This window comes from Halichoeres trimaculatus, unplaced genomic scaffold (genome assembly GCF_033239565.1).
Source record: "Halichoeres trimaculatus isolate MK-OKI-2021-1 unplaced genomic scaffold, fHalTri1.1 fHalTri1_scaffold_10, whole genome shotgun sequence".
Classification (NCBI taxonomy): Eukaryota; Metazoa; Chordata; class Actinopteri; order Labriformes; family Labridae; genus Halichoeres; species Halichoeres trimaculatus.
Genome location: NW_027437187.1, coordinates 32,766,511 through 32,910,689, shown reverse-complemented (window position 1 = coordinate 32,910,689; position 144,179 = coordinate 32,766,511). Strand labels below are relative to the sequence as shown.

General features: G+C 40.0%; 5 protein-coding genes across 5 annotated transcripts in view; 3 read left to right on the top strand and 2 right to left on the bottom strand.

The window, feature by feature from the left end:
- The window catches only part of hyal4 (hyaluronidase 4), a 22,628-nt gene extending 5,304 nt beyond the window's left edge, over positions 1–17,324 (top strand). The window contains exons 2-4 of the mRNA XM_074677984.1: positions 12,909–13,898; positions 16,093–16,182; positions 16,517–17,324. Of these exons, the coding sequence (XP_074534085.1) occupies positions 12,942–13,898; positions 16,093–16,182; positions 16,517–17,017 (1,548 nt within the window). The 5' untranslated portion in view covers positions 12,909–12,941 and the 3' untranslated portion in view covers positions 17,018–17,324. The remainder of the gene's footprint in view (positions 1–12,908; positions 13,899–16,092; positions 16,183–16,516) is intronic.
- An 11,228-nt stretch (positions 17,325–28,552) lies between these two features.
- On the top strand, positions 28,553–33,506 carry LOC141796640 (hyaluronidase-1-like). The gene is made up of 3 exons (XM_074677867.1): positions 28,553–29,467; positions 30,558–30,647; positions 33,177–33,506. Exons 1-3 carry the CDS (start codon positions 28,553–28,555, stop codon positions 33,504–33,506), a joined length of 1,335 nt encoding a protein of 444 aa, XP_074533968.1.
- Positions 33,507–43,832: 10,326 nt separating this feature from the next.
- LOC141796639 (hyaluronidase PH-20-like) lies at positions 43,833–45,532 on the top strand. The gene is made up of 3 exons (XM_074677866.1): positions 43,833–44,777; positions 44,889–44,978; positions 45,110–45,532. Exons 1-3 carry the CDS (start codon positions 43,833–43,835, stop codon positions 45,530–45,532), a joined length of 1,458 nt encoding a protein of 485 aa, XP_074533967.1.
- Positions 45,533–60,100: 14,568 nt separating this feature from the next.
- Positions 60,101–68,606, bottom strand: gpr37a (G protein-coupled receptor 37a). The gene is made up of 2 exons (XM_074678126.1): positions 66,978–68,606; positions 60,101–61,571 (listed from the first exon to the last, which is right to left on the bottom strand). Exons 1-2 carry the CDS (start codon positions 67,875–67,877, stop codon positions 60,735–60,737), a joined length of 1,737 nt encoding a protein of 578 aa, XP_074534227.1. The 5' UTR covers positions 67,878–68,606; the 3' UTR covers positions 60,101–60,734.
- Positions 68,607–68,766: 160 nt separating this feature from the next.
- Positions 68,767–143,850, bottom strand: pot1 (protection of telomeres 1 homolog). The gene is made up of 20 exons (XM_074678125.1): positions 143,789–143,850; positions 129,800–129,932; positions 127,377–127,449; positions 123,780–123,880; positions 117,797–117,904; positions 114,924–114,998; positions 111,371–111,497; positions 108,967–109,097; positions 108,596–108,889; positions 103,571–103,726; positions 75,084–75,268; positions 73,254–73,336; positions 72,579–72,611; positions 72,303–72,471; positions 71,980–72,179; positions 71,734–71,869; positions 70,345–70,427; positions 69,818–69,912; positions 69,636–69,741; positions 68,767–69,552 (listed from the first exon to the last, which is right to left on the bottom strand). The coding sequence occupies exons 1-20, from the start codon at positions 143,845–143,847 to the stop codon at positions 69,428–69,430; spliced, it is 2,472 nt and encodes an 823-aa protein (XP_074534226.1). The 5' UTR covers positions 143,848–143,850; the 3' UTR covers positions 68,767–69,427.
- Positions 143,851–144,179: the final 329 nt, after the last annotated feature.

Genomic DNA, 144,179 nt, shown 5'->3' with positions numbered 1-144,179 from the left:
AGTATATTATCTGAGTATATTAATCCAACCCTGAGAAATCTGACTTAAACTCCTGGATCAAGTCTAAGATGTGTGTTTACATATCCACTTTTAGTCAGACTAATGTAATAAATTTATTGTTTTTAACAAAATGTGAAAACACTGATTGCACAAATGAAATGCAACAACGTCGTCATTACATTTCAGACACTTGGATGCAAATAAAAAAAAACGGAGCTAAAGATTTTTGTCGGCAAAAACAAAGAATTTTTGGCACTAATTCCATGATGTAAAAACAATGTTTCACAGCCTGTTTGAGGTCAGTTGTCTTGAAAAACATGCCTGAAAGTTTTACTAAACGTGAATATTTTGGAAACTAAAATCATAAAATTTGCTCAACGTTTCCTGTCTCCAGTTTGCTCCCTGACAGACAGTTTGCAGAGACGTCACTTTGGCCCAGAACTCCATCAGGAAGAGGCTGAAAACAAAGGGATATTTTGGAAAAGTAAACAGCATCAGGATAAACAAAGACTCTCAGGAAAGCTCAGAGTGAAAAATATCCCATGGTCCCTTTCATTATTTTCACCTCCGTTTAGTTTTGTCGTCTCTCTTCCTCTGAGGTCATCCGTCTGTTTTCTCCATCTGACAAATCCACCTCAAACCAGAACTCACCAATCATGTTCGTCCTGGCACGCGGATCGCAGCGTTGTGATTAAATCTGGCTCCGCTGGTGGAAAGATTTCAGACTCTTTGCTTCCTGTCCTCGAACTTTCTGCTGCTTTGTTTGTTGCTTTTTGTTTTCAGGATCTCGTGTGACAAACATGAATCACAACCACATTCACTCACCAGGATTATTTGTTAAAGATGGCTCTCTCTGCTCTGGTTAACTCTGCTAACCAGCTTTGTGGTGATTCATGGAAAGTCCTGCTGCAGAGTCATGTTACTGGGTGTTTGAAGTGATGATGGAGGAGGAAAGATGGTCCAGTTTGGGGGATTTTGGTGGTTCAGGAAAGCTCCTTGTTTGAATAAATCAGTCTTAATACACGGCTAAAGATGTGGTGTTGTAAAACTCTATTGTTGAATGAAAATGCAAAGCTGCTGTTCATCGCTACAACTGCCAAGAGTTACATGACTCAGCTTTCAAATGAAGCCACATTTCCATTCAAAATCACATTTTTGCATATACATTTTTATCACTCTGATGATGTTAATCCATGAAAGTTGATCCATCAAATCTCCTGGCTCAAAAAGCCTGAAATCTGATCTGAATATTCGTGATACAGAGAGGATTAAACCTTCTCTTTGTCACGGAAACACGTCTGCATCAGGCAGCCTGACTACAGATTGTTACAGCTGATTAACAGAACAGACTGTCAACAAGTTGTTGAACATTTGTTCGTTTTGAGATACAGTCAGAGTTGTGAGATGTTGGAAATAGTTTGTTCTAATCTGAGGCCTGACAGCTCTTTGGTCAGTCGGTCAGAGGAAAGTTTTCTACGTCCACCTGTAGAAGCAGGATGTAGAGGGTTTGTAGCATCATCAACTTCCTCTTTATTTGGGGAATTTGGAGGAGAGAAATGCAGTTAGGATGTGTCTGTAGATCTGGATGATGAGAATAATAAAAGTTGGGGGACAAAACAACAGAAAACATCTTTCTTCATACTGATTTCTTCTCTTCTCTTCCTCCTCTCATCTAAGGACGCAGAATGCGAAGCAGTTCTTCTTTACCTTACTACCCCTCACGCTGCCCTTCCTGTCTTCTTTCTAACCTCTTACTACAGACCTTAGTATGTCCCAAAGTCACATACACACCAAGCCAAAAAACGCTGTTTTCACAGGAAAAAATGGTCAGCCTGGTTCAAAAACTTTATGTATTGTTTTTCTCAAGTTGTGCACAATTCTAGTCATAGAATAGAATAGAATAGAAAATACTTTATTTATCCCCGAGGGGAAATTCAGGAGTCACCGCAGCATTTAAGAAAACAAAAGTAAGAAAGAATATAGAAAGTGCAAAAATGTCCATAAGAAATTAGATGACGACATCCCATCCACCACTCGTCCACCACTCTCCAGCCCAGCCAGTCTCCACCTCCACAGGGTCCAGGACTGAGCCTCCCCAGCAGTCTGTTCAGTCTCTGTCTCCTGGATCCTGTCTGCCCATAGCAGGCGAAGCTCCTCCGATGTGTCGCGGCGTCTGATGTCTGCTCCGTCAGCCACGTCCGTGAACAGCATGATGCCGCTGGGTTAGCACAGCTAGCTCATCCATCCCCCGGGGCTAGATCCCACGTTCCCAACAACGATGGATGGAAGGACAGGTCCACGTCGTCACCTCCCAGCTCACATCCGAGAACCAGCACGTCGTCCTCACCTCCTCCTCCTCAGCTCAAGGGAAATCATCAAGCCCTACACTAGTTAGCATTGACATGCTACAGGCTGCTAACAGCTAATTTCGCATGTAAACAATGCAGCCATGGTTACATGTAGGATCTCCAGACAAACACAGGAGAAAAGTAGTAAAAAATACCGCCGAAGCCACAAAAAGTTTGGTGTCCGTGACCGACAATGAACCATACAAAGTGATGATCAACTCCAAATACAAAGATGACGAAAAAGAGACGAAAAAATTACAAGAAACGGACAAAGATGAGAGAGCTGCTGAAACAAGCAGCTACTTGGGCAGCGCCTAGCATAGCAGTCATAATAGAAACACCAGCAAGGTGCAATTGTACTTTAATAACACTTCAGAAATATGACTTTTATTTTGTGAAAAGGTGCAATAGAAATGCAGCTACGACACAGTTTACCCCTTTAATTAATCCAACAAAGAAGAAAAACGCGACACAGTAAACAAAGAGCATAGATGGAAGACATGCAGCATTTCGTCCTCTCTGTGATTGACATGTAGCTCTTTGATATAAATTGCAATCAAGCTTTGTTTCAGAGAACAGGGTTCCCACAGATCCTTGAAAAGTCTTAAAAGGCATTGAATTCATAATTCTAAGAATAAGGCTTTAATTGGCATTAAAAAGTCTTAAATCCAAATTTCAAAAGTCTTAAATTTTTTAATTTGAACACATTGATAAGATTTATGTTAGTTTGAAGTAAAAAAAAATATTAAGTAACATTTATCTATTTTTCTAAATAATTTCCTGATTCACTCTCGTGGCAACATCGCGTATTCACAATAGCCGAACTAACAAAACGGTGATCTGGTTGCACCAGAAGCTTTTAAAACAGACGCATGACTTGGTTCTACTTAGGGTGCCTGGAGAGAGAAAAAAATGAGGAAAAATTGGCAAAAAAATCCAAAAGTGGCTTAGGAAAATTGATTATGGCAGCAAAATTGAGAATTAAATTTGACAGTAAAATTCAAAAACAATGTAAAAATTCCAAAAATGGTTGTGACAGTGGCCAAAAAAGATGAATGGGGCAAAATAGGCATAAAGTTGTAAAAATTGGGTTAAAAAAAGGTAAAAAGTGATGTTTTATGTAAAATTAACAGTGGGTTAAAATTGCCTCCAACCCAGGTAATTCATGTGGTGTTTTTGTTTGTTATTTTTGTTTGTTTCAATTGTGGTTCGTTGTCAACTTGTTTTTAAATTTGATTTCCAACGTCATTAAAAAAGTCTTAAATTTAACTTGCCTTGAGCTGTAGGAACCCTGGAGAAGTCTGTGTGCCGCCAGGAGAAATACAGCCGCTGTCGGGGTGAAAGGGTCCCAAAAAGTGGAACAGCTCACTTTGGTGATTTGGAGATCTGTCCCGGGAGAAGTCAGTGGCAGCGGCATAAAATGCGCGCTGAAAAAATTGTCTACTAAACCATTTACACCATGAAAGTGAGGCAGGTGCATAACAAACAGTGCTAAAAATGAAAAAAAAAAAGTTGTGGATAGAATAGAATAGAATAAAAAATACTTTATTTGTCCCCAAGGGGAAATTCAGGAGAAGTCACAGCAGCAATCAAGAAAACAAAAGTAAGAAAGTGTATAGAAAGAGCAAAAAGTTCCATAAGAAAATAGATGCTGACAGCGTGTCCATCATTGTCTAGTCAGCCAGCCCCCACCTCCGCAGCAGGTGAAGCTCTTCCAATGTGGCGTTGGTGTCTGGTGTTAGCTCTGTTAGCCATGCCTGTGAATAGCATGATGCTACTCTGCCTTCTGGTATTCTCTCTGTTGCTGGGTTAGCACGGCTAGCTCGTCCATCTTATTGGAGATAGATCTTACATTCCCAATAACGATGGATGGCAGGACAAGTTGAACACGCCGTCCTCACCTCCTTTTCCTCACCTTGTGGGGAAACATCTGGCCTTGCACCAGTTAGCATTAGTATGCTGCAGGCTGGATCAGGTTTAGGAAAGCTACTGTGGTTTTAGCGTGAAAAACTACTTTATATCTGTATTAAGTTGGCTCCTGAATGAAATCTGGTGTCTATTTGACACATCCATCCTCTCTAACTACCAACCAATGCTGACTGTTTTCCTTTCACTATATCGACCATTTAAGCCCCATTAAGATAAAAAACAAAGCAACATGGGAGTAACAATGTCTTCATCTGGAACACCCAGACAAACCTGGTTGTTTGATCTACATTAAACTTGATTTTTCCTTTTTTTGAGCAACTTTGAAGGGAGTGTGTGTAATTTTTATGCATCTAGATTCAGGTCGACAGTCCGGTTGAATTTCTGGTCAGTGGAAGCAGAAACGCTCGGTGCTCTCTTGGCTCGGAGGCTTTCATGCAGTGGTAACATGACTTGCTGACGTCCGGTCGGTGTTGGAACATATTTTCCTGCCAGATGGCGAATGTGAGGGAATCTGTTATCCTGGCTCTTGCCCCTCGGCCTCCATCGGGGGTTTTCGGCTCGATTCCCAAACATCAAGCCGACAGGCTTCTCCCTCTGCTGGCATCCCTCAGGGCACTCTCCTCTTTTTCCTCCCTCCATCAAACTGTCGGCTTCACTCACTCCCCGACTTAAAATATGTTTTCTTAGGGTGTGAACTCGCTAATTTTCCAGGAGGAGAGGTCGAACAGCAGCAGGCCGTCCTCAAAGATAAACGCTGGTGTTCCTTCACTTCAGATAAGAGCTGATCTGATAGCAGCTGTTCAGAGGGATGTTGTACAAACTCTCCTCCTGTGTTTCCTCTGTCAGATCTTTAACCTTCATCAATCTGCTACGGTGGCGTCGCTGTGAAGCCAGAAATCTGTTGAAATTCCAATCCTTGGCAGCCCCGGCTCCAGACTCACCCAGATTTTCCACCAGAGAGTTCAAAAATCAGACGCTCCCTCCTTTCCCTTGTTTCTCTTGAATGAATGGAGCTGCTCCACAAGAACCACAGACATCAACAAAGCCTTATCTTAATCGATGCCAGACCGGCCCTGGGCTCCCAGCTCCTCTGGATAAATAATTCACTTTGACACAAAGCCAAACGTGAACTAAATGTGAACTCCACACGTTTCATCTGAGAGCGCTCCCACCGGTCTTTATAACAACCTCCGACTTCAGCAAATAAAGGCTGGGTCCGGATCTGACTCCCACCTCCCTCCCACTTATCTCAACAGGGAGTTACTTATCAGAGCACTTAGAGAGCACTTATCAGGGGACAGTCCTGACATGAAATACAGCAGAGATACATGTTTATCTAACTGATCACGAGACGAGTAGATGAAAGACGTCTGCAAGTATCTGACTCTCCATTTATTTTGCATGTGATGAAGCTCTGCTCTTTAATATTTCACCACAGCTCCAAACTCTGTGAGTTATTGACTGAAGTTCACCTGCTGAGTGTGAAAAGACTCTTTGATCTTACATCGAGCTCTGTTACAACCAAGTATTGGGCTCAAACTTTCAGCAAACCTGACTGTGAGAGGTCTCACTATGTGAACATCCCATTAAAATATCTACAGGAGGTTTTAACAACACAAACCAAAAGAAAAAGCAAAGTGAAATCCAGAAACTCAGACGGCTGTAAGCGCAAAAACATCGCCTCCTGGAGCCGTCACCAACCAAACACAAACAGTAGACAAGGTAAACCAAAGCTTTTGTCATAATTTTTGACGTATAAAGACGAAATTTCCTTAATTTCAGAGCTGACAGCTTCTTTCACTGAATCTCTGAGACAGCGCTAAATTTCCTCCTGAACTAAACTTTGAGATCCTTTCACAGTTTTTGTCCATTCAGACTTTTCTCTCAGAAACATCCTGTAACTCTACTTTTGCTTCAGAAACTAAAAACTGCTCCATCCTAGCCTTAGCTGTTAGACTTTCAGGGCACCATTGGTCTGGCACTTTGGGTGTGTGCCTAAGGATGGGTACCGAATCAGGTACTTTAAAAGGTACCAAACAAATTCCGTCAAAAGTATCGGGTACCGATTCACCTAAAATCAAAAGGTACCATGTTTAGGTACCTAAATGCATCCTTGTGACTGTGAGGGAGTGGAAGAATAGTCAATTTTCCATGCTGACCATGAACACAGCACTGCAAGGTTATACACTGAAGAATAATTATGTGAAATTAAAAAACATTCATATTTCATTATTAGACAAATTTATATTTTTTACCACATAAACACAAAAAAGTACAGAAAATTGGTACCACTGAGTACCAGTACCGATTGCCAGTTACCGGGCATCGGTACCGTATTGTTTTAAATGTGAAAGGTACCCATCCCTATGTGTGCCCCACACATTGGTTTCCCTCCTGACTGCGACAAATTTCATTTCTATGCTGATGACACCCGACTTTATCAGAGCTGGTGACTAGACAAACTTTAAAACCTTACACAAGTTTCTTACAAAAATCAAATCATGAATAGCAGCCAACTGTTATACTAGAAATTCCTCGGTTGGACCTTGCCCAAGTGAAACAGTAGAGATCTCGATGTTGGGCCTAGTCCAAATAAAAACAGGAGCTTCTCAGTTGGGCCAAGCCCAAATCTTTAATCAAAGGGAGAAAGAAAGGAGATAGCAAACAAGTGCTTTGTCAGTCCACCAACTCTCTCAACTTTATTCATGTTAACAGAGTATATTTACAATGTGGCAAACAAGATTGCATAAGTGTAACCCTAAAGGTAGCCTCTAAGACCATCAGCTGTAAGCAGTGCAGAGCATATGGTGAAGAAGAATTACATATTGATAAGTCATGTAGAAGGTGAACCTTGAGACTTCAAATCCCCTCCTCACATTGGGTCAATTTTAAGCACAAAGCATACTCCATTAAGAGTACCATTATATCAATTTCATTATACCACCAACTAGCTGCATCTCCACAATACTAAATCTGAAATGGTACCAAATGGACCTTGAGCCAAAGGAACCCTGATCATGAAAAATCTCAAGGACTTATCTAACTGTGTGAAACCCTCGGCCTGAAATCTTGGAGTTAGTTTCGATCAGGATTTGTGCTTTGAGCAGCAAGTGAAAAAAGTTGTCCGGTCTTTTATTAACTCAGAAATATGGTGAAAGTCAAGTCGATAATATAAACTGAGGATTTAGAGAATTTCTTCATGTTTTTATTTCCTCTCACCTTGATTACTGAAATCCATCCACCGCCTTCAGACGGCTCAAAATGCAACAGCTCAACTTCTAACAAGAATCAAAAACTGTGCCCACATTTTGGCTACTCTGAACATCGGTTACCTGTTGTTTTCAGAATAGATTATAAGATCATTTTAGTCATTTTTTTTATCCACTACTGTAATAATAATCAATAGATAATAACACATTCAATTTATAAAGCTCTTCTCATCTGGAGATCTCAAAATGCTACAGCTTCATAAAAGCTTTTCGAGCAGCTTGACTCTGGAACAGGGGGCTCAGACTTTTATCCAACAGTTCGTGAAGTTAGCATCCCATGCTAACTTTAGCAGCAGAAATGTCTATGATATCAATATCTGCAGCAAGTGGCTTTTTAATTCCCTCTGTTGTGGTTTCTGACTATTGGTCAGTTAAATAACAAAATCTGGAGTGTCCACCTTAAACAGATTGAAGTTATGGGCATTTTCACATGGTTCACATGGTTAGAACGAAGAAGTTGTGGTGAAAACGCAGCTCAGTCTGTGGTTATGAAAGCTTTAGATTGACAGGTAAATAAATGAAAGCAGCTTATTTGTTTATGTGATCAATTTTGAGTATTTGGACACATTTTAACTGTGTTTTGCATCAACTTTGCTCAACAAAAAGAGGGGAAACTCTTCTACATGTACTATGTTTTGGGGACCAGAAGCAGCACATCTGACATTTCCAGGTTGCAATCAACACAACTGATAAGATTATTGTCGTATGACTTATCAGCCCTAAGTTTTCTTTTTATGAAACTTTTAATGAAAACCAGTGGATATTTGGTACTTCTGAAAGGCTGTCTGTTGGGAAACATTTTCATAGAGGATTAAAAGAGAAAGCAGCTGTAAAAAAAAGTCTGTTTCACAGTTTGAAGCACATGGATTAAAAAGCTGTGCGTTATGAGCTGATTGATTTTAATTACTTTGAATTAACTTTGAAATGCTTCATGCAGAAGTTTGCAGTGATTTAACTTTCTGCTCAAACCTCAGTGTGATACCTGATAAAAAGTGGCCAATCTGTCACACCTTCATGTTCCCTCATCAGGATCAGCAGAAAGTTGTTTTCTCTGTTTCCTCTGAAACCTCGAGAGAGGATAATCAGAAACATTCCCGCCATCAACTCAAGCATTCTCCTCCGCTCTCTGCCAGGCCTCTGATGGAAGCGGTTTGAGCCCCATTAAGCAGCCGTACATCCTTACATTCGCTGTTAGCGCTGGCTTTGAAAAACGATCTGTTTTCACTGAGTGAAATTATTCCCAAACGTGGAGAGGGAAAACTGGCAGAGATTTAAAGAAAGGGGGGAGACTTTGATTCCAAACCGACATAACTCAGATAGGAAAGAAAACGAGGAAAACCGAAATGAAAGTGCTTCAGGGTGGTACTAAAGAGCACTGACACGAGAGACGGAGAGAAAATGAACCGAAAACTACAACATACTGAAAAAAAACACATATGTTTGGCTCAGTTTTAAAAAAACTTGTGCAAAATCACAACAGACCTCCACCAAGCATACTGTGATTGTCACCAACACTTGGGCCGACTTTAATGTTGTACCTCCTTTCAGCAGACTATTTGCTACAATTTGGTGTTAGCTGCAGGTTTGTACGATAATTTGTTTCCTGACAGTGTTGAAAACTATGATGACCCAGTACATATTTCATATTCCAGATCTTAGTATCCAGAATATTGCCAGGATCTGGATCGTACTTATACATTTGTCAGAAATTATGGTGACCTTGTCTTGTATTGTTTTGCAAAGCAATCTGATCATTAATCGTGGAGTTATATACACATATGGTGAAAACAGCCCTATCTCACAATGATAAAGAATCCTTAAAAAAAGTCCTAGATCCAGACGGTGATCCAGATCACCTCCAAAATGTAATCACTTCTTCCTTATCCCATTTTGAACATTTCCTGAATATTTCATCGAGATCTGTTTGTTAGTTTTTGAGTAAAGACAGACAAACTCTCTCAAAAACATAACCTCCTTGGCGGAGGTAATCATCGAAATGTTGATGAGTTGGAGTGAAAATCTAATTCTCACCAAAAAACTGTTTCTAGACTGTGATGACCTTCATCCAGGCTTATTCATCTGTGAGAGAAAACCTCACACTTCCCTTCTTTCTCGAGAGCAACTGTTTGGTTTCTCTTTTCAGGGATGCTGTAGAAACACGGCGCTAGTTTGGCTCACTTCATTTGTAAACACAAAGAGCTCATGCTGAGGTAGCAAAAACAAACTTCTGGGTATGTTTCCTCCTCTGCCTGTTGATCTGTGTTCACGATCTGGTCCAGAGAGAAACTAGGCCAGAATGATTTCAGACGTCTTTCTGCTCCGTCTGTCTGATCTCTGGTTGGATGTTTGGTAAATGGGACACAGAGATGCAGCGAGCTCTAAACCTCACTGAGACATTTGGCAGCGAGGTCTGTCATTGTGGCCTGAGGCTTCAGCTCTGGTCAGAGGAAGACTACATGTGGACGGGGAAAAAGCAGCTGTCTGAGCAGCTGAAGCCCTGCTTCTAACCTCTGGGTGTCAACTGGCTTCCTCTCTGTGACCTCTGACCTTTAGCTGCCGTGGAGGGAAGCCAGGAACTATTTGGGTCTCTGAAGTGGTCTGGAGGGCAAGATATAAAAGTTTAGGATTCCTGGAGACACCATCAACCAACAGCTACTTCTTTTTCCAAGAGCTTAGCATAATAACAAAAGACTCAAAACTGAGTTTTAAGTTATTAAAAAACAAAAATAAGGTCTGACTTGCTTTTAACAAGTAAAAAATCTACCAATGGAAAAAAAAAAATTAGCTTGAAACTAGAATAAAAGTAAGTTTTCTCTTGTTCTATTGGCAGATTTTTTCGGTTCGTCAGGTGAATGTGGCTCATATTAGGTCTAAAAAGACATTTTCTACTAAAAAAAAGACAAAAACACTTGACAAGATTTCAGTTTTTTGCAGTGCTGATAAGTTAAATGTTTCATAGTGTTTGGATCTCAATTTTTTTTGTCAATAAGCTGTTTAATTGGTATTAATTGGTCTTTTTGAGGCTTATCAATTAAAAAAATACTTGGTGAATAATTTCTGTCCAAGACACATATTCATTTCCTCCTAACAGGCCTCCATGCGTGTCCATTAGAACCTCTGCAGATTACCCAGAATTCAGCAGCACATCTGGTCTTTAACCAGCCCAAAAAAGCGACAACAGTATTTCTCGGTACAGCGCGCATTTTGTGGCGTTTCCACTGACTTATCCCGGGACAGATCCCCAAATAATCGAGACAAGCCGTCCCACTTTTTGGGACCCTTTTGTATGGGTGCCAGACTAGACCGATCCGCTCTCGGAAGGTGGAGCTACAACACTGCAGACCGTTGATTGGTCGAAAGAATCGTCACTTACCCCGACAGCGGCTGTATTTCTCCTGGTGGCACACAGACTTCTCTGAAACAAAGCTTGATTGTTCTTTGTATCAAAGAGCTACATGACAATCACAGAGAGGACGAAATGCTGGATGTTTTCCATCTATGCTCTTTGTTTACTGTGTCGCGTTTTTCTTCTTCGTTGGATTTATTAGCAACTGTGTCGTGCTGCTACGGCCTCACACTATTGTTTAACAGATGCAGCTTTCGGCATCCAGCTTACACGCTGCCTACCATGAGAGGGCACAGTTTGCTGTGGAAACACAAACAAATCACGCTTAACTGTACCAAACCGTGCCAAACCGAACCGGACCAGCTTTTTTTCTGGCTTACTAAACATTCTCAAGAAGGGCTCCTGCCTACCTTGGGTCCCGCTTGTGAAAGACGCCTGGTGCTCCCAGCCCAGTGCGGCTCCAAATCTCTAGCCAGACTCTTCTCCTCTGTTGTTCCCAAATGGTGGAATGAATAACCTAACTCTAAATGATCCACAGGGTCCCTTTCTACTTTAAGAGATGTCTGAAGACTCATCTGTTCAGGGAACACTTAGGCCCTTAATCTGAGCCTTCTCCTCGTTTTCCTCAGGGGTAGAATGAGTCAGAAGGTCTCAGACTCAGCTCTTAGAGAAATTTCAGCACCAATTACTGAATGTTGTTGAAGGTTGAAGTATATTGTTGCAGCAATTAATTGTAGTTAGTTAATTTGTAGTACTGCTTTCTAAATAATTGCCAATGCCAGCTTGTGTTGTACGTCGCTTTGGACAACAGTGTCTGCTAAATGAAACTGTAGAACTGTAGAAAAAGATGTCCAAGCAGAATAGCTGCTGTTTTCGTAAGTCAACCTAGAAGTCTGTCCAACTCTGGGGGTCTGAAAAACTGTTGAAACATTCAATAAGTTTCAAACTAAACTTGAACATGTGTTTCATAAATAAGAGTTTGGTTTTATCCTGAATATTCCAGATGTTTTCTCAGACTTCAAGGAAAATCTATCGGCTCATAAAATCACATGTGAAAGCAAATGTGAAGCTTTTTACAATCCTCTATTGTCCTGTTAGTGAAACCCTCCAACACTCACAGACAGACAGATCTGTTAAACAGACATTTATTCATACGACAGAAGAATCAAGGACACTTGATGTTGAGCTCATGCAGCTGCAATATTCATAAATTCATCCAATTAAAACAATGTAATCCAGACAGACGGGCTGAGAACGTCACTCTGTCATTACAGGATCAGATTTTAGAGTCTCCGCAGCGTGTGCTGTCAGCATTGTGTAACTCTGCAGGAGACATGATGCCATAGTTTCTTAACCCCGAGTCAGGAAACAACCGCTGGGGTGTTTGGAAAGGACAGCATCTCTGGAGGTTTCTCTGTAAACATTTCAACAACGCAACAATTACAGCGGCGGAGATGGTGAGCCAATATCTCGCCCACTCGCCTCTCAGGGCGTGCATGGAAATCTAAGGTTTGGGATTATGCTTTTTAAAACAAAAGGTGGCGCCAGAGGAGGGGTCTAATATTTCCTAATGATGCTTATTTTTCTCCCCCTCCTTTCATTCGACAAAAAAGACAGAAAGTAACCTCAAAAACAGGCCTTGGCACACTTAACAGGTGACACAATTTTGGAGCCAGAGTCTGGATTGAAAGCCTGACAATCCTGGTAACCCTTTAACACAATAACCTCAGATTAAAGATTCAGGTTTCATACCATTTAATCCCAGGAGTATTGTCATTTTGTGGCAGCTGGAAGACACCACATTGGTTGAGCAATGGTGTTCAAAAAGTACAGCATTTGAAGAAATGACACTTAAATATCAGGCCTTAATCTGATTGAGATTGACTTGTACGCTGACGACTCCACTCTTAATATGAAACCCCCTCTAAAGATAAATTGATCTGGTCTTCTTACATAAAAATTCACACACAGGAAGTTGTCACAGACTCATTTCCAATTGTGTCTTTCTCTCTGTAGGATGATTGACAGCTGCTCCTCCTGATCCCCAGAATGCCTGTGGTGCCAGTGGGCGGGACATCCTCCTCCCAGCATGTGGTACCTGTCGCCCTCACCTGCTCCTGGCTGGTTTTGCTCTTCCACGCCGCTTTCGGTCAAAAACCCGCCAAGCTTCCTCTGATTGGTCGAAAGCCGTTCATCGCCGCCTGGAATGCGCCTCTGGACATGTGCACCATCAAGTACAACGTCACCACCAACCTCGACCGTCTCTTCCACATCCGTGGGAGCCCTCGAGCTGATTGGACGGGACAGAATGTCACCATCTTCTATGCTAACAGGTTGGGTTACTATCCTTACTACACGCCAGAGGGCGTGGCCGTGCATGGCGGTCTGCCTCAGAACAGCAGCCTGGACCTGCACCTGTTCAAGGCCTACCAGGACATCAACCACTTCATCCCTGCAGAGGACTTCAGAGGTCTTGCTGTCATCGACTGGGAGTTCTGGCGGCCTCAGTGGAACCGTAACTGGCACAAGAAGGACATCTACCGCCGTAAGTCAAAGGAGCTAACCGCTAAGGCGTACATCAATGTGACGGACGCTCAGGTGGAGGAGCTCTCACGGCGGCGCTTTGAGAAAAGCGCCAAGGCGTTCATGCAGAGGACTATCCAGCTGGGGACACGCCTCCGCCCCAACGGCCACTGGGGTTACTACCTCTACCCTGACTGCCACAACTACAACCTGCACGAGCAGAACTACACGGGCCTCTGCCCCCTGCTGGAGAGGCTGAGGAACGACGAGCTGCTGTGGCTGTGGAATAGCAGCACGGCGCTCTTCCCCTCCGTGGCCATCAGGAAAAGTCACACCAACAGCATCAGCAACCTGCACTTCACCCAGCACAGGATCCGAGAGTCGCTCCGCATCGCCTCGCTGACCTCCAAGGAGTACGACCTTCCCACCTACGTGTACCTGAGGCTGGGCTACAGGGACGAGGCGCTGACTTTCCTCACTGCAGTAAGAAAGAGTTTAACTCCCTGTGTTTTTGCTGTCATTGCACTGATGCACAACAAAAGAGTTGATATCTTAAGGAAGATTTACTGAAAATCCTGACCAGTGTTGGGTGAGTTACTGAAAGTCATTATGGCATCAAAAAGTTTCTGAATTACTGAGTTAAGGCAAGGCAATCTTCTAATTTATGTCTCTAATTCTCTGAAGGGGGCAGACTCAGCTGATTTGGGAAGCATGTCTACAACAACATTTCCGACAATCAGGCAATTTACAATTTACGGTTTCACATAGCAGTTTGGGGGCATAACGCCTCACTCAAGGGCACCTCGACACCTCAAATTATGCTAACACCTCACCAGTTATTAGCAACCAATCTTGATCCATGCCGGGAATTAAACTAGCTACTCTCTGGTTACAAAGCCAAGTCCCTATGGACTCAGCTGCTGCTGCCCCCTCATGGTTTCCCCTCCTGGTGCACAGATTGTTGAGCTGGTCGTGATTTCAAACCAAAAAAGATAACTTGTCGTGGCAAATTTTGATACAATTCACATCTATGTTTCTGTCCACTTCCAGGAGAGACAGAAATTGCTGATATTTAACAAACAAGGAGCTCAGGCCTGAATAATCATAAGCTACTCTACTGTACAAGTCCTTTTTTTCCCAGGATGCTGCTGTGTAGATTTAGGTTAACCTGCCTTTGCCAAGGTAGGGGATTATCTTTTATAGGTGATGGCTATTATTAATATCGGACATTAAGTGATAATCACTTTTTATTTGTTCAACTGTCGTGGAACTGCAAACATAACTAAAGACACACCACTGGATAACAGAAATAGTGCTGATGTTGAGACTGAGTGACACAAATTCAAGTCACTCTTTTAGCACCATGAAAACACTCTAAATTAAAATGTGCTAATTATGTGTCCTTGCTCACTTGAAAGGTGTTAAAAAACAATTACATCCAAGTAAAAATCATCAACACTGTCCTGAAAAACAGGTCAGGAGTATTTTAAGAAGCTGCATTAAAGTGATCCAGCTTTTCAAAGTTTATTTCAGGTCTCTGATAAATAGAAGTATTTTCCTTCCAAGCTCTGTTTCCTTGCCTCTGATGGTCACAGGTTGTTGTATAAATGAGCTGAATACTGACATCTAGTGGTGGAGGGCTGAAGTGCAGCTCGGTCACGATCAAAAGGCCTGATGTGCTGAAGTTTCTTTACCATCAGGTCTACAGATTCAGAATTTATAACTAACCTTAGAAACATGTTGGTAAACTAGGTTAGAATTAATGTTTTTTTTTTTTTGAGTTTTTTTGAGTTTTTTTGAGTTTTTCAACAGTTTTTTTTAAATAATTTTATTTATGTGAAAAAGAAGACAAGACAAGGCAAGTTTATCTAAATAGCACATTTCAGCAAGGCAATTCAAAGAGCCTTCCAGAGAAAACATATTCAAAGAATACAATTAAAATTCAATTAAAAAACAGAATGAAAATAATAAGATATAACATAATTCAAATTGATTAAAATAAAAATTAGTTTAATTTAAAATTAATTATAATAAAAATTAATTTAAATAAAAAATAAAAATTAATTTAAAAAAAATAATTAAATTTAATAATAAAAATTGAAAAAAGTTGAAACAGATTTTAAGATTAAAGTTGCAATGCAGAGTTGCAAAATTGTGCGATTCAAAAGTTATAAAAAGTTAAAATGCTCTAATAAAAGGTTGCTGAAATGTGACTTCAGTGACTCTTCACTGATCTTTGATGTTGACAGTAATTGTCCAGTATAGATTATCAACATTATTTTTTGAACAGCTGGTATTTGTTCTACACTTTATTGAAAACATCTGTGTATAATGAGAAGATCTGTTGTCAAATACTGATCTTGTATTTGTCCTGTTTGATGACTGTGTTTCATGAAATTGTGGAAGTCCTGTTCTCGTCTTTGCTTAAGACAGAAATAATAACTGTTTATTCACTTTTGTTTGTAAAACACCTTTAAAAATAAGGTTTTACAATGTGATTTTGTGCAAAACACAAGTAGGACACAAAACAAAACAACAAGAATACCAATCAACGCAGAAACCCAACCAGCGGTCAGAAAAAATAACCAGCGGTTTTTCTCAAAGCTTTGGAGTTTCTGTGAGTGGTGGTGAGTGTTTTAAAAATATGTGTGTGTGACAGTTTGTGTGTTTCCTGCAGAAAGACTTGATTCACACCATCGGGGAGAGTGCTGCGCTCGGAGCTGCAGGATTCGTCATCTGGGGAGACCTGAACCTGACCTCATCCAGGGTGAGAGTCCCCCCAAATCCATCCATCCTTTAACTCCAAAAAACTGACCCCAGCTCAGAGATTCAGCTCCAAACCTCTCTGTTTGATGTCAAGTTGTGAACTTTACTGTGAAAACATTCTTTCCTGAGCTTCTTGATTATTTTGGACCCAAACAAACCACAGCAGGAAACGCAGACAGACAATCAGAGAGTGGAGTATGTGAGAGTGGTTTCCAAACAACAAACACACATTTTAAAAGCTATCATGCATTCTTTCTGAAAGCCTGACAAGTCCATCAGTCTGCATAGAGAAGAAGAAGTAACATTCACATGTCCTTGTTTCCTTGTTTCCTCAGCACAACTGCTCCAAAGTCAAAGCCTTCCTCAACCACCGCCTGGGTCAGTACATCACCAACGTGACCCGAGCCGCCGAAGTCTGCAGCGACTTCCTCTGCCAAGGGAACGGCCGCTGCGTCCGCAGGGACCCCCTCGCCCACCACTACCTCCACCTGACCACCAGGAGCTACCGCATCCGGCGCTCCGGGGACGGGGACTTCACCGTCACCGGGTGGCACTCGCAGCACGAGCTGCAGCTGCTGACAGAGAGGTTCAGGTGCCACTGCTACGAAGGCCACGAGGGCGAGCGCTGCGACAGCATCAACATCGTGAAGGAGGACGACGGGCCTTGGGGGGAGGACGAGGAAGACGAGAAGGAGAGGAAGAGGACAGAGTGGGAGGATGAGCAGGGGGAGCGGTGGGAAGGAAGGGAGAGTGAAGCAGCACGGACAGGATACAGCCTCCAGCTGCTGCTGCTGCTGCTCCTCCTGAATTTATCGTTTATAAAAACCGTCGTATGATGACAGGAAGGAGTCGACAGCGTGAACGGAGGCTACTTTTCAGCACAGACTCTGAAACATCTTCAGTTAAAGTAAAGACAGACTGAAGCATCATGTTGTTGGAGTGTCTCATGATGTGGTTTCAGATCACTGATGGTGAATACATGTACGACTCTGGTTGTTATTTGAAGTACAGATATAACGACTTAAAGGGGAATACTTGACAAAAGTTGACAAACAATCTATTTTAATCCACTGATCTTAGATCAGTTCATGGCGGCTAAAGTGGACCCATCTTCTTTCTGCCCTGCAACATTTTCGAAAGGCTGGACGGGATTGTACACTGCAAAAACGGAAATCTTATCAAGTATTTTTTGTCTTATTTTCAGTAAAAAAAATGTCTTTTTACACCTGATAGTACATTCATCTTATCAGTCCAGAAAAATGTCTCATTTCAACTTGTTCAAAGACAAAAATTAGGTCTGAATTGCTTGAAACAAGTAAAACAATCTGCCAATGACACAAGATTTTAATTTTGTCTTTAAACAACTTAAAACAAGATATTTTTCTGGACTGGTTAGGTGAATGTGGCTCATATTACGTCAAAAAAAAAGTTTTCTACTGAAAATAAGACAAAGACACTTCAAAAGATATCAGATATTTGCTGTGTACAATCCCTTCAGCAAGTTCTAGGTTAACTCACATTGAAAAAAAAACAGAAATCTTATCAGTTGTTTTTGTCTTATTTTCAGTAGAAAATGTCTTTTTAGACTCAAGATGAGCCAGATTCACCTGAGCAGTCCAGAAAAATGTCTTTTTTCAGGCGTGTAAAGACAAAAATAAGGTCTGAATTGCTTAAAACAAGTAAAGAAAAAAAAAAATCAACCAATGGACCATGAGAAATTTCCTCGAAAATTTGCTCAAAACTAGAAAAAAGTCTTTAATACAAGTAACTTTTTCTCTTGTTCCATTGGCAGATTATTTTTACTTATTACAAGCAACTCAGACTTCATTTTTGACTTTGAACAACTTGAATCAAGCAATTTTTTCTGGACCTGTCAGGTGAAAGTGACTCATGTCAAAAAAGACGTTTTCTACTGAAAGTAAGACAAAACACTAGATTTCAGTTTTTTTACAGTGAACAATCCCTCTGCCAAGTTCTGGGTTAACCAATGCTGGAAAAACCTAAAAACTTATCAAGTGTTTTTTTCTGTTTTTCAGTAGAAAATTTCCTTTAAGACTTATCATGAGCCACATTCAACTGGTTAGTCCAGAAAAATGTCTTGTTTCAAGTTATTTAAAGACCAAATTAGGTCTGAATTGCTTGAAACAAGTTTAAAAAGAAATCTGCCAATGGAACAAGAGACATTTGCTCAAGTTTGCTTTGGACTAACTGGACTAATGTCTTAATACAAATAACTTTTCTCTTGTTCCCTTGGCAGTTTTCTTTTCTTTTTTTTTTTTTTTTTTTTTACTTATTACAAGCAATTCAGACCTCATTTTTGTCTTTTAATAACCTGAATTATAATATTTTTCTGGAAGGGTCAGGTGAATGTGGGTCATATTAAGTCTAAAAAGACATTTTCTACTGATAATGAGACAAAAACACTTCATTAGATTTCAGTTTGTTTTTTTTTTGTGCAGTGAACAATCCTTCCAGCAACTTCTGGGTTAACCCACGCTGGAAAAAAACTAAAATCTTATCAAGTGTTTTTGTCTGATTTGTAGTAAAAAATGTCCTTTTAGACTTATCATGAGCACATTCATCTTGTTTCAAGTTTTTTTTTTTTTTTTTTTTAACTAAAATGAGTTCTGAATTGCTTGTAACAACTAGAAAAAAACAGTCAATGAAACAAAAGAAAAGTTGCCAAAAATTTGCTGAAAACTAGAATAATGTGTTAATATGAGAAAATTTTCTTTTGTTCCATTGGCAGAGATTTTTTTCACTTGTTGCAAGTGGTTTAGACCCCATTTTTGTCTTTAAATAACTTGAAATATGACATTTTTCTGGAAGAGTCAGGCGAATGTGGCTCATATGAAGTCTAAGAACGCATTTTCCACTGAAAATAAAACAAAAACACTTGATAAGATTTCAGTTTTTTTTTATTACAGAGTACAATCCTTTCAGTAAGTTCTCTGTTAAAGCCAAGGTGGAAAAAACTAAAATCTTCTCATATGTTTTTTTCTGATTTATAGTAGAAAATGTCTTTTTAGACTTATCATGGGCCACATTCACCTGACTGGTCCAAAAAAAATGTCTTATTTCAAGTTGTTCAAAGGAAAAATGAGGTCTTAATTGCTGAAACAAGTAAAAAAATAAAATAAAATAAAATAATATAAAATAAAATAAAATAAAATAAAATAAAATAAAATAAAATAAAATAAAATAATAATTATATAAAAAAGGTAATGGAAAAACAAAAAATTTGCTTGAAAACGCTTAAAACTATAATGGCTTAATACAAGTAAATTTTCTCTTGTTCCATTTGTAGATTTTTTCTACTTATTATAAGCAATTCAGACCTCATTTTTGTCTTAAAACTACTTGAAACAAGACATTTTTTGGACCAGTCAGGTGAATGTGGCTCATGAGTACAACTAGACAATTTTACTTAAGATAAGACAAAAAACACTTGAAAAGATGTCTTTTTTTTTTTTTTTGCGGTGCAGAGGTGTCTGCTCAGGTGGTAGCACCCTATCAAGGAGGCGTCTTGGAGGAACTATCAGTATCAAACACTTAAACCACCTCAGCTGACTCCTTCTGATTTCTTGAAGCAAAGTTTCTTAAGTCTTGATCCTAAGTGAGGGTCAGCTTGGTTTGTTTCAAAGATCTTCATCATACTTTTCACCAATCTTCTTTTGAAATGATCCAAATCAGATGGTTTGAGGCCTGTTCAGTGATATAAAAACAGAGCAGAGTGAAGTAAAACATCCCCTGACTCTGATACCGCCCTGAATGTGTCCGTGTTTAAAAGTAGGACCTGTAAACTCTTCACACTCTGTCTCTGAGGAGGGTAAAGGCACTTTACATGAAGCCGAGTTTGACATGTTGACTTGAAACATGAAGATCCAGATGATTGTAAAACATAGTTGAACAATCTGTGCTTCCTTTTCTGGCCGACAACTGCATTTGTTCCTTTTTTATCTAATGTTGATTTTATTTCTAAACTGTGGACTGCTTGATGTCCAGTGAGGAGACATGTTAGACTGAATCATCATTTTTGTCTCTGATTAACCTTTTTTTTTCTTTAACCTACTTGTGAAATCTTTGGATTTATTTTAATCCTTGTTCATTTTTCTTGCTGGAGGATAATCCACAACTGCCAAGACTTGGAAGAAAAAAACCAAAGGGTGTGAAAACGAACCACTCGGCATAGGGAGGAAAACAATCACTATCATTTATTACTTCTTCTTTCTGATATTTTTTAAAACCCAGACAGACTTTTTACGCGTTTCATCAAATGAGCAAGAAAACGGTGTTAAGCTATGAGAGCAGGTGTAACAGCTCGATGCATGACCACCAGCCAACTCTAAGTTATCCCTCTCATTATCATTAAATCTAGAAATGAGCCAACGAGCTTTGGCCAGATAATCCTGGGTATGTCTCTGCTCTGTCACATTAATGTGTTTGTTTTGATATGTTATGGCTTCTGTAAGAAAACTTCTCAGTCACGCCGTCAAAACCAAGCGGCAAACTCCGGGCTAAGAATATGAGACAACGCTGAAATGCTGAAATCTGCTGTTTCTCAAGTGTCTGCTTGAAGCTGGCTTCAGAAGTACCAGAAGTCACAAACACACCAAGACAAAAAAGCAGTTTTCAAAGCAGAAATTAACCTATTTACAGCCTGGTTCAAAAAACGTCTCCTGTCTGAGTCGGTAATTTTACTTTCGGCACACACTCTACGGGGGGCAATTTGTTTCTAACCTCAAAGTAGGGCTGAACAATTTATCGTTTTCAGATCGAAATCGCAATTTTAGACAATGCAATTTTGAGATCGCCAAAGCAGCAATTTTTTGCAGCGCTCCTGACTGACTCAGGATCCGTTGTGTCAAGTATTATACACATTCTGTTTTACAAATTTGTAGACAATCTATATGTTAAAAGTGCTGGTAAGCAGGTCAACAACACAAAGCCTCTGTTTAGGAGTAGAAGTTGATGAAAACAGATTATTTATCATCACTATTGATGATTAAAAAATCGTGAATTGCAATATCTGCCAGAAAAATTAGATCTTTTCCTAAAATCGTTCAGCCCTACATGTGAATATCCCAAAGCTTGATTTGAAGGAAATTGTGAATCGAATTGAAATCACAATATCTGCCAGAAAAATCGCAATTCAATCTTTTCTTAAAATCGTTCAGCCCTACTTCAAAGGATATTAAGATTGCAAGCTCGCCCAATCAGAGGTACAGCTCAGGGTCACGTGACTGACAGGCTTTACCATGGACTGTATAAAACATGGTCATAGTCTCGCCGACGTCACCCGTCTGTTTCCAAAACGGAAAATGAAGCACATCGGCTATAGCGGCCATATTGGTAGAGGCAAGGGCTTCGCCTACAGCCATAGGGCGCCTGAAGGTCACGTGACCCTGAGCTGTGCCTCTGATTGGGCGGGCTTGCGATCTTAATATCCTCTGAACGGCTGCCTTTAAAAAAAAATTCACTCCCTGTACAGTGCATGCTGATTGTAAAATTAGCGACTCAGACAAGAGACGTTTTTTGAACCAGGCTGTAAATAGGTTAATTTCTGCTTTGAAAACAGCTTTTTTTGGCTTGGTGTGTATGTGTCTTCCAGGACTTCTGGAGCCAGCCTCAAGCTGACACTCAAGAAACAGCAGATTTTAGCACTTCAGCATTGTCTCATATTCTTAGACTGGAGGTTGCCGCTTGTATTTTACGCGAAGCCCTTACCACTACCAATATGGCTGCGATGGCCAATCTGCTTCATTTTCTGTTTTAAAAACACATCGGGGAGACGACGTCCTTGTTTTATACAGTCTATGGTCAAAACACAGCAAAAAAAGAGACATTATGAACAAGGATGTGGTCTGTGTTTGGCGTTACATACTCAAAACGACATCACACAGAGTGCACAGTTTGCACAGAGCAGATTGAGAGGGACAGGAAGTCAGGCACTGGAACAACAACAAAACGTCAGGTTTACTTTCAAAATAAAATAAAACGGTTCAACACCAGATGGATTAGAAAGTGGGCGTCCAGAATGCAACAATCTGGTGTGAATCCAGCCTATAAAGTTAGTTTAAAAACAAATTACACAACTCAAAAAAAAAAAAAAAAAGCTCCTCAGGTCGGGAGTATTTCTACGGTAATCCTCTTATCCAGTTTGACTATCAAATTTTCATTTAACAGAACATTTTCAGTCAAATTAAAGTTGAAATATGAGCTGGATTATTAAATATAACTCTATGATTCTTCCTGTTTCCTGATGATGATTGTTTATGAAATCAGCATTTAAAACATTATCAAAAAAAAAATCACTATTTTATTGACTAACCACTCTCAAATCTTTTTTAAGTTCTTATTCAAAGACTTTTGAATTCTTTAAAAATCCCTAATCCCACTTTTCTGATCACCTGGTTCACAGAAGTTGATTTTACTCATAAACTAAAAATTCTCGCTGGAGTTTTTCCATTATCTTGTTTTTGGTGTAAAATAATAAAACCTGAGCCGGTCAGAGTCCCAGGCCCAGTTTCAGAATATCAGAGACCCTAAACAAGACTTGATCTGTTCCTTCACTTGACATTTTAAATCAAATGTGTGTTTTTTGATTGTACAGCTCATATATGAGCCTGGACGTGGTGCACACTCCTTAAAGGTGCTTTAACTTCATTTATCTGTATCCTATCTTTTTGTCTTTGTTTGCTTTATTAACCACCCCAGGTGCTGGGAGTTTGTTTGTTTTGTTTGTTTGTTTGTTTGTGTGGTTATGTAGAGAACGATGTTGCTTTATCTCAGCTCACACTGGGCAGGATGTCGCAGACGGCACATACGGTCAGTATAAACGTTACTCACAGCTCTCTGAGGCCGTGAAGGTCTTTAAAGCCGACTTCTTGCCAAAGCTGTTGGTTTCAGTTCAAACCAAAGATGAAACAAAGATGAAGCATCAAGTGCTTCAGTATTTTCTGGATCAAAGAAGAAGCAGCTGGCTCAGAGATGAACGCAGGTTGGAGCTCGTAGAAGGTTCAGATTAAACGCGAAGGCAACGTTTGATGGTGACAAAGTAAATGGACGCACAAATTGATGTTTGCCCAAGAAGTGTAAAGACCATGTGCTCAAACTGCAGAGGAGTTTTTCCTCTTGAATTTTCACTGCAACTGGCTACAACTAAGAAACCTGCACATTCAGGTTTTTAATCTTGAGCCCGTTTCAGTTTGTTGCCATCCCGCAGACGTCCCCTGTGACTTTGATTTCTGCTCTGAAACACTGATCCTGGTCCAAACTGAATCAGTACTCTCATCTCAAACAAACCTCCAGGTTTGGTTCCATCTCAAGTTTGACTTCACTCATCTGTTCCTGCACTTAATCTGTGGTTCTGTTCACAAGATTGTAAACTTATTATGCAACAAGGACTATGCAACACGTGAGAAATGTTACCTGAATGTAAATGCACTGCAAATAAATACTTTCTTCAATTAACACGAGCATTTGTTTCTTTTATTCCTTGCACACAGTCTGTGGCAGCTCCTGGTATCAAATCATGCAAGAGGTGCAAGTCTTTATAATTTCATGTGGCAGCATGAAACGAGTTAACACATCTGATGAATACTTATAACGATTTTTAACAATCCAAAACTTTTCATGGATATTAAACACACTTGAAAAAAAGGCACACAAGTCCTGACCCAATAAACTCAGTCAATATTTACAAACATTAATATTGCAGCATCCCTTCACCTGAGTGCATTTAAACTAGGGCTGTCACTCTAACGTGTTAATTCGATTAATGAATTACACCACAAATTAATGCGTTGTAAAAATTAACACAATTAACTCATTAGCTGCCAGCCATTGTCAGCCCATCTAAAACAATCTTTCAGGACTCAAATCATATTGTTTACTATTACTATGTAAACACCAAAACTGCCTAAGAAGAGTGGACTCTCTTCCTGTTTTTGATCCAAAAAACAGACAAAATAAACTGTCTTTGATCACCTTCATCTCGGGCGCTCCATCCTGGATCCTCTCCATGATCTCCTTCGTCTTTTTTCATGATCATGCCGCTCTTTCTCTCTGAACTACTGCAACCATAGACTGTTAAAAAATTGGACGTCCGCTTGCTCAGCTCGAAAGTGACGTCTCCACAAAAACTGCTCCCCCTGGTGATTGGCTGCAGTATAGGTTAAAAAATCCGGCTTTCCAGCCATTCCAGATGGGCTGTGGTCAAACTTTAAAAAATTAATACACCTCGTAGAAATTTTTCTCACGTCCGATTGTTGTGGTGATTTCAAGATATCATTTGGCTGCCTTGTATTCAAGTCCTCTTTTTTTTAAGTTTTGTTTTCATTAGTTATAAGAGGTTAAAAACAAGGCTTTATGTAACAATTACCGATGATTGACTGCTGCCATTTTCGTTTATTTTTTGGGGGGATTATATAGTATGTCAGGAGGTAGAGTCAGGAAGTGATTAGACTCTCAAAAGAAAATAACAATTATTATTTTTGTCACCCAGCTCCACTCAGATTCTCCCAGAATCCCTCACTCTCTCTACTGCGCAGACCACTCTGTCCACTCGATATGCAGTCTATGACTGCGACACATCCTCAGTTGGAGCATGAGCTGCCTGAACTTTTCTGACTTGCAGCATCTCGCTATGTCTCTGTCATCTCACATCTTCTCCTCATATCCATGCTGAGCTCTCATCCAAAGAGCACACCGCTCTCACCCACAGTAGTTTACAAGCATGATTTTGATTGACAAGCTCCTCCAGACCCCGCCTCCCCCTGCTGAAAAACATAATTTACTTCCATGGACACAGGAAACAGTTGCAGTTGAATTGAAAAAAAAAAAAAGTGTATTTACAAATCTTCTCTTCTACATCTATTCATTTGATTAGTCATGCACTACAATTTTGTAATGTCCTAGAATTCAAATTCTTAATTTGGGGGCCTTAAGCAGATATGAAATTAGAATGTGATTAATTCGATTAATTAATTACAAATCTTGTAATTAATTGGATTCTTTTTAGTCACCTGACAACACTAATTTAAAAAAACAGAGTCGTGACCAACCTCACTGTGCCTACCTAGGGTGCATCTTTGACCTGCAACCAGCATCTAACAAACCTGGAACCATCATTTTTCCCCTTAAGTCTTTCAATGACAGATAAGTATATTTTAGGGAGGGATAACATTTTAAAACAATAACAAGTTTATTTCTAATAGAGATGATTCAACATTATGTTGCTGCTCTCCTCTCACACACAAGGCAAGCCTGATTACACAGAGGCAAACCTGGTGTGTGAGACACACTCCTCCTAACTTTATGCCAATTGAGGGGCACACAAGCAACCTGACCTGGACCTGAACAATTGCGGCGCAATCGCCCTTTGGCCACTTACACAAACAAAAGAACTCAAATTACACCTTGGAGTTACTTTTCATAAAGAATATGGTAAGAAGTCAGAAAAGTCTGGACAGGTCTGAGTTCTCAGCTAACGAAAGAGGAAGAGGTGTTCACACAAAGATTACAATCTCTGTCGTCTCATCAACAATGACAGATACAAAAATACCACATAAAGCAACTTCACAGTGTTATATCTCAGAGATACAAGTCTGATAAAGCCATTTAAAGTGTTTTCAAACTGTTTAACACCAGAGTATCTGTTCAGTCCAATTTAGGAGATGATTACTCACTGAGGAGTCACCGACCTTGACAAAGGCCTTGTGGAAAGACGTGTCCACACCTTTTCTGTTACCTGCCAAACACTAAGAAGACTTTTATCCCCAGTATCAACCAGTCAGACTTTATAAGTTCAGCAAATTTCACACAAAAATTGATCATAGTGCTTAAAATCAACAAAAATCAAAACAGAAGTGACTAAAAAAATGTCAAACACAAAAATTTAGATGATAATGGGCTCTAAAACACACTCCACTGAGAAAAAACTCAAACACCCTTACTTTAACTTATTATCTTGCCGTCCTAAGCTGACATATCTTTGCTTATTCGTCAGACATTTTTATAATTTTGCACACATCTGAATTAGTTTCTTTGATGCAGTTTGTGATGAAATGCAGATTTTCAGACCTGATAAGAACCATCTCCGTCTGCACTTCTTGATTTCATGAGAAGCAGAAGAAGTTTAATGTAATAGTAATAAAAATAATAATGTTGTGTTTCATCATTTTGTTCATTCTTTGTTCATGAAGCTAACTCACTCTGTTGTCCTGTCATCCTCAGAGATCTTAAAACATCCTCTCTGACTTCACACTAAAAATCTGGTATCAAACCAGCATGGATTGAACCAGTGATTTATAATTTAACATGTTAAATAATGCAGATGTGATGGGGTTTGTCTAGACTTTGTAAAGTAATCAAAATAAGACCAAAGAAACAAAATCATGTGAACATATTGCAGTACTGTCTGTGTGCCTCTGAGCAAAGCTGCAGTGAGAAAAGAAGACTGAGTTTGAAGTCTGAGCTGACGTCAGATAAAGATCGATCAGAGTGTAGACACGGCTTCTTTAATCTCATCTCAAGCAGAAGAAAACAAAGACGAGAAGAAGCTCAGAAACAGCAAAGTGTCACTGAGGAGAGCAGCAGGTAAGACACAAAGACACAGTGAAAACTTTTACTCAGATTTCTCAAACACTCACTGTCTGATGTGATAAAGGAGGTTATTATAGAGATGGTAATAATGGAATATTTAACACTTTGTATTTATTTAGTTTCTGGGTAAAAGAAAGACATTCTGTGGCTGTATTTGAGAAATGTTGTTCAGCTTAAATAGAGTTCAAAGGTTTTAAAACAAGAGCCTGAAACTTTCTTCATAAGTCAGTTTTATTTATCTATTTATTTATTTATTTATTTATTTCGTGAGATTTTCAAGCCTCCACAGAATCCTAAACTACAAACTTTATAGAGTTAAAATAAAATAAAACAAAAAATAATACCAATGAAGCACAGAACCTGTATTTTAGCCTTAAAGTGACTGCCTTACTTTAAAAGTTTGAAGAAACTTGTGCTTAATCGCAAAAGCCCGAATAACAGTCAAAATAAAAAGATAAAAAATGAAGACAACAAAAAATTGCACGAACTTTTTATCATCCCACCTACTTAATGTTTTAAGCTTTGACATAAAATCCAGTTTCTTAGTCTGTTACAAAACTAACAACAACAACAACAACAATAATAATAATAGTTTTAATTGTATAGCACTTTTGAAAACAGAATTTTACAAAGTGCTTTGGCAACAATTAGGACATAAAAACAAAGCTTAGTTCAGACGAGACAGTCATAGAAATACTGTAATTGCATGTGATATATGAACCCAGACAATACAGGAACCATGCCATATAAAATGAGATCATGAGTAACAAAATAAAAGCTAAAAAATCAATTAGCAAGAAAAAAGAAAAGGCAAGAAAGAGGGATTGAGAGCAGAAAATGGGACAGCAAGTATAAAAAGACAATATTAAGACTGTTAGTAGAATAATGAAATAATAGTAGTAGAAGTACAAGTGATGATAAAGTAATAAGCAAGAGATAAAACAATAAAAAGCTAACAAGACAGTTAAACCAAAGTAAGAGAAATAAAAGAGATAACAGATAAGATAAAGGAAAAAGGACAAAAAGGCGGTATCACATAAAAGCAAGTCTGTAAAAGTAAGTTTGTAAAAGTGACTTAAAGGAGGTGACTGACTCTGTAAAGTGGAACATTTTAGATTGTAAGCTTCACATCGTGGGAGTGTTGAAAGAAATGCTACTTTGAAATTTCTAATGAGTAGTCTTCTAACGTCTGTGTACTTTAAGTGACCTTAAAAGCCTGAATCAAGGTGTCCAAATTTTTTCCAAGCAGGTCCAAACAAATTAATTAAACTAGAAAGTAAAAAGTTTCTTTAAGTGACTCCTTGTCACCAAGTAATGATGATATTCCATCATCACAGACTGATGCAATCAAAGCTCACCTGTCCCTCAGGTGTCTCTTGATACCAGATGATCAGTGGTTAGTTTACTGCCATGTTACTTTCTGCGTAAACATCAGCTGCCTCTGTTCTCCATTAGGGAGCATATGGGAACAATATGTCAGAATGTTTTTGTGGCAAGATCAGGATCTGGATTTTATCTGGATTGTTTTTCAAATTCTGAATAGTTTGACCTTTAACAAATATTTTCAGACCAAGGTATTTCTTATCCTGTGTTCTGAACAATGAACCACTTTAGGCTTTTCTGCACAATGTCATCTCTTTAATCTTCGTCTAGTGTCCTCTAATGTGTTTTTTGAACTCTCACATTTTCAATGGACCTGGACCTGACTGTGGACATGCTGGTCTTAAAGTGTACACCTGATCTCTCCTTCTTTATCCAGAGCCACCATGAGAGTCCTGCTCTTTCTCTCCTCCATCCTCTGTATCTTTGGATCCATCACCTCAGGCTCCACGCTGCCCCCTACAGATCCCCCTCTGATCCCCGGTCACCCGTTTGTGGCCATCTGGAACGCTCCCACTGAGAGATGTCAACAGTTTCACATCCCTCTGGACACTGCAGCCTTCCAGGCGGTGACCACGCCAAACTTAGTCCCGGGTCAGTTCCTCACCATCTTCTATGAGAAACACCTCGGCCTCTACCCTCGAGTGGACACCATCAGAAACAAGGCCGACAACGGAGGAGTCCCTCAGAAAGGTAACCTGACAGAACACCTGGCTAGAGCCAAGAGTCAGATAAGCAAGTATGTTTCCCATGATTCCTCTCCTGGGCTGGCTGTCATAGACTGGGAATCCTGGCGTCCACTTTGGGACCAGAACAGGGCATCCAAGCACATTTATCAAAGGTTATCCGTAGCTCAAGCCAAGAAGATGACTCCATTTTTATCAAGGAAGAAGCTCCTGAAATTTGCAGAGAGGCTCTTCCAGAGCGCCGGGCGAAGCTTCATGGAGAGCACTCTGAGACTTGGTTTAAGAGAGTTCCCAAGTCGCCGCTGGGGCTTCTACCTGTTCCCCGACTGCTACAACTACAACTGGAGGAGGGACGGCTACACGGGGAAGTGCTCTGTGAAAGCCCAGGAGCAGAACAACCAGCTGCTGTGGCTGTGGGAGGGAAGCACCGCCCTGTTCCCCTCCGTGTACCTCCACCTGGGCCTGAGGAACTCCCACAAGGCCACGATGTTTGTCAGCAACAGAGTCCAGGAGGCGGTGAGGGTATCAGAGCTGCCAAAACGTCCGTACACAGTGTCCATCTATATCTACTTCAGACCGATGTACCGAGACCAGACCCTGGAGTTCCTTACGAAGGTAAGCTGGGATGCTAAGTTCAGATCAGTCAGTGGACTTCATATTCCCTGGTTCAGAAAGATTTCTGTTGGTATCTTAGGGCTGACATAGAATAGAAAATACTTTATTTATCCCAAAGGGGAAATCAGGAGGAGTCCCAGCAGCAATCAAGAAAACAAACGTAAGAAAGTGTAAAGAAAGTGCTAAATGGACAATAAGAAAATAGATGCTGACAGTTTGTCCATCATTGTCCAACATTGTCCATCATTATCCAGTCAGCCAGCCTCCACCTCCACAGGGTCCAGGACTGAGCTTCTTCAGCAGTCTGTTCAGTCTCTGTCTCCTTGATCCTGTCTGCTCACAGCAGGTGAAGCTCTTCCAATGTGGTGTTAGTGTCTGGTGTTAGCTCCGTTAGCCATGTCTGTGAATAGCATGATACTACTCTGCCTTCTGGTATTCCCTCTGTTGCTGGGTTAGCACAGCTAGCTCATCCATCTTATTGGAGATAGATCTTACGTTCCCAATAATGATGGATGGAAGGACAGGTCCATGTCATCACTTCTTAGCTCACACCCGAAAACCAGCATGTCTTGTGGGAAAACATCCGGCCTTGCACCAGTTAGCATTGACATGCTACAGGCTTCTAACAGCTGATTTCAGGTGTAAACAATGCAGCCATTGTTACATGTAGGATCTCCAGACAAACACAGGAGCAAAACCAGTAAAAATATCACTGAAGGCAAAACTAGTTTGTTGTCCATGACCAACAAAACAAAAACCATACAAAGTAATGATCAACTCCAAATACAAAGATTAGGATAAAAGAGACTAAAAAGTGACAAGAAGCGGACATTTGAATGTGTCTCTGAGCATCAGCGATGAGCATCTACAGCAAACCTCTGCATGCTTTTTTAAATCTGTAAACATCTTCAAACCTAAAGCAGTAGAGCTCTTCAAAAACAGCCCTTTCCAGGTGACCTTTTTCCCAATGAGACCAGTGATCTCTTCATCTCGAGAGACCTGACCTCTTCAGCCAATGATCACCTTAAATACACAGGTATTGGAGATTATTCAAACACTTCATTTTAAGGTTAATTTCGTCTGATTTCAGAAAGATCTGGTGAGTACGATAGGAGAGTCTGCAGCTCTGGGAGCCGCTGGGGTCATCATGTGGGGAGCAAGCAAAGACTACATCAGCAAGGTGAGCACACCTTCCAGAAGAATCCTCACTGTTTGACTCATTAAACACACGTGCTCTTAATCATTCACACTCTCCCCAGTTACTCTCACTGTGAAATAAATTTTATTTTTCTAAGTGGCTTTACTGGAACTCTTATTTTGGAGCACAGTTCCAGTTATGGTCAGACTTAATGTTTCCCTGCAAAGCCTCGAGGATAGAAATAAAAATTCAAAGTATGAGCAGCTCAGAGGGAGCGTGAAGAAAGCACATAACTTATCATTTCTCTGGCCAGTTTCTTTTGAGCCTGCAGTCATGGCACTATGTATGTGTGTGTGTGTGTGTGTGTGTGTGTGTGTGTGTGTGTGTGTGTGTGTGTGTGTGTGTGTGTGTGTGAGATTCTCTACACAGGTTTTAAAAGGGGGAACACAGATGACGAGGCTTTAGTCAGCAAATAATTCATCAGTGTGTGTTTCCTCTTTAAGGTGGAACTCACGGCAGCCACACGGCACTTTCTGCTTTCCTAACTGTCAAATAATGAAGAACTATGAGGCCTGATCAGCTCATTCTGTGTGAATTTAAGCTTGATAAGTTATGGTTTTTTATTTTTACTAATCCTTTAGTTGAGACTCAAAGTTCTGGGCACTTAACACAGAGGAGTTAAATGTGACTCATGCACAAATAGCCACAAAAAATCTTTTTAGGTGGTTTCAAAATCATTTAAAGCCTGGAAACATGATTTAGGTAACAGTTGGTTTGACTGATTGACTGTTTTTAGCCTTTGGCTGGTGTTTTAGCCTTTTTTTCTGTGTTTTAGCCTTTTTTTCTGTGTTTTGGTCTTTAGCTGGTGTATTAGCCTCTAGCTGGTGTTTTGAACTTTAGCTTATATTTTAACCTTTAGCTAGTATTTTAGTCTTTAGCATGTGTTTTAGCCTCCAGTTTGTGTTTTGGCCAAGGAGCAACATCCGATATAGAAAAATGAAGCCTTTGCAGAAGAAGGATCCACGTGAGGCTGGCTGCAAGAAAAACAGAAGTCAGGTATACACACCCAGCCAAAAAAAAGGCCTTTATAGCATTAAAAAGCATTTTTACAGCCCGGTTCAAAAACAACTTGGGTCTGCAATGCTGATTATATTATCATCACACAGTGGGCCTTTTTTTTATTTTGACTCGGCAGTTTAGAAGTTGTGAGGATCGTTTGATTATCCAGTCATAGGCACAGCTCAGCTTCATTTCATTGTATCAGGAACAGACGGGTGATGTTGCAGAGACTATCTCTATGTTTTATACAGTCAGTGGTTTTAGCCTGTTTCTGGTGTTTTAGCCTTTAGCCTGTATGTTAGCCATTAGCCCGTGTTTTAGCCTTTATCTTGTGCTATGGCCTTCAGCTCATGTTTTAGTCTTTATTCCTTGTTTTAGCCTTTAGCTCATGTTTTAGCCTTAAGACCTTGTTTTAGCCTTCAGCCTTTATTTTAGCTGTTAGACCATGTTTTAGCATTTAGTTTGTGTTTTAGCCTTCAGCTCATGTTTTAGCCTTGAGCCTGTGTTTAGCCTTTTATCAGTTTTAAATCTCTTAGCTCAGCCTTTAGTTTGTGCACTATCTCTGTCCTGTTTAGCTTATTCTTTTTCGTGTGTCCTTTTTCTTTTTGACAGTTCAGCTTCAGTATACAACATTACTACAAAATTACTCCAATACATTGTTTTCCACAGAGAAAAACACAAATTTGACTTCAAAGTAAACTTCTCAGCCAGTGTGGTGTTGCTATACAGACTTTGACGTGCTGTAAATCAATCTGGTCTATCCAGCATGAAAGAGAAGCTGGGAAATAGCATCTAGGATTAACCTAACTTGACGCTGATAATCTCATTTGAAGTTGTGGATTATGATCAGGCATCTTGAAGTGAGACTTTTTCAAGATCACCTTAAAACTTCTTACGGTTCCTTTAACAAAACATTAAACATATCAAAGTTTCTGAATTTGGTTGAGTCTTCAAACTTTAGTTTTTTGTTCTCAGTGAGGCAAAAACTTCTTTTCTACAGCTACCAGCAGGGTGACATTTCAGGCCCAAGATTTAGGTTTTATACATTTTGCAAACGTTGCAGAAAATCTCTACCAAGAGAAGTCGGCCTTTACTTTATCTGACTGGTTTTCTTTCAGGACAGTTTCATATAAATCTTTTTGACCATAGCTCATCTCGAAGGCGTCTCGGTGTCTAACAGTTGTCATTTTAGCTGATGCTAAACATTTGAAGGATACTGGATCCCCTGGTCGGCGCCTCTTCTTGTTTGCATGCGTGCAGCTAAGGGTGTGAAATGTGAAATGTTAGAAAGCTATTTTGAAGCAGGCCGCAGACACCTGTGGCCTCTGTTTCTTATTAGACCTGTGTTGCCTCCGCTCTCATGTAAGAAAAGGATTCAGTTTCCAGCTCTCAAACAAGAAAACCATTATTAACCCTGATTATTCCAGTATTTCATTTCTTTTTCACACTGTTGTTGGCATTTAAAAATGTTTAAGTACATGGTGTTTACTGAACCTCACCTCCTCTCCTCAGGCTACCTGTCAGTCTCTCTCCAAGTACCTGGAGTCCACCCTGAACCCTTACATCGCTAACGTGACGGCAGCCGCCATCCTCTGCAGCGACGTCTTGTGTCAGGGGAAAGGTCGCTGTGTCAGGAAGAAGTACGACTCTGCTCACTACCTGCACCTGAACCCTGCCCACTTCTTTGTCACCAAGGCTAACAGGAAGTACGTAGCCACTGGTCTTCCATCTGCTGCGGATCTGAAGACGTGGGCTGAAAACTTCTCCTGTCAGTGCTACGAGGGATCGAGATGTTCAGGGAAGTTACTGCATCCAACCAAAGTCAGAGAAATCTGGGTTTGATCTGTGTCCTCAGAGGGCCTTGCTGTGTTTATGAAAGTGTTGAATAATGATGCTTTAATGTGACAGACTTAAATAAATTAGAAATAAATTCTTGATTTAAACCTGTTTTTGTTTTATTTGGGGTGTCATTCATTGTACGCTTCCAGAGCTGAAATGGCCTCGAGACAAGACAAAACCACCACGTAAGGACACCAGCAAGTCCAAACCAGGGCAGATCTAAGTTGACAAAGAGTCCGAGAACAGTCTGTACCAAGGAGGATTATTAAACCCAAAGAGATTGATGACTGGCGAGTACACTTTTCTGGCTGGATGTAGCTGATTTGTACTTTTAATCATCTCAGATGTTTTGACTTGTTATAGCGAGACAAAAGCTCAGGTAATGTTTGTAACATCTTTGACAGATCATCTCTGATTTAGGTGTGTCAGTTAAACAGCAACTAAAACACCAAGGACCTGGCAAACATAAATTAATCACAGTCAGAAAGTTTCTCCAAGTCTCCACCGTCTGTGAGCAGGAATTTAGAGCTTTAGGGCAAAACGTGAAACAAGAGAAGTCAAAAAAGAGCAGAAGTGAATAAGCCCATAAACCAGCTCATTCAGACACCGCCCTGGCAGAAAGACATGCTTTTAAAAACATCTGGCTTACATCACTAAATTCATGTTTAACCATTGCTGACAGCCTGAAGTGGAGACAAATAATGCTGTCAAATCCTAATTTATTTTTCAAGTTTAAAAAAAAAGAGAAAGGATTTGAATCACCTGGTTAAAGTGAAAACTTCCAAAATTAACCAAATCTGATAAATCACATGCTGTTTTGTCCATAGTTAAACTGCCACGGTGTCTTCCTGCTTCATGCTCTAATGGAAAATAACAACACTTTCTGAATTTCTGGTTGACTCAGCTGAAAAGTCAAAGGTAAAATGTGTTCTGTGTCAAAAAGAATTAAAGGTCCCATATCCTGCTCCTTTTCTGCAGTTTAATATGGATCATTTATGTTTTCATTAACTGGTAGTAACATGTTTTGGTCCAAAAAGCCAATAAATCAAGCACAGCAGCATTGTTTCCAGGCTCTCATAGCCCCTCTGTTCAGAACGCTCTGATTTAGTGGGCGTGGCCTTCATATGTAAATGAGCCACCGCTGATACCGCCCGCTCTTCAGCGTCACTGAGAGCGGCGCCATGAGCTCCGAGTGCACAATGTTTAGAAAACAGCGAAGCTCGTTTACCGTAACATTAAAGGCTGAAACAACAGGCTAACTGCAGCTAAAGTTAGCATCCTGAAGCTAACACAGAGACAGGGGGGACACTGACGAAAAGCTCTTCCATCTGCTCCACAGCACACAGCATTTAAAATACTCACATTTCTAGGGTCCCAGGTTTGTTGGTGGATGGTTGGTAACGCGCCTGGATTCAGGGCGGGGAGGGGGTTCGGGGGTATCTGCTCCGGTGGACCAATCAAGTCAGACTTGTTCCTGATTGGTCAAAAAAGGGAATCGCTGACGTCGACAAATCCCCAAAATCCAAACAGCTCATTTTAGGTCAGGGTTTTACATTCACAAGCTCTACTAAGTTAAGGTTTTGTCATTAAATATCACATTTTGTGGGCTGGGAGAAAAGCCAAAGACACACAAATTTCACTAAAAGTGATTTTTGCATAATATGAGACTTTTTACCGTCAACAAAGGTCAACAGTTTTCTGTGTTGACATTTCGATGCACCCTTGTGTTACTCAGTGCATCTGCACATGCACGAGACTAAAAACCACAGAAAACCACATCAGATACAACAAGATAATGATCTCAGCCTGATGAAGGATACGAGCCTAAACATGCTAGACTGAAAATAAAAGCTGTTATTTGCAGAGCAGGTTGAGTTTGGACTTTCTTAATGCTGAATAAACATAAGCAGAAACTTCATCATGTGGCTTTATTTACGTCTACCATCTGCTAGTCTGTTTTTGGATCCAGCTGTTTTGGGTAAACTGATTGGATTAAAGCCATTGAATGAGGTCAAACTTTAAAATCAGGGAGTTCAACAGAAACCATCAGTTTGTGCCCTGATTCCAGACTGGATTTCAGGGACTGAGTGCAAAAAACATTTTAACTGATCAAACAAAACAACATTTTTACAATGATGCAGACTGTTGTAGACTCTTAAATATCTTACACTTGGATGCTGTATTTTTGTGACATATAATATGTCATTGAAACTCTAGACTGGATAGATCCATAGATTGATAGACATTGATTATCACTGCAATGAGTTTAACAAAAGTGGATGGCAGTCTGTCAGAGCAAAAAGCTGTTTAATACTTAAAACTTAAAAACTACAGATGCACTAAACTGATCCTGGTATTGGGTATTGGTTTTATGCAGAATCAACAAGTTAGATCAGAAATCAGTGAGTAGAAGCCTTTGCACACCAAAGGCAACGCAAATACACGGCATGAAATTGCAAAAAATTTTGGAGGCATCATATTCAATCGCCACAGCCAGTCTTCTCCGAACTATGTCTTTGTAATCATTGTCCTTTGTCATAAAGACCTGGGTGCTGGGACACAAACACGATCACTGTTGAATGTTAGTAAAACTTTGGAAAAGTCGACCTTGCTCCGAAAAAAAGCAGCAATTTTGCTCAGCAGAAGAACATTGCTGGTGTGAAAGCTTGCATTGAAGAACAGTATTTTCGAAAAAAAAAAAAAAAAAAGTGCAAAATATTGGCGCGAAAAATTTGCGTCTGGTGTGCAAAGAGGTTTAGGGTTATATATCTGTGGGAAAGCTCTATTCAGTTCAGTTCTATTCTCTTCTGTGTTTACAGATCTGTGCATTTTTGCTTGAAAGAGACAAAATCTATTACAGGAAGAACAGCTGCTCAGGAGTTTGGAGGTATTTCACGTTTGTTTCTACGGTGGCTGGTAGGTGTCAGTCAATTTGCAAAAGCAAAAACACAAATGCAAGCGCAAAAACCGAATGCAAACGCCACAACGGAAGTGCAGCCTCAATGGAAGATAAGACAACAGTTTTCCTAATGGACACAGAAAAGTTGTGAAAGTAAGTAGATGATTGTTTTCTTTTTTTATCTTCAGCTATGACAAGTATAGCGTTAATGCTAACATTATTGATTCATAAAGCCAAATATACTAAGTTAAAAAAAGAATACTCATTTACTTACTCATTACTTCTGCAACTTTTCTGTGTCCTTTGGGATGACTAACCTTTTAACTCCCGTTGTGGCCGTACTTCCATTGTGTTGTTGCTTTTTGCATAAGTGTTTTTGCCCCTGCCCTCTAACCCTAACCTTGCAAATCATCTGATACCCACTGGCCACCGTATATTTCACCAACAACTCTGACAATAACTTGTAAAATGAGTAAGTTTATTCAATTGTTGAAATAAAAAATGTTGGACTAAAGTTGCCAAAACAAGTTTCTCTGCATCATTATCACTTTAAGGAACAGAGAATGTTAAATTAGTATTGGTGTCAGATTAGATCAGTATCGAAATTGGCCAGTCGACTTTGAAAGTTAGATCAATGCATCCCTTACTAAAACAATGTTTGAACTAGTGTTGTCAGGGGATTAAAAATTAATCTAATTAATTACAGGATTTAGAATTAATTGATCGAATTAATTGTATTTTAATCTCATATCTGCTTAAGGTCCCCAAATAAAGAATTTGAATTCTAGGACATTACAAAATTGTAGAGCAAGACTAAACAAATAAATACATGAAGAAGTGAAGATTTGTAAATCCACATGTTCGATTCGATTGCAACCATTTACTGCGTCTACAGGAATAAATTATGTTCATGCTCGTTAACTACTGTGGGTGAGAAGGGTGCGCTCTTCCAACGAGAGCTCAGCATGGATATGAGGAGAAGATGTGAGATGACAGAGACATAGCGAGACACTACAAGTCAGAAAAGTTCAGGCAGCTCATGCTCCAACTGAGGATGTGTCGCGGTAGTTCAGAGAGAAAGAGCGGTGCGATTGTGAAAAAAGACGACAGAGATCATGGAGAGGATCAAAGGATTGAGTGTTTTTTTTTTTTTTTGGATCAAAAACAGGAAAAGAGACATAAAAGAAGAGAGTCTACTCTTCTTAGGTAGTTTTGGTGTTTACATCGGCATAGAAAACAATTTTATTTGGGTCTCTAAAGATCGTTTGATGAGTTTATTGTGTTAATTTTTGTGTGTGATTAATTAATCTACAAGACTACGACAAGACTACGACAATGTGTAAGCCCTAGTTTGAACATAAAAAAAGTTGAAAACAAGCAGGCACACACTCATACACACAAAATAGGAAGATATGTGGCACATGAGAAATACTGTACAGTAGGTTTTAAGTCTGTATGGTTGTGATTTAAAGCGCCTGCGTGCAAATGTTTAAGCATTTTGTGGCTGGGGTGCTATGTGCCTCTGAGGATGCTGTGAGCTCTCCTGAGGCTGCAGGCTGTATGGTTTCAAAATATTTCCCAATCTAGGATCTGATGCAAGAGAATAGTTGTGGTGAAGTACAGCTCATATGAGGAAAACCTGTCTTACTCGTTCTGCAGCAAATATTCATGATAAGTGACACGTTTGACTCCCATAGAAGAGAAAAATGGCTACTGGAGAGTCAGGATCAGGTGGATTGCAAGACCAAGGAAAGCTGGATTACTCAATCCTTGATGGCAAAACTGGGGAGATTCCCAACTTGGGTTAATTTCATTCTGATTATGTAAAGGTAAACCTCCCCCTGTCACCCTGTGTTGACATTAAACTGTTTTCTGACAGAAAGCAGAAGTTGGTGATGATTTGTGATGGGTCAAACCAGTGACTCACCTCACGGTAAACTTCCTTCAACTCCGCACACCTCCATCCATCCACAGCTGACCAAGTTCAAACTCTCACTGCATTCTTTGCGTGTCTGGACAGAGCAGAAGGATATGAGCCACACTCGTGTCCACACATTGTCCTCATCCCGGAGCTTCCTCAGATATCTTCCTCCAGGCGAGGAGGAGGAGAAGGAGGAGGGGAGCTCATCCTCGGCCTGGAACACATCAGGGCGTCCCGATAAATAACACAACACCTCGGGCCTGCAAATCATTCTGCTCTGACATGTTTCCACACGTGTGCTGTGCCTCATGTCATCCAAGCTCCTGCAACAGCGTATTTAAAGAGGAGCTATCTTGACTCTCAGAGGAGAGAGGGTTGGCGTTTATGACGGACAGGTAGTAATTTCACGACCCCGGCGAGGAAGCAGATTGGACGGGAAGGAAGTTGGACCACAACAGCAGGTTGGTGCTGAGTTTATACAGTCGGTTCAAAGGTTTATTGTTGTTTTAACGCTGAACATTACGAGGCTCACCCTAACACCTGGACGAGAGTGTGGTTTCTTTCTTAAAGTGACAGAAATCATAAAGCTGTCAGGCTGTAACCTGCCCAGAGACAAAGACACTGCCATGAGATCCAGTGACCTCACTAAACGCTGTGTTAGTGTGTAAAACTATCACTCATTACTTTAACAGCGAGGCCTGCTTTTATTGGGTTAAAGCTTCTCAGGCAGCACAACAGGTGAATGAAAATGTAATCACTTGGATCGACAGGTGCATGGATATGGTTGTAAAAAGAGAAGCAGCAGGAAGCTGAAGTCTATAAAGAAGAGATATGACTATAGGAGACGTGCTGAAATCTCACTATAAATAGATGTAAATGTGTCTGTAGCATCTTCAGTGTGTCTGGTTTCTGTTGCTCCAGCTGCTCTTTGATGCCCCGCTCTGAGTGTAGATTTCATCAGATTAATGACAAAACAAACATCCAAACATCAAATGAAGCATTGGTGTTTACCATTTCTGCCATTAAAGTGAGTTAAACCATTTGTCTAAGTTAAAATCTACATCCCTGGTGAGCTGGGTGATAGCTCTTACATGGTTCTTACAGCTCAAGCCAAGTTAAATTTAAGACTATTAAAGACTTTTTTGAGGCCGTTTGAAATCAAATTTAAGACCAAGTTGACAACGAACCACAATTGAAACAAACAAAAAAAAACAAATAAAAACACCACATGATTTACCTGCGTGAGAGGCCATTTTACCCCAATGTCTATTTTAAATAAAACATCACTTTTTGTCTTCTTTTTAACCCCATTTTTACAGCTTTATGCCTATTTTGGCCCCCATTCATCATTTTTTAGCCACTGTCAGAAACATTTTTGTAATTTTTACATGTTTTTTGAAAATTAATACCAAATTTAAATCCCAATTTTGCCGCCAAAAACAATTTCCTAAGCTACTTTTGGATTTTTTTGCAAATTTTTCCCTTTTTTTTTTTTTTTTTTTTTCAATTTCATACCTACTTTGCACCTATTTATTATCCTTTTTCCACTTTCATAACATTTTTTGCCCAGTTTTTGCAATTCTTATCCCCATTTTGACCTTTATTCATACACTTTGTCCCACTTTTGGACCATTTTTTATCTTTTTAAGCCTGTTTTTATACCTTTATTCCTATTTTGCCCCCATTATTTTTTTTTTTTTGACCACTGTCAGAAACATTTTTGGAATTTTTACATGTTTTCTGTCATTTAATTTCAAATTTAATTTCCAAGTTTGCTGCCATAATCAATTTTCCTAAGCCACTTTTGGTATTAATTTTTTTTCCTAATTTTTTCACCTTTTTTTCCCTCTCCAGGCACTGTAGTTAAAACCGAGGCATGCGTCTGCTCTGAAAGATCCTGGTGCAGCCACACCACTGCTTTGTTAGTTCTGCTTTTGTGATTGCACGATGTTGCCATGACAATAAACCAGTGAATTCTTTTTGAAAAATAGATACATTTTGCTGAATATTTTTTTAATTCAATCCAACATAAATCTTATTAATGTGGTTAAATTTTTAAGACTTTTGAAAATTGGATTTAAGACATTTTAATGCCAATTAAGGCCTTATTTTTAGAATTATGAATTCAATGCCTTTTAAGACTTTTCAAGGATCCGCGGGGACCCTGTCTTATGATAGGCACACCTTCAATCTGAAGAGCCTGCTATTTTCTGGCTTTTTTAGGCATTTATTGGTCAGAACAGGGCAGGAAACTTGGGGAAAGAGCCACGTCAGGTTCGAACCAGGTCGCCTGCTCCAGAGGTTGGCCTCACAGGACATGCAACCTCAAAAACCAGGTCATACTGCTCTTCTAGTCCTGGCTTTTCAAGCATGCACATAACAGAAGAGGCTGTGGCATTCCACTTGTGCATGTGGAAGAGCAGGGACTACTAACTACCATCTCACTGCATGTAAATAGTTAATTATTCTGGTGAAATCATTTGTACAAATGAGTCCTGGTGGAATGAGAGAAAGACAGTGAAATGCTCAGGTTGGGCTTTTATCCCCCCAAAAAGCCAAGCACAGGTGATTCAGGTCAGCATCTTTGATCAAAAACAAGATAAAGAGGAGTTAAACAACAATACTCAAGAGAATTGAAAAAGAAAGTGTTTCTTTTCATTCTGTTTTCCTTTGTTGATGTAAATTTGGACTTAAGGGTTGCTTTGCCTATCGTCTTTCTGTAAAAGAATTTCCTTATTTTTGCAAAGCTAAAGGCATGCTAGCCTTATTTTTAGTTATCTGATCAGGTGTTTATTTAATCATTGTGTGAGTGAAGGGGCAGATACCATAAGATTTTTTCTTCTCTCTGCTCCTTTTCATTCATTTTGAGACTTATTTTGTTTTTGTTTGGTTTTTTTTGTATTGTTTCTGTAGAAGTAAACAGGGAGGTTGACCCTCAAACGGCGGTGTTAGAGACCGCCAACCCTTTGCCTGAGGGATACCACCAACAGGCCAACTCCAAAACAGACAAAAATGAGCAAAAAAGCGTCATAAGATACTTTGCTGATGTGGAGAAATCCTATGCTTTTGTTTTACTATCCTTTCTAAATGAATCTGCCAATCCTGGTTTAGTTGATATCCTTGTTACGTTATTTCGGGTCTTGGCAAAAAAAAAACGGCAAAAAACACATTTTGAAAACAGATCCCACATTTTCTTTTCACAAAGTTTTATATGAACCCAAACCTCTATTTTTGTTTCTTTTTATACAAGGATGAATGAAGTATACAGTTTTTGAATTTGTAAGGCATTTTGCAACCCAACAATCAGTGTTTCCCAGCCTTAGAGGAGGTTTAACCCGCACTTTGAGAACCACTGAGCTAAAGAGGCCAAAACACTTTTTTGAGCCAGATTTCAACATATTTTGCTAAAAAGGGCATTTAAACACTGAATCCAATGGAGGATTCTTTGCTTTTGGGGGGTCCCTCAAGTGGACACTCAAGGAACTGCAGCTTTGTGCAGTTCTGCTTTGACTTCCTTTGACCATAGGCTCAGTTTAAACCCCAAAAATATGCTTTTTTTTCTCCCTGTCTAGCTTAAAAATTGAGATAATCTATCCAATTTGTTATATGTGTAAATACTTATAAAAGTGGAACAAATATTTTTAATATAAACTCTAGAGTTAAAAAAATGCAGCCAATGTAAAACAAACAAATAGCAAAATACAAACACAAATACATACAGGTTTAAGAAAGCTGTCAAAGACAATTATTCCAACACGGTGAGCTCCATCTTCAGGCTTTATAATGCCTCTTGAGCAACCAGTGCTGAAAACTTGAGTAACTTTAATCAGACATGAGCATTAGCTAACTGACATTAGCACAGCATGCTACTCTGTCTTTGTTTTCTTCCTGAAGCTGCAGAGGATTTTCTAAAAGAACACACTTGTTGTGGTTTTGTCTCCTGAACAGTTCCAGTTTCAGTCAGTTAAGGCAGAAAAACAGTTTCTTCAGAATCCTAACAGCTACGTTTATTGCAGCGAACGGGAAGTGAGGCTGCTGATGCCTCATACCTCGACAATTATAGAGTCAGCTTCTCTCCGTCAGGATATGAAAAACACATAAATCTCTTTTAAGTGAAGACATGTGGTGTTAAATCACTGCTGAAGAAGTTTCTCTTTGTTTTAACTTGATCTGAAGGTTCCTCTGAACTCTTCAGCAGGAAGAGAGGGATATGTAGAGGTGAATTCTCAAAACACACACACACACAAAACCAAACAGTAAGAAAGAAACAAAAAAGCTGAATGCATGACTTTGAGTGTTCAATTTATTTGTGGAATGGAGTGGACACAGGCCCTTAAACTTTAAAACGAATTACAGCTTTATAAAGGTTAACATAGGATATTTAAGGTTATCATGAACCCTAAAGGTTTAAATGCACCATTTAATTTTTTTTAAAGTACCCTCATGCTAACTTTAGCACTTCCTACCTAAAGATTACCTACAGATCATTTAAGTGAATAAATAGAAAATAATTGACCTCATAATATTAAAATAAATACATAGATAAACAATAAATAGAATAACATATAAAAAGAAATACAGGGAAAATATTTCTTCACAAAAGGGGGGGGGGGGGGGGGGGTGACCTAATACCAATAAATGAATAATCTAAATAATTAAGAAAAAAAAGAAACACAAATAACCCCCCAAAAAACAAACAAAAAAAAGGAAAAAAAAAGAAGAAAAAAAGCACGATTTAAAAATAATAAAATAAGTTAATAAATAAATAGATAATTCAAAGAAATATAAAAAATTCTAAAAAGTAAATGGGAGATCTCATTAAATATCAAATAAAAAAATAAAAAAATAGATCAGTAAAATAAACATATTTCATGATAACTGAAAATGGATTAAAGAAAAAATCAGCAGGAATCACGAAATTACTTGAAAAATCACAATAAATATCAAATAGAAATGTTTTTCTTTATTTTAAAAATATTACTTTACTATCTTTTTACTTATGTATTTATTTTTTTAGGTCAAGTCTCCTAATTTTTTTTTTTTCCTGGCATAAACAAGTTTCCATACCAAACTAATTGAACTGTCAAAAAATGAAGCCAAGCTTTAAATGCAAAAAAACTGCAGTTCATTAAGTGGCCACTTGAGGCTGTATTCAAAAACAGCTCAAAGTTTATGGACTGCAGGGGGAAAGGATTATTTCTATTGGTCTGTTTTGATCATTATATGAAGTGAAGATGTGGTTTGAGGAGCAACTGATTTGACTGACAGATGGAGGAGGTGTAGCTGTTTGTCAAATATTTATCATCGTTTTCAGGTCTCTCCAGAAACCAATGGGTTTCATTAAGACTGTTTTTATATGATTGTCTCAGTGGAAGATAATTGACTGAAATTAGTGTGACAAACATTTGAACTGAGTCGCCATTTCTTCATTAGTAAGAGCAGCAGAGTACCAGCCTGAATCTTCTGACCGTGCTTGTTTCCTTCCTCAGATCAGTAAACTGTTTCAGAAATGGGCCCAGTCAAACTGCTCCATGACACACAGAGAATCTTCATCATCCTCATCATCATGTTGGCCCTGCTGGGCTCCAGCCGGGCCTTACCGTGGACAGATCCTCCTATAAGCCCTGAACAGCCCTTCCTCTTCATGTGGAACGCACCGACCGAGCTGTGCGAAACCCGCTTCGGTATGCCCCTCGACCTTTCCTACTTTGACTACGTCAGCAGCACCCTGAAGACGGCGACAGACCAGAGCATCTCCATATTCTACACCGACCGCTTTGGCACGTTCCCCTATGTCAACGAAGACACCGGGGATGTTTACGAGGAAGGCCTGCCGCACCTGGTGGACATGGAGGAGCACCACGAACAGGCTGAGGAGGACATCGAGTTCTACATCCCTCGAGACGGGCCGGGCCTGGCTGTGCTGGACTTTGAGGAGTGGAGGCCACAGTGGGCGAGGAACTGGGGCAGCAAAGACATCTACCGACAGATTTCCATCGAAACAGTCCAGGAAAAGAACCCGAACATGTCCCTGGACAGGGTCGAAACACGTGCCAAGAATCTGTTTGAGCGAGGAGCTAAGAAGTATTTCCTCAAATCCATCAGGATTGGGAAGAGGATGAGGCCCAACAGACTCTGGGGTTACTACCTCTACCCCGACTGCTACAACTACGACTACAACCAGGACATGTTGGGATTCACCGGAGAGTGTCCCCCCATCGAGCTGGACAGAAACGACGAGCTGACGTGGCTCTGGGAGGAGTCCACAGCTCTGTTTCCATCCATTTACCTGGAGCTGGTGCTCAGAGACTCCCAGCAGGCTCGGCTGTTCGTACGCCACCGGATGCAGGAAGCCATGAGGGTGTCCACGCTGCCAGACGGCCACCACTCCACGCCTGTGTACGCCTACATCCGCCCTGTGTACAAAGACAGCGTTGATGACTACATGTCAGAGGTCAGAGCTTTTGTTTCCACCCAGTGATGAATTTTTAAGTTTTATCAACGAACCACCTGTAACAGACAACTTTTTCCCGCTCTGACTGTCTAACGTCTTAAATCTTTGTAGTTTGATCTGGTGAACACCATCGGAGAAGCTGCAGCTCTCGGTGCTGCTGGAGTTGTTTCCTGGGGGGACATGGACCTCACGGACACAGAGGTAAAATCAGACGACCATAACGCAGCAAACACTTGAATCTGATGATGCATTTGTCTCCTTTTTGACAAAAATATTTCATTTACTTGAAAGTTGACTTAAATTGATAACCCCCTTTTCTTAACACCCTGCAGGACTCCTGCTACGACGCTCGGCGCCACCTGGAACAGGTCATGAACCCGTACATCCTGAACGTCACCACGGCCTCGCGGCTCTGCAGCAGAGCGCTGTGTCAAAGCCAAGGTCGCTGCATAAGGAAGAACTGGAACGAGGACGTCTACCTCCATCTTGATCCTCGCCGTTACACGATCCAGCAGCAGCGTCGCGGCGGCCCGCTGACCGTGAGAGGTGAACTCTCACAGGATGACATCAACTCGTTCGACCGGAGCTTTGACTGCATGTGTTACAGTAAGACGCCGTGCAGGTCGGTGCTGCAGATCAACTTCCTCCCAGACGCCGTGGCAACCACGAGGAATCAAGGTGCTGAGAGGCCACGCCCCTTTCTGTTGACTGTTTTACTGCTCTGTGTGACATTTGTCATCATGGGAAGGAGTTAGGGGAGTTCCTGACTGTGAAAAAGTTTTCATTTTAGGATGTTATTTTGATCATAGCTGTCTTATTCTGAAGACGGTTCATTTTCCTACCAGCGTGACCGGCGTCATGTTGTTACTGAAGCACAAACTGATCTTTAACTTCACCCTTTTTACTGTTCTTTCTGTGCCTGTGCTTTAACAGGAAGTTTTTTTATAAAAAGAATCAGATCCTGCTGTCTTACAGTCCTCACATTTACATTTTCTGCTGTTAAAACTGTCTTCCTGCTGAGAAGCTTTCCAGCCCATTGACGTATTTTCTTTTTTCACATTATCTTATTTCATAGCTATAATTTTATTGTAAAATTGTTGTAAAAAGTCCGTGCATTTCATGTGTCTATTTATCTCTTTTATGTACAACTTGTTACAAAAAGAAGTCTCAAAAAGAGTTTAATAAAATGGTTTGAATTAAACTTACTTGAGCAGAGCTTTTTATTCAAGAGCAGTTTTACGATCAGACTTTTAGTTGTGCCCACACCTTAGAGATTTTAATATGACCAATCATTTATCATTAATTCAACAACATTTATTTTCCTACACATCTTATTTCACATCCACAAATATCATTAAAAAACAAACTTGATTTTTACAAAATATCCAGAAAATAAAAACTGAACCGTGCTGTATTTTCAAGGTTATCTAATTTATCAGAGAAATTTTATTACACTGCAAAAAATAAATCCAAGCAGTGTTTTTTTTAAATATATTTCTTGATAAATTGTCTTATTATACTTGATATGAGCCACATCAGACCGACCAGTCCAGACATATATTTCAAGTAATCAAAAGACAAAAATGAGGTCTGAATTGATGTTACGAGTACAAAATAATCAAAGCAATTCAGATCTCGTTTTTGTCTTTTAATATCTTGAATTAAGAAGTTTTTCTAGACTGGTCAGGTGGATGTGGCTCAAATTAAGTCTGAAGACAAGTTTTTACTGAAATACTACACTTACACTTGATAAGATTTCAGTTTTTGTAGTGCATCATGGGCAATATTTTTCTTTTACACCAACAAATTTGTAGTCTGGTGAATTTTGTGGATCAAATTAAATGTAGTAATTACAACAACAATCAATATGACGTCTTTTTATTTTGTTTAAATTCTTGTTTTTATTATTTATGTATTTGTGTTTAATTTGTTCCAATCTTTTTTTTAAGGAATCTTTTTTTTTCCTTTTTCTATTTTTTTTAATTTATCTCTAAAAGTTTTTATTACTTCTCTTGGTTAGTAACTGAGTTTTTTTTAACCCCTTTATTTTTTCTTTCACAAGAGTTTTTTTTTTTTTTTTTAAATATTTGATTTTGGTCAGAAAGTTACTGGCATGTTCACTCCAGTGGACTACATGTGCCTAAGCATTCAACACAAAACAATAAAAACTTCATAAAAAAAAGATTTCAACTGTATTTTTTTTTTGTGTAATTCATGAAAAATTATTTCTTTTAATGCCTCACAAAACATTTAAACAAAACAAAAAGATAAAATAAAAGTGAATAAAAATTTGTGTTGGACAGTTACTTGATATTGCATGACGTCCTTTTCACATTTTTAATTTTCTGCTAATTTAAAACAAAATGTTCCAGATTAAAAGAAAAATACATCATTTTGTTTTACCTCTTTTGGAATAGACAAACTGACAGGACATGCCAGCAGGGGTCCACAAGTGTCACACTTTGATAACATTTGCTTCCTCTCGTGTTCACTGTAAAGCTGTGATGCTGTTTTCTTGCACAAAACGAGTAGTTGGTTCATTTTTTGGTCAGTATAAACGACACAATCCTCGGGTGAGCGCAAAGTTTTCTACCTGTTAAAGCTTGTAGATGTGTTCATTTTGTCTCGCATATCAGCTCCAGCTGCACTGCAGGTTGTTGTCCTGCAGAGGGAGGTAGAGCTCCATCTGTCCTCACTGAGACTGAAAGGCCCAAATTTTACTGTAAAGAGAATGAGACAAATAAACAAATTCACTCGTCTTTTTTACATGAATCACTGAGTCACTAAAGTACAGTGAAAACTTGGAGGCTGTGGAAACAAAATCTGGAGCTGATGGAAGGATAAACAAATATTTTTTTGCCCTGAGCTTTGTTTTAAAGGCTTCACATCCTCACAACTCATAAAAATGTCTCCTCTGTTTTTAATTTGCACAAACTGACTCCATGTGTGCGTGTGTCTTCATATGCTGTGCAAAGTAAACCATGGTTTCCCTGCAGGTTAAAAAAAACCCTGATAATATTTAGAGTCTTATATTTTAAAATGTGTAACTTGGATTTTGAAAGTGCTCCAGAAACACAGGTTATTTCAAGCTGTAATCATAATCTGTGAAACTCTTTTTAAAGGTGCGTGTGTCGTTGAAGTTAATCCATCCAAACCTGAAGACATCCCTCTGTAGAGCAGCCAGTGACTGATGCAACACTGAGGAGACTCAGAACAACACACACACACACTTCACACATGAACCTACAGTATGTGGAGCGGGACACGATGTGGGCTGTACACTCTCAGTGTGTCGCAGACTGTGTCCTGAGGCGGAGGGATTTTCTTCTTCTGTTTTCGGTTCTGCTGTCAGGAACATTTTCCTCCTCCAGCGGCAGGCTGTGATCGTCCTGCTGCGTCTGATTTCACACACAAGATCTGAGAGACACACACACACACACGTCCTGTGCAGAGCGCTCTGCAGCAGCACGGCCAGAGGAGGAGATTATTCTAATTTCAGAAGCACAGTTTTCAGTTTTCTGCAAAACAGGGAGGGCGGAAGTGTTTGGAGTCAACGTCAACGACAACAGAGACTCTGAGGCTCATAAATCACCTGAAAACTAATCTAATTAAGCAGTGGATCTGCTTATTTTTAGTTTTTCTCTGGTTATTAACTGACAGAAAGATGCTCCCTCTGGCTCCAGAGTTAAAAGTGTTTTGATCGTGAACTCATTCTGCAGTCTGGAATGTGCCGAGCTCAAACCTGAAACACACAATCGTTGTTAAGTCATCTGAGTGACTTAACAATGAGTTTCACAGCACAGTGAGATTTTATGACACAACACATCATTTCACGTCCTCTCATCCATATTCAGGACTCGTCAGCATCAGCTGCTCTTTCAGAAGGATCCAGTGTGTGAGTGACGGAGCGGCTCAGAGGAACAGCCGCTCTGTTGTGTGCCCGATGAATATTTCATGTCTGAGTTCTCTTCCTGCTTCTTTACTCTGTCTCCAAGCGGGAAAGTTTGACAGAAAGAGTCACAGCTGAGAGGAAAGAGTACAGCACCTAACCTTTATGGTGTGGCCTCCTTCCTGGCAGTCGTATCAGTTTTTGAAAATTGTCTTTTCCATCAGATGTTTAAGCAACCAATTTACTGTTTGTCTTTAGCTGGCGCTCAAGTTGCTCTTAGGTTTTTGGCTGAAAATTAGTGTTTCATGAAGAATTTGCTGACAATTTGACAGCAATTTGCTAAAAGAGATGTAAGAAAGACAAAGTGTGCAGAGCGAGCAGCAGAAACTGAACAGTTCCAAAGATGGAAAGTCAGGTTTTGGAGAGTCTCAGTTCTGAGTGTGTTACGTCTATGACGTTGAAGTGGTGTCTGTTTGCTCCCATCCTGAAAACACCAGTTTCAACCCCACAGACCGCTTGGCACTCACATATTAAATTTGTAGCTCCTGGCTGAGGAAGCCAACTGTCCTGACTTAGGAGGGGTTCCCCCACTTTTTAACCTTGTCTCTCACTCCACTACTGACTTCTGATTTCCCCCTATTACCCTCTCATTTCTATTTTTTCTCCTGTGTTTGTCTGGAGATCCTACATGTAAGCATGGTTGCATTGTTTACATGTGAAATCAGCTGTTAGCATCCTGTAGCATGTCAATGCTAACTGGTGCAAGGCCGGATGTTTCCCACAAGGTGAGGAGAAGAAGGTGAGGACTATGTGCTAATACCATAGACTGTATAAAACATGGAGGTAGTCTCGCCGACATCACCCATCTGTTTCTGAAACGGAAAATGAAGCACATTGGCTATAGAGGCCATATTGGAAGTGGCAAGGGCTTCACCTACTGCCATAGGGCGCCGGCCGTCACATGAACCTCAGCTGTGCCTCTTATTGGGGGAGCTCACGATCTTAATATCCTCTGAACGGCCGAGTTAGAAAAAATTCACCCCTGAACAGTGGGAGCCGGTAGTAACATTAGCAACTCAGACAGGAGATGTTTTTTGAACCAGGCTGTAAATAGGTTAATTTCTGCTTTGAAAATGGCTTTTTTTTGGCTTGGTGTGTATGTGACTTCCGCTACTTCTGGAGCCAGCCTCAAGCAAACACTTGAGAAACAGCAGATTTTAGCACTTCAGCATTGTCTCATATTCTCAGACCGGAGGTTGCCGCTTGGCTAATACTCAGGTGAGAGCTAAGAAGTGACGACATGGACCTGTCCTTCCATCCATCGTTATTAGGAACGTAAGATCTATCTCTAATAGGATGGACAAGCTAGCTGTGCTAATCCAGCAACAGAGGGAATACCAAATGGCAGAGTAGCATCATGGTATTCACAGACATGGCTAACAGAGCTAACACCAGACACCAACGCCACATTGGAAGAGCTTCACCTGCTGTGAGCAGACAGGATCCAGGAGACAGAGACTGAACAGACTGCTGAAGAAGCTCAGTCCTGGACCCTGTGGAGGTGGAGGCTGGCTGAACTGGACAATGATGGACAAGCTGTCAGCATCTATTTTCTTATGGAGCTTTTTTGCACTTTCTATACACTTCCTTACTTTTGTTTTCTTGTTTCTGTGACTCCTCCTGAATTTCCCCTCTGGAATAAATCAAGTATATTCTATTCTATTCTGTTCTATTTTTTTTAGTTTGGTCCTTTCATCTCTAATAGTTTTTCAAGTCCTTTACTTGTGCCTTACATTCAAACCTCAAAAAGCATCCACCCCTCTCCCTGGAGTTGGTTTGATCCAAAGACGCTACAGGAGATCCTCTCTGACTGCAGGTTACACAGACGCACACTAGTAGCTGTGTGATATTTGTGAATGAAAAGTTTACTTTAACATCAGCTCTCTGTTAAAAACATGTCAACATAATTGTAGTCATTATTACTCTGCTGCTTTTCCCCACATTTTATTTGCAGCTTCTCTCTTGTGTCTGGCTGAGCGAACCAGGTCAGATATAGAGGAATGCACCTCATTTTACTTTTACTGTCGGTAACAGTAACAACGTTATAGCCTTTTAAATAGTAGTTAATTAGATGACCCATCACTGGAAAAAGTAACAGCGTGAGTTTTAATGTGCAAATGGGGCAACAGGGGGAGATAGAGCGTACATCTTCACCCTGCAGGGATCAGGTCTACCCGAATGACCTTCTCACCCTGACTCTACCTTCCCTGTCCTCTTTTCATCTTCCTTCAACCTGCTCATCTTTTTTTTCCTCACATCCTTCTGCATTTCCACCTCCAGGCCTCAGTAAGATATAAACCGCTGAACTTTCCCCTGCAGCTGATTTCCCTCAGGGCTCAGCCTCTTCCTGGTGGAGCTGTCACCCTGCGTGCTCTTGGTTCAGTCCGGCCCGGCTCGGCCCGGTCCTCCTCCTGCTGTATATATAATCTGCTGGGAATAAGAGCCGTATTGTCCCGGTTCTCCTCTTTTGTTGGGGATTGCAGCAGCAACATTTCTAGGTCACCGGCTGTGACTGAACGCCCCGCTGCCCAAACTGATTCTGCACTGAGGGAATTCACCCCCACACCTCCCCTTCCTCCCCTCCTCTCCTCATACTCCTCCTGGTGCTGTGTGGGGAGCACAATTAGAAATACGCTCCCAGCAACAACAGCCGGGCTGCGATCTGTCAAACGATTCCAGCCTCTGTTTTCTGTCAGAGCAGATCCATTATGGACGCTGACTCAAACTCTTCGTCAAAGCCTCTTTCATGGTGATAATTGGTCGGGCGGGCTCTCAGATCCTTCGCCTATTCTCTTCTCTCATCATAATTATCTGAAACCTTTCCCCATGATCTCTCTCAGAGGGGTTAAGCATACATTAACGTTCTCGCCTGAGGGCCGGATGCTGCTGTCAGGAGCTGTTTTATCATAGAGGCTGACGTTTCATCAGCTGGATGTAGCGACTGTAAAACCTCTGTGTTTTCAACTCTAAAGTTTTCAGGTCAACTCATCATAAAACCTTTGAGCAGGTCTCTGCAGAAATGAGCCTCTGACATCAAGTTCAGGCCTGAAAAGGAACCTGTGAGTGACCCAGCAGCAGACTGTGACGCTTCACTCTGCACAGTTCCAGCTCGGTGCGTGAAGAAGCAGATTGGATGTGAGGAGTTTGAGGACAGAGCAGCAGCAGCAGCAGCAGCAGCAGCAGCAGGCGCCTGAGGGGAATCAGATCATTGCAGCTCTGTGACAGCAGCCACAGTCCGCCTCTTTTAAGACTCACCACCTGCGGGCTCAAGAGGCTGCTGCAGAGTCAGAGCCTGTTAGACGCAGGGACAGTCACACTGCAGGGAGGAGAGACAGAGTCTGCAGTCAAGGATTTTCAGCTCTTCTCTGAATAAAACAGAAAAAGACAGCTGTGTCAGTCTGTCTATCACCTGCTGCAATCATTTCTTCATTTGATGAATGCAGCAGCAAGAGAAAAGGTTGTAAGAAATGTTGGACGACATAACTGCTCTTCAAAGTGAAGCCAAACACCTTGATTGCACCTATGTGAACAGATGTAAAACTATTCCACTGTTAGCATCAAAATATGCAACAAATACATTTTAACACATTTTATTTTATTTTATCATCAGTAGCTCATATCATGCTTAGTTATCTATAGGTGTTAAATTTTCTCCGTTTTTATTGCCACGTGGAATTGTTCAGCTGTGGAACGTAACCACTTGAGTGATCTTTGACTTTTCATTGGTTAAATTTAAAGTGGCTCATCAAGCTTTATTGAATGATATAATGAAGCACTTGCAGCTGGAAAAAATTAAATTCACCCTGAGAGGAAAACTCGGTAAGTTGCACTCAATTTGGCCGCCATTTATAGAATATTAAAAAAAAAAAATCCAATGCAAAAAGAATAATAATAGTAATAATATAATGATAATTATAACATTAATTAAAAAAAAATAAAACATTTAAAGCACTTAGAATCCTCCAAGTCGAACCATTACTATCCAAATCTTAATTTTTCTTAATCTTGTAACTTTTTTTTTTTTTTTTTTTTTTCAGTTAATAAGGTAATGTGTATGTTTGTTTATGTGTTTATGTAGTTGGTTGTAAAATGCTATTTATTTAGTCTTGGTATCAAAACAGACACCTCCTATTTTTGTTAAATATATGAACAGATTGATCACATTTCAAACTGTTTAGTATGACATCTACCTAAAAGTGTCAGTAGAAAGCGCGGTTGTGGCTGCAGGGGACACTATGTAGCTTGTTCTGCTCATGCTCAGCTCAGCTTAATTGAGCTACGGCAGAGCAAGACGCTAACCGTGTCCTCATCTTTTCTTAATCCACAGGTACGTTTAAAACTGGGTTTTCCGATACAAAATGTGTTTGATAACTATTGTTAAGTTGTAACATGAGGTTTTGTGACATTTTGGCATGTGTAGTGATAAGTAGAGTGTTGTTGTATTAGCTTTGTGAGTGAGTAGACAGCACAGAGACAAGCTAGCTCTTTGTCAGTAACTTTCGCCAGGAGCGTGTTTGTGCCAAGATGCCACACTGTATTGTATGTGTATGTGTGTGCACGCATGTGTGTGATCTAAAAAGTGTGATTTTGGAAAAGGTAGCATTTCGGTTCAGCTTTTGAGTTGTATGTAAGATTTATTTGCACTATTGTACCTTTGGTTGTATTTATTTTTGTATAAAGCAAGTTTTATAATGTTGAGTGTCTATTTTGTTTTGTATATGTATTTATTTATGTTTTTTATGTTTTATTTAGATGCTTTTGAGTCTTTTATCATTAACATGGAATATGAGAAAGTTCTATGAAGTTATTCAGATTAAATGAGCTACGGCAGAGCAAGAAGCTAACTATGTCCTCGTCTCTCCTTAATCCACAGTGTTTTAAAACATTACTTTGGGTTACACAGTGCACCCTTGCCTGTGCTAACCCTTTGCTGTCGGCCCAGATTCCCCTAGACCTGGTGCCGGTGACATATACATATGTGTGCATGTATTGTCATGTGTATAAGTGTATGCAAATTTGAAGTATGGATAAAATTGCCTTGGATTTTTATTTTATTTTATTTTGTTGCATTTTATTATTATTTTTGTATCTTTCTCTGGAAAAAAAGGAAAAATTCACTTGTAGTTTAGGAGTTTTCAGACCCTGGCAACAAGTGAGGTCACCAGAGCAGGATGGTATTTTGGCTTCACTTTTGCACCACAAGAAAAGGTGTAGACAAGTCTTCACTGGGAGGGTTCACATGACCACAATGGCTTATATAAATATTTTAATCAGAAAGAAAATATCGATATGTTCAGCAATTAAAAGATGGTTTATTCGTTTGGTTTTGTTTTGAAGATTTTGATTCTTATTGACTCCAAGAGCCCAGAAAAGGCAGCACCAATTCTTTATGTTTTTACAGGTTGGGCTTTTGTATAAAAAAAAAAAAAAAGATGGGAAAAAATATGAATGCTTTCAACAGCAATTAAAGGAGAAGTCTGGCTTTGAAGACGTGCAAATATAACAGTTTTTAACCAGACGACTGGGTCTGTGAGGCCAGAACCCGACACAAACATGACAAGTTTTGGGTTTATTTATTGCTGAATGGTTGTATAACACTGGATTAACGCTAGCTGTGCCCAAAGTTGTTTCAATAAACTGGCAGCAGATGTAAGATAGAAAAAGCATCTCTAGTTGACTAAAACTGTCCCAGACAAGCAGCTGTTGCTCATCAACTCATGTGTTGTCCATCCAGACTGTCTCTTTATGTGAGAAATAACAAAAACACTCACATGTGTAGACTGATGCTGTTAACTTTTGATTTTATGATTCATTCTGAGATTGATTCATGTCTGTTTTGATCCAGAAAGAGGATAAAAAAAAAAGTTTCAGTACCCTCCAGGATGATGTTTTGTTTCTGTGGCAGCCTGGCTCCCAGCCACCAATCCAAGGGCAGAGATCCCAGCCCTCCCAGGACGTCCGTCTCATCCCCGAAAACAGTCCTGAGACCGTTTTGGAGAAGGTCAGTGAGCAGCGTGTTGGGCAGCGGAGCTTCAGTGTACCCGTCGCCCCCTTTGTTTGGGAATGAATGGGGATGTCTAATTACTGGAGCAGCGACTGGGGCCGCCAGCCTCATTTACAAAAGGCTTCAACATGCAAGTTTGGTGCCAGAGCACAAATCAAAGCCAAACGGGTGATTAGAGAAGAATGTGGATGATGCACAAAGGGTCCACTCTTGGTTCTGTGATGAAGACAATTAGACAAGAATGTTATACAATTATCAAAAAGAACGAGATCTAAAAATCACACTTTAGTAAAACGTCAGCAGGACTGTGAGGAACAAAACTGTTTCTGAACTAAAAGTCTTCATTTGCAGATGCATTTGAAAACAGCCATCCACCAGTTACACTTTAGAGTTTATGATACAGCATGAGACGTTATAATTCACATTTCTGAATCCAGTAAAGAAAGATAGCTGCCGGATGAATCACTTTTTGTCTTCATCACATTTCTGCAGACTGTGTTGGGAGAAGTTCTGGAGCAACTTGCAAACACAAATTAATGCATGCTAAAAAAAAAAAGTGCTCATTTTAACCTGTTTATCAAATATGAAAAAACATACCCAACACCTTTTTTCCACCTAGAAAATAGACTATTCACCATAAATTGAACAAATATATCATCTTGCTTGTGTTGCAACTGCTGGTACCCACAGCAAACAACCTGACATGACTGAAAACTTGAGCACACAGCACCAGAGCAGCAACCTGTGATGTTAACAACATGAAGGGGGTGCACTGGGTCTAGTTAAGTCATGGGTTCATTTAACAGCGTTTCCTCCAAGCAGACCGGTTCTGTTCGTCTTGGTATGGCGCACATTTTGTGGAGTTTCCACTGACTTATCCCGTGACAGATCCCCAAATAACCGAGACGAGCCGTCCTACTTTTTGGGACCCTTTCGTATGGGTGCCAGACTGAACCGATCCGCTCTTGGAAGGTGGAGCAACAACACTGCAAACCGTTGATTGGTCTAAAGAATCGTCACTTACCCCGACAGAAGCTGCATTTCTCCTGGCGGCACACAGCCTTCTCTGAAACAAAGCTTGATTGCACTTTGTATCAAAGAGCTACATGCCAATCACAGAGAGGACGAAATGCTGCATGTCTTTCATCTATGCTCTTCGTTTATTGTGTTACGTTTTTCTTCTTCATTGGATTTATTAGCGCAGTAAACTGCTGTGGCGTCATGACACTGTTGAACAGCTGCTGTTTTTGGCATCTGGCTTACACGCCGCCTACCACGAGAGGGCACAGTTTGGTGTGGAAACACAAACGGGATCAGGCTTAACTGTACCAAACCGTGCCAAACTGAACTGAACCGAACTGCTTGGTGGAAACGCGGCAATAATGTGCCATTCCCCCTACTCTCTCCCGGTTTTCTGCTCTATTCACAATCCTATCTTAACCTTACCTAACCTAACCTAACCTATCCTGTCCTACAAGTAAAAGTGTAAAACCCCAAAAATATACATTACAAACAAATATGAAGCCAATATATAAGTGCTAAGAACTGCAGTTCCTTGAGTGTCCACTGGGTGGACTCCAAAAGCTCAGGGATCTCCATTAATGCCTATGTTAAATACAGCTTTTGTACAGGAGAAATAATAATGTTTACAGCCAGGGACAAAAACAGTTTTGGTGTCTGTCGATAGGTTTGTTATTCCAACACATGGCATGAGATGTGAAATCATTCAAAATTCCTTTATGTCGAGTGATATTGGGATGACAAATTTGGTATTGTTTGGCAAATTCAAGGGCCATGGCTAACTTAACTGACAGGTGGGTATTCTTAAGATGTTAGCAAAACAGACTAAAAGTCATAAACTAATTTTAACAGCTGCCATTGTTTGGCAGCCATAATCTCCACAACAATGTGACAGGATGATGTCAATAATCTAATTTCACTTTTGTCACTGCAGTTTTCACTTTATATTATGTTTATTTCAACTTTATGGTTGGTGATAAAAATAATCTAGATTATACTGAAACCCCTGAATTAATGTTTGATTGCTCTGTGATCTGCTAGTAATGCCTTCAGGATCTCGTCAAAGGAGTGCACTCTGTTTCTACACTCAAGACAGAAGTGCAGGCAAGAGCAAGACTTTAAATGTGTGTTGTTTCATTCTTGTATCAGCACTAATTCTCCTTTAAAGGTACAACAGCAGCATTGCAAAGACATCCATGTTTTTTTTTTACACTCTATTGTGGTGTATTTTTGGGTTGCTTTTTCCATTATTGAAAAGGAAAACTCAAGAGAGATAGGAAAGATTGATAGAAAGTGGAGAGAAGGCTGGGCGTGGTAGGTTGGGAGAGCTGCTTGATTGAAAAGACTCCTCTGTTTAAGAAAACTTGTGACTTTAAATGAATTGATTGAAAACAATTAGTCTCAGTGAGTCTGTTGCTCTCATCCATCTCCATAACCGTTGATAAAGCTCAGGTATCATGGCATTAGCCAGCAGAATTGGCATAAAGAGGTATTAAAAAGAGCTTCACATCTGCACAGAAACTGCACATTGTAGAGTTGACTGAATGCACAACACATGTAAAAGTAATATTATAAAGGGAAAGAGGGAAGTAGCATTAGCTCAAGTGTCCATCATGACCCAGCAGTCGTTAATGGACCCATGAGTAACACCTGTCTGATCTGCCAGCTGTTCATTAAACCAGCTGTGAACAGGAAGTGTCCTGTCGAGGTCAGACTGTGCTGGATCAGACCAGAAACCTTCAGTTAACTGCTGCTTTCACAATAACAGCCTCAGCGCCTCAGAGCGTGGTCTGTCCGCCTGTACTGTAGCACTGTTCACTGCAGCAGCCAGCTGAGAGGAAGACTCCCTGCGTGGTCATGACAACCAGGGGCGAGGACAATGGCCTGCTGTGTCCTCGCCGGCTGGGCGGCTACGGCGATGACGAAACGATGGCTGGAGAAAAAGCAGCTGAGGTTTGTTCTCAGAGTGACACAGCAAATAAACTGTGATGGGATGAGCGGCAGCCTGTTGGTCCAAGTACAAATATTCTGATAAATGCATGATGAATACTGATCCTGCATTGCCTCGTTTGATACCTGCACGCTCTCTGTTCAAGTTGGAGGAAGATTTAGCCGTTTATGAACAAGCTGTAAGGCCGGGTGGCTGAGGACATGTTGAGTCTGAACTGTACAAACAAACAATGGTGGCTGTGTGCTCTGGTTTTGGTGGAGACTCAGAGTCTCTCTGCTTTTTATTCAAATAAACATCCTTCCTCCTAAACATCCACTGCCATCTGTTTCCTTCCCACAGTGTGAGGGGTTTCGAAAAACTCCCATATTGCATTCCATGTCAAAAGTACCCAATTAAAACTCATTTAAAAATCTAGACGCAAGACTCCATGACTCTGTATTTGTCAGTAACAGCTGTTTGATGTCTCTGGTGCTCTGGTAACCCTTAGCTAAGTCTTAGCATCATAACTCCGCCTACTTTTCAGTCACTTAGATGCAGATGATCGCTGTGTCTTTCCATCTTTCATCCTCCTTGTGCTGAGGTTGTAATTGACAGGTTACCTTGTTGATGAAGGGGTACCATGGCTCTTCAGATGAGTGGTTCAACCCAGTGTTGTGAATAAATATTGGCATTCAGTTACCAAATCCTGAATATAACACTGGACTTCCATAAAATCTGTGACTTTTCTGTGCTTCCACACCAACGTTGAGCTTCTCCTCATTGTTTTTACTGACCTCTAAAACCTCTAACCTGTTGACTCTTGGCCTGGCCCTTCCCATGATTTTTTTTTTTTGCTGTGTGAAAAACAATTTGATCTTTCTGTACCTGACTTCCTGTCTTGCTCTGCTCAAATTCATGACTCTTGCACTAGCATCCAAGAAAATAAAGGTCTTGGGATTGAACTCCAAAGGTTTCCAACCTTCTGGATCTGAAACAAAGCTGAACCCATGGAAGTTAACACTGACTTGAGTTGATCAGCACCAGTGCAGTGATGGAGCAGAGGCGTACCAAGCATGGATCCGGTGAGAGTTCGCGAAAGACAATCCCACTTAGTTTAGCGGTATCTTGAGTTGTAAAATATGCTGAAATACACCAGATACGTCTGCTGTCTGTCCCCGCAACGGATCAGATAGGTTTCTATTCAAGTCAACGTGTCTGTCAACTTGCGCCCCATTTCCACCAAGCAGTCTGGTTTGGTTCAGTACGGCTTGGCTCAGTTTGGTACGGTTAAGCCTGATCCCGTTTGCGTTTCCACAACAAACTGTGCCCCCTCTTGTGGTAGGCGGCCTGTAAGCTGGACGCTGAGAGCCGCATCTGTTGAATAATAGCGTGATGTCATAGCAGCGCAATGCAGCGTACAGTGTACAAATGCAACGAAGAAGAAAGTGCGACTAAGTAAACAAAGAGCAGCGATGGAGGACATATGGCAGCTATTTTTGTGTGATTGGCATGTAGCTCTTTGATACAAAGTGCAATCAAGCTTTGTTTCAGAGAAGACTGTGTGCCGCCAGGAGAAATGCAGCCGCTGTCGCATGTTAAGTGATGATTCTTTTGACCAATCAACGGTCTGCAGTGTTGTAGCTCCGATCGATTTAGTCTGGCACCCCTATGGAAGGGTCCCAAAAAGTGGGATGGCTCGTCTCTGTTATTAGGGGATCTGTCTGAGGATAGAGACGAACCTTGCTTGGTGGAATCGCGGCTTTACACTGGTTCTGTTCTGTTGCAGTCCGTCAGCATGGCTAGTCAGTCCTGGTGCAGGTTTTACGCAACCATCCTATTTTTGCCGGTCACAGAGCTGTGACACATAAATTCAGTGTAGGGAAGACCAAGGGGAACAGGAAGTCGTGACTGTAAGCTAGCTAAAAACACCCAGTGACTTTCAAAATAAAACAGATTGTGTCAAAACCAGTTCATATTTAGCTTGACTACAACGATAAATGGATATAGTGAGCGGAGCCAGACCAGGAGTCAACAGATTTGAGGTTTTACAGCCCAACATGAATGAGAAGAGACTTATTAACGGAGAGGGAAGCGCAGGAACTCCTCGATCTGGAGTCGGACTGCAGACGAATCAGGCATTTGCTTTTTTGGTTAATGTCATATTTGAAATCAGCAACATTTTGCTGATGGTAGGAAAAAACAACTTATTGCACGTAAGACACATCTTCTTCAGTATCCATGTGGGTTGTTTTCGCTTTGAGACTTTACAAACTGAAAACACATGGTTACAGCCCACCCCCAAAAATTAGATGTCTTGACTCAGAGTCACCTGAGGAACACATGACCGCAGCTCAAAGTTGAAGATTTTGGTACCTGTCAGATTTCAGCTAATGCTAAAATTACACAAAGTTTTAAAAAAGTACTTTAAAATATTCTTTAATGAAAGTGGTGTTTCTCTTGTGGGCTAAAAAATAAAACAATGATATCACAGTACATACTGAGCAAACACACACACACAGCTGATACACACGTCACAGCATCGACAGCTGTTCACAATATATTACAGTTCGTCTCACAGACTCACTCACACAAAGTAAAAGAAAACATTCAAGGAGAACAAAACTGCAGGTGCTGAGAGGAGACATGGAGCAGGGTGTTTTGTTTTTATCCAAACATCAGTTTTAGGGAGTGTTTACTCATGCTTCTTCAAGATCAGTGACATGAAATAAATCTGGTTTAGGTAAAGGGTCCATGTCTGCCCTGAGCGCCTGTCAAACACAGTGAGAGTGAACAAAAATATGACCGAGTGCATTTTCAGTCAGAACACCGGTGAGTTAATAAAAAAGAGCTAAACAGATAAATGCTCGTCACTAATACAGACTGTGATCCTTCATATAGAAATACTGTAAACAGTGAAGAGACGACCTCCTTCAGTCTGTCAGTAAACATCAATGTGCTCAGGAGTTCACTTTAAAACTCAGACCTCTAACAGCCTGATGCATCAACACGTCCATCGTTCATGTTTCTCATCACATCCTGGACTCGACTCAGACCTCAGCAGTGCGTCCCCACGGCGGCGTACCCCGCAGCAGAAGTGGACGGCTCCCTGCGGATGGTGCTGAATGGCGACAGCTCCAGCTCGGTGGTGGTGCACTCATTTTCAACGTCGCTGGTGGCGGTGGCGGGAGACCGAGGAGGGCCGCACTCATCGCAGCAGCAGCAGCAACAGTCCAGGAAGGCTCTGGTGAACGGCTGGCACAGGCAGAACAGCAGCACCGGCGTCACTGCGGACTTACAGAAGAGCAGCAGCTGGCTGACCAGGTGCAGGATGTCCAGGGTCCTCCTGGGAACGCCAGCAGCCATGTATGAATTGATGATGTTGCAGATGTTCTCGGGGATGGTGCAGAAGCCGTAGAGGATGGCTAACGCCACCACAGCACAGTTCATCTGACTCTCCAGCTGGATCTGCTTCTTGCTGCCACGCACGCATGCCCGCTCCGCTTGGCGGATTTTGCGTGCGGTGACAAGCGAGCTGAGGATGGTGAAGAGCGTTGGCAGGCAGAAGTAGCAGCCGAAGTACCACCAGAGGCGAGCGCCGTCGTACGTGAGCCCCAGCACGTACAGAGTGTCTGGTAGGTCGGTGGAGATTCGTACGACACAGCGCTCGCATGGAGTCACCTCAGGCGGGTCGCCGTCCTCGGTGACCAGCTGTCGGATCAAGAGTTCGGGCAGCGCCAGGAGAAGAGCTCCCACCCAGATAACGGCGAGTTTAGCCGTTGTGGACGCCCAGTTCTCGATCATCTCGTAGTACATCTGTACGTTGGTGGCAGCTCGGAAACGATCGATGCACAGGGCGCAAAGGGTGAAGGTGGTGACACCGAGGGACGCCACCTGGGAACAGAGGAGGAAGGTTAGGATAGGACAGGATTCCTGACGCTCATCTTTCTGAACAAAATTGTTCATAGGGAATCTCTGGTTTTGTGGGTCTTGGGATTGTTTCTCCATCTCTTTGCAGATGATGTGATTCTGTTAACTGAAACTGACTGTGACTTACATCTGGTTCTTTGATGGTTAAGGAAAATATAACTTTCACTTTTACCCATAGATTACCTGTCACAGGTGATCAAACTGACCCTGAGACTTGGCCAACTCCATGAGCATGGATTTAATTTCTTGTATTTTGACTGATGAGACAAAAGGGGTTGGAGAAAAAAAATGTTGCATTGTAGTATCCGGATTTTTCGTTTAACAGTTTTAAACTGTGATTTCTTTTGTTCCAAAACCGATTTTTATTTTATCTTAATTTAAGTCCTTCATTTCAATCTTTGTTTATAAGTTGGTTGGATAAAACTTGAGATGTCAGATTCCCTGAATAAATCCTAAAACCTTGCTCACTTGTGATGTGCATTTTTGGGGAAAATATGGCTCCTAGGGATGGGTACCTTTTACATTTGAAACGATTTGGTACCGATGCCCAGCACTGGTACTCAATGGTACCAATTTCTGGTACTTAATGGTGTTTATGTGGTAAAAAATATCATTTTTTAAAATAACAGAATATAATTATTTTTTTCAATTTAACATATTTATTCTTCAATATATAACCTTGCAATGCTATGTTCATGTCCAGCATGGAAAGTTGCCTACTCTTCCACTCCCTCACAGTCACAAGGAAGCATTTAGGTACCCAGTACCCAGTACTGGGTTTAGTACCCAGTACTTTTGACAGAATTTGGTTGGTACCTATAAAATTACCTAATTTGGTACCCATCTCTAATGGCTCCTGATAAAGTCTGTTGACATCATCATCATCATCATCATTTAACTTTTTCACATGGCCTGGTGTTAAAATCGCAAAAATCAAAAATATCGAAGTATCGCAATTCAAATTGAATCTGCACCCCAAAAATGGTAAAAGAATCAAATTGGAAGAAAAGCATATCTTCCCAACCCTGTAAGACAAACAGTGGAGGAAATATCATTGATTTTGAAAGTCTGATGGTCCACAACGAACAATTTTGTCTCATCATGTTCTTCAAGAAATGTATCCATCAGAGTTTTTATCATCAGTTAAGTATTTTTGTTTGTCTTTGTCCCATCACTGTTGTGGAAAAATAGGTCATTGAGGAACATTTATAGTCATAATTTGACATTGACGAAGTTATAACTCATAGCATAGCGTGCATTGGCTGACCCACTTCCTGTTTTCTATTTAAATACAAGTATGATCACATTTTGGTTGAGTGACATCTTTCCAAACCCTAATATTTGTCCCCAAGGGGCGCCAGAATACAGGAATCATTGATCGTTTCTCCTCATACCTGTAGATTTCTGACTGATAATTGTTGTTTAGTTGTGATTGTGTTCTTGCAGGTTGAACCATAGACTGTATATAGAGTGGACAGTGTGGCTCCGCCTTTACCGTTGTACGGTTTTGAAGCCAAAATTCCCCCGTTACAGACGCAGCCATTGGCAGCAGTTGTGCAGCCAGAGTCTGCGCAGTAGAGACAGTGAGGGATTCTGGGAGAATCTAAGTGGAGCCTGGTGACAAAAATAATATATATTTTTTCTTTTAAGAGTCTAACCACTTCTTGAATCTCTGAAAAAAATACATAAGAACAGCAGCTGTCAATCATTGTTAAACGTGATGTAAAGCCTCATTTTTAACCTCTTCTAACTAATGAAAACGAAACTTTTCAGAAAAAAGGAGAAATTGGATACAAGACAGCCAAATGATATCTTTAAATCACCACAACAATCGGACGTGAGAAACATTTCTATGAGGAGTAATAATTTTTTAAAGTTTGACCACAGCTCATCTGGAATGACCGGGAGACTGATTTTTTGATACATACTGCAGCCAGCCACTAGGGGGAGCAGTTTTCGTGGTGACCTGACTTGGAACCGAGTTGGAAAACGTCTTTTTTTCAGTCTTTGGGTTGAATGCTCAGCAATAAAAAACTAAGCTGAAAACGTTGACAATGACTTTAAGAGACGTCAGTGCAGTAAAATCCTGTGTGGTGACCTTGAAGTGACCTCTGTGAAGAAGTGAGAACCAGATCTGAGGAGTGTTTTCTTACATCAGGTGGTTTACAATGTTCAGACAAACACTCTCTTCATCCCTCTGCTCTGTGTCACACTGTCACCAAACACATCTGCTGTGTCTCAGCAGCTGTAAACACTTCACACTGTATGGAGGACAACAGACAGGCACCGCAGATGTGTGTGTGTAAGTCTGTGTAAGTGTGTGTGTGCTGCCAAAAAGTGTCCGTCATAAACATAAACAAGCAGAGTCCTGAAGCAAAGTCTTTTGTTGTTGTATTGGCTCCTCTGGATTCTCTTGGCGGTTTCTCTCAGCTCTGAGTTAAACCAAAAAGGTGAATCACCATCTACAGCCTCTTCTTAAGCCTTTTCTCAGGTTTCTTATTTATTATCATGGCTGTTTGAGAAGCACAGTTCAGCTGTTTATTTCAGTTTACTGTCTCCTGAGGTGAGTTTGTTGGGTTTGTATTGTGTTAAGTAGGTTTAGTGTTAAAGCATGGGAGTAATATTTTTTTATTCATTCAAATTAAAGACAGATCTTACACAATGACTGACAGGAATGGAAAGACAGAAGGTCAGATCTCACATCACTCACACCATGTGGGTCATCGTGTCAAACAAAGAGAGCTGCAGCTGCTAAGAGGATTAAATCTGACCTTTCGTCTTTACATTAAAAAGCTTTCCTCTGTTACAGCGAGTCGCAAACACGTCGACATGCTGCTAATGTTTACATCATCCTAAACCCTGAGGGGCTGCATCAGCTGGGGCTGAACAGGACTGGAGGCTTTTAACTGCTTAGCCCCACCTTCTAGACCAAGGGTCTTCAACCTGCGGCTCCGGAGCCTCATGCAACGTTTTGACCCCTTTGCAGTGGCTCCCTGTAGGTTTAGAAAAATCTTATTGAAATAAAGACATTTTATTTTTTCACACAGAGGTTATTGATGACTGACACTAAATAAAATCCTGTGTTAACATTTTGTTGAACTAAATCTTCTTCACATCTGTCAATAAAGCCTGCCACTGCTCTACTTCACCTCCTACAACATCAACAGCCTACTAAGTTTTAATATACATGCTTGATATGTGGTAAGATAAGAAACAAATGGAAATTATTTTCTTTTTCTTTTTTAAAGTTTGAGGTTTTGAAATTTCACAATTGTTTGAAATCTTTTACATACTTTTTACTTTTTCAACATTTGTGAATTTTTGCAAATTATTGATTTTATTTTTTGCAACTTTCTGAAATGTCACATTTTTTTGAAATATTTGCAATTATTTTAATTTTTTTTTAAATTTATTACATTTCTTTATTTTTTTTGCATTATTTGAATCTCAAAATTTTTCTAAATTTTTGCGATTTTTTTATTCAACAATTTTTTTAAAAAATTATTTATTTATTTTTTCAAAAAAATCACATGTATAGTTTTATAAATTCAAAATATATCTAAACTTGTAAAGATAGTTATTTACTGCATTTCAACTATGCATGGAATTTTATACACTTTAAAGACTTTGATGTGAAGATAAAGTAGATTTTGTGGCTCCTGAATGACTTTAATCCAGGTGAACTGAGGAAAAATGGCTCCATTGAAAGTAAAGGTTGCAGACCCCTGATCTAGACCAAGGGTACCACTCAAGGGTCAACATCCGGTCAGTAAAATGAAGCCTATGTGGAAATGCTAAAAGTAGCTGTTCATCGAGAATCCTCTTGAGGCTGGCTGCAGAAAGATTGGAAGTCACGTACACACCCAGCCATAAAAACAGACTTTATGGCATTTAAAATCATATTTACAGCCTGGTTCAAAAAACAGCTTGGGTCTAAAACGCTGATTTCACTATCAGCACACTGTACAGTGAGTGAATTTTTTTCTATCTCTGCTGTTTAGAAGTTATTAGGATTGTTTGATTGTCCAATCAGAGGCACAGCTCAGGTCATGTGACCGCCGGACGCCCTGTAGCTGCTTGAAGAAAAAAAAAATCACAGCCGGCGTCGTAGTGAATGTGACTGCGTCTGTGGATTGGCTTCATTTCATGGTTTCAGGAACCGACGAGTGACGTCACGGATGTTACGTCCATGTTTTACACAGTCTATGGTACCACTATTTCCCAAAAAGGGCCACATTTGATTAAGTGAAAATGACCAAGAGCCAGCAGCTCACTTAATGATTTCACAGAATTCAAAGCTCACCTGTCCCTCAGGTGTCTCTTGATACCAGATGATCAGTGGTCAGTTTTCTGCAGTGTAACGTGCTGCGTTAACATCAGCAAAAACTGCTTCTGACCAACGTAGATGTTCTCCATTAGGGGGCGATATGAGAAAAATGTATCAGGACTGTTTTATGACAGGATCAGGATCTGGATTTTATCAAGACTTTTTCTTTTTTTTAGCCCTAAAACATATCTGATCCTGCATTCTGAACTATTTTTATGCACCACTTTTTTTTTTTTCCTTTTCTGCACTATAAAGAGTTTCTGCAGAATGTAAAGAGTTTTACTTTTATACAAACAGCTTATACATGGTCCAAATGTAGTTTAGTGAGACCTCACAGATATAAGGGCTCTGCCCTCTCTGTCACCCTGTCTGAAGTGTTTTAAAACCTGGCTTTGAGGATTTACTCCAATTAAAACAGAGAGCACAAGTGAGGTCAAACTGTGATGCTGGAGGCTGGTTTATCTCTGAGGTCAGAGTCAGGTTCTTCCAAACTGAACTGGGGGAATCCAGAGGAGTTTCCTTTCAGTCAGACACCAGCTTTTGAAGTTATTTTTGGCTTCTGCTTGTTTAATAACTTTATATATTGTAGTGAAATCAAAACCTGAAACAGACTCAGGATGAAAGGAGAAAAAAGAAGAGGAGAAAAAATCAAACTGGAAGTCTTCCCGTCTCTGGATCTGATCTGAGACCTTTTTCGTGTTTGCTCTGATGAAGCTTTGTCAGAGGGGGGTCTTCTTTTCTTAATCTCAGACCCCATTAATCCCAATCTTCACTCTGATTGGACAGCAGGTTCCTCCCTGCTTTCTGCTGCCTGATGTGACACTGATCAGATTAGAGACCCCCTCACATTAGGCGTCATTAGACCTGATTTAAACCCTGAGTGCAGTCTGGATCCCCTGCCCCCAACAAGAACTCAGATGTGAACTGTTGACATGAAAATGAGTCTGATGTGTTGAGGAGTTAAATGAATGGAAAACATATAAAACTAAACTTTTTAACTACAAAATGTCACCAGGTGCAGTGATCCTCCCCTCCCCTCTTACCTCCAGGTAGGGGATGATCCTGCAGGAGAACTCCCCCAGCAGCCAGTTCTTGGTGAGCTCGTGGAACACCACGAGCGGCAGGCAGAAGAAGATGATGATGAAGTCCCAGAGCGCGAGGTTGGCCAGCAGGGAGTTGGAGATGCTCCTCATGTAGTAGTTGTGACAGACGATGCACATGACGGACACGTTCCCGATGATCCCCACGCTGAAGATGATGGCGGCGATGATCACAACCGCGTACGCACCGATGGACTCCGGGGTGACCGGGTAGAAGGGGTTCTTCACCTGCTTCCGCCTCGTGTCAACTGGCACGAGCGGCGTGGAGTCAGGAAAACCCGGGAGTGTGTATTCCTCCTCATAATCACTGATGTTGAGTCCGAGGGGGAACTCGAGCTCCTGTTCCTGAGCCATGGCTGCAGGTGGAGCCTCTTTTACGGGTTCGCTCCTTTTCGTCCTCCCGGGCTTTGCACCCCGTCTCCCCCGCCGGTTGTGTCCGGTTTTCTTGTGGCGACATGTGCTCCCATGTGGGGTTTGCTCATGCACCCCTCCTGAAGGACATCCATCTCTTCTTGGCTTGTGTACACCTGTGCGTAAACCTTCAGGTGCATGTTGCGCGTCGCTTTTACGCACAGCCCGTCTGAGGAAGAGTTCCCTCTGCAGCTCAGAGCCTGAGGGCTTCACAGTGTTCAGCCAAGAACCCTGCGCTCCAGCACCGCGCGTCCCCCCATTGTCCTGCCCAATAACTGTGCGCCATCTCCGGCTCTGCGCATTCCTTTCAGCGGGGTCGGATTCATAATGAGGGCTGAAAGTCGTCTTTGTTTTCTGCGAGTGGAGCTGACTCGCCACGGCCTCGCTGCAAAGCCACAAATACAGTAACCACGAGAATGGAAGCAGCATCATGTATTTGTGTCTAACCCCTGAGATCGAAACGGTTCTTCTTCCAGAATGATCGGTCCATCTCTGGTTTGTGGGGAGAAAAAAAAGTACAAAATCAGCAGAAATCTCACCCAGACAGTGCTGCAGGGCTCAGTTTTCCTTCATCTTTGTGCGCAAACAACACTCAAAAAGTCTCTTCTGGTGGAGAAACGGTGCACCTGTCCGGTTTGGGTGCGTCCCGGAGCGGCTCCAGTCTGGAGGCATCACCGAAACCAGATCAAAGCGCGAACATGTCCTAAAAGTGGGTCACAGAGTATGATCAAAGTTCAAGTCCTGGAGCTCTGAGAGTGTCGAGTCCCACCTCTGGTCGGTGAAGTCCAGCACCTCCAGCCGCTCTGGAGCGCTCGGAGGCCGGGAGGAGCGGAGGGGAAAGCTGCCGGTGGAGGAGATGAGCTCCGTGTGAGGGAGACAAGAGCACCAGAGAAGAGGAGGAGGAGGAAGAGGGGGAGGAATGCGCGTGAGGGGGTGGATGCGGATGGGGGAGTCATCTGTCAAACCTGCTCTGAGCCGATAATAAACTGTACAAATGAGACTAAAAGTGTTGTCTGCACGGGATTACGGGATTATGTCGGTGAGATTATTTTTATGATTTTTACTTTTTTTTTTAAATCGATCTTGAAATCACTCTGAAATTAGATGTTTCCACATTCTCCAACTTCTCACAAATCAAAAACTAAGAAGTCAATTCTCAAAACACTTAAAGCAAAGAATAAAACTCTCCTTATTACATCAAAACACATAATAATAAATTTTAAACAAATCTTAAAAAGGTAGAAAACCTTAAGTGAATTTAAATAATGTGTCGTTTTCCCTTTTAAGACGAGCAACATTTAAATACAGAAATGAAAAAAAAACACAAAGAAGCACACTTATAAACACAGAAACCTGACAAATAGGAAATTTACAACCTTTAACGATGTTGTATTAAGTTACTCAGTTTCCCAGAATGCCTCTGCACTGACTTTAAGTCAAAGAAAGACATCTGAAGTTTGCAGATACTCCTGTCAGAAAAAAAGTATTTGCAGCTCTTTTCTGCCCTCTAGTGGACAACATGGTTACAACCTCTACAGATCCTGATCCAACAGATGATTCATAAAAATTTTCCGTTTGATTCAAAGATCAAATCATATTTCAGTTTCTGTCTGTATCCAATTTATCAGAATTAAAAGTAAAGAGACTCTAAAGGGAAGTTTGAAAGCTGTGTCAGCGGTATTCATTTCTGATTTAAGGTCTGCCATCAGACAAACGAGCAGAAGAAATAACCATCACAGGAATGCTGCAAATCTCATCTAATCCAATCCACTTTAGAGCCAAGAGGAAGAGATTTAGACCTCTTTATTAACACAGTGAGAGATGAGTTAAAATGCTACAAGAGCTCAAAAGGAAACAGTTTTAAACACATCAGTAAGTTTTTACAAAGATGTGTGATTTTTACATTAAATTTAAATAAAACGGAAAAAGACGAACACTCAAGATCAGGGACAGGACTCTGGATGCCTCAGGCTTCGTTTGGGTTATGGTGTGTGGACGGGAGGTTGGGTGAGAGTGGTCTGACAGATCTGGTAGCAGGTTTGATCCTGTGCTCCGCCCTCTTTGGGTTGGTACGCTTTCAGACACAAATCCAGCCAGGGACGCTCACCTGACAACAGAACATGCAGGTTTTATTTTGGCATAAAAGAGAAGAGTATGACCAGAAAGCGCACTGAGGTGAAAAGTGTGTACCAGTGCTGCCCTCTGGTGGACAGAGGGAGTCCATGGTTTGACAGATGCTGTCCTGAGCCTCCTGATTGGCTGCTGCATCCTCTGCCGACACGCCGAAGAACAACTCCTGATGTAAATCACAAACCGTCCAGATCAGAGTGATAACATGGGATTATAATCTGATTTCTAAGAGCAGGACTCACAGCATCTCTCCACAGGAAGACATCCAGCGCGCCTGTGGCGTCCTGAACCTGCAACTTCATCAGCAGGACGAACTGCAGCAGCTGCACACCCAGAGCTGCAGACCAGAAACAGCAACGGTCATTATTTCATCCACTTTTCATCCATTAAAAGCAGTCGACAAAAAATTTACAAAGAAGTTTGAATGAAGGTGAGACTCTCAACGAAGAGACAAAACGTCAGCACACCAAAGAAAAAGCTGAGAAACTTTTTGCACGTCACGTCTGCAGACAACCGAACTGTTTCATAACTCTCCTTGATGATACATTCAAGGACAAGTTCTGATTGGAAAATATTATTCTCAATCATCTATTCATGTGCGACACAAAGACCTCAAGGTAGAGCCTCAAAAGAAACTCAGGGTCTTCAAATATGAGAAAGAAAAGATGGAGAGTTTTAACTTTAAGAGAACAGAACAAGCTGAAAACTGAGAATCCTGAGCCTCCAGTTTCTCTTTAAGCATCCACATGTTGGAACCAAAGCGTCTCACCTTCTGCGATGGTCTTTTCATCGGTCAGCTCGAGTCCCTCAGCGGTCTGATCCCACACTGCGGCCTTGGAGCACCGCCGACATCTGAAACACATCGAGAGAGTGGACCATCATTTCCTGAAGGGGGCAGCGTCTGTCCCTAAGATTGTTCTTAAACCAGTCCTAGGCTTAGACTCTGAAAGATAAACTGAGATCTATGAGAGTGAATAGGACATTTTCAACCAGGTTTTATGATTTAAAGACACTCCTGGGTCTCAAGGGCACGTTAGTGTAAAAAGTTTAGTTTTGTTTCCTCCACCAGCCTCAAGACGGACAAAGGTTTTGGCTCCTAGTGTTTTTGTTGCCAGGTTTGAGGTTCTGATCTAGATTTCAGAAAATGTTAAAGCAAAGAAGCAAACAATGAAAGAGATTTTTAAGAATCGCTTTTTTTTTTTAACTAAGAACAATCCTCATTAGAAACTTATTGCTAAACCCCTGGTGTTTCTTCAGGTATATTTTGAAATAGTTTAGAGAGGACAGAACTACGGTGGCCCTGAAGGGCAAAACAAAAAACAAAAAACAAAAGAAAAAATAAAAATAGAAATACAACGAGACAAATAGTCCTGTTCTCTTTTTTGTTGTATTATTAGTTGTTGCTTTCTCTTCATTTCTGTTGTTTTTTTGCTGTTTTTTTATTTTTATTTTTTTATAGGCATGTTTTTTGTTGTTGTCTAGTTCTCTTTTCATTATCCTATCTCTTTTTGTTGGTTTTACTTTGTTTCTTTTTTGTTTTTGTCATGTTTGTTATTTTTGAACTGCCCACTTTTTTAATGTTTTCTTTTTTGTCTTGTTTTTTTAAATGTCCTTTTCTCTTTTATTTGTTTACTATTTTGTCGCCCTGTTGTCTTTTTCTTTTTTGTCCTGTATTCCAGCCTTTTGTTTCATGGTCTGTTTTCCTTTGTCTTCTTTTTGATTTTTTAATTTTTAATGTATCTCCGAATCAGAATCAGAATCAGAATCAGAATCAGAATCAGTTTTATTCGCCAATTATTTTCAAGAATACAAGGAACTTGACTCCGGTTTAAACTGCACTCTCTCAGTACAATGTTGTAAATAGAATTACAAAAGTAAAAAAAATAGAGCTTAAGTAGTAGAGAATAATAATAATAATAATTACAATATTAAATAAAGAACTTTGCACAGAGTAGAATACAAAATATATACACAGGGGCTCTTTGGTGTCTTTGTTTAGAAAAGTTCTCTATTAATTCAGGTAATCATTAAATACCTAGAGGGATCTTTAATAAATTATTATAAATCTCCATAACAGAACTTAAAAAATGTACACAATCAAGCTTTAACCCTCTTCGATAATCCCTGAACTGTAATCTGTGTGTGGCTGGTCTCTGACCCGTAGTATCTCTTCCTGCCTCTGAACAGAAACGGAGCATCCAGGTCGAGCAGAGTCAGGTGACCATCTGATGACCTCACAGGGATGATGTTATCGTAGCTGGACGCCAGCTGACACGTTTCCTCCAGAGTCGAACCTGAAACACCAGAAGCTGATTTAAGAACGTAAACCAACTCTTTTATTTTGAAAAGATGTCACCTGAGGTCATTTTTTTTCAAGTGTAAAAGGAAAACTTGATGTTTTTACCTCTGAGGAAGATGAGCTCCTTGTGTTTGCCCTCAGACACGAGCTGGGGGAACAGATGAACTCCCAGAGCTCGATTCAGTGAATCTTCAGGGATTTTGACTTTTCCTGAGATCCCCCATGATGGAGGTCTGCAGGATGCAGAGTTCCTGGATGCTTCAGAGAAGAGACCAGCAACCAGTTCATCATCTGGGACTTCCTGTCTGGAATCAAAGAAGACCTCATCTCAGCATCTCATAATTGATCTTTGATTGTTTTTCTCTAAACTAAACGTGTGGAGGAAAACATTTAGAGGTCTGCTCTGTGTCATCTCTGTGTGTCCCTACATGTTTGAACACTTGCTGCAGTAGAGTTTCAGAGCCTGGTAGAGCCTCTGGGGCTCGTAGGATCTCAGCTGGACTCTGACGTGATGGACTCGGCTCTGACTGGACTTCTTCAGTTGGGAGAGCGTCACCGGCTGGATGTTGTGACCGCAGCTTCTCTCTGACACAGGTGCTACATTTTTGGAAACGAGGAAGAAGCAGAGCGACTTTTAGGACTATTTTCAGCGCTCGATTAGAGACAATCTTTTTTAATGTAGAAAGTTTGATTTCAAAACAAACCGGATGAAGTGCCGGACTCCAAAATGGCAGGATCTGAATCACAAACAAAGAAGATGATAAGATCAAATGATCTCTGCTGTACTGATCCAGCTGACAGGGGTGCGCCTAAGGGGGGGAGGGGTGGATTGTACTGCCCCTTTTAATCATTATCAATATGAGTTAAATTCAGTAAGTTTAGTTAAGTTTAGTTTAACCAGTCAAAAACTCCTCACTGTGGCTTTAAATCTTAGAAACAAGAGCTGATATGGGCACCTAAACACGTCCACTCAGAGTTACATAACAGATATCAAGCACTCAGGTCAGAGAACAACGCTTTTATGACCCTGAGGAGTTTTTTCTGCTACCTGTATGAGTTAAAACCTCCAGCTCATTCAGAGTTTGTTCTTTTCCTTTCAGCCCTGGAGAAGTCTGAGCTTTTACTAAAACCCTCCTAATGGAAGGACTCCCTCCAGCTTCAATCCCTCTGTCCACAGATCATGTCCTCAGTAAAGAGAGTGTCCTCTCTTTGCAGCCAGGATTTAAGACGGGATGAGACAACACTTCTGTTTTAAGGCGGTAACACATTCTGGTGCCAACATTACAAGCGGCTCTGATTCAAACCCACCAGTTTCCCTGTAGTCACCGTTGTTATTTCCTTTCTGTTTCATGCATTTAAAAACAGGGATCCATTCCTACCTATAAATTCTGGCGGCGTGCACCAGATCTCCATTATCTCGCTGTCGTTCAGCTCGCCATCACCTTGGAATGCTTCAAGATTTCTACAAATACAAAAAAGTAAGAAGAAGACCAAACACACATCTTTTTTCAATAAAAACAAGCAGCCAATAAAATGAAATACTGCTAAACTTTATCATTCAGTGACATTATCCAAAAACTGGAAGACATGAATCAACCAGGACTACGGTGGCCAGTAGGTGTCAGCCGAATTACAAAAGCAACAACACAAATGCAAAAGAGAAAACACAACGTAAGTGCAGCCACAAAAAGTTAAGAGGATAGTTATGCTAACAGACATAGAAAAGTTGTGAAAGTAAGTCAATGATTGTTTCCTTTTTAACCTTTAGCTATGATAAATGTAGCTTTAATGCTAACGTTACTGATTCATAGAGCTTAATATTAATACACATTTTTCCGGTAAATACAAAAAAAAAAAAAACACTATGGTGGATTTTGCAAGTTAAGACCATTTCAATGTTTTTTTTTTCATCACAGGTAAAGTTAAAAAAGATAATCATTTACTGACATCCCAACTTTTCTGTATCCGTTGGGATAACCAACCCTTTTTAACTTTTCTTGTGTTCTAGCTTTTGAATTTGTGTTTTTGCTCTTGAAGTCATGTTGTGGCTTTTGTAATCGTGTTGATACTCATGAATTTGTGTTGTAGCTTTTGCATTAATGTTTTTGTTCTTGCATTCCTGTTGTGGCTTTGCATTCTGGTGGTAGCTTTTGCATTCGTGTTGCAGCTTTTGCAGTCATGTTGTAACTTTTGCATTCATGTATTAGCTTTTTCATTTGTGTTGTAGCTTTTTCATTTGTGTTTTTGCTCTTGCATTCATGTTGTGGCTTTTGAATTTGTGTTATGGCTTTTGCATTTGTGTTGTGGCTTTTGTATTTGTATTGGGGCTTTTGCGTTCATGTCATTACTTTTGCATTTGTGTAGTTGCCATTTTATATATTTTTGCTCTTGCGTTCATGTTGTAGCTTTTGCATTCATGTTTTTGCTCTTGCATTCTTGTTGTAGCTTTTTCATTTGTGTTGTAACTTTTGTGTTATGGCTTTTGCATTTGTGATGTAGCTTTTGCTTTTGTGTCATGGCTTTTGTATTTGTATTGGAGCTTTTGCGTTCATGTCACTACTTTTGCATTTGTGTTGTCGCCATTGTACATACTTTTGCTCTTGCATTCTTGTTGTAGCTTTTTCAGTTGGCTTTTGTTTTAGTGCTGGGGCTTTTGTATTTTTGTGGTGACTTTTTATTCTTGTTTTTGCTCTTGCATTCATGTTGTGGCTTTTGAATTTGTGTTATGGCTTTTGCATTTTTGTCATAGCTTTTCCATTTGTGTTGTGACTTTTGCATCCTTGTTTTTGCTCTTGCATTTATGTTGTGGCTTTTACGTTCATCTTGTGGCTTTTGCATTTGTCTGGCACCCACCAGCCACCGTACACGACAGATTAACACCCAGCTATTAAAGTGAATCATACATATGTTGTATTGCTCGGCCTTGCAGCACAGTCTTTGTACAAGACCCATCTGTGTAAGCACATGACAAACAAGTTTTTGAATCAAAAAGTAGCTGGATTTTTTACCAAAGCAGCTTTCAAACAAACCTTTCCTCCAAAAATTCTGCTCCAAACTCTTAAAGCCTTGAATAAATCAAAGTCAGCTGCTGCTAAACCCCACTGCAAACACTTCTGGTCCAAACGTAGCTCAGCCTTGATTCCTGCTCTTTTATTCAACGCTTTGGTTCTCTCAATTTAGGAAGGTTTGACCCTCTTCTCCTGCTGTACCTCTTGAGCTCCTGCACACCAGGGCTGTCTTCTGGAAGCACTCGGATGCCTCTGCCGAACGCCGTCCCTCCGTGCAGATGGAAAGCCATTTGATCCACCTCCACGCCCTGGCTGCTGGTGAGACCGGGCACTTTGCTGGATCCTGGGCTCGCGTGGAGGTTGTAGATCCTCAGGAAGTCGCCCAACTGGTGAAAGAAAAAGGTAAGAGGATTTTAATCCTCCACAAAGTTACAGCTGGGGAAAATAAGAGCTGCACAAGGTGATTGTTTCACCCAGTCTGTAAAGCAGGCACCTTACACTGTTTTCATCCAACTTTTCTTTGCTGGAGAGTTAAAAACTGGACTTAGATAAAGAATAACGCCAGTTTTCAGGTGATTAAAAGTTTGACTGAGTTGAATTTGGTGCCAGCTATAAAAAAACACTTTACCACCAACTAATCCTACTTACATACTGATGCAAAAGCCACTCTGGGCCTTTTGGAGTTGTGAGCCTTAACCAAGGATGCTAAAAATCTCCATAAAGCTGCAGAGGTGGTGGAAATTCACGACAGGTTTTCAAGCAATAACTTCATATCCAACACTTGTTAAATCCACTAGAATAAAACTTCTGGCTCAGTGCCTTCAGGGGAATTTTAAATTTATGTTCCTGAATGTGCAAAGGAAGCCATCCAGGTTAAAACTACTCAACCTGCTAAAGTAAAATGTCACATTAAGACTGTGCAGGTGTTTGTGTTCCTCTGGCTGGTCGCTGTGGACAGCAGATGGCGCTGTTGCTCTAAAGCTACAGTCGGCGCGGTGACAGTGATTCAGAGTTTGCTCAGAGGACTTGGTTTGGGGGGTTTGTCTTTCATTTTTTTCCTCTCAGCTCATCGTCACGACGAGCCAGCAGTCCTCACAGATCTATCCTCCCTCTTTGTCGACAAATGCAGAAAATTCACTCAAGACTTTGAAGAGGTTTGGTTAATACAAAGAGCCCTAAATACATATATGATCTTTAAGTGTATGACAGAGAGAAATCAGGGGGGAGACCCTCAGAGTTGAATCCTCTATAAGCTGTAGCTTCCTTTAAATCAATTCTCTCTGTATACTGAGGGAAGTTGGAGTCTGTGTCAGGGTGGATTAGCTGCTGATCCCCTGAGGCCCCCCTCCTCCTTCTGCTAAAGACCCACATGGAAAGCTGAGAGAGAGGAACTGGGAGGACTGGAGAGCTGCACCCACTCACATGCAGGCAGTTTATAATCTGGCACACACCTCAATCTGAAAATATGCTCGCATAAAAGGATGTCACAAAACCTATTTCAGACATGGGCATATTATTATTAGACTGAAGCGTGACCCTTGGTTGAAAAACTGGAACAATCCCTCATTTCTGAACAGGAGGATGATCGTTTTCTTGAGCTTGTATCATTTACATTTCATCTCCTCCCAACTCCACTTTCATTCATCTGCCTCTGTCGCTCTGCTCTTAAACGTCAAAACACAACAGCCAAACTGTCACAGATCCACAAAACATCCATGATCATTAACTGAATGGTTGAGCCATCATTTTCATATCTGTGCTCCAGAACACCTCCTCAGAAACCAGTCAAAGAGTCTGCAAACATGGACCCTTTGGTTTAACTACTCAAAAATTGCCCCACACGTGTTAAAAACTGAAGCCTCATTAATGACAGACGCTTTGGTACACGTCTGGTTACAGATGGAGCCTTCTGCCTCTACTTATCCGTCATTGTGTTCACACTTCTTCACATCTTCTGGAGGACCAGATGTTGCAGTACCACTGAACTTGATGTGGGCAACAGCTCAGAAGACTCAACCTTCTCCTGTGGGATTGGTTGAGATGGTTAGGGATAAAAAAAAGAAGAAAAAAAGTAAGATAAATGATGCTACCTCACCCTTGGGCGTTGAAGCGTTTGCATTGTTTACATAATCATCTCTAAAAATAGAACAAACCACAGCTGTCTTGTGATGATCTCCGTTTGTTGTCATCAAGAGGATTTGTTATGTTTGTCTTTTTTGAAGTCTTTTCAGAGACTGTCAGTCCCTGCCCCTCCTTAAGATATCTCATCTTTGATGATTTATGGATTAATTTGAGTAAAATGTGTTTATTCCTGTTAGCTGAGAGTGCAAATGGGGGGCTGACATCTTTGTTTTCATCAGTCACCCAATCAGTGGCTGTATTTGGACTAGCTGACCCCAAAAGACTTCAAAAGTTATTAATTCTTGCCAATGGTCTCCCCCCAGTGGACAAATAAATTACTACAACATCATTTTATCTTTTCGTTTGGGATTGTACTGTCATTTATTAACCTTGCAGAGCAGATGGACCTGCCTGATTCAGTTTCTGAACTCCTGCAGGTCCATCTTGCCAGGCTCCAATGACCAACGTTTTCACTCGGCTAAATTCTAACCGGCCCAATCAGGGAAGAGAGGCGGGAGCTGTGGGAGCAGACATGACGTCAGCAGACTTTCGTACTTGTCAGTGTTCCTTTGATTCTTAAGTTAAATTTATAAAAACGGAAGCGGTCGTCTAACGCCTTTTTCACAGCTGTTTCTCGTGATTCAGTAGTTGTTCATCTATTGTTTCTTAGAAGCATCGGCTCACATTAGCTACGTCATACCGTGGCTTGATGTGGATTGGTCCGTGGTGAGTGTGTTAATCAGAAGGGTCGTCCAATCACCAGCTGCTGATTTTTTTTAAAGTCCCGCCTCTGAAAACAAATGGGGAGAGCTGCTACCCAGATGGACTTGTGAAATATTTCCGTGGCAGATATATGAAACTGTTCGTCTGGCCTGTCAGGTTAGTCATTTATTACGTGTGTGGTGTCATTTATAATCTACGGAAGGCCAAAAATCAAAACAGCTTCTGCTTTTTTTTTTTCCATATTAAATCTATTCTTGATCCGTGATATCTTTAGGCTCTGTGTCATTTATCTCTATTCATGATGTTAAAACTACTCACGACTTCATCTGGCATCCCTTTGGTCCTGATTCCCCTGAGCCTCTTGAAAAAAAGCGGTCCATTACATGGTTTTTCTCTGTTCCTGTGAGGTTAGAAATTCCTTTTTACAAAAGTAAACTAGGTGCTCAAAAAATTTGGAGAAAAAAAGCCTTCGAGCTCTGTTTATGCGAACAGGTGTTGCTAACTACAACAGAATCACTGGGAGGAGGTGAGATCTGAATGCGAGTTAGACAGCAGCAAAGGAGAAGGGGAGGTCCGTGCAAAGCTGGTTTCTGCTGAATGCATAGTTAAAAGGGAAAGGACAACTAGATCCTTTAACGATTCTGGGGTTGCTGATCTAATTCAAAAAGTAATTCTTCCATATTTTTGATTATTGCAATTTTTAGTTTGCTTTTTTAACACCAGACTATGTGAAAAATGTTAAATGATGATAGCTACGGAATATATCGGTAACTTTTTTTCCAACCCAACATATGAATAAAGACTACAATGAAGGATTTAAATTTGAACCGAAAAAAAAGTAAAAAAGTTATAAAACTAAAAAATCACAATACTTATGTGAATCAATTTTTTCTCCCACCTCTAAAATGGTCACATGTGCAGTCACACCTCTATCATTTTAAAATGGGCAGTTGTAATCTCATCTGAAGGAAAGACTAAAGCAGGGGTTGGCAACCTAGGGTACAGGTGCCACAGCTGGCACATTAAGCTATTAATGTTGGCACGCAGAGAATAATTACAATGATGCAGAGGACAAAATAAAAAGATTAAAAAATAACTCAATAATAAAACAATCATGTTGTAATTTAACTCTTCACAAGAAGTTAGCACACAATAAATGCTCTTACATAAAAATTTAGCACATAAGGTTGAAAAATAAATTTAAATTGTGACGTTGCAAGTGCGCAAATGTGTCCTTCAACATGTAAGCCACGTTTCCACCAAGCAGTCCAGCTCGGTTCAGTACAGTTTGGCATGGTTTGGTACGGTTAAGCCTGATCCTGTTTGTGTTTCCACAGCAAACTGTGCCCTCTCGTGGTAGGCGGTGTGTAAGCCGGATGCCAAAAGCCGCAGCTGTTAAACAATAGCGTGACGCCATAGCAGCGCGACACAGTTTACCCCGCTAATAAATCCAACGAAGAAGAAAAACACGACACAGTAAACAAAGAGCATAGATGGAAGAATTGCAGCATTTCGTCCTCTCTGTGATTGGCATGTAGCTCTTTGATACAAAGAACAATCAAGCTTTGTTTCAGAGAAGTCTGTGTGCCGCCAGGAGAAATGCAGCCGCTGTCGGGGTAAGTGATGATTCTTTTGACCAATCAACGGTCTGCAGTGTTGTAGCTCCACCTTCTGAGAGCGGATTGGTTCAGTCTGGCACCCATACGAAAGGGTCCCAAAAAGTGGAACGGCTTGTCTCAGTTATTTGGGGATCTGTCCCGGGTTAAGTCAGTGGTAACGCCTGTACCGAGACAAACCAAACTGGTCTGCTCGGTGGTGCACCCTTTGCTGTGAAGGTGTGGTATGTGGGACAACAAGCATGAAGCGTCTATTTTAGACCAAACATGAAACTTGTGTTATCAAAGTGTGCTAAATAGAGCAACACATTCAAAAGTTTCTGTAGCGTCAAAACCAGGCAAGAGAAGTAAGTTATACAGTTTCAGTTTTATTCAGTGAGACTTTCCTATCAGCTGTTGATGATTTCATGAAAGAGGTAAGTTTGGCACTTTGGGCATGAGTGAAATTTTAAGTGTCTCCAGTCGTGGAAAAGGTTGCCTACCCCTGCTACCCCTGCAAAAAATCTAGAATTATATACCAGGTAGGTGGAGTAATGAAAATAATGGTGTCTAAAAGTTGCGATTCTTTCAGTCAATCAATGGTCTGCAGTGACTGCATGAAAGAAGTAAGTATTGGCACTTTGGTCATGAGTGTATTTTAAAGTGGCTTGAGTCATGGCAGAAATTGCCCACCCCTGGACTAAGAAAGCATAATGGAGCTTCATCCTCACCTACATGACTAAAACTGTGACCATACAGGGCACAAAGTCTCCAGCACTTCACTCTCAGCTGATTACACTGTGCTTCACTCATTTCCCAAACTTGCTTGTTTTCTTTCCAAACAGCGAGCATGAGGCACCAAAATACACCCGTATTTTGCCACTAAGTTTCAATGTTCTTTGACAGAATTCTCAACTTTTCATGGTCTCTCTTCATCTAAAAAAACTCCTGTATATGTCTGTCTATACAAAAGGTATTCTCTGAGTGAATTTACTCTGAATGGGAAGAAAAAAAGGCCCTGAGCTGCTGATGATGCTGGTAGCAAGATGTGAAAGCAAATTCTCTCCAGGCAGCGCTGCTTCAGGCAAAGGTCCAAAAACGTCTGAGTTGAACATTTTTCAGGGAGAGGAAATCAGTAAAACTCCTCCATCCCCCAGCTGCCCGTCTTCTGCTAGACATGATTCATCTTCATTTGGAGACTCATTTTCCTTTTATGATGGGTATTTAATCTCATTATGGGGCTAAAAGATAAAACAGCAGATTCTGCAGAAGGACTGTTTCGGTATCAGATTTTCACCTCGTGATTACAGCGGCGAAAAACTATGTATTTATGTAAAAAGCTAAGAAGCTGTGTCACAAGTTGTCCACAAATACCTTTTTTAAAAAAAAAAACAAAAAAACAAATGCACAAACAATCCAATTAGTCACAGAGTAATAGTCTCTGCCTCTTTAAGCACAATATCAATATCTAATTTCTTTAAAAAGACTGCGCGTGTCATTAGAGGCATCCCGCCACAGCTCTACTATAAATATCTTGAGCTTTTAAGAGTTGTGGAATAAGAAGCGTTCGTCTTTTTTCGTTAGAAAGTTGTTTCAAAGGCAAGTAAAGCGCTGAACACTTTTCTTTGTTGTTTGTTTTCTTTCAGCTCTTTAGCAGCATTCCTTAAGTGCACAAGCAAACATGGTATTTGACTGTGAATAATTATTAAAATTATATGAATCCCACTGCGCCAAGAAGCAAACAATGAGACCAAACAGACAGTATTTTTGTTTGCACATTCCAGGCTCTGCCCTGGATTTATGGTGTCTCCGGAGACCCGCATGTTTAGCAGAATGAGAGAGAAGAAACAACAGTTAGGACTCAAGAGTCTGGCTGTGTTTTCTCAGAGCTGCATGAGAGTTAAGCAGAAAGTACCACGGTCTGAGTTTTCAAACAGGTGTCGGGAGGACTGTGAGCGTGACTAATGCTGTGCAAAAACACCAAGGACAGACGGCAGGGCGGATACAGGCGGTGCCATGTGGTGGCAGCTTGGTCGAGTTTCCCGTCTGTGTTCACATATTAAATCCTCCGCAGCGGGCAGGTGTGATTATAATGAGATAATTTTGTCTAAGAGCAGAAGCACTAACTTTAGATCATGGCTCACCTGGTCTGAGGACAACCATGACTACGGTATCTCAGTGAGAGGAGCTTACAGGTCAAAGCTGCAGCTACAGTTTGGAAACCTTCTGATACAACAGACAACTTTAGAGTTATTTTGGCTGCGTCCTGATTTGTTCAGAGGAAGGCAGGGACATAACAGACATTATAATAGAGAAAAAGACACTTTTGGCTGGGGATGCACAATACTAAATTTTTTGTTGATATCCGACATGCCAATATTTAACAACTAATTAAGCTGATACCTTTGTTTATTTTTCTGCGCAACATAACTGCAGAGATCATCAGCTCTCTTTTGTATTAGAAGTAGAATATTGTATTATTGTGCATACTCTTATCACATCGGACATCTATTCAGTGCACTATTTTTAACTTTAATTGTGTATATATTGTTTTTCTACTCTGTAAAAAGTTCTTTATTTAATATTGTAATCATTATTATTTTTCCTACTACGTAAGCTCTATTTTTCTACTTTTTTTTATATTTAGTGTTTTTCTTAGTGCCTTTCTATTCACAACAATTGTACTGAGAGAGTGCAATTTAAACCGGAGTCAAATTCCTTGTATTTCTAAAAATACTTGGCGAATAAAGGTGATTCTGATTCTGACATTTGTTATGTAATATCCATTTCCCTTGCAAAATACGAAAAATATATACTCCAAACTAGGGTTGCACTGATCACAATTTTCTGGCCGATCACCGATCTTTAAAAAGCCTGACCTGCAGATACCGATTTGGGCCGATACCGATTTTTATTTTTTATTTTTTAGAACTGACAGTATATACCTTCAATGTTTCAGTATTATGGTATTGAAAACCATTTAACAACACCTGTGATACAATAAAATCTTCATGTTTTAACTTGAAAATCTAATCAAGTGTTCTGAGTTTTAGGTCTCAGAGCAAAAGCAACAACAGCTGGTTGTCAGACCTTCCCGGGAGGTATAAAAGATCAGTTTCATATGTAAGGATGGGCTGATCATTGATCCCCTAAAATTAAGGAAATCAGATCAATCAATCGGCCGACTGATTGATCGCTGCCGGTATTTATGACAATTACTTTAAAACAAACAAAAAAATCCAGAAGAGAAAAGACACTTGAAAACCGGATGATTATCTTCCTGAGTAAATCATAACATTACCCACAACCAGGGCAAATTTGGCCAATTTTATAATTTCATTCAGTAAACAAAACCTCTGTTCACATGGAACATTTGAAAAGTGCAGTTGTACAGGAATCAAACCTAAACTGAATAAAATGGTTTACTTTGGTAAATGGTAACTGTGTTTAAATTAGTCAGATACATGTAACTTACAGACTGCTGCTTTAATTCAAGTTTAAAACAGGGGCCAAATACGGGACTGCTCAATCTGAACTGTGGAAACAAAATCAGAAAAAGTTGAAAAAAATATCTCCAGCCTTAGCCCATTATTTATTCAGTTTATTATATCGGCGCAATTTGGCGTTTTGGCCGATATCCCATATTTTATCTTTAAGCCGATATCGGATGAAACAGATCACATGCCAATTATGTCATTCACACTGCATGCCTACTTCTGGCACAACAAGGTAGGAAATTTAGTGTTTCGTCGATTTTTATGTTTTTGATGTGGCAATACTTTTTGGCTGTGAATCTTAAAACTGTTAGACAGCCTGTTTATTTCCTTTAGTATGAGGGTAGCGGCCATGAAAATTGTGCCAAATCTCCTCTGCCAATGCCAAACAATATATTCTACAACTCTTGATGTAAATAAGAAAATTAAAGCTCTATGACTGCCTTAAGAGAACACAATTTGTTTGTTTATAGTTATTTTCATCAGATATACTCCTAAAGTTATTAAGTTACCTGAGGTGTCGCTGGTTATTTGATGGAGTCTGGTGGCATTGGAGAAAAATGTTACACAGTGATTCTCGAGAAACCAACAAAAGTGAAGTGTATGAAGTTTTTTTGGATTAATTTTGTATATTATGTATATTATGAGGACCAGTTCATTATTGGGTGCCTGAACAGTCCCGAAAATGGTTTTAACTGTTTTTTTGCATCAACAAATTCATTACTGTTATTCGCACAGAGGGAAATGACATAGTTTTTTTCTACATTTTGCATTATAAATACTCTACCAACGGAATAAAAATACCTTTAAATTGACTTAAATATGTACAATATAACAGGTTTTTGTCACATTTAATGGTTTCTGTACTGAAGCACTGTGTTCACATTCCTGTTTAAATTGCATTGATTTTTTTTTCTAAGGTTTGGTTTTCCCATAATGCACCATAAAGAAAAAAACAGAAAGGATGGCTACAAGGTAAGATTATTTGGCACATTTTGAGTTTTTTTCAAATCCCTGGTTCCACACCATGAGTTTTCATAATTGTATTGCCTTATAGTATATTTCATTGTATTGCCATTTAGCCATTAAACAGATAGTCGTCTGTAAGGAAAGTGTTGATGGGCTCATACTGTTGGTCAGTTATTGCTTCCGCCAAGGAGGTTATGTTTTTGGGAGAGTTTGTCAGTTTGTCTGTGAACAACATAACTCAAAAAGTAAAAAAAAGTTCTTGATTAAATTTTTAGGCAATTTTCAAAATAGGATAAGGAAGTAGTGATTACATTTTGGAGATGATCCAGATCACCATCTAGATCCAGGATTTTTTTTAAGGATTCTTTATCATTGTGAGATAGGGCTGTTTTCACCATATGTGTATATAACTCCACCATAAATGGTCAAACTGCTTTGAAAAACAATACAAGACAAGGTCACCATAATTTCTGACAGATGTAAAAGTACGATCCAGATCCTGGCAATATTCTGGATACTAAGATCTGGAATATGAAATATGGACTGGGTCATCATCATTTTCAACACTGTCAGGAAACAAATTATCATACAAACCTGCAACTAACACCAAATTGTAGCAGACAGTCTGCTGAAAGGGAGTATAACATTAAAGTAAGACTAAAGTGTTGGTGACAATCACAATATGCTTGGTGGAGGTCTGCGCTCTCTAGTGCTTTTCTAGTTTTAGCTGAGTCATCCTGGCTCCTGATTTTGTTCTAAATTGGTAGCTCACACTTATAATAAATATCATGAATCAGGATCTTGCAGCAAGATTTTTTCCCTTGCCTTTTTCTTTAAAAGCAGCCTGAGAAGCACTTATTTAGGATCAGAGGACCAAGAAGTCTTCGATACCAGTGACACAAATGAATGTCACTGAATCTTTCAGGAGGAGAATAATCACATTACCTTTGAATTATCAAGAGAGACATTTCATCCAGGCTCTGAATGAGGGTGCCGTAATTGAGAGTCTCATCAGAACATATTAGCTGTGATCACTTCCTTGGTTTGGGAATTAAAAGCTGACAAACTAAGAGAAAATCACCTCATGGATTAATAAAAAGGACAACAGCTGTAACAGGAAGCACCAACAGGACAATAAGCGCTATCACTGAAGCTCTGTGACCGCCTTTTTGAGCTCGATGACCGGTCAGACTGTTCAGCTGAGGCCACACTCTGTGTAATGGATACATTAGCACTATCAGCATGTGCCTGAGGGGCGTTCAGGGACGGTAGGACTTACTGGTTTCACAGTTCTGACAGAAAAGGAGTCCCTGTAGCTCCCCCTGCAAACCAACCATTTTCTTTTTAAAGAGGCAGAGGAACAGAGCGGAGCAGCCTGTGGCAGCTTCTGTAAGTACTTGATCTGTCTGAAAACTAAACACTCCACCGTCCACCCACTGCCCGACAGCCAACACGCCGCTGCCGCTGTCTCGTGGTATTAGTGCTGCTCAGCTGCGCAGAGAAAAGGGATTCCTTAAAATTCAAAAGATCGCTCTGGGCTTCCGCTGCTTCTCGTCAAGCTGAGGCTCCATGAGGGAGCCAGAAAAGTTGTGCCCTCGCTTAGAAGAAGAAACTGTTCATTTCACCCCGGCTTCTTTATGGAGCAGCAGGAGATGAGCTTTGAAAGCCAGACAGATACAGCTTAAGTTGCACAGCGGGGCTCTCTGTGCTGGAAAATCAACACGATGGGGGACAGGGGACGAGACCGATGAAGTCAGCTTCATCTCTGCTTTAATTCTTCCACTAAACGCTGAGCCATGAATAAAACAACGAAGAACGTCTGGAAGGAGTAATGGTGTCATTTCTCATGTTTTAACACAGATTTATCAGCATTTGATGACATTTCTTCAAATCTATTGTGAGGAAAGTCACGCAGGTCCTTTTGTAGAGATATCTCCAAGGAGATCAGTCTGAATAACCACATCAGACAGATTTTAAAGCATCTCAGTTCAATGGAGCTCCTACACGACCTCACTCATTATTGTCATGTAGCTGAACTGCTCATTTTCCCTGAAGCTTAATGAGCCCCGTATCATATTTCCTAAAAGCGCAGTAATGCGGTCCGACATTGGTGGAATTGCTCTTTAATTCAGGCGAGGAAAATCATTGTGGGTCAACGCTGAGTTTGATATTCTTTCCACCACAGAGCTCAGACAAGTTTGTTTTTTTAACTTCACCATGTCCCACTTAAAGAATCTAACCCTGCACAGCTCTTCTTCTTCGCTCTACGGCAAGATTCACACGAAGGGCCTTTAGTCCTTGTTGGTTTAAAAACAGAGTATCTGAATTAATTATTGAGCTTACCACCTTCTAAATTCTATCTTTGAGACAGAAAAAAGCTCTGTAAGTGGTCAGAGAAGTGAATATTTGAACATTCACGGTTCCTTCAGATCTGGGTTAACTCCACCCGTGGATGAAGATCAATAACTGCTATTCCCAAAGTCAAGAATAGACTTCGACGCTCCTTCTCACTGTACTGTTTGTTCTGTCCAACAATTCTCATTGTGGACTCAAAATGTTCAAACCTCAGAGACAAAAATCCATGAAAACTTTTCCAAAGTGGATCCAAAGTTTTGATACCGAGGTTGAACCGAACTCTGAGTTATACCAAGGACATCCATGATACCCAGAGGATAAAAGCATGGCCGTGCTAGCTACAGTTTGTCATATTCATCACAGACTAACAAGTCAAATTTTCAGGGTTAGCTGCATGTGTGAAATCAAAAAGCTTAATGTTTTATTTTTGCAAGGACTCTCTCTGACACTGACTCCAAAGCTTTTCTCACACAGGTTGAAGCTGCTTCAAACTCTTCTCTGCTTGCCAAGACGTACTTATTAGAGATAGACCAATTATTGGCTGGGCTGATTATTGGTGCCAATATTAAGCATTTTGAAGCATATTGGCATCAGCCTTTTTTACTCTGTCTCCAGCATTGTCCCATCCACGGTAACATCTTATTGGTGACACGCAGAGACAATTTTTTTTTGAAAACTTGACTCACTGTAGAAAACTTTAAGGAGTCATTTTATTTGTTAAGTTGCAGCTGCTGAGCCTGAAAGCTGTTTAATAAACATACAAGGAATGGCTGAAAAGTTCATAGCCTGACCAGGAGGGAGTAATGCCATAGTGATGAAACTTGGCATGCATTAAATTCAACATTTTTTGACACTTACGGCATGGTTAATTTTCAGATTAACTGACGGTGATGTCGTGTTTGAGGACTTTGAAAAGAAGAAACAGAGACATTTTGTGAATATGGATCAAATTTGGCACCATGGTTTTATCAAATATCTGCAGAAATGGGGTTAATCCCCAAGGACATTCATACTGACATGGTTGCTACATTAGAGGAAGATGCTCCAGCTTTATCAACTGTGAAAAAGTGGGCAGCTGAATTCAAGAAGGGTAGGGAGAGCCTTGAAGATGATCCAAGGTCCAGATGTCCTGCCACAGAAACAACCCAAGAAAACATCAACCATGTTGAAAAATAAACTATGCTGTAAGAGTCCGAAAATGTTGAATTTAATGCATGCCAATGTTCATCATTAAGGCATGACTCCTTCCTAGTCAGGCTACAAACTTTTCGGCCCACCCTCATGTGCTCAAAGGCTTTTAAACAAAGTGCTGGAGTTCGAATTATCCTAAATTTTGACGCCTTTTTTCACTTTCACTACAAATGAATATTGGCACCAAATGTTGGTTATTTGCCCTTTTGATTACTGATAATCAGTATCGACATCAGCCCTGAAACAACCATATGGGGCTATCTCTAATACTTATGCAATCCGCTTCAATCAAGTTCAATCTAGTTCAATCCAGCTAATCCAACCAATACCAGCTTAATCCAATCCAGTACAATTAAGTCCATTACATTACATTGAGGCGCTACCCAAGTAGCTGCCTGTTGCAGCAGCTCTCTCGTCTTTGTCCGTTTCTTGTAATTTTTTTCGTCTCTTTTTCGTAATCTTTGTATTTGGAGTGGATCATCACTTTGTATGGTTCATTGTCGGTCACGGACACCAAACTTTTTGTGGCTTCGGCGATATTTTTGACTACTTTTCTCCTGTGTTTGTCTGGAGATCCTACATGTAACCATGGCTGCATTGTTTACATGCAAACTCAGCTGTTAGCAGCCTGTAGCATGCCAATGCTAACTAGTGAAGGGCTTGATGATTTTCCTCGAGCTGAGGAGGAGGAGGTGAGGACGACGTGCTGGTTCTCGGGTGTGAGCTGGGAGATGACAACGTGGACCTGTCCTTCCATCCATCGTTGTTGGGAATGTGGGATCCAGCTCCGGGGGATGGACGAGCTAGCCGTGCTAACCCAGCGGCATCGTGCTGTTCACGGACGTGGCTAACGGAGCTGACATCGGACGCCTGCGACACATCGGAGGAGCTTCGCCTGCTGTGAGCAGACAGGATCTAGGAGACAGAGACTGAACGGACTGCTGGGGAGGCTCAGTCCTGGACCCTGTGGAGGTGGAGACTGGCTGGACTGGAGAGTGGTGGACGAGTGGTGGACAGGATGTCGTCATCTAATTTCTTATGGACCTTTTTGCACTTTCTATATTCTTTCTTACTTTTGTTTTCTTAAATGCTGCGGTGACTCCTGAATTTCCCCTCTGGGATAAATAAAGTATTTTCTATTCTATTCTATTCTATTCTATTCTATTACAACCTGGTAAAATCCAGTCCATCTTATTGAACTAAATCAAAATTAATCCAAACCAATCCAATCTAATCCAGTTCAAATCAGTCAAGTTTAGTCAAGTTTAGTCAAGTCTAGTCCAAGCTGGTCAATCATATTCAATCTATACCATTTCATTCCAGTCCTGTCTTGTCCAATCCAAAACAACCCGATCCAATTCAGTCCAATTCAGTCAAATCCACTTCACCTGTTTGTATCTAAAAAGTTTGTTTTTTGAAGATAGTGGGCACAGAAAGATAGTATCAAAGTGTGTTAGCAAGTACATTGCCTACTACCAGTCCTGCCATCCATCAGTCAGACCGCAGCGTATTTCATTTGATATTAAAAACCAGGTCATAAATGCTTCTTCATACAGGCAACCAAATTTTATTCTGTTTAACCATGAAAACCTTATTTAAGGACACACCGCTCTGTGTTGTAGAGAAAAATCTACATCTGTTTATCTAATAGATTTGTTTTTGTCTTTAAGTATAAGTTGGATTGTTTTCTAAAATCAAGATTTAGGGACAACAGCTGGCTTTCCTAAATGGAGACTATAAGATTTAACCTCTTGAAAAAAAGGATCTTTTAAAAAAAAGTGGCGAGGTCTCCTGATGAGGGCTGTGGTTTATATGGAGGAAATTGAGGTAGCGCAGGTGAGGCCTGTCTCCCATAACTCGAAAACCTTCTGTTAATGACATGTTTTTCTCTAAAAGTGAGTGCTGTGATAAATTTGACTCTGGAGGAACACAAAATCGCCTCTGATATCTTTTATTGATTAACAGCCAACTGAACAGACTGTTAGACAATCTGTGGACAATGCTGGAAACTAAAAGTGTTTTTTAAACTCTGCTCCTCTGACGAAGCTTCCCACCCACTCACATTCACGCTGAGATAAATCTGACCCTGGCTGTATTATCTTAAATAAATGATGTGTACGTGAGATGAGGCAGCACACAGACGAGAGCTGTGTAATGAAGCGATCTGAACCTTCGCTTGCTGGACCGATGCTCTGCTGACTTCTCAAGCGCCAGGAGAAACAGCGTTTCTGTTGCGGTCGGTGGTTTCTGGAGGAGATTTGAGCCCGCAGGCCGACATAAAGTCTCATTTTCCTCTGAGTTGTGTTCACTAAACAGGAAACAGTGTGGGAGTTACGAGCACACGACCCCCTCCCCCAAAATAAATAATAAAAAAAACATTCAATGACATGGAAATGTGCACTCAGTCGACCATGAGTGCTAAAAATGAGATAATGAGCTGAAACAGTTGGAGCTGAACACGGGCTCCAACGACAATGTGAACACAACAATCAATGGCTCAAAGTTCCTGCACATCCAGCCAGGATGTGGCCATTAAAGAAAACAGAACAAGCAGCTCGGAAACACAAAGACAGAATTCAAACATCACCCCTGCAGGGCTGAGCTTCTCCAGACTTCAGTTATTCAGTCCACAAGATTCATCTCTAGGCCTGGACCAAGAACAAATTTGGTGGATGACATATTGTCCCACAACTATTGATATAATCAAGATTTTTGACAATATTATTTTGAGACCAAATTAACTACTGGTATTGGGATCAAGTATCGGGCCGATACCAGCCTCTTTTCAAGGTATCTGTACTCATGAAGGCTGCCGATACCAGCAGCCAACACTCAAGGCAAAAGGAGCGCAGATGGCCTAATAGGTCACACTCTATGAGGTTCACCCTTGCGTGGGTGGCCCGGTTTCAGGTCCAGCCTGTGGTCTCTTTCCTGCATGTGGCCTCCTACTCTCGCCCTGTTTTCTGCTCTATCTACTATTTTCTGATATATAATTAAAGGTACAATATGCCTAAAAAAAAATTCTCAAGGCAAAAAAATCTCGAGTTGATTAAGTCCTCCTTGCCAGTAGTTGGCGCTACTTGCTGTGGTCTGATGCCACAGCAACTGTATATCAGGTCCTGTTCAGACAACATGAATGAACCAGGGAGTGTTAACAGTTAACTGTTTTATTCTGCACTTCAGTTTATTTTAAAAAGTACTTAAACTCCGACAGTTTTAAGTTTTATTTTGCAGTTTTGTTAATTTCATAAAAAACAAACCGTAAACTCAGAGAGAGTTGTTGGTGTTCTATTTTCAAATTAATGGCAGAGTGACTGTGTTGTCTTTGATTGAAATGATGTGTCACTGTGAGTTTAAATTTTATGTATCAAAAGTACTAGAAGTATTGGTACACTGTATTGGGTAGTACTTAGGATGGAGTACTTGTACTGGTATTGGTCTGAAAAATGTGGTTCTCATAAGTACTCTTTAACTATTTTAATTGTAATATCAATAACTTTAAAATATCCTGAAAAACAATCAAAAACAAAATGGGCTCGGTCAAAAATTGCACTTGAATAACAAACGGTATTGAAGGGCAGCATTTTCTTTGCGAAGCAGCAAACTACACTTTCTGTGTCCATGTAAATTCTCACTCATCCAGTTAAATGTTATTTTGAACACTCAAAACCAGGCAAAGGGACTGTTTAGAGTTTGTGAAGATGATTCTGTTCTCATCCATGAGTCTTCATCAGCCTCATCAGCTTCATCCCAACTTATAAACAGTCCAGTTGTCTCTATTTACTTTGTTGATCAAACGCCTCAGTTAGCATTGACTGTCAGGACAAAGGCTGCCTTTAGAAGTTTCAAATTTCCAGAACTTCTCCTGTGTAGTCATCAAGTCTCTGCAAGGGGCTCAGCACGTTTAACTTCAGCCAACATTCAGCTAAAAAATACATATAAATATATTAATCTTTTCTGAAAGTAGTCGATGAGCAAGGAGGACAAAACAAACAGGGATAAGACACAGCAGCTGCTGTTGGACTGGAGGCTCGGAGGACTTGGCTCAGAGGGGTGTTTAAGATGCCAGCAGTAAGAAACGAAAGTTGGGGGATCATCATCATAAAATAAGATGAGTCCTCAGGGAAACATAGAAATCTGAACTAAAGGTTTTGCTCATCCATGTTTCATTTTTAGTAACGTTATAGGCACTCAAATGGAAATTCTTGAAAAAGTGTTGCCAGGGACTTTAATACCAGAACTGTAAACTGGTTTTCACTGAAGTTGGCCAGCAGCCTGCAACATAATTTGTCCAAAGTTATTCTAACAATGGCGTTCGAAATCTGTTGGGTAAAAACAAGCTATTTAATTTAACTGCAAAGACCAAGGCTCCTATTTATGTTGTGTTATGGTACACACTTCTGTTTGGACTCTAAAATGTTTTCTGTGTTGTTTTTTTATTTTTCATTTTTGTAAATAAAACTGTGAAGGCAGCAGAAAGAGTGTTGGAGAGGGGTCAAGGACAGATCTTATCTTATTATAACTGTATTAATAAATTTAACTTATTTATTTATTTAATTCAATTTGATTTATTTAATTTAATTTGATCTATTTAATTTATTTATTTAATTTTACTTGATTTATTTAATTCATTTATTTAATTTTACCTGATTTATTTAATTTAATTGTTTGTAACATAAATTGTTTTTTTTTTGTTATGTATTGTTTCAGTGTGTATCATTGTTTTCTTCAATTTGTATCAGCTGATACTGCATTGAAGTCTGAATTAATCTTGGAATGTTGGAAAATTGGAAAGTCAGTTTATGGACCTTTTACACGTTGCCACATGTGTAAGAAACATACAAAATGAGAGCAGAGCAAGTATGTGGGTTACACCCATGAAAAGTTCAGGAATCTTCTCTGAGAATGCATGAGGTGACATTAATTGTAAACTTTGTACATTCTAAATAGTTTTGTGTTGTTTGTTTTTTACTGTATTGTAATTGTATGGGATCATATCATATGGAACCCTATCTTACTTTACAGTGCAGTGAGTTATGATGTAGTTTGGTAAAGGTTTAGCAAGAGGAAGAAATGGGGCGCTCTTAGAGAGGAACACACACAGCAAAACGTTCTGCTGAGGCAGAGCGAGGCTGCAGAGGGGAGATAAATGGAAAAGTGAAGAATGGTAGAGTCAGGAGAAAGTGGACGTATGAGATTGAGAAATGAAGGGGATGAGACAGGACGAGATGGAGATACAGTGTGAGTGTAATAATGGAGAGTGACTCTGAGACTGGAGAGGGATGTAGAAAGAAAAGACAAATAACTTCGGGTTCATTAGTCGTCAAAGTCGATGTTGCTGAAGTCAGACTGCAGCTCCCAGAACTGAACAGACTGTCAGGGTTCATTAAATATTACTCAGTCGTCCATCAGAAATAGTCTGGTCTTTGTTTAATCGTATAGGAGGAAAACTCTACATGGAAAATCAGTTGTTTAACACCTTTACCCCTATAACAGTTGATTTCTGGATCAATGGAGTATAATCTAATCCTTCATGTCTTTAAGAAAGGAAAATTCACATCACGTTTGACACTACAGCACTGATAACAGCTGCTCATGCAACCAGGTGATAATTTAGGGGGTTGGATAATTGGAGAGATGGGTCAATAGATGGATAGGTACATGTACGTGTTGGGTGGGTGGGTAAATGAATGCATGGTTGTATGGATGGACAAACAAACAGAAAGGTGGACTGATGGATGGATTGCTTTGTACTAGAAACTATGGATAGGTGGATGTGTGCATTGGTGAATAGCTGAAACACCAGGCTAAAGATGTAAGTATGTATGGCTGAATAAGTAGGTGAATGGATAGATGTTTAGATGGATTTATGAAAGATGGACTTGGGTGAGTGGGTGGATAGGTGGATAAATAGACTGGTTGGTGAAAGGGTGGATGGATTGATGGATGGATGGATGGATGGATGGATGGATGGATGGATGGATGGATGGATGGATAGATGGATGGATGGATGGATGGATGAAAGAAGGCGAAACACTTGGGTGAGTGGGTGAATGGATGGATGGATGGATGGATGGATGGATGGATGGATGGATGGATGGATGGATGGATGGATGGATGGATGGATGGAAGGATGGATGGATTGATGGATGGGCGGGTTTGTGGATAAACGGATTAGTAGGTTGGTTAATGGATGAATGACAGATGGAAAGGTGGCTGTTGGGTAAGTGGGGGGATGAAAAGACTGTAGGATGGATGGATGAATTGATGGATGGATGGATCTGCTCTAGAAACTATGGATGGGTGAATGTGTGCATTGATAAATACAACAATGGGTTAAAGATGAATGTATGGTTAGATGGATTGATTGACGGATGGATGGATGGATGGATGGATGGATGGATGGATGGATGGCTCACTAGATGGATAAATAAAGGAAGGACAAACACTTGGGTGAGTGGGTGGATGAATGGACTGATTCGGGAAAGGATGGAAGGATTGATGGATGGGCTGGTTTATGGATTAGTAGGTTGGTTGATGGATGGAGGAAAGTTGGACAGATGGCTGTTGGGTATACAGGGGGATGAAAAGACTGTTTGATGGATGGATGGATGGATGGATGGATGGATGGATGGATGGATGGATGGATGGATGGATGGATGGATGGATGGATGGATGGATGGATGGATTGTGGGTAAGGGGATGTTGGACAGTTGGATGATTGGATTGATTGGTTGGTATATGGATGTATGGATGGATTGGTGGATGGGTTGATGGATAAGTTGATGGAAGTATTGATGGATAAGTTGTTCGATGGAGGGATAAATGGATGCCTGGGTTGTTGAATGGATGGTCGGTTGGGTTGGATGGAAAGGTATATTGATTGTTATTGGGTGGTTTCTTGAAAGACGGGTGGATAATGGATGGATTGATTGATGGATGGATGCGTATTTTAAACATCACTAATGCTACTTGTTGGTTCGTTTTTGAATTGTCTGAACAGCTTTCAGCTCATCTGATTGATAACTGAGCCAGTATGAAATTAACAGCCAATTAAACCAAACCTCTACTTCTGTGTGTGCATGCATCAGCAGGTACACATTAACCTGTGAGCATACCGACACGCTCATATCAGCCTTCTTGTCATTACAACTTTGTGAAACACATTTCTTTATATTCTTCTTAAATCATACCCTGAACATTTCCACTGCCTGACAGAAAACAACATGTCTGTTTCTGTAAGATCACACTGTCAAGTCGGGTCAGCTTCAGTCAAATCATGTCACATTTTATTTATACAACCCATACTCAGTATTCAGTCAGCTTCAGGGGGGTTCATAGCGTGCTGGAGATTTTGGCTGGACCCAAGTAAACTACAGCATGTAGTGCAGGGCCCAAGTACTTCTAATCAGTAAGTGTCCATGTTTGTTTTGGCATTAAGAGCCTGAAAGGTCATTAAATTTGGGTTATCTTTTCAGAGGTCTGCAGGAATGATTGCGACTTGCGATTAGTGGACTAAACAACACAGAGAATTTCAGATTTTTGTAATGAAGTACGATATTTGCTTCAAGCTGCTGTGAGAATCAGCACATTACCCAAACTTAATATCAGCTGTGAAAAAAACAAAGAAACGTCTATGCTGCACAAAAACATGCTTTGTCAGACTCCTACCCAATTCAAGTTACTAAAGCACTAGAAATAGCTATTTGGAAATATTTTTCTGCTTATTCCCTGACATAGTTTTGTGTTTTTCTTTTTCATTATTTTTCTCATCAAAGAAATATTACCACAGGGGGCACCAAACCCAAAAGTTCCTCACAGGAGCTTTGAGATCTGTGGGAGAAGCTTTAAGTCAGGACTGAAAGCAACTTTTAATGCAGAGTTCTTGAATAGAAAACTGTTAAGTACAAAGAACCTTTATAAACAAAAAACAGTCGTAATTAATTTTCACATTTCTTCCTGTGAGTGCATATTTCTGAGTGTTTTTCGGCGCTAAACAGGTCCCAGGGTGACTGAATGTTAGTCATATGTGACATTTTGTTGCTTTATGTAAGCAGGTTTCTGCCTTTCTTAAACAAGTACCCTTCAACTAAATATTTTCATCATCTGCTTGCGTCTGTTTCTGAGAAAATCAATGCTAGAGGAGGCAACACATTCACACACACTCACACACTCCGTCTACAGCAGTCCCTCTCCTCACTCTCGTCCTCGGCTCCTCTCCTCATCATAATGGGCTCCTTTCTCCCCTAATGGCCTTCCTCTCACAGAGACGCCTCAGTCGATTTCACACAATATCACTGATGATTCACCAGAGGAGCCTGGTAATTGGGGGAAATATTCCTGTTCAAACACTCCTTTAGTGGACAGGCTCTCAGTGTGTGTCACACTGAGCCGGTCTGAGGTGAACTGACTGACTGGTGTTCGGAAACAAGTGTGAAAAATTCCAATCAAACTGACATTTAACCCATGAATTTGTCATTTCTCAGCTTGACTTGCCGTCTCTGTGGTGTGACTGGTTTATCTTCACATGTGAGAAGTCAGACTGGAGTTCGTGTGAGAATGTGGATGCTCCTGTCATCCCTGGGTTGAGTATAAGTTCAATGTTTCTGTCTGTATTTACATCCTGGCTCACAGGATCTCACATACTGCAAGCCCTGATTTGTTTTCTTTTTCTACTTTTTTGGGGTTGATCCCAAAGGTTTACATCAGCACACCTTTAAACTCAAGACCACAGGAGCAAAGAACCGATTCTTACCAATTAACACCACACACACTGCTATCAGAATAAAGTGATACTTGGTAGTGTTGGCAAACCACAGTCAGCATGTAGACGATGTGAAACGTGTGACTCTTTTCTATTAACAGAAACAACAGACTCTAAAATAAGCCCACTTTAAATGAATCTTTACACCTCGGCTGAGTGTTTTCACACGCCTGACAGTCTTTTTCCTCATGCTGGAAATTATTTAAAGAATCACTTCTGACACTGATTCATCCCACACTGCCATTCCTCAGGTTCACACCCAGCTGATCAGGAGACAGACAAAGAAAACAGCAGACTTCCAACACAGCTGATGACTCCAATAAGACCAGACAAACAAGACCACCAAGCACTGGTTTTCAGTGTACTTAACAGCAAATCAAGTCCAACTTTCAAACCCCTGAAGTTACAGAATCATTTGGAGTCTAAAGAAAAAAACCACAAAACAACACTCAGAAGTAGGACACTCTCTATCTGGTCCTGACTATAAAAATCTACAGAAGTGTCTAAAGCCGAATTCTAACAAGGAAGTTTCAAAACCCTGATCATTATTTAAACTCTCTCTTCAGCTTCAACACAAGTGTTCCTGAAAGGTTCAGCGAGGACAAGGTTTGGTGTTGGTTACAGTCACACCTGTAGCTGGTCATGAGTATCATCACCCACTGTCCTACAGATGTATTTATTTTGAAGCAAATGAATGGACACGGATTTATAAAACTACATTCCTCATGGACTTTGCCGGGGTGTTATACCACAGAAATGTAGTAGGGCTTAAAAAATTAATCGAATTTAAACCGACATCGCAATAAAACAGAATGCAATTATTAAATCACAAAGGCTGCAATTAGAAGAAAATAGTTGAGAAAAAAAAAGTTTTTTATTTACATTTCTACACTTGAGTTTGTGTTTTGTTACTGATGACAGATACATTTGATATTTATGTCCAAACACTGTTTCTTTTCCTTTAAAAAAAAAAAAAAATTCTCTAAAAATGTTGGCATATTTCAGTGGTTGAGCCAGAGATTTGTGTCTTATTTATATTTTTGCATTTATCAAAGAAAAGAGAGGATTCTTATTAATTTTCAGATTATTGTTCATCCCAGGCCTGTTGTTATGCAGTGCTTTGCTCCTTTCTCTGATTTCATTTTTTAAGGAAAAAACAGCACAAGGCTTGAAGTTCGATCACTCAGTCAGTATTCTGCTGTGACTGAAATAGTTAAATAAAGATCTGTTATTTGTATCAATTCCTGATTCAGTTCATCTCATTTGATCATAACATGTGGGCCTGGCTTACAGGAAAAAAATGTTTATATGTTTGTCGTGTTGGTCACACCATAGAACAGTTTATTGCTTGCGTTAAATGAATATTAGGAAATAAAAATCTTCCCCAAAAATTGCATGCTAAATCAAAATCGCAATATTAGTCAAAAAAAAAAAAAGCAATTAGATTATTTTCCAAAGACAGCCCTACGATGTAGCGCCAACTACTGGCAGGAGGACTTACTAGATGTGAGATTTTTTTTGCTTTAAGTGTCCCTGGCTGGTATTGGCAGCCTTCACAAGTACCAATACCTGGAAACAAGGCTGGTATCAGCCCAGTATCAGTACTCGCCCATCCCTAAACTCCAATATTGTTTCCTCAAATCAAGAAGCTGGACCTCCATTTCTGACATCCATCCAACACTGTACTTCACATTCACTGTTTGGGATGGGTAGTAAATTAGGTACTTTTATAGGTACCGACTGAATTCTGTCTGTAGTACCAAGTACCAAGTACCGATTCATGTAAAATCAAAAGATACTATGTTTAGGTACCTAAACACATCCCTGTTACTGTGAGAAAGTGTAAGAGTCGGCAATTTTCCAAGCTGGACATAAACACAGCATTGCAAGAATATATATTGAAGAATAAATATATTACACTGAAAAACTTTGAAATTTTACTGTTAAAAATATATTTGTTAGCACGGAAACACACACAAAAGTTTCGAAAATTGGTCCTGTTGAGTACCAATACCGACTGCCAGATACTATCGTTTTTTTTGCGAGTGACGATCCAAAGATTGAATTCCCCACTTTTATCTGGGTTCAACCCAACACAACAGGATATCTGATGCAAAGTGTTCAGCATGTTCGATCTTCACGACAATCAGCACAGCCTTTAACATAGCCTTAGCAGATAGAGGAACTGAATAAACCATAAGTCATCTAACAATACCTCACAGCTTAAAGAAATCTATCAATTTTTTTTTGAAAGTGATCAAAATAAACATGCATTGCTTGTTTCTGTCAGGTTTGAAGGATCAGGATCAAAAGGAGAATCTTGTGCTGCCTGAGTTCACTTCTCTTCCCGTTGGGTTCTTAGTGTTGGATCTTCTACTGTTAACGTTTCTTCTTTTTCTGGTGTTTGGGCTGTTAAACCCTCTTTGCACTTTGTAAATGTATGGTCTTAATGGTGCTGTTTAACAGTATTATCATTATTCCTAAAAATCGATCTGCTTATCTTGTAGTGTGCACACAGTTGGTGTAGAGGTGTTGATCAAAAAACTGCTCCAGTTCTCAGCTGCAGGCCGAGGTCCTGATGCATTCTGCTACACTTGAAACATTTTACTAAGCGTTATATAAACCAGTGAACTCTATATTATTCATTTATGTTTAATTCAGAGGTGACAGACTGTGTAGAGCTCCACAAAGTGAAAACAGCTACAGGATGTAAGTATGGCGATGTTTAAAGGAGATGTTTATTCCTAAAACTTGCCCCTTGAAGAGCTTTCATAAGAGTGAGAGATGATAACTTGAAGTCATTAACTCGCCTGTTGTTTTAAGTTAAACAGCGCGTTAATGAAGTGTATTTATAGCATTAAGATGTAGTTAAAGATATTCTGCATAATGAACCTGCACTGCTGATGGGTTTTTTAATGCCTGCAGGGCTGAGTGCAGGCGTGCGTCACCAGGACAGAGTGGAGAGCTGTTCTGCACAGTGAAACACAAAAACAGACCCAGGGACTCTTTAACAGCAACTGACAGACGATGTCTTCACACAGCGTAAATCTCAAAAATTAATGAGAAGAAATTAGCTTCTGTTATGCAGACAATTAGTAAATAAAGCGAATATTACAGAGCATCATCACGTCGCTTTGTGTAACCATTACAGGCATGAACTCACTGATGAGTTCTCCACAGGAGGAACAAGCCCCTGCTGTCTGCTCCAAACTAATTCAAGACATTACATTCAGCCGTTCAAAATAAAATACAGCACAGCTTTTGCCTTCAAATTAAACGTATACACAGAAAAAGGACTTAACTAAGGCTCAACAAGAAGCAACTTTTAAATTCAAAGGGTTCGAGTTTGGCTTGGTAAATTTACACAAGCTGAGATTTTCCCACGGGAAGCAGAGTTTCTGAAATCTCTGCTTAGTGATGACATTAATACAAACTTTGATGTTATTTTGCTGACTCTACATCAAGTGAACAAGGCCCCTGCAACTCTGCTGTACAAAAAGAGGGATGACGTGAAAGCTACCCAGAAGTGAAGCCAAGATATTGAAGCTCCTCTTGCTGGCTGGCTGCAGACAAACTGAAGGAAACATGCACTCTGTCATTAGCTAGCTCTTATCATGTTCCTGTGTTTACAGTAGTTTTTTTTTCACAGAATTTCAGTTTCAAGTGGTTATTGGTTGCTAAAAATGGGACATACTACCTTGAGTTTACCCTTTTTGAATGCCTTTTAAATTGAGTCCATGTTCTTGCAAACAAAGGTTGCCTTTCTGTGATCCCTTGGGTGTAAAATAAGGTTGTTGAATAAATGATTGGCAGCTCTGTCTTCCAAATGTTCTTAACCCCTGCTACGTCTGTCACAACATCTGTAGACAAGAGACGTGGTGGCTAGAAACTAGGGCCATCACTTTAACACATTTATTAGATTTATGAATTACACCCCAAATTAATGCGTTATAAAAATTAACGCGATCAACTCATTGAACAATCTCTCAAGACCCAAATAATATTGTTTTCTATGACTATGTAAACACCAAAACTACCCACAAAGAGTGGACTCTTTTCTTTTATGTCTCTTCCTGTTTTTGATCCAAAAAACAGACAAAATGTACTTTTTTTAAAATCATGTTCATCTTAGGTGCTCCATCCTTTCTTTTCCTCCTCAGTTGGAGCGTGAGCTGCCTGAACTTTTCTGACTTGCAGCATCTCGCTATGCCTCTGTCATCTCACATCTTCTCCTCATATCCATGCTAAACTCTCGTCCAAAGAGCACACCGCTCTCACCCACAATAGTTTATAAGCATGATTCTGATTGACACGCTCAGCCAGAACTTGTCTCTATAGACGTCAATGGCAGCGAGACATTTTAATATTGGCCATCTGAAAACAAAATGTGGATTTATAAATCTTCTCTTCTTCGTGTATTCATCTGATTAGTCATGCACCACAATTTTGTAATGTCCTAGAATTCAAATTCTTTATTTGGGGACCTTAAGTAGAAATGAGATCTAAACGCGATTAATTTGAGTAATTAATTTCAAATCCTGTAATTAATTAGAATAATTTTTTAACTGCCTGACAGCACTAGTGGAAATGTAACAAACACTGACCCAACCCAACAAAGGTGAACACTCCGCTGCAGAAGCCTGTCTCTCTCAGCTCTCTACAGACTGTCTTAAGCCTTCCTTTGGGTATTGAAAACCAGTTCTTGTTGTGAATCAAATAGAAATGGTTTGATCCATTTACATTGTTAGACTTTATGCTTGATGATTGCCTTGTCAGTTCTTCTACAATTCTACAATTTCATTTAGCAGACACTTTTGTCTGACTAGAGGGAAAAAACTTAAGCTAGTGGGATTAAGTGCTTCAAGTTAATTTCGGGCACAGGTGCTGCCATCTAGTGCCAGAAGAAGTGAAATTCTTTTTCATTTATCCATTCATTTTCCGAACCGCTTATCCTGTGCAGGGTCGCGGGTGGCTGGAGCCTATCCCAGCTGTCGTTGGGCGAGAGGCGGGGTTCACCCTGGACTGGTCACCAGCCAATCACAGGGCCTGAATTTATTTTTGTTCATCTAAAGTAATCAAGTCACAGCTAACAACAACTAATCAACACCAACAGTTTTATTCAACAACCTTCAACAATCTCTCAATTTTTAACATTTACCCAGAGAGGCTGGACCTTATGTTGACATCATGTGACGTGCCACAGCAGCAGAATTTCCAAGACTTTGACGGAGAGAAGCGATCTAAGGTTTGGCTTCACTTTACCAAAAAAGTAGCAAACAACACAAAGTACAATTTGTGTTTTAACTCAATAAATTGTTGTTGAGATGGAGAACCTGTAAAGCCTACTTTTTGTACAAAGAAAATTGTAAGGGAATCAGCATCAATGATGGCATTGCTACCAATAAAATCTTACCAACACCCATTCCTACTTTGGTCTCAGAGTTGGACTGTAACTTCTTATTGATCACATTTAAACAGTTTTCCTCTCTTCAGCACCTGATGCTGCTCCTCCAGTCTGCACGGCCTGCCGCTCGGGGGCAGCGCTGCGGTTTCTCTACTTCAGTATCACTGCGCTGTCAGTGGAGCGAGGCAGGTTCAACAGAGCAGAAACTGACTTTATGCACATGTGACAACCCAAGTTCTCTTACTCAACTATTTCATCCTCAAGGCTGAACAAATCAAATGCTGTTTTACATGTTGGTGATGCTACAAATCAAGGTCACAATGAGGATAAAGTTAACAAAGAAGAGAAAGTCTGCTTGGAGTGCTGCAGCCCTCTCAAAGTAAGTAAAGAAGCAGGAAAAGTACTCTAAGGTCAATGCAAACTCATCTGATTCAGCTCTGTTAAGTCAGACTGTAACTGTGTGGGATGAGCTCTGCAGCAGGAGGTCGAAGGATGCAGCTCCCATAACTATAATCAGTGATTCCTCCTGTTAAGGCAGAGTTATTTGTGATTATTAAGGGGTGGACGTCCTTGTATGGGATCAGTGAAAAGGACAAATGAGCTCCTGCAGTTGTTTCTGCCTGCTTTCTCCTGTCCTCTGTCTCTTTATCCCCCCGCACAGAGCGCTCTGCAGCGATTACCAATGTTTAAAGACGAAAAAAGGACACAGACCTCAGGGTGCTGAGACATGAAGGACAATCCAAAATGAGAGGTAAATGCTTTTATAGCTGTGACTCAAAGAGCTATTGGAGACAATTGTGTATCATTTGGAGAAAGCGGCCTGTTTTTTTCTGCAGGGAGTCGATTTAAAGATGCTTATCTGATAAAGGCGTACATTTAGGAGAATTATTTCAACCAGACACTTCATTTCCCCCTGTAGCTACAGAGAGGAGATGACACAGGAAGGATACAGTTCATAATGTTAAAGCGTGAGAAAAGCAGTGTGGAAATATCTCACCTCTAACCACCACCTCTGACTTAGCAATTTTTTAGCAAATGGTTATTGTATGTAGAATAAATTTCTGCCAGTGGGGTAAACATTTGAGCAAATGAGAGCATGAACTCTGAGCTTAAAGAGACAGAAGGGGTCATACAAAGCTTGACATCACGTTAAATGCATCTGCAATAAATGAAAAAGGCAGGTGAAAAGCTAAAGAGGAACATCAGGCGCTTTATTCCCTTTGTTATCCATCCTGAAACAATGAATTCAGGGTTCAACGTGCTCAACAAAGCCCTGAAATAAAGCCGACCAAGAGAAACCGGAGCGACAGCAGTGTGAATGAACCCGTGTGTGTTTGGTGTTGGGTGTAATTCAATGCGACTTTGTGACCAATGCAATGCAATTTATGTCCTAAACACTTGAATCAAGATGGATGTGCCTCTCTGATACACACACAAGCACACATGGTTACACACTTGTTTCACAGCAAACTGGTTTCTTAAGAGACCTGGAGCGTTGCTACATGAGTGCAAAGTGGACCGTACATGTGTGAATCTTTTCCTTAAAAGTATAGAATGATTGATTTTTGGGATCTAAATGATAAATTCGTCGTTAGGTGGATGGATGGATACTTCATTGATCCTGAGGGGAATTGAAGGAGTAGGAGTTTTTAAATTACTTTAACTGTCTGACTATATTACAGTGATGGACCTTTTTGCTGATGTATGACGCCTTCCTTTTAGTTCAATGGCTGTTTGGTTGACCACCTTCAAAGCTGCCATTCACTAAACCAACAACCAACCCATTTTGGCTTGGCCTGGTGAAAATGTTGGTCTAAAAGTAAAGTGGTTCAGTACAAGGGTTGCTGGAGTTTTCTGAAAAGGGAAGGTACAACTTTCCAAAAAGTTTTGGAGACTTTCACTAAACTGTTGTAAAAAACAAAACAAAACAAAAAACATGTTTTCTGCATCTGCTGGTTCAGGTCTGACTGACTCATACAGAGAGAAAAGTGCTCAAATGACAATACCATAAACACTTCACATCTCTCCTTCAGGTAAAGAGTTTTATGTAGTTTGGAGCAGTGAACTCTGACCTTTAGTTGCCGGGCAAACTCCATGTGATTGTCGTAGGCGAGGACGTTGGCGATAAGGCTTTCTTTCTCTGCAGAGAAGGAAGTCGGTCCCTCTGTGACATTCGGCTCCACTATCACCTTAAGCAGCTGGCGAGGACACTTCGTCCCATCCCACACCTGAATCAAACAAGAGCATGGCGTAAGAAGAGAAGCTGCCATGTTGGGTGAAAATCGATTTTTCTTATGTTTGTACATTTTTTTTCTTAAAAAAACTTAAATGTATATATATTTCATTATTCTCTGTACAAAGTTCATAATAATAATAATAATAATAATAAAAATAATAATAATAATGAAAAATAAATGAATACATAAATAGATAAAAACAGACCTGACTAAAGTGGAAGTCACCACATCAGCTCAAAATCACAAAATTGGATGATGTATGTAAAAATGTGTCAAAATTAGAATCAGAGTCAGGATCGCCTTAATTCATCAAGTATTTCAAGAATACAAGGAATTTGATTCTGGTGAGCCACACTTGCTTTGTACAATAATCGTAAATGCACACTTAATATTTAAAAAAAAAAAGAAAAAAACAAGGGTTTGAGCAGTAAGACAAAAAAAAAAAAAAGTATTATTATTATTATTATTATTATTATTTTTATTATCATCAATAATAATAATAATATTAATAAAAAAAATAATAATAATAATTATAATAATTATAATAATAATAATAACAATAATAATAATAATTATTATTATTATTAAAATAATAAAAATTATAATAACAATTATAATTATAAGTATTTTAATAATATTTTTTTATTAATATTAATATTATTATATTATATTATTATTTTCAATTTGTTTGTATTTCATAATAATTTAAAAATTATTAATCCCTTGTCCATCGTTATCATTATTACAACCAAAAAAATATTTCATTTTTTTTCAATACTTTAGCTTTTTTTATATATATATTTTCTAATATTTAGTGTATATTTACAATATTTGTACAAAGTGAGTGTGGTTAACCAGAGTCAAATTCCTTTCATTCTTGAAATACTTCACGAGTTAAGGCAATTCTGATTCTGATTCTGATTTTGACACAATTTTACATACATCATACAATTTTGTGATTTTGAGCTGATGTGGTGATTTCCACTTCACAGTCAGGGCTGTTTTTAATGCTTTGTGAGGGTCTGTAAGAATCCCTGTAATCCTGTCTTCGTTTTGGGCTTCGTCACTTTTATTTCAGCAATTTCTTCAGATTCTCTGAACCTTTTAATGATATTCTGAGGAATCTTATTCTGAAATTGTTGAACTATTTTCTCACAGAGTCTCTCACAGTGTAGTAAACCTCTTCCAGTCTTTACCTCAAAGACACTAAGCCCCCATGATGTACTTCTTTTTATGCTGAGCCTCATTAGTTGGGAGGTGTTCCTCCAGGTTTTGGGTAAAGGATTAAAGTGATTATCAAACCATCCAAGTCTGTCTTTGACAAGATTTTACAAAACGTCTCAACTTTTTGAGGGGGATTTGGTACTTTAATGATACTTTGTCCTGCTGTCTGGTCAAGTCTTTGTTAATTTAGTGCTAGATGTCATTTTTGCTTCTTGAAGTATGTTTGTTTGTTCGTGATTTAGTCTGTTTACTCTTTTCTTTGTTAGACATCTTGTATCCCAATCAGAGTATTTCAGCAAAAATGAGGTTGAATAAGAGGAAATTAATATGCATCTGCCTTTAAACTAACTTTTGAAGCTTAAAGTAGGGATAAGGGGTTGAAGTTTTTGTCTTCATTCTTAATAGAGCTGATAGAGCTGGTCTCCAAAGGTAAAAAACAAAAAAAACTTTGATAAAAAAAAAAGTTTTAATGTTTTTCTTCAGTTGTCAAAAGACCCTTCACAGTCAGATTTATTCACGTTTAAGCCGACTGCCTCACAGTAACATAGTCGAGAGCAAAGAATGCTTAAAAAAACCTTTGTTGACGTTGATCTCCAGTGCTTAAGGAGAGGCATTAAAATCTATTCTTGGTCTAATAGGCGTTTATGATCTGGAAACGATCCTCTCCTGGATGTGTGTGTGGTTGTGTAACAGCAGGCAGCAAGCTCAGAGCAGCTTTAGAAATCAGTGAGAGGGGACTGGCAGCAGACCAGCAGTCAGTGCCAAATCCTGCTCACATTTATCTCCTCTATCAGTCTCACTGGCAGCAAACCAGGCTCCACTTACAGCCTCGTTCCTGCTCTGAAAACCGAGGTGGCAGGTAAAACAGCTCAGGACCCTGATAAAAAAACACGAGACCTCCTCCCACTGAGGCCACCTGACTTCACTATGAGACAGAGGAGGAAAGAAGGGGGGCAGCTTCATCAAATATACTCACCCTAACAAGACAAGTCACATTAACACGGATAAGAAGAAATAAACAAAGGACTATGGGAAATAAACACAAGACGGTGAGGATGTAAGCTGACAGTAAACAGCCACGGGGGGAGCTTCCTTGTGACTGTGATGCTGCTCTGAGGAGTTTTCAGGTGTTTATTTGCGAGAAAAATCACAGACTAAAGGTTAACGTCTCCAAATGATCTGTGATGTTGACTCCCTCCAAATCAAATCCTGGAGGATTTGTAAATTGATCTAGGATTACTGCCTGTGAAGTCGTAACTTTTTTATGACAGAAATAAAAGAGCCTGAAACAAAACAGCAGCATCACATTGAGAGGAAACATCTCACTTCAATCATTAACAGGTTTGATGTTTCAGAGGAGGTCCCTGCAGAGAGACAGAGACGTACCTGAGAGGTAAACCAGGTGAGACTGGCAACCCATCGATCACAGATGGTGTTGTTTGCGGGATGGAAAAATAAACAGGATTGAAAAAGTTCCCTGAAGGCTTTCAGATACTTTACATTCACATCAATTTAACACAGCGGTAACAGGAAACGTTACACCAGCACGTATGCTCACTGTGTTGAAGGGTCTGTGAGGAAAACCTGTTTAAAGGCGTGCATTTGTTTTTCTATTTCACTCAACTTTTCTTTGTTTGAGGAAACTCTTCCCAGGCTGCAAAGTGACGATGTGACATATTTATTTTGAGTTGCATACAACTATTGCTTGAAAAGTGAAAACTATGAAACTGCTCCTCTCAGCCCGGTGCTCTGAGACATGTCTGTAACATCACTGAATCCTGGTTATGTCCTACCTGTGCTCATCTACCATCTACAACCTCACCAAGCAGAGCTAATGTTTGCTCTTCTTTAGCCCATGCTCTATCATTTTCCAATTTAGCTTTCTTCTGCTCTTCTGTCCTTTTTCTTTTACACAGTGGACAGAGTTTTCTTTCCACTGTTAAACTTTTCTGGCCAGCGTGGTGTCATTATAAGGACTTTCAGTCTATGTGCTGTAAATGGATTAGTTAGGTCGTCCATGGATACAGAGAAATTGTACTGATTCTGTCTTGCGTTTGCTTTTTGTTGATTTGAGGGTTAAAGTTTCCTAATTTTTCAGTCTTCTGGTGTTTCTTTGCGATTATTCTTTAAGTTTCTTGTCTTACATTTTCTGTGTTAATCTTAGGCCTTGTACAAACATAGCAAAAATGAATCACCCCCCCATTCATTTTAAAAATACTGTTTTCCACACGCTGCAAGCAAATCTGCTGATAAGTGCAGCTTGAGGCATGCCAAACCCATATTTGACAGTGTATGTTGCTAGGCGCTGCCCTGTTGGTTGTGGCTGCCTGTTGCAGCAGCTCTCCCTTATTTGTCTGTTTCTCATAATTTTTTCATCTTTTTTTTTTGTTGTCTTTGTATTTGGAGTGGATCATTACTTTGTTTGGTTCATTTGTTGGTCAATGACCCCGAACTGGTTATGTCTTCAGTGATATTTTTACTGTTTTTGCTCCTGTGTTTGTCTAGAGATCCTACACGTTATCATGGCCACATTGTTTATTTATGAGATCAGCTGTTAGCAGCCTGTAGCGTGTCAATGCTAACTGGTGCAAGGCCTGATGTTTCTCACAAGGTAAGGAGAAGGAGAGCTAAGAAGTGACGACATGGACCTGTCCTTTCATCCATCGTTATTGGGAACGCAAGATCTATCTCCAATAAGATGGACGAGCTAGCCGTGCTAACCCAGCAACAGAGGGAATACCAGAAGGCAGAGTAGCATCATGCTATTCACAGACATGGCTAACAGAGCAAACACCAGACACCAACACCACATTGGAAGAGCTTCACCTGCTGTGGGCAGACAGGATCCAGGAGACAGAGACTGAACAGACTGCTGAAGAAGCTCAGTCCTGGACCCTGTGGAGGTGGAGGCTGGCTGACTGGACAATGATGGACAAGCTATCAGCATCTATTTTCTTATGGACCTTTTAGCACTTTTTATACACCTTCTTACTTTGGTTTTCTTGATTGCTGCTCTGACTCCTCCTGAATTTCCCCTCAGGGATAAATCAAGTGTTTTCTATTCTATTCCGTCCTATATTTCAGACGTAAAACCTGTCTCAGCCAATCAGAATGAGCCCCCATCATTCAGCTGTGACATTTGAGAACAAAAACGCTGTTTACTGGTGTCAATATGAAACCATGAAACTGGAGTTTCCCAAAATCTTCACTTTGGCTGGAGTTTTCAGAAAACATGGTTTTTAGTGACATAAAGCTGTGGTTTCTTGTGGACGACAGGCGTAAATGCATAAAAATATATGCGGTTTCCCAGATACCCGGCTACTTGTGGGCATGGCCATAGTCTCTTTGTTTCTTGAGTTCTGTGTCAGTTCATTGTCTGTGTATCCTGCTGTGTGTTGTGCCTTCAAGTGAGTTTTTCTGTGTTTTTTGCTTTTGTGGAAGTTTTTTATTCAAACTTTGGATTTTGAGTTTAGTTAAAGACATTTCGTTACATACAATTTGGTCTACCTCTGGATTCCTGACATAAATAGCATTTAGAAATAACAGACTTTGGCGCGGATACACTTATCTTAAATTGTAGCTTATGAACAGGCTAACATGTAAAAGTGAAGCAGTTTCAAGATCGAACGTCCTTACCCTCAGCAGGTAGCAGCAGGTGTCGATGGGAGCTTTGGCCAGCAGCTGGCAGTCTAGGTCGAAGTAAGCATTAGGTTCAACAGCAGACAGAGGAGTTGTAGAAGCAGGAGGGATGAAACTTTGAGATGCAGCCCAGGATCGCAGCTCCTCCACCATTCGTCTGTCCTCCTGGTCAAAGTGTAAGGATTGGCTGGTGGCTCGAGGCTCTACGGGTTGGCCTACACCCCCATCAAATGTCAGCGCAGAGAAACCAAAGGTCTTGATCAGCTCGATGGAGTCCTTGTAGGACTGAGGCTGCAGAGAAACACAAAGCTTTAACAGACGTATCTTTAACTTCAAAGCTTCTAAATGGACCTGCCTGTAATCCAAACCTTGACTCCATGCAGGCGGACAATGTCTCCAACTTGAAAGACTTTGGGATGGTCCTCAAGGTTCTTGCAGAAGATCTTGCAAAGGATCTCCCTTTTGGATTGATCAGTAATCTTCAGTATGGAGCAGTAATCTGTGGAAAGAAACTTGCTGAAGTCACACAGAGAAAAAACAAGAAAAAGCAGCTCTATTCGACAGATTTTTGGCCTGTTAGATGTGAGGCACGGTGCTCCCATCACAGTATGATGACATGCATGTAAAAGTATGAAGAAGATTAAAACAGATTTTAAAATGAGTCAAAGTTTCAGAGTGTGTGTTTCTCCCATGTCTGAGTAGATGGATTTTTTTAATATCTTTGTTTACTTTGACGCCCGAAGGAGACGCAGAAAACGACAAAGTCCAGACATTTTCCGCTCTAGATGCTGATTTCTCTTTATTATCTGTCCCAAAACATACAGACTCATTAACACACACACACTCACACAGTTAATCATCCTTTTCTGCATGCCTGCAGGTCGTCTCACACTCATCAGCTTGGTTTTATTATCTTATCTCCATTTCCCTCTTTCTTTATAATTCTGACACTGTGCCCTTCTCCTCAGGTCTTATATTTTTTGTGCTTCATGATATCAGGTTCATCATGTTAACTGGGAAATGTGGTGAATTAAAGAGGAAGCATCCAAAGTTCAATGGGTTTGATTCACACTCTTTCACACTCAGGCCTCTGCACCATCAACACAAAACCTGAAATATATTCTTCCATCTTACTCCTCTCCACGCCTCTCTGACTGTGTTATGAGGATAATCAGAGACATTTTACACCTAAACAAACCTCAGCACTGATCCACCTTTTATCACTCCATGATGGAGTTTCTCTCCTCTACGGCTCGTCAGCTCGTTTCAGTCTCAGCTGAGATGATGTGGTTTAACTTTTTGGAAGCCTTTTAGCAACAACTATCCATCTTTCCTGTGATTTTAAACATGTTTCCTATAAAATTTCACACACAGCTACTGAGCAGCTTAGTGTCACTGTCCATGGTGCTGAAAGAGCTGAAGTCAGAACACTGCTACTTTGAAGCTCTACAGGATGAAGTTATTTCACTTGAACACACTGATCACACTCACATTGAGGCTGATGAGGGTTAAAAAGAAACATGATTCAAATACTTAAGTAACACTGGGGAACAATTTGAAAAAAAGAAATCAGTATAGTTTGATTTTTATGCTGATTGAAACTAAAACTGGATGCCGATTTCAAAATTGCCATCAGTTTTTTCAGGCATGTCAAGTTTTTTCTCCAGTTTTTTGCTCCATATTGACATGATAGCATCACTCAGTTGCTGCAGATTTGTCGGCTGAACATCCATGATGAGAATCTCCCGTTCCACCACTTCCCAAAGGTGCTCTGTTGGATTGAGATCTGGGGACTGTGGAGACCATTTGAGTACAGGAAACTCATTGTCATGTTGAAGAAAGCAGTCTGAGATGATTCCAGCTTTATGACATGGAGCGTTATCCTGCTGGAAGTAGCCATCAGAAGATGGGTACACTGTGCTCATAAAGGGATGGACATGGTCAGCAACAATACTCAGGTAGGCTGTGGACTTTAAACCATGCTCAGTTGGTACTAAGGGGCCCAAAGTGAGCCAAAGTGGATCCATGCTTTCATGTTGTTGACGCCAAATTCTGACCCTACCATCTGAATGTGGAGCAGAAATCCAGACTCATCAGACCAGGCAACGTTTCTCCAAACTTCTATTGTCCAGTTTTGGTGTTGCTGTGTGAATTGTAGCCTCAGTTTCCTGTTCTTAGCTGACAGGAGGGTCACCCGGTGTGGTCTTCTGCTGCTGTAGCCCATCTGCCTCAAGGTTGGACGTGTTGTGTGTTCAGAGATGCTCTTCTGCAGACCTCGGTTGTAACCAGTGGTTATTTGAGTTACTGTTGCCTTTCTATCAGCTCCGACCAGTCTGTCCATTCTCCTCTGACCTCTGGCATCAACAAGGCATTTTGTCCCACAGAACTGCTGCTCACTGGATATTTTCTCTTTTTGGGACCATTCTCTGTAAACCCTAGAGATGGTGGTGGGTTAAAATCCTGGTAAATCAGCAGTTTCTGAAATACCCAGACCAGCCCGTCTGGCACCAACAACCATGCCACGTTCAAAGTCCCTTAAATCACCTTTCTTCCCCATTCAGATGCTTGCTTTGAACTGCAGCAGATCGTCTTGACCATGTCTACATGCCTAAATGCATTGAGTTGCTGCCATGTGATTGGCTGATTAGAAATTTGCGTTGACAAGCAGTTGGACATCATTTCACAACACAGAATGCTTCATTTTCCAATATGTCTAGAACAGAGCAAATGTTTTTTCCTGTTTTACAAAATCTGGACAAGTCTCATACTGACCTGTGCCGCGGGACTTGTACGGCTGTTTGAGGAATGTCACCACTCCATAAACATTGACTGCAGGTCCTGCTTTCAGGTCGCCCAGTTTGACGTATGTGTATTTTGGAGTTTTGGGTAATCTGGAGACCTGAGGAGAAACAAAGCAGGAGGAACAGTTGAGATTTGCGTGTTAACATGTTTGCTGTCATGCTCTAGTATCGTGAGGTGAAGGTGTTTCATTAAGTATTTGTTTACAGGTTAACAGTTACTGATGTGTTAAACTCGAATGCCTGGTAATTTTCAAGTAAACTCCACAGTAACGGTGTGACCTCTTTCCAGACTGCACTGCATACAATTAAATAAGTAATCAGTTTGCAAACACATTTTCACAGCTGGAGCTTAATTGCATGGTGTTCTGCTCCGTTAGTTTGTGTTTGCATTTCCTTTAAAGATTAAGATGGGCTTAGTGTTGATGCTAAGACACCCCAGTGTGTTACATTCTAAACATAAACACGTAAATGAAAGAAGAGGCAGACACCACATATGACATGGTATGTAGTGGAACAGTACATCAGTTTGTTTGAGCTATGTATTTCTAGACTCCATAAATATGAAACAGGAGTGACATCTGGGACAAAGGACGCTCCAAAGAAGAGTGTTGAAGCAGCAAAGGAAATTTTAGTAACTTCGAACTTAAGTTTCAGTTTTTGACCTCACAATAAAAGATTAATTTAGTGTTTATGCTGATTGAGCTGTCAACATACAAGAGAAAAGTGCATGTGTTTGTCTCTTTTAAGTCACAGTTGCCGGTCCCCAGCCTGGATAAAAAAGGAGGGTTGATGTTTTGAACTTTAAAAAATAAAAACAAGAATCAAGAAAAGAAAGTCCATTTGTAGTTCCAGACATATTTAGCATCCATGACTTTTACTTTGACTTCTGGGACAGCCAATAGTGACTTGAGATAGACCAATATGGATTTTTTTGGGATCGATACCGATACTAATTACTAGTAGGCAAGGAGGCTGATAACCGATATTTGAAGCCCATGTTAATTTGCAGTCAAAGGGAAAATATTGGCGTAAAAAAATTTGAACAATACAAGCTCCAACACTTAACTGCATTCAAATGCCTTAAAGCATATGTTAATTAAACAGCTCAGGCTTAGCAGCATTTTTTATAAAATCAAATCAAAACTTAAAAAAATAAATATCTAAAGTTTTCCAAAATTTCAATATAACTGCAATAAAACTGGACAGAATTGAGTTTGTGCTGCTTTTTACAGCCATGTAATGCAGTTGAAATAATTTTCCTGTTTGATTTTACATGACTGATTTTAAATGTTTTGATCATCTAGGGCTTCCATAGTGTAGACAGGGAGAAATTCTGTGCAGAGAAGCATCAGAGCCAAAACAAAACAGTTTTGAATTGATTTCATATCAGCCGTTGGATAAAAAAAAACGCAGATGCCGATATGCACCAAAATGCCAAATATTGGCCCCCATAATCGGCCTGGCTGATAATCAGTCTATCACTAATAGTGACCCCCCTTAATGAGGTGTTGGCATGCTTAATCCGAACAGCAACCTCCAAAAATATGAGACGATGCTGAATTGTTAAAATCTGCTGTTTCTGGAGTGTCCCCTTAAAGCGGGCTCTGGGAGTAACGGAAGTCACGTAAACACCAAGCCAAAAAAAGACATTTTCACTGCAGAAATAAATAGTATTTGCAGCCTGATACAAAAAAACGTCTTCCATCTGAATCACTAATTTCACTGTCAGCACACACTGTACAGGTGGTGATTTTTTTTTCACACTAGGCAGTTTGGAGGACACTAAAATCAGAGGCATAGCTCAGCTAATTGACAGGCAGGCACCACATAGCCGTTAATAGGGTGATGTATCGTAGGATCAGGGTTTTTTGTCAATTTTAAATCTGTTTTTTTTTTTTGTTCAAAAAAAATTTTTTTTCGTTGTTTTTTTTTTCTTTGTTTTCAAATTTAAGTCCTTCATTTAGTCTTTATTTATAAGCTGAGTTTGAAAAAAAAAGTCCAGATGTCAGATCCCTTAAATAAATCTTAAAAAACTGACTAACATGCAATGTAGATTTTTGGGGAAAGTATGGCTCCTGATATAGTCTGCAGACATCATCATCGTTATCATCTCCAACTTTTTCACTTGGCCTGGTGTTAAAAAAGCAAACTAAAAATTGCAAAATTTGGAAATATCAAAGAATAGCAATTTTAATCAATTTGGCACCCCATAAATTGTAAAAGAATCAAATTGGGAGAAAAACATCTCATCCCAGCCCTAGCTGTTGGTGTAGAAGGTTGCCCCACTTCCTATATGGCTGCACTAGCCGATTAGCTTCAAAAATCTGTGTCAGAAATGGATGGGTGACTAAGGCTACGTCCATTTATTTATACAGTCTACAGTTAAATCTAGCAATGTCTCGCCCAGTTTTACCGATGTATCAAATTGTAAACTGTTTCAATCATTCCTGTGTTACATATGTGTACATGACATAACAACAACAATGTACACCGAACCAAAATGAAAACAAAACCATGGCAAGATCTAAACAGTGGATTCTGTGAGCCATTCCATTCCTACACATCATTTATTTCATGTTGCCATGGTCAAACTTTGTTGCCATTGCACAAAGCCCTCTCTTTGTAGTTCAGGAGTGTTAAATGACTGGAGCAATCTTGAGTGTTTCTCATCATCCTTTTCTTTTGAACTTTTTCTTTGGATGCTAACTTTAAAGTTATCTCAGAGGACATGCTGCTGCAGTCACACTTCTGCAAAACCTTTTACCTACACATCAAAAGTCTGAAGTGTTGCTCTCAGTAGGTGATGTGAAGTCTCATGTCACATTCATCACATCTGTTACACATTCCAACGAACACGCCAACATGCTGTGTGTGAACACGGAGCCTGTAGTGTGTGTGTCTCATCACCTCTGCGTCAAATCTGCAGTACGGTGACAGCAAAGTGAGGACAGAACTGATGCTTCAAACAAAAAAAAGAGCAGATAAAGGTGTTTTGTGAGATTTAAAGCTCTTCTAATCTTGGCATTTAACTAAGTAAATGTCAGTTCTGATAAATGTTCAAAGCTTAGGTAACAACCGATCAGAGCCAAATGATGGTTTCCAGCCTTTTCGGCCTCTTTCATCATTTTCTCAGTAGGTTTGATAATTAGAATAATAAAGATCTGAAAAAAGAGCATCTGCTCTTTAAAGTCAAACCTGAGAGAAACAGTGAAATGGTATTTTTAGCAGCTTTTATTCCACAGAGAGGACCTAAGTCAGAGTCAGAACAAGTTTCCCTTAGAGTTTCTAAACTTTGAGCTGTTTTTTATGGCATGCACCACTGATTTCTACAACTGCCTGAACCAGGTTTTACAGTAATATCCAACATTATGATCCTCCTCAGAAAACAATGAGTCCAACACGACTGAGATCCAGCAGAGGAGACTCCATGACAACCAGCAGCAGAACTAAACTTCCCAAAAGCTAAAAGATCTCCATGATAAACTCCAGAAGCCTTAACATCGAACCGGGCTTCTGATTCTGACCTGAGCAGAGAGAGCAGCGCTCCTCTTGGCGGCCGGCTGGGTTCGGGGGTCGGGGGGAGTCGGCAGGCGGCAGACCTGGAGGATGCAGACACAGGAGGAGAAGGTTCAGTAAAAAGTCACAAAGATGACATGCAGAGACTAGAGCTGCTGGAGGGACACCAGTAAACGACAAAAGGGATGAATTAATATCTTTAAAATGTCAAACGTCTCAAAAAATAGCTGTGAAATACAAAAAAATGAACCAGAACAGACTCAAACACTTTACTTTCTTCCTTTTTGACTTCTTGTATTGAGATCCTGATTGACATTTTGACTTAAAACAAAAACTGACAACAACCAAAACTTTAATTAAGGTTGCATATGACATATGGCAGGCGTAGCGCTGGTGCCTCACAGCAAGAAATTTCCTGGCTCAGTTATGGATCATTAAAAGTCTTTGTCATTAACAAGCCTTGTTTGCATGCATACTGTGATAAAACAAGACTGAAAGAATCTCTCTGCTGCTGAGGAATATTCTCAACAGATCAGACATACTCAGAAAATGGAAACCGTCAGAGGCGGGACGAGCCATTTTGTGCAGAAAGAGAGAAAAGCTGTAGGTCATGGTTTTCGGTTTGATTCGCTGAACACTGTTGTGGTTTTTAACACCCCAGATTACCGCATACCCTAATAATTCACAATTGAGATTATTTTTCATCAATTATGTCATGTAGAGTCATGAAAAACCTGAAAGACTGAAGCTGTTTCAAATTTAAAACATCATTAAAGCTGAGTGAAACCATAGACTGATAAAGTCTAAAATGAAGTGAGATCTCCACAAAAACTGCTCCCCCTGGTGGCTGGCATCAGTATAGGTAAAAAAATCAAGCTCTCCAGTCATTCTAGATGGGCTATGGTCAAACTTAAAAAGGTTAATACACCTCATAGAAATGTTTCTTACATCTGATTGTTGTGAAGATTTGAAGATATTATTTTGCTGCCTTGTGTTCACTTTCTGAAAAGTTTCATTTTCATTAGTTATATGAGGTTAAAAACAAGGCTTGACGTCATGTTTAACGATGATTGACAGCTGCTGTTCTTGTGTATTTTTTTCGGGGAATGGGAAATATGTTGGGAGGTAGAGTCTCAAAAGAAAGATTAGACTCTCGAAAGAAAAAAAATATATATATTATTTTTGTCACCTGGCTCCACTCAGGTTCAAAACTGGCTTCAAAATCGTACAATGCTAAATGGAGGAACCATGCTGTCCACTCTATAAACAGTCAATGAGTGAAACATTGCTAGTTTCAACATGCCAACTCCTCAGTAAAGAAAGTCTCTATTGGCTGTCCCAGAAGTCACTAAAAGCCACTTAATGACGCTGCTGTCTAATTTGCATAATAATCCATTTGCATATAATAATTATGGACTCTGTAGAAGGGATGGGTACCTTTCACATTTGAAACGATACAGTACCTGGCAATCGGTACCGGGACTCAACAGTACCAATTTTCCATACTTTTTTGTGTTTATGTAGTAAAAATATCAATTACTTTAATAATAATATATATATAATTTTTCAATTCAACATATTTATTCTTCAATATACAACCCTAAAATGCTATGTTAAAAGGAAATATTATCAAGTGTTTTTGTCCCTTTTTCAACAGAAAATGTATTTTTAGGCTAAATATGAGCCAAATTTACTTAACCAGACCAGAAAAATGTCTTGTTTCAAGTTATTTAAGCACAAAAATAAGGTCTGAATTGTCTGTAACAAGTAAAAAAAAATTATCTATTCACTGGAACAAGAGAAAAGTTACTTGTATTAAGACATTATTCCAGTTTCAAGCGAATTTTCAAGAAAATGTATCTTGTTCCATTGGCAGTTTTTTTTTTAACTTGATACAAGCGATTCAGACCTCATTTTTGTCTTTAAATAACTTAAAACAAGACATTTTTTTAATAATAATAATAAATTGGACTGGACTAATTTGGACTGGTCAGGTGAATGTGGCTCATATCGAGTGTAAGACGACAATTTTTACTTGAAATAAGACAAAAACACTTGATAAGATTTCAGGGTTTTTTTTGCAGTGCAGCATGGAGAATTGCCTTCTCTTTCACTCCCTCACAGACACAATGATGCATTTAAGTACCTTGACATGGTACCTTTTATTTTACATGAATCGGTACCTGGTACTTTTGACAGAATTTGGTGGGTACCTATAAATGTACCTAATTCGGTAACCATCCCTATGAAGGAGATAGAAATAACATGGGAGAGACAGAGAGCCGGTAAAACACACCATCATAAATATGTTTAGAACTACAAATAAACTTTCTTCTGTCCATTCTTGTTTTTTATGTCTAATTATCATATCTTATATTATCTTATTATTATATCTTTAAAAAAACTCACCAGTTGGGTCTGAAAAGTCATTAAATGTAGCAACTAAGTCTCTAAGTTGGCAACACTCAGTCGTGGTTTTATCCTCCACTTTCTTACTGCCGTCATCAGAGCTCACACTGAATCTAAGGTGCTCCATGACAGCAGAACGCCACAACACCACAGGTACATCCTCTAACTCTGTCTTCTCCGCTCATCATGTACACTCCCCTACAGTGTCCTGCTGTACTCTTTTGCCTCAAGTTGTGCATGCATATCATCAGAGCTACATACTAGCTTCAAACTAAGTAGTAAGATGAAAAAAAAAGAAAAAGTGAGGTCTGTATCTGTTTGTGAACACGCTCTTAGTTTAGGAGAATAAAACAAAATTTTTATCCATTTGACACAATAAAAATAAACAACACATGGATGACTACAGTGTTAAAGCCTATGAGACCCTGTCGGAGAGACTTAAGACATTCATACAGAAGATTAAAGTCCTCACATAAACGCAGGCGTCGTCTCCTGACAGCAGCAGGTTACACGGGTGCAGCTTGTCCTTATTAACAGTTGGAGATTTGCCCACAGTGAATCCAGAAACCACCAGCACATCCTGTAGAAAATAAAAGATCATCAACAACAAGCAGAGAAATCAGGGATTAAAACTGCGAGAGCAGAGAGGGATAAATTTACATCTTGGTTCCCAGAGGGAGGACAGATTGAAGCAGCAGATGTTGCGTCCTGGGAGACGTTAAGTAAGACGTCACAACAAGCCGTCGATGATAAGCTGGTGTGAAAAGTGGAGATTGTCTTTTGTTTGGCGTGTCAAGTGCCCCCGAGACGGATTCAAAGCCTCCACTCAGGGCTGACAAAAGGACAGCAGATAGTCTGAATAATCATGTTAGAGAGACACGCAGCCTGACAACAACTCTGTGATCTACAGCTGAGCACGCCGGCTCAGGCTGCTGTGACTTCCCGCGCTTTGAGATACATCAAGACACGGCTGAAGGGAAACCAAAAAACAAAGTGAGATGCTTGTGACAGCAGGATTATCCCTGATGTGTTAGCTGTCCCTGTCCAGGTCAGAAGCAGAACCAACAGTCTGTAAACAAACTCCCAGCTGCCTCCGTGTGCAGATGTGACGGCGTCAGAGTGGACGGGGCGTGAGCTGGCCCAGAGCTGCAGCTACGATGATTCAGAGTCAATCAGTTTGTGAAGTTCAAGGAGCTGCGGGAGGTAAAGTGTCACACCAGAGTAGGAATCTTTCAAGCAAGTTGTATGCCTGAAGATGTTATGACAGCTTGGGGTTTGTTCACATTGGGAACACAATTTTTGTTGAGTTAGGTCTGACAGCTGTCTTTGACTTATTTTTGGTTTCTCCATCACATCAAGTTTTTAAATTATAGGATCCATGTTTTCTTAAAAATATGAAAAATACTTTACTTAACAGATATGTGCTTGTTTTATAAAAATCTCCAAACATTGACAAACAATGAAATATGGAGGAAACGGGCATGACTGTAATGTTTATTAAGCACTATTATGTTTTTATAAAGGATGTGGCTACTGGAGGAGCTACAGGAGCAGACATGATCTTAAACAAAGGAAATATAAACCTATGTAAATAAAACACTGAGATGGAATAGTTACAAGCTTTGCCCATGGTTACACGGCCAAGAGAAAAGCAGCACAAATCCTCTTAATTCCTGCTACGTTAGCTTCCTGTTTGCAGATATTGATACTGACCTATCGGGAGCTGCACACACCTCTCACCGCACTGCCTCAATTGTGACTGCACAAATAAGTTGCCACGTAGCTGTAGATGAGTCCATTCGTAAACAGCTAGCAAGTCTTGGGTACCTTCCTTTCACATTTGAAAGGAAACAGTAACGATCCCCAGTACCTGGCAATAAGTATCGGTACTCAATAGTACCCATTTTCGGTACTTTTGTCTGCGTTTATGTAGAAATACATAATAATTTGTTCACTAATAAAATCACAAAATTTTCCAATAAAATATTTATTCTTCCATATAGAACCTTGCAATGCTGTGTTCATGTCCAGCATGGAAAATTGCCTACGCTTCCACTTCCTCACAATAACAAGGATGTGTTTGGTACCTGAACATGGTACCGTTTGATTTTACTTGAATCTGTACTCTACAGCTCTACAGTTTCATTTAGCAGTCCAAACCGAAGTACAACACAAGCAAAAATTTAGACAGAAGGAAAACCTAGTTAGTGCAACAAGTTATTCGGCTGCAGATGCTGCCATTAAGTGCAGGATTTCTTTTTTAAAATAATGTAGAATAATCTAGCCAACAAACCACAATTCATTGCTGCAACAATATACTTCAACCTTCAACAACAGTCAGTAATTAGTGCTGAAAATTCACTAAGGGCTGAGTCTGAGACCTTCTGACTCATTCTACCCCTGAGGACAAAGAGGAGAAGGCTCAGATGAAGGGTCTAAGTGTTACCTGAGTTTTCAGACATCTCTTAAAGTAGAAAGGGACTCTATGGATCGTATAGAGTTAGGTAATTCATTCCACCTTTTAGGAACAACAGAGGAGAAGAGTCTGGCTAGTGATTTGGAGCCGTGCTGGGCTGGGAGCACCAGGGGTCTTTCACAAGCAGAGCGTAGTGGGTTAGAAGGAGTGTAGACCTGGATGAGGGACCCCAGGTAGGTAGGTCCTGTTCTTGTCAATGTTTTTTAAGCCTAAAGAAGAGCTTTGAATTTGATTGGAGCTGCCGCTGGAAGCCAGTGAAGAGAGATTAACAGTGGTTGATGTGCTGTTTTGGGCTGGTTAAAGACCAGACGTACTGCTGCCATCTTATCTGCAGAGGTCTGAATTAGTGCTGCACAATTTGGGGAAAAGGTGCGATTGGAGATTAGGTGGACAATATTGCGATTGTGCTTGCAATTTAATAAAAAAAAGTTGTGTCATGAGTCTACAGACTTGCTTGGTTATCATGGAGAAAAATCAAGAAAAAAGCAGAGATGGATTACTGAGGATTTCAATTGTGTAATAATTATCAAAATATCCAAATTTACTGTATGCAAACAACAATGTACAGCACAACAGTACTGTTTTGTTTGTATTCAAAATAGCACATTTATGCCACTTTTGCTTTGCATGTTTTGAAAATTACATCTTTTTGCTGTGTCATTCAACTGGTAACCAAAATAACACCAATAATAGAGGTAGAGTTTCTTTTTGCCTTGAGCGCCTCACTTACTTCTTTGTGCTCCATCTTGTCTGATTAAACTGCCGCACCAGGGGAGCAGGTAGTCACATGACCAGTTGAAACAGTGACTGATTAGTCATCTCACGCTCGCTCTCTTACTCAGTCACACACACACACACACACAGACACACACATCGCTCACACAAACACGCTCATTCTTTTTTTTTACACTTTTTTGAAATAATTGAACAATCGCACCTCTTTTGGGATTACGTAATTGCATGTGCTGAAACTGCGATTGCGATAATCCTGCAGCACTAGTCTAAATATACACGCAAGAAGGCCTGCTAGGAAAGAACCACAGTAGTTGATGTGTGACATCACAAGGGCCTGTACCAGAAGCTGCGTGGCCTGTTGTGTGTCAATGAAATTCGGTTGGTACCTTGGTACCTCTTAAAGTGCCTAATTTGGTACCTGTCTCTAGTCTTACTACAGTTAATCAGTGGAATTTTGCTTATCTGGAGGGTAAGCTGTGGAGAAAAAAATGGACGTGCTAGAAAGAAAACTGACTGCAATTTTGGAATCAGCATGCCACTTTTACTTTCAATCAGCAAAAGAAATGTAGCTCAACAGATTTTTTTTTCAAATTGTTTCCCAGTGTTATTTATGAATAGAAGGCTCAGAAACCTGCTGTTACAACCTCTGCTTTAGCTCAGCTGATGATGAAGATGTGCCGCTTGCTCATCAACACTTCAGATAAACTGCTCAGCTCATTACCTCCTTTTGTCAAATCCAGATAAAACACTTTCCAATGACATGAGATCCAAGTTTTTTCATGAGGAGATTCTTCTGCATCTTATCAGTAGTACATGAATATTTATCATACTTAAAAACATCTTTAAATTTGTTTTTACTAAACCCTCTCAGGCTCAAAGGAACCAGCACTGAGAAGCTCATATCTGTGAACTCTTCTGTTTGACAAGGACACTGTGAACTGACATCGAAGGGTGATAAATATGAAAAATATTATGACACACATTTATTATTCCAAGTTTCTCTGCCAGTAAAGTGTCTGTGCCTTGTGTGTGAGGAGAAACAAAGTGGTGAAAGGCAGTTTGTTGCACCAGAAACATCTGAGACAAAATCAAAACAAATTCTTCTTCACGATCAAAGACAGGGACTAAAAGCAGAAAAACAGGCTTATTTTAGGGAAAATAAATACTAAAATAAAATGTTTTTCTGTAGCTGTTATCCCAGAGGGACATTATGTGTTAGAAAATGGAACTATCATCATCTTTATTACAATGTGTCACCGTTATCATCATATCGTTCCTCACTAAGGAATATTAAAGCGCAGTTAGATAAATCACAGATCAAATATAAAACACAGTCTGTCTGTGATGAATATGTGTTTTAAATTAAGCCCTGAATGAACACCAGCCAGCTTTAAATGCTTACAGTACAACAGTTATAAAACAAACAAACAAACAAATGAACAAAAAACATGAAGAGAAACAGAAAATAACTCAAACTGTGATTTAGATTCAGTCAACAGACGGGGCGTCTCTGAATCATCACCATCTCTGTCCTCACTTCATCACATTGGGACATCTCCACATGCTAAATATGGATTCACATGATCCTCTGTCTGTTTTCTCAGCAGCTCTTACCAACATGTTTATTAACGGTGAAAGTAACATATGAATTTTCTATTTGTGAACGATTTCTTTTAATGATTTCTAGGGATGTAATGATGCATCCTGAGAAAGTTAAAAACAGATACAAATGTGTGACAATCCAAATCGGCTGAGAAAAAAAAAAATCACAGTGATGCTCTATTTAAACAGCAGTGAGCTGTTTTTCCTTAAAAACATGTAAATTCTAACTAGGAGCACATGCAAACCTGAGATTGTTTATTTGAAGAGATTTTGTTTGTTTCTATTATTTATTAAGCTATTTTGATGTGAGATGTATTTAAAAGTCCTTTATTATTATTTTTTGCTAATCAAACTAATATATAATTCCAAATGCATTTTTAGGAAAAGGACATTCTTTGTTTTGCACAGTTTACCTTACCTTAGAGTTTTAACTTCTTTTAAACTTGTTAAAATAAGAGAAAATATATTTTGTAGTTTTTTTTACATTTTAATGTACGTGTGTTAGTCTGTGTGTGTGTGTGTGTGTGTGTGTGTGTGTGTGTGTGTGTGTGTTTTAGATTTTGCATTCATTGTATAGTTTGTGTTTTGCAGTTAAAGAAATAATACAAGAATTATTTTCAGTCATATCTTGTCTGCAAGCTCATTCTGTTAATAAAAAGAAAAGTGAGAAAATTGCATCGTTAATCGAGTATTGGAAATCATATCGAATAGTGAGTTGAGTATTTCGTTACGTCCTTAGTGGTTTTACAGACTGATGAAATCAAACCCCACCTGTCCCTTAGGTGTGTCTTGATACCAGATGATAAGCGGTCAGCTTTCTGCAGTGAGTGCAGAGTAGGGATTGGACCGAATTAGGTACTTTTATAGGTACTGACCGAATTATGTCAAAAGTTCCGGGTACCAATTCATGTAAAACCAAAAAGTACCATGTTTTGGTACCTAAGTGAATTCTTGTGACTGTGAGGGAGTGAAAGAGTAGGTGATTTTCCATGCTGGGCATGAACACAGCATTGCAAGGTTATATACTGAAGAACAATGATGTTAAATACATTTCTTTTTACACTCTATTAATGAACTAATTGATATCTTTTACCATAGCAACACAAAAAAGTACCAAAAATTGGTACCGTTGAGTACCGGTACCGATTACCAGGTACCAGGTATTGGTAACATACTGTTTCAAATGTGAAAAGTACCCATCCCTAGCGCAGTGAACTCTGTTTTCCATTAGGGGCGATGTGGCGAAAATATGTCAGGACTTTTTTTATGGCAGGATCAGAATCTAGATTATCAGGATTGTTTTTCATACTCAGTTTATTTTAGAATGAAAACAATGATTTGGACTCAAACTTTTCTTTCCTACATATTGAGCAAATTTTCAGCACTACTTTTTGTCTTTTCTGCACCATTTTATGATTTTGATCTAGTCTTGTGTGCTTTTATGTGTTCTCAGAACTCACATTTTCATGTCATAATAAATCCATTCATTTAAAGACGTCAGATGTGAGAGTTGTTGAGTTTCTGCAATGTACAGAGCTTTAGCTTTATGCACTGTACCACTGTCGTTTTGTGAGAAGTTACAAGATATACTTTGGTTTTGTTTGTTTTTATGATTGTGCCATCAGTGAAAGTGTAAACCTACCCCTTGGTTGACAGTCTGGTTGAAGTCTTTGGCCAGCGTTCCCATTAGAACGATGTTGATAGAGGAGCTCTGAGACGAGGTGTCTGGCTGAGAGTCCTCTTCTGTGAAACAGAAAGTGAAAGAAATGTGACTTTTTTTTCTCATTCTGGGGTGAAGTAAAGAAGCAGAATTAACATTCAGGTCAAGATGTTGAGGTGTTCAGCAGATTTGTTTCTGAAAGATGAAGTAAACATTGGGACAAAAATGAAACTGAATCAGTGATTGATGAATTAGTTGTTCAAGAAATATTGGAACTGATTTTTTACATCTATCCTCTTACTGTTAGGCTGTGTCCAGTGTGTCAATGAGCCAATTATCCTCAGATTATGAGACCAACTTTCAGCTAAATAAACATAAGCTTGAGGATTGTTTTCTGGATTTGAAATTTCTGAGGAGTGAGACATCTTTCCATTTTTTTTTTTAGCTTTGCCGAGAATGAGACGTGACACAGCAACTGTGAAACAGGTATTAAAAAAAAAAAATAACGACACCATCAAATTCAACACCCTCATCTTGTTAAACTTCTACGCTCAATGTTTTTGTTTTTTCTTTATTTCTTGCACAGTTTAAAACATAAGCAAATAAAAATTCCCACTGACATGAATGAAAGTCAAAATTGCAAAATTTTTACAGCAGAAGGTTTTTCTGCAAGAGGACGAGCAACAAAGTTTCCAAATGCTCTGAAGGATTGTTTCTGTGCTGTCTTATATTTGTGACATAAATTATGAATCCAGCACTAAACCTCACAATGCAGCAGCAGGTTAAATACTGCATCCGAGCTTAAAGACTGTTTAAAAACCAACAATACAGGAGCCACGACCCCGCTGATCCTGCAGCTGGACACACAGCCAAGGGTTTCCAAGTGTAAAAGGAAGCATGTCCCCGCCACAATAAGAGCTTCTGCTCTGTGTGGCTTTTTAATCAGGCTGCTCAGAGATAAGAAGGCCACAGACGAGGCTACAATGAGACACACAGGCCTCCTTCTGCAATCCAGACCAGCTAAAGAGCTTACCACACACACACACAGTCCAGATGGATCCACACACACACACACACAAAGACAGAAACACCAAAAAGTCAGCTCTGCAGTGCTGCTGAGCTTTTTTTAGCCTCTGTTCGATCGAAGTGTGATTTTAAAGCAAATTAACTCCTGGTTAGTGAGAATGAGATGATGTTTTTATCTAACAAGCTCGAAATAACGCTGCTGTTCAACGAAACTTCAAAGTAGTTTTCATGTAAAAGAGACCAAAGGGTGATATTGTCTTCAGAGCCAGTGACATTTAATTCATTTTTGCTTAAATTGAGAGAAAAAAAGATCTCTACTAGCCATCACAGTACAACTAAGCAGTGACTATTTGTAGAGTTTTCCTTCCACAGTGATGAATCATTTTCACAACAGCTTTCCTTTTTCCACACCAAGCCGTGCCCTGCCTAACCTCTTCACATTTCTCTCTCCTTGTCTTCTAACAATAATCATCAGAAATGTGGTTTTTAAAGATGTGCAAATAAAACGGTTGCTGTTTTGAAATGTTTCACTTGATACACAACAGCAAATCCCAATCCAAATAACTATTTAGCATTATTTTAGGATAGAATAGAGAAGAATAGAAGATATTGGTGGGAGCTGGCACGGAGGGGGGTCGCTCCTGGATTCTAGAGTTTACTGTTAATCCTCTCCGAGGTGTCATGGACCTAACTTACGGATACCAGTAGCAGTAGGTGCCCTACTTGATAACCCAAGTGATGTGCTGGCTCTTGGTGCCCATCCAGCTTCAGGTTTTGGGAACTTGAGGCACCTGGTAGTAGGTCATTTATCAGTATAGACCAAGGATCTGCAACCTGCGACTCTGGAGCCTCATGCAGCTCTCTATGAAGGGTATTGATAATTAAAGACATTAATATTCAAAAGAATAATGCATTGACTTTTGTTGAGCTAAAAGAGTCACCTCTAGCAAAAAAACTTTCCAAAAAATATTTATGATTTTGTGGATTTTTTTTTTCATTACATTTGGAATGTTATGAATTTCTTTTTTTTTTTTTTTTTGACATTTTTTGAAGTTTAGAAAAAAAATCTTTTTTTTTATTTTTGCAAATTTCCTTTTTTTTTATTTCTGGAAATTTTGCAAATTATTTGAAATCCATTTCTCTTACTAAAAGTTTGCTTTTTTCAAATTTTTAAAAAGTAAGCAAATTTTTAAAATTATAATTTTATATTGTTTTTTGCTAATATATGAATTTTGTCAATTTTTTGGAACCAATGCAAATTTTAGAATACTTTTCCAAATTCCATTTATTTTTTAATTTTGCAGATTTTTTTGAAATTTCAAAGTTTAAAAAAAAAATTGAAACTTATTTAAATTTCTACATTTTGCAAATGTATGAAATCTATGAATTTAGAAATTTTCAATTTTAAAAATATATTTGCAAATTCATAAAGAATAAAAAACTAAGACATCACATGTACAATTTAACGAACGCAAAAAACCCTTCATTTAGATAATTAATCACTACATTTTTACTATGTTTAACATTTTACACATTTTTTTGTCTTTAAAGTGAAAATAAAGTAGATTTTGTAGCTCCTGAATGACTTTAACCCAGGTGAGCAGAGGGACAATGGCTCTTATGAAAGTATAGGCTGCAGACTCCTGCTACAGACAGTAGTTGAGTGGGTTTCTCCACCAAGTACTCATCCCTTCTCAAAGCACAAGTATGTGCTCAGTTTAAATGTGCAACATAAGCCAGAGCATATTACAGAAATATATATCCTTAATCACGCTGCACAGCAACTCCACGAAGGGTTGACAGAATATATTAGAGTGTTGGACACAGTACCATACCAACTGTTGCCAGACTGCATGCAAACAGCAAGAAGGAGAGCCCCTCTGCTCCAGCCAACTGTGTAAACTGTGATCATTATGCACAAACACAAATAACAGCGTTCTAATTACAAAGCTATATGTTGCAGATTTTTTTGCTAGATTAGATTGGATTGGATTAGAAAACCTCATTTATCCCCTGTAGGGGAACTAATTTACCACTGAGTCTATTCATGCACTTAACAAACAAAAGAACCAATATATTCACACTACACGGATATAAATTAAAAACAGAATTCACAGCCATGGGTGAAAACTAAAGCTAGATGTTCATTTACATCTCTCAGCGGCTAAGATTGCAGGTGGAGTTCTTCGTAGATATCTAAAGTCTGCACAGCATTTGCATCCCTGATGTATATTTTTGAGTTATATAATAAAACAATGTTCTTTTAATTTATGTTTTTTTTTCCTCAGCTTCTGACCGAGGGGACACTCTTTTTATGTTTAATGAAGCTGCCAGTGTAGAAAATCTATCAGAACTTATTAATGGAGTAAATGTGCAGCTGAGTGGCAGGTTGATGAATGAATTGCTGGTGGCGTAAGTGTAATTTGAAGTACAACACAAGCGAACTCACCAGCCTGCGTTTAAAACTCATTAACAACAGATCCTGGCAGGAAGCAGCTCAGACTGGTTCAGGTGAAAAACCGTCAGCCTTTTAACACACATGTGGAGTGTTACCTTGGATGACAGCTTTCAGGATGAAGTTGTCAGCAGCCAACGACACCAGCGGGCCTTTACGAACCACCTTCCCCTGGAAAAATAAAACGAAAAGGCTGTGAACTTAAAGAAAAACTGAGAAGCATTTAGCGCAAATTGAAGCCACGCACCAGCTCACTGAGGGCCTGTCAACTGATCAAAGCTACATCAGGAGAGTGAGCAGCGTTGATGAACGCCTCTGGGAAATGAGCAGAAGACAGAAGGTGGATTATTCTGCCGCTTTGGTTTTCAGAACTGTATTCCTGCAGCATGCTAATCAAAAACAAGATGCAGCTCTACGTTAAAGAAAAAATGAAGCTAGGTGGATGTGAACAGATGGTGGCAGGTGGAAATACTCTCATATCAGTGCAGGGAAATGTATGAACTCTGGAGCACATATACATTACCTATAAAAGCTTTAAAACACATTACAGCTTTTTGTTACCTTAGAGTGACACCAAACTGCAGGTGCTACAAGGAAAAATGGCAGGATCCTTTTCTGTGCCTCTATTATTAATCTTGACACCAAGAAATACACTCACTGGCCACTTATTAAGTACACCTTGCTAGTACCAGGTTGGACCCTGTTTTGCCTTCAGAACTGCCTTAATCTTTCGTGGCATATATTCGACAAGGTCCTGGAAACATTCCTCAGAGAGTTTGCTCCATATTGACATGATAGCATCACACAGTTGCTGCAGATTTGTCGGCTGAACATCCATGATGAGAATCTCCCGTTCTACCACATCCCAAAGGTGCTCTATTGGATTGAGATCTGGGGACTGTGGAGGCCATTTGAGTACAGGGAACTCATTGTCATGTTGAAGAAAGCAGTCTGAGATGATTCCAGCTTTATGACATGGAGCGTTATCCTGCTGGAGGTAGCCATCAGAAGATGGGTACACTGTGCTCATAAAGGGATGGACATGGTCAGCAACAATACTCAGGTAGGCTGTGGACTTTAAACCATGCTCAGTTGGTACTAAGGGGCCCAAAGTGAGCCAAGAAAATATCCCCCACACCATTACACCAGCAGCAGCAGCCTGAACCGTTGATACAAGGCAGGATGGATCCATGCTTTCATGTTGTTGAGGCCAAATTCTGACCCTACCATCTGAATGTGGAGCAGAAATCCAGACTCATCAGACCAGGCAACGTTTTTCCAATCTTCTATTGTCCAGTTTTGGTGTTGCTGTGTGAATTGTAGCCTCAGTTTCCTGTTCTTAGCTGACAGGAGGGTCACCCGGTGTGGTCTTCTGCTGCTGTAGCCCATCTGCCTCAAGGTTGGACGTGTTGTGTGTTCAGAGATGCTCTTCTGCAGACCTCGGTTGTAACCAGTGGTTATTTGAGTTACTGTTGCCTTTCTATCAGCTCCAACCAGTCTGTCCATTCTCCTCTGACCTCTGGCATCAACAAGGCATTTTGGCCCACAGAACTGCCGCTCACTGGATATTTTCTCTTTTTGGGACCATTCTCTGTAAACCCTAGAGATGGTTGTGGGTTAAAATCCCAGTAGATCAACAGTTTCTGAAATACTCAGAACAACAACCATGCCACGTTCAAAGTCACTATAATCACCTTTCTTTCCCATTCTGATGCTCGCTTTGAACTGCAGCAGAACGTCTTGACCATGTCTACATGCCTAAATGCATTGAGTTGCTGCCATGTGATTGGCTGATTAGAAATTTGCTTTAACAAGCAGTTGGACAGGTGTGCCTAATAAAGTGGTTATTCATGAGACAGAAGCACTAAGTCATTTTGTAGTATGCCAAACATAACACAGGATACCGTCAACATATAAATTATTCTTTCCTGCACTTTTTAAATGAAAAAAAGGAGGAGAAACAGTGTGAAATTTTAATCAATTTCAATTCATTCACTCTATTATGGATCCCTGTAGCTCTGATTTTTTGCCTGAAAAAACAGCATATTGACTTTTGCAAGTTTGTGGATTAACAAGTAGAAGTTACTGTATCCCCTCCAGGTCTGTGTGCATGAAACTTTATTATCATTTTTTAATTGCTGCCTTTGGGAAAATTGCATTCTATCATATTGCAATGTTGGTTTCAATTCATTTAATTGTTCAGCCCTAAATCTTAGGTTTCTAAAATTAATGAATCAATGTCATTATGTACCGAGAAAAAAAAAGAAGTGGACCAAGGATTGATCCCTGGGGTACTCCTTTGTTGACTTAAAAAGACAATTTTGCATCTGTAACCATTGCTTTAATTCTGTTAGTTGAGCAGTTATGAGACCCCTCACATGCTCTGTCATCAAGACCAATAGAAGAGAGTCCATGTTGTCAAATGAAGTTGACATGATCCTCCATTTCAGATTAACAAACTTCATCCACTCTCCTGTTTCTCAGAAACACACAAAACCAACCTATATGGCTGTGAACCAACCTTGATGGATCTGTTGGAGGGGTCGGTGCTGATGCTGAGGACAGAGATGTGGATTCTGCTCAGGTCTGCTGGTATCTTGGTCCCTGGCCCTGCCCCGTCTGACAGCACGTGGACCGGCATGGCTTCAGAGTGCCTGAGAGGAGTTCGAAAAAGAAAATTAAAGCCTGAATTTGATGCAATACTTGGGTGACAGTCAGTTGGATAAACTCTTGGGTTTGTGAATAATGAGGTAAATGACAAAATACTGTCATCCTCTTCTTTGAAGTTTTCCTAGTTCGGAGAGGAGTGAATGTCAGTGGTTTCAGGCTCTTCTCTGTCATCTATCTAAGGAGACAGGACACAAAGCTCCTGACAGACACTGATCCAAACTGGGGTCTGTGGTTTTAAGGTCTCTGGTTTGAATACCAGTGTCTTTCCCCACAGACTACTCATTACTGGAATGAAACCTCTGACAGGAAGCACCAGATCTATGTCGACAGCACGGTGGGAGAGTAAAAGTCTGTGAGGCGTTTCAGAGAGAAACCAGGAAAAGTGTTGGCCGTGTTCCCAGCAGGTAGCACGTTGCTTCCTGTCAGAGCTCGTTAGTTTGATTTCCTGCAGATTTGACTGGCGAGTCCCTCGGTGGGACCTCGTGGAGCGAGGACGGTGGAGCGGGAACAGCCTGCGAGGCAGACGAGCTGCTCACTCGGCCGTGCGCTCAGCTGCTCATTCAGGCAGAAAACCAAGACAGGGAAAAATAAAATCAAATAAACCTCTGATTTGGACCAGGAGGGAGGAGCCATAGGCTTGATTAGGGGATGATGAGTGATTCATTCATGAGGTCAGAGCCCTACGTGTGGAGGAATGTTCAGACGGTTTCTGCTGCTGCTGCAGGTCACTCTGCAGACTGTTTACCCCTAAAACCCCAGGTGTACAGACTCTCTGACACCTGGGTGTTGGTGTCATCAGCTGGGACACTAAAAGTACTTATCCCCTTTTCACTAACTAGCAACAATGTTAACTTTGGTGCAGGGCTGTCATTTTAACGCGTTAATTATATTAATTAATTACACCGCAAATTAACGCGTTATAAAAATTAATGCAGATTAATCTGGATCCCAAACCCGCGGGGGGTTCAGAGACGCACTTATTTTCAAATGTCTGACATTTACAAACCGTAACTTGGAAAAAGTGGTGTTCTTGTCAGATTTTCAAATTTCCGACGGTCCAGTCATCAACATGCTTTAAACCGGGGGGGAAGCAAGAGTGATTTTTGGGGGACTGCCGTCCACATCTCATTTATTCACATGTCATTTTTGAAAATCTGCAGAAAATCAACAGTTTGCTCTAGCTCAGTTCTGTAAAAAACAGATAATTCTACACTCTTTACTGCATTAAACAAGCCCTGAATGATCGACATATGTTCTGTATTTAAATCTAAAGAATTCTTTGAAAATTTGCTTCCATCTTTCTGGTGTCATGTTTCAGCTTGGGGCTGCTCTGCACCAATGAGCAACAGTTCGTGTGTTCAGAGCATGTTAAACTGAGAATACTTCACTTTTCTTTGATCCAAGACTTGAATTAAGTGTTTTGTACATAGTTCCTCACAGTTTTTAGCCTTTAGCCCTGGTTCTCCTGACCTCATAGAAGTATAGAAGTTCATACTGCCGTGAAAATCGAGTCCACATCGAGTGAAAATGTGACAGAAGCAAAAACCGTCCTAAAAATCAAATCAGCTTATCTTAGGTGCAGGACTGTGTAGATTTTGTAAAGACAGAACCATAAAACTTTTTTCATGTGTTCCTAATGCCTCAGGGTACCTAAAAATGTATTGTATATTTTCTCACCTTATTTTTAAATGTTTTTTAATGTAATTTTAATGTCCTGGAATTCAAATTCTTTATTTTGGGACCTTAAGCAGATATGAGATTAAAATGTGATTAATTAGATTAATTAATTACAAATCCTGTAATTAATTCGATTGATTTTTTTAACCGCCTGACAGCACTACTTTGGTGATTATTCCACTTTTGCAGCCAGCTCCAAATGAACAGTCAGAGAACAGCAGGCTTTTTCCACCTCCACATTGCCTTCAGTTTCAGCTCCAGAGGTTACCTTTTGTTTCCCTCTACATCCTGCTTGTGACATGACAACAACCCCCTGCGTGGTTACATTCTGACATCTAAACCTGCAGGACTGCACCTGCACTCCCATGCAGCCGACCTTTGGCCTCCTGTAGCTGAATTGTTTGTCAAACTCAGGAAATAATGCCACAGACTGTAGAGCTCTCCTCACTGAGTAGAAACATATCAGAGAGTACCAGTGGGCCGTAAACAGCCTGCCTGATCCCCGTGGTGGGACAGTGGCTGATCCTGCCAAATGATGAACTCGCTACCCCGAGCAGGCGGTGGTTTTCCTGCTCCTCTGAGCGTCACAAAGAGCCCACCACTCAGCTGCTCCAGGACCCTCATTAACACAGAGGGTCACTCAAGTTCAGTCCAACATATTCATTCATGGGGAACAGAGGGGCTGAGAGGGACAGAGGCTCAGTGTCTGCAGACCAGACATGGCCGAGGGAGAGGGGGACACTTTATGGTCCACAGGCAGAAATATGACTGACCTGATCCCTCCAGCACAACATGAGTCCCTAAAAACTCAGAGAGTCTGGACACAGCTAATAAATTAACACATTTTCTTAGGATTTATTCAGTTTTCTCTAATTTTTAAAACTTATTTTTGAGATTTAGACTTTTTTTAATGGTAAAGTCACAGACAGAATTTGATTATCCTGCCTCTTAAGTGTCTAACAGTTGTTAAAACTAGCAGCAGGCTATAAAGAAGTCATTTACAGCCAGTAAACAAGATGTTCTGTCATAATTTTGCATTATAAAGATTCACACTGAGTTGTTTGTGAGTTATTTTGAGGGTAAAAAGAAAGTATAATCAGATTTTCTTTTGTAACAGAACGCAATGTGAGTCTTTAGCACAAGAGCAGAAAAGTACTAGAAAGTTAAAAACGTTTATTAATTAAAAAAGAAAATAAAAATAAAACGTTTGTTTAACCAAGCACAGATATTTGTGTCTTTTTATTTACTTATTATAGACTCCAAATGTTGGTCATGTGTTGTGGCTGAGCTGTAAATCAGCCTCCTGCCACTAGTCTATGCTGTCCAGGCTCAGCACGAGCAATTAGTGGCATCTCATAATGGTTTGTTAGTGACGTGATCTGAAAATAGAGATAAATTTATGCAGTAATAAACTGGAATTGCTCTTCTTGATGCAGCCTCGCATAACCAGCACAGTATGCAGACATTAACCTGTAAGGTGGATTGAAGGCCAGAGGTGCTAGCTCTGCTAGTGTTAGGTACACTCTACAAACCAATTTGACACTTTTACATGAACAGACTTTGTGACCTCCTGTTAGCCATGTCAAAAGTATTATGCTTCTTTTTTTGACTACTTGTTTACTAGAGTTTCAATTTCAAAATTCAATTGTTACATACTCAACAACAAGGCTCAAGAGTACAAACAATTTAGTCGCATATGTGCCCAAAAATGTAGGAGTGCAACTAAACACCTGATGCTGGTGAGTGAAAAGGATTTTTTCCTGTCTCTCCATGTTCTTCTGTGACTAAACTGTGACTAAATGCACAGGGATGGGTCATACTGTGGTCTAAACCAATAAGAGACAGAGCTCAGGTGGTTCTTTTTCTCTGATTGGCTGTGGTCCTGATCACTCACTGCTCTAAGTTGTATGTGCGTTTGCAATTCCCAGCTCTGCATGCCACACGGTGGCGTTTGCCCTGCTTTTACAGGAGCTCAGTCCACTGCACATGTCACAACATGCCCAAGATTGGGAATTGAGCTGATAGCTAGAGAGGTGTTAGCATAACTTTTTGAACACTGTCTAGTTGCCGTTGAGCAAGGTACCACACTAGGGCTGCATGATATTGGAAAAAACTGACATTGCAATTTTTGGGGGGTTTGCGATATATATTGCATTATTAAAGACAGAATAATTTTCACAGATGACTTGAATATCTCTGTTTGGGAAGAATTTGGTTGACTCACAATGACACCATTGTATTCCTATAATACAGTTTAATCCAGGCTAAGGGGGTTTGTCTGTGAATGATGAAGATTGCTGTATATGAAAGGGATCCAGGAGGCCATGTCTCGGTACAAAATAGAATAGGTTTCAATTTCAGTTGCTTTTTTTCCATTTCTCCAATAAATGAGGGAAATGCGATAGTCACATGACATGCGCGATGTGACTATTGCGCATGTGCATATTGCGATGGCGATGTTCAAACGATATATTGTGCAGGCCTACACCACACCCCCCCAACTGCTCAATGTACGTGGCTTTGGAAAAAAGCGTCTGCAAAGTAAAATTGTAAAATTTCAAAAAATTATACATCCTTTGAAGAGAATATAGTATCAGTGATAGGAATAGGTACCAAATTAGGTACTTCTATAGGTACCGACCGAATTCTGTCAAAAGTACCGGGTACCGATTAATGTAATTTCAAAAGGTACTGTATTTAGGTACCTAAATGCATCCTTGTGACTGTGACGGAGTAGAAGAGTATGTGATTTTTCTATGCTGTACATGAACACAGCATTGCAAGGTTATATTTTGAAGAATAAAGATTCATTCATTCATTAACTTCATCTTCTGAACCGCTTATCTTGTTCAGGGTTGCAGGTGGCTGGGGCCTATCTCAGCTGTCATTGGGTGAGAGGCGGGGTACACCCTGGACTGGTCACCAGTCAATCACAGGGCTGACACAGAGACAGACTACCGTATTATTATAACCTTATTATTAAACAAATTGATATTTTTTTACTAAATAAACACAAAAAAGTACCAAAAACTGGTACAATTGAAAACCGGTACCGATTGCTAGGTACTGGGCATTGGTACCGTATTGTTTCAAATGTGAAAGGTACCCATCCCTAATCAGTGATACTTAAAACTCAGTGGGAAAATGTGACTTTTGCCAACCTGAATTACAGGGCTTGTCTTGCAGTATGTCAACAGATGTGTATGTCATTCGGGAAAACAGCAGCACACACTTGTGAGCAATAGCAATGACTATGTGAAAAGAGATTAAGTCTTCACTTCAACCTGCAGCTGCCCTCCTCCTTATAGAGCTTTATCGTTAGATTCAGCTCACCGTTTTGCTGTCTGGTTCACTCTCCCTCTTAAAGAGCCGTGTTTGGCAGCAGCGGGCATCTGTTTGCAGCCAAACAGCTCCAAAAACCCTGCTGTTACTCCCCTCTCAGCAGCTAACAGCACACAAACAGTTTGAGACTAGCTGGTGGACATAGTGAGGCATTCAGAGGCTAAAGAGGCAGAAATTTTCACTTGGGATTAGGTTGAGGCCAATAACAGATTTGAAGGAGAGTGGATATTGGAGAGAGGTTGGGTAGACACAAGCACAGCTCCAAAATAAGAGTACGCAACCAACAAAATACAACAAGTTTCCTCACAAAATGTGGAAAACAAGCATGGTATAAATTACCAAATTCATCTAAATTCAAGAAAGTCACAATACATTTTTTTCCTAAACACAAACACCTCCGTACATTTCTCTTCCCTACCACCCACAAACAGACTCAACTGTGAACTCTCATTTTTAATTGCTGTTTTACAATCTCCTATCTCCCAAAGCACACACTCATTAATTATGGACAGAGGTGAACTCTAACACACAGCTCAGGGTTGGCTGCAATTTGAGGGTTCATTTATACACAACACAAACCTCCAGCTGCCACAGGCGCACGCTCCAGCAGTTCCACCTATTGAATAAATAAAAAAATAACGCCGCACAGCTCAGCAGGTGATTTCAGGGCTTTTTATCAGGTCAGGAGCAGCTTGCGAGAGCAGAGCGGGAGGGGGGAGAGTGCCGAGGGAGAGTGGCTCAGCGGTGCTCAAAGAAGACCATTTATTAAAACCACTTAAATTCACACTTCAGCACCGAGTCGCAGGCTCTCTGTGGACGAGACAGACAGGCCCCAGACACAGCTGTTTAAAATTGTCTCACATCTCACACCTGCATACTCCTTCTCCCCGGGACAAAAAAAGTATGAGTTCAAGAAGAAGAGCCTTTGTTCCTGCTTTAGCTTCTCAACCTGAACTAAATCCCCAGGTTTAAAGTACGATTATAGAGGAGGTACATAAACCTGGACTATCCTGCTCCTATATCAGACCTTTGACAGAAAGACAGGTTAGATTAGGTATTACTCCAGTAAGCTGCAAAACTGGCTCTGGAGGTCACAAATAAATAATGTTCATCATAAGTAAAAGGCTCATGATAGATAGCTTTTTGAGAACTTAAAGAGGGGATATTGTGCTTGTCCCTCTGACATGCTGTAGCAGCTTTACATGACTTACTGCTAAAAAAAAAAATCATATTTTTTTCTCGCACTTGTGTTCTAGGAAACACTTATTTCAGTCTCTGCCTGAAACACTTTATTTAATCTACTGTCTTTTTAAGGCTTCCCATTCCACAAACCCCCTTCCCTCTGATTGGCCAACCCTTTGGAGGCCTTGAAGTATGTGCAGACCATAAACTGTGTGGATGTATTCCACGCTATGTTACCCATCTGTTTAGGGCTGAACAATTAATTGAATTAAAACTACAGGAAAGGATAGTTTATATGTTAACAGTATGTTTTGTCATGTTGGTCACACTATTGAATGATTTTTTTTTTTTTTGTGTTAAGTGAATAATGCAGAGATACACCCCCCCCAAAAAAAAAAAATAAATAAATAAATAAATAAATAAATAATTAATTAATTAAAATTAAAATAAATAAATAAATAAAAAGGAAATAAATAAATACATAAAACAAAAAACAAAAAAAATAAAAATGCATGTTAAATCGCAATATTGGTTTAATAAATCGCAAATAGATTACTTTCCAAAATTGTTCAGCCCTACCTCTGTTCCTGATGCAGAGTAATGGTAAAGCCAATCGTGCAATCACGGTGGGGGCCATATTGGATGTGACTTTCTGACAGCTGTAGGGCGCCTGTCAGTCATGTGAGCTCAGCTGCACCTCTGATTGGACAAACTTGTGATCCTAATATCTTCAAAACTGCTAAGTTAGACAAAAATTCAGACCTAGGCTGTTTTTTAAACCAGTCTGTATATGTTTTTAGAGACAGGGCCATTTTTTACTTGACCAAAAACACAAATAAACATACTCCTATCAAAAAAAATCTGATATCGGTCTGCATTCAAGCTTTATCTAGAGAATTTTCAGCACGTTACTTTCACACAAAAACACTGCTAAATAAGGCTCTAGTTCTCATTGTGTCGTAAAACGGCACTACCTCCGCTGTAGAGCTACAGCTGGCTACGAGGCGCTCGCCGCTTAGTGTATCAGTCCGCGCGCACGGCGTGCCAGATATAAACAAACCCAGGTAGTCTGCCAGGACGAAGAGACAAGATGAGAACTAGAGCCTTATTAAGCGGTGTTTTTGTGTGAAAGTAACGCGCTGAAAATTCTCTAAATAAAGCGTGAATGCAGACCCATATCAGATTTTTTCGCTGGGAGTCCATTTATTTGTGTTTTTGGTCAAGTAAAATATGGCCCTGTCTGAGTGCAGAGGAAACCGGCAGAGGAGCAGGGAGGGGGTGTTTGGTGCGAGCGCTCTGGGCTTCTGCTGCACAAAATCACTGCTGTAGGGGTAATTTCTGCCCTAAACCTTGTGATAGGACCCAACTTGTTCCATCCCGGAGTATCACTTTAAGGGGATGTATCGGGGCTGATACCTGATACCAGGAATGCATCCCTGGTCTTGTCCAGAAGTAGCTTTGGGTAGATCTCCACCAAAGTAGAGTTGGGCCGATCATCTGGTGTATTGGCAAAAGTGGTGTAACTGATGCACATAATGTTGAAAGAAAGTCTGCAGATTCAGCAGACTAAGCAGCACAAGCACAGCATGATAGTCTGCAACGATTGTAGCTACAGTACTGTTGTTGCGCATGTGCAAAGTGGAGCGTGACGTCAGCATTTTCACTACAAACAGCAGCTTACGGTTCACATGACAATGGTGGCAGCAGTGTTTCAAGTAAAATCCACTCTGGAGGCCACTTTCAGAAGTTTGCGTTTTAGGGTCCAGCAAAATACCATTTCTGTGTAAACAAGAGGCCAAAACACAACAATACTTTGGCGTTTCATCCCAAAACTGTTGTCTCTTGGATTGTGTTTGTGACTTTTGCAACCACCAGATCTATGCAATTGAGACAAAGAGACTCAGTCTACTTCAAAAAAGAAAGCAACGGCATGCAAATAACCCTCTTGTGTTGTAAACAATCTGACCCCAAAGACTCATGCTAGGTTAGTAAAATTTGTCCTGTTGAGACTTTCTTACTTTTTTAAACATTTCCTTTAATAATTAAAAAATGTTAACTTAATGACTGGAACATTTCTGCACCAAGGGACAGTTTTGGGAAAAAGCCTCCTGAGATTGAAGCACTGAGAAGCTGCAGACTGCAGACTCCACAGAGACTCCTTTTATCGGTTTAATAGAGATGGTTAGAGGTTTAATGAGCTGCCATTAAGGTATCACCTCGGTGCAAAAATTACTTTGACAATAATAAAACCTCACTTTTTAAGTGAGAACCGCTGCGGGCCAAAGCCGTCAGCTAAGAAGACAGGATCAGCAGGTCTGTAATTACTGCAGGAGGCTGACAGCCTGATAATACTGTTTGATTGCACTGAGGATTTTTGTCAAAAACACTCCTCAAAGAAATGGAAGGTATCGACTAAATAGTGCTGTGGGATTAGAGACGTTAAAATGATAGCTCATCATGAAAAGAAAGACTGTCAGACATCAAACATGACTGTAAACACGCCACAAAATAAGGGTTCAAACTCAGCCTGAATACATGCTGGAAATTCACAAAGACAGGGATACACTAGAGACAGAAACACTGAGAGTTCCACTGCCACACACACAGACACTGTCGAAGATGTCAGAGAAACTCAGACAGAAAAGCTGAGCTCAGACCAAAGATTCTCAACCAGAAGAAAGAAATTTAAAGCTGAGAGTAAGTAGTCGTCTCAGCTGAGACAGATGTAATCAGCTACAACTCAGCTTGTAAAGGAAACATGGAAACAATGGCTCTTTTCACCAAGCAGATGGAAACTTTGGCTGAGGATGGCAATTACAAGTTTTCATTACTCTATCAACACCATCAGTTTTTAATTAACAAATCGACCCTGCTATAGGACCACCCTAATTAGAAGATACTTCTCTAAGAAGAGGGCATATTCTGTTTTCCTATATTTAAAACATGGACATAAAGTAACAATACTGGACACTAATTTATAGAATGAGAAAAAGAAATCTCCAGATGTTTTTGTTTACTGCTCAAAGCAAGAAATAGTCTCTTGAAGAACTTCTCCTGATCTTCCTGAGATCTTCAAGAGACTTGATGAAATGATGAGGTCATCACCTAAAGATCTCTTTACTGGTTCACAACAAGTTGGACAAGCAGAACAACAACAAGTTCTGCCCCCACAGGCCAATCAGAGGGCTGGCCAATCAGAGGGAAGGGGTTTTGGGGAATGGGAAGCCTATCGTATCGTGAGGTTTTTACTAATACTCACCCCTAGACACCAGCCTTACTTCAAGGTATCGGTACTTTGGACGGCTGTTAATACCAGCAGCTGATACTCAAGGCAAAAAAAAACGTACATCGAGTAAGTCCTCTTCACCAGTAGTTGGCGCTACATAGCTAAGGTTTGACACCACGGCATGTGCGTCAGGTCAACAGACAACATGAATGTACCAGGAAGAGTTAAACTGTTTTATTTAGCACTTCAGTTAATTAAAAAAAAATACTAAAACTCTGACAGTCTTTTGTTTTATTTTGCACTTTTGTTGATTTATCAAAAACAAAGGGTAAACTCAAGAAGAGCTGTTTGTGTTTTTTGGGGACTTTATTGCAGAGTGACTGTGCTGTTTTAGTTAAAATGATATGTCATTGTTATTTAAAATTTTATGTATCAAAAGTACTAGTGGTACTTGGTATCGGTGAGCATTCAAGAGGGAGTACTGGTACTGGTATTAGTCTGGAAAAAAGTAGTAACAAACATCCCTAATTTGAGAAAAACAGGGAATTTTCCTGGGCTGTACATTAGGAGTGGAAGAAAAAAATCATTACGATATATCAGGATATTTTGTTTGGCAATTTTAAAATTGTCTTTTTTTCAAGTCAGATTCTTCATTTCAGTCTGTGTTTATAAACTGAAATGCAAAAAAGTTACCACTTTTCTTCAGCAGAGGGTGAAATTTTTCTCTCTGACTCAATGATGTGCATTTTATGGGAAAATATGGCTGCTGATTTAGTCTGTAGACATTATCAACATCATTTAATTTTACATATGGTCTGGTGTTAAACGCAAACATAAAATCGCGAAAATCGTAAATATTGAAGCATCGCTTTTTTACATCAAATTGGCACCCCAAAAATTGTTATAGAATCAAATCCAGAGAATAGCATATTGTCCCAGCGCTACCGTACATCATGTAAAGCTACTACAGGGGCACCAGACAGAAAAATTGAATAACACCCAAAGAAAAAGCATGATACTCCTTTTAAAGGATCAACAATTGGAAAACCATTTTTGGCAGAGCCATTTCTTTTGGTAAAAAGAGCACCTTTTCATCCATTATTTCCAAATAATAGACTTTCTACATAAAACTATGTTTTCAATATATCTAAGATAAAGGTGTTATATCTGAACTCAGCCATCTTCATATATTCCACTCTGTGACACCATATTTATTGGCTACTTGACAGTTTTTTAATTCTCTGCTGCTTTGATAACCTTAAAACTATGCTGATTAACTTGGACTTGGACTATTTGCCGTAGATTTGAGTGACAGCTGACTTTGATGATCATAGGTAGCTCAGTTCAAGGCCCTGAAAGTCCCGCCTCCTGATTCAGTCAAAACTACAAAAATCCCAGACATGAAGTGAATTTGGAAATATTTTATACAGCGTTAAAATGAACTCATTGGGCTTTTAATAAATCATGAAATTTCACAATAAAGTCTTACTTTTCATTAAAAAAAATTGTTCTTGCTGTTCAGGCAAACAAAGAAATTTTGAGGAACAAGAGTAAAGCCTGCTCAAAGAGGAAACAGTGGACTGTGGAGATGTTTGATCCTTATTTTAGTATAAGAGGTGGCTTATATAGAAGAAAATGGTCAAACTATTTGAGATAAGAGAGGAAGTAAAAACTTGTGTTCTTTCTCGGTTTAACCCACCGTATTTCGTTTCACTACTCCTCTGAGAGGAACGAAATGTAATGAGACAGAAGAAGAGGTGAATTAATCTTTCCTGCCAAACAGAACAAAGTGGAAACACAAACATGTCAGAGGGAGAGTGACGCCCGTGTTGAGATGCTGCCTCACAGGGTTTGTTATTTTCCTCCCTCACAAACAGCCTCTGTGTGTCAAAATCCCAACGAGTCCTCTCTGTTCGTTCAGCCGACGCCGGATAGTTTGCCAAGACTCAGACCGTCTTTACTCCATATTTGCATAATCTTTTTCTCTTTTGTGGGGATGAGAGAAATTGAGGCTCAACAGAAACAGCACCCAAAAAAAAGAAAGAAAAAAAAAACTCCCAGAATAGACGTGGAGAGAGGATTGTCCCCGTGTGAGTGTGTTCATGTTGGAGAGAGCTGTGTTTCTATATAAAGACTCAGTGGATGACCAAAACAACGCTGTTCTCGTTCCGGTAATCCCAAACCTCACTGGGCAGACATTCCTACAGTCACACCACCATAACTTTCTGATCCAGCAAACTGCTTTACAGTCAAAATTCTGCATATCACCTGCTCAATAACTTATCTGCTCCCCAAACTGAGTGTGATATCAGACGTAGATGCTGCTGAGCAGAAATGGTGGGTACAGAGGAAAACTTGTATCCAGGCTGCTGCTATTTGTTAGTGATTCTGTGTCATACTGTCTCATGTCAAATCTGTGGCACTGAATGTCAAAATGACAAGAGGTGCATGTGCCATACCCTTGCTGACTGACACATGGCACAAAAAATGAATGACGTGTCATTGCGCTGCCACTGACAGGTGCCACTGTTCACCAGGAGATATTCAGTAACAAAAAAGGCTTAGGTCACCAGATTGTAAGGGAAAATTAATATTCCATCCACCAAAATGACCACAGCCGAAAAGTTTTTTGATTCATATTGGTCAACAATAAAGATGTTCAATATCCATTAATTTTTCTGGTATAAAAACAGAAATGTAAATTCCCACTAACAGGCTGGTCTAGAAGTAAAGAAACTCTGACAGCGTATCATACCCAACTACTGGATCTCAGAAATGATCAACTTCATCCTTTTCCATTCCACCAAAGATAGGTTCATTATTGACACCATCACGTCATCACATCCAGTGTCTGCAAAAATCCATGACTGTGCATCCCTTGTGTTCCATAAATACTGTGGATAATGAGAATCTCAGCCATTTCTCTGGAGAGGCATTACCTGTGGCTGTATGTAAGGCAGAAATAGAGATGGATGTCACAGCTTTTGAGTAAATCACCTCTGCCCTGATGGATGGTAAAGTATAGCAGTGATGCCATGAAATTATTGCATCAGTAACAATTGTTTGTAATAAGTCTTGGTTTTATGCAAGGATTGTAATACTGTCAGGAATGTTGCAAGTTTAATGAACAAGAAAACAAAGGAATTGAGTTTGGGGTTTAATTGTATTTATAATTATATTAACATGTATAGTTTAAATAAATAATCCCTTCTTTAGTTATTTGTGAAACAGAATGTGGCAAAATCAACCGAAAGTGTAACTGTTTTTATCCATATGTCTAAATGAAATGTAAATAACTTCTTACAATGCACAAGCAATCTTGATAAATAAAATCAATACAGGTCAGATAAATCATTGTTATTATGATAGTGGTTGTCCAGCCCTCATATTTCGGATGGTAATTAACAAACAATATGTGGCAAAGTGAGACTACAGTTATGGTTGAAGCCAGCAGTTGGCGGTAGTGCAACAATATGCGCCAACTGTCAACGAACAAAGAGGACAACAGCAGAAGAAGAAGTCCAGCCTGTTAACCTGTCTTGGCTTTTCTCAATTTATGCAGTGTTAGAAAGAGAATATACTTAATTACAGAGACGACATAAAAAAAATGTCAATGTATTTTTCACTCTGCTGAAGTAGTTCGAGTTCTGCAGCCGCAGCAGTTAGCTTGCTAACTAGCATGCTAGCCAACTTACAACCAAGTAAGGCTCAAGCTCAGCCTCCTGTTTGGCTCGAACACTACACATGTAACACAAATGACAAGTATACATCTCTATGACTTTATTCACTGGTGAAGTAAATAACCAACGTTATTTACACAATCGATAGCAAAATAACTCTTACGTGTCGTCTAAAGTACAAGGAAATCCAACGTCAAAAAACTACGTAAACTCCAATTGAAAACATTCAATTTGATGTTTTACTGAATTTCTGACTCTTTGCACGGGCATTACATGTACTATTCTGCATTTTTAAATAAACAAACTCCACTGGATAATTCGGCTTTATCAAAATTAATATTTGATATTGCAGACACTGGTTTAGTCACTTATTTGAATGGTATTCAACTCTCATATCGTACCGCAAACAAGTCTGATCTCAAGGCTGAATAAACAATTTGTGTGTTAGTAGTGTAGCCGAATTGTTGAGGATAAGGCATAGATTAGGAAAGACACAGAAAATTTCTGTTAAGTTATAAACTGACCCGACAATGTACAATGCAACCTAAATATGACGTTTTTAGCGTGAGGTTTGGCTACACATTCTCCCAAAGACGTGTTTTTAGTGTAACTAAGCTGATTTTACAGATCAAAGGACATCATTACAATATTGTTAATATAATTCAACTTGAACTTGCAGTATTTAAGCAGAAACGCGTTGTTGAACACGTTATATATGAGAAAATGGACTTACAGATGCTGCTCTGTTTTCCCTCGCTTGGTTTCGAATTGACAGGCTGCCTTACTGCGCATGCGTGAAGGAACAGCCCAGCTGCTATTCATGACCTTTATTTACATCGAGACAGAGCACAAGTCTGATATGATGAAAATTAAATTGATGTAATCCTATTGCTGTGAAGAAAACTGTTTTGAAATAAAAATAGAATAAAATAAAAATAATAATGAAATTAAAATGATTGAAAGACATTATTGAAAACTCATTCACTGATTGATCAAATTTAACACACTTGCTCCCCATTCATACCTGAGACTCTGTCACATGACACTGGGGAGGGAAACTGACTAACTGGCATTTTCACTCAAAGGTGTACTCACTTTTGTTGCCAGTGATTTAGAAATGGTTG

Coding starts and splice junctions, on each gene's coding strand:
- LOC141796639 (XM_074677866.1), top strand. CDS start 43,833: ATGGGCCCAGTCAAACTGCTCCATGACACACAGAGAATCTTCATCATC. Junction 44,778..44,888: donor TTGATGACTACATGTCAGAG/GTCAGAGCTTTT, acceptor AAATCTTTGTAG/TTTGATCTGGTGAACACCAT. Junction 44,979..45,109: donor TGGACCTCACGGACACAGAG/GTAAAATCAGAC, acceptor AACACCCTGCAG/GACTCCTGCTACGACGCTCG.
- LOC141796640 (XM_074677867.1), top strand. CDS start 28,553: ATGAGAGTCCTGCTCTTTCTCTCCTCCATCCTCTGTATCTTTGGATCC. Junction 29,468..30,557: donor CCCTGGAGTTCCTTACGAAG/GTAAGCTGGGAT, acceptor GTCTGATTTCAG/AAAGATCTGGTGAGTACGAT. Junction 30,648..33,176: donor GCAAAGACTACATCAGCAAG/GTGAGCACACCT, acceptor TCCTCTCCTCAG/GCTACCTGTCAGTCTCTCTC.
- pot1 (XM_074678125.1), bottom strand. CDS start 143,847: ATGCGCAGTAAGGCAGCCTGTCAATTCGAAACCAAGCGAGGGAAAACA. Junction 114,999..117,796: donor GAGACGACGCCTGCGTTTAT/GTGAGGACTTTA, acceptor TGCATCCTCCAG/GTCTGCCGCCTGCCGACTCC. Junction 108,890..108,966: donor TCCGCCTGCATGGAGTCAAG/GTTTGGATTACA, acceptor GTTTCTCTGCAG/CCTCAGTCCTACAAGGACTC.
- gpr37a (XM_074678126.1), bottom strand. CDS start 67,877: ATGATGCTGCTTCCATTCTCGTGGTTACTGTATTTGTGGCTTTGCAGC. Junction 61,572..66,977: donor GGATCATCCCCTACCTGGAG/GTAAGAGGGGAG, acceptor CTCTGTTCCCAG/GTGGCGTCCCTCGGTGTCAC.